The 144,179-nt window shown below is 37.7% G+C and overlaps 3 protein-coding genes and 1 long non-coding RNA gene across 8 annotated transcripts in view; 1 reads left to right on the plus strand and 3 right to left on the minus strand.

The window, feature by feature from the left end:
* Positions 1-9,950: 9,950 nt before the first annotated feature.
* On the minus strand, positions 9,951-23,890 carry LOC139141807 (uncharacterized). The gene is made up of 13 exons (XM_070711468.1): positions 23,454-23,890; positions 21,327-23,005; positions 20,207-20,484; positions 19,922-20,077; positions 19,414-19,508; positions 17,944-18,189; positions 17,507-17,651; positions 16,121-16,257; positions 15,600-15,847; positions 15,096-15,282; positions 14,204-14,472; positions 13,913-13,989; positions 9,951-13,131 (listed from the first exon to the last, which is right to left on the minus strand). Exons 1-13 carry the CDS (start codon positions 23,482-23,484, stop codon positions 11,814-11,816), a joined length of 4,866 nt encoding a protein of 1,621 aa, XP_070567569.1. The 5' UTR covers positions 23,485-23,890; the 3' UTR covers positions 9,951-11,813.
* A 14,049-nt stretch (positions 23,891-37,939) lies between these two features.
* On the minus strand, positions 37,940-85,435 carry LOC139141808 (mitogen-activated protein kinase kinase kinase 5-like). 5 transcript variants are annotated; one of them, XM_070711470.1, is made up of 39 exons: positions 84,941-85,435; positions 80,445-80,644; positions 79,644-79,719; positions 78,955-79,047; positions 77,834-77,940; positions 77,435-77,483; positions 76,456-76,577; positions 75,722-75,834; positions 74,068-74,227; positions 73,241-73,325; positions 72,536-72,604; positions 71,839-71,910; positions 70,587-70,631; positions 69,980-70,026; positions 69,032-69,127; positions 68,765-68,855; positions 68,218-68,351; positions 63,082-63,209; positions 62,676-62,779; positions 62,015-62,153; positions 58,379-58,440; positions 58,134-58,199; positions 56,361-56,461; positions 54,926-55,065; positions 54,154-54,241; positions 52,363-52,407; positions 51,034-51,090; positions 49,633-49,765; positions 48,693-48,755; positions 47,870-47,948; positions 47,127-47,206; positions 46,538-46,643; positions 45,533-45,707; positions 44,082-44,174; positions 43,654-43,709; positions 42,316-42,345; positions 40,636-40,712; positions 39,802-39,878; positions 38,891-39,133 (listed from the first exon to the last, which is right to left on the minus strand). In XM_070711470.1, exons 1-39 carry the CDS (start codon positions 85,283-85,285, stop codon positions 39,025-39,027), a joined length of 3,912 nt encoding a protein of 1,303 aa, XP_070567571.1. In that variant the 5' UTR covers positions 85,286-85,435; the 3' UTR covers positions 38,891-39,024. The 5 variants fall into 5 exon arrangements, with proteins under 5 accessions (XP_070567574.1, XP_070567571.1, XP_070567570.1 ...); XM_070711469.1 differs by having other exon boundaries at positions 45,533-45,731; XM_070711472.1 differs by lacking the exon at positions 52,363-52,407 and having other exon boundaries at positions 45,533-45,731.
* Positions 85,436-101,570: 16,135 nt separating this feature from the next.
* Positions 101,571-108,789, plus strand: LOC139141809 (uncharacterized). The gene is made up of 4 exons (XR_011554249.1): positions 101,571-101,768; positions 104,568-105,068; positions 105,624-106,218; positions 106,559-108,789. It is a non-coding gene; the product is annotated as an uncharacterized lncRNA (long non-coding RNA).
* A 28,912-nt stretch (positions 108,790-137,701) lies between these two features.
* Positions 137,702-144,179, minus strand: part of LOC139142958 (organic cation transporter protein-like) — a 20,737-nt gene continuing 14,259 nt past the window's right edge. Inside the window, exons 9-11 of the mRNA XM_070713154.1 lie at positions 140,299-140,407; positions 138,795-139,010; positions 137,702-138,651 (exon numbers count right to left, since the gene is read on the minus strand). Of these exons, the coding sequence (XP_070569255.1) occupies positions 138,534-138,651; positions 138,795-139,010; positions 140,299-140,407 (443 nt within the window). The 3' untranslated portion in view covers positions 137,702-138,533. The remainder of the gene's footprint in view (positions 138,652-138,794; positions 139,011-140,298; positions 140,408-144,179) is intronic.

Genomic DNA, 144,179 nt, shown 5'->3' on the forward strand with positions numbered 1-144,179 from the left:
AAGTGCGGCTTTAACAGTCAAGAAAGGCATGTAGCAGTATCAATATCCAATATAGCAAGTCTTCTGTAGTGAACATGGGGCATTTTTGGTTCATATCTGGTGGTCTGATTTTTTTTGAATTTTAAGAGCCATTACTCAGACATGCCTGACCAGTTTCTGCACAACCAGTTATTCAGTATTCAGTGATTTAAAGTGCCATGAGTGGTCAGCTGCAGAAGATATGTAGTATCCCATGTTTATGCCTAGCCAACAGTCTGAATGTAGCATTACAACTCACGATAAGTTACAAACGTCAAAACAGCACTAGTCACTCTCTGTCATCATGAATCTACTCAGTAACTAGTATGGTGCTGTATATGTATATCAATAAGGTCAAAGGTTACTGTACCTATTGGGTCATCTAACATTTTGCAGAGCTGTGATAAATGACAAGGAAATGGCTGATACAGATGGAAAGGAAAATATACTCTTTAGTTTCTAACAAAAGTTTGCAAAATTTGTAGCACTGAATTTCTTTTCAATTGTACCCATTCTGATGTCACAGTGTCGAGCATTACGGCCCAAATGTTGCACATGTGAATAAAAAACATACACAAATTCAATAGTGTATTGATTTACAATTTGTAACAATCCTATTTTGTGTATTGTTTCTGAATTGATTTACATAATTAGGAAAATGTAAATATTACAGAGTCAGAAGAGTGTATCACTCTTTTGATAGCTACAGGACAAATCTCATCAATGCAGTGCAGTGTGTCTATGTGTATGGTGAGGCTACCCACAATTCACTATGATCTGTACACACAGCAAATGAAAACCTTGTAAAAGTTGCAGCTATTGCTTCCCCCCCCTCTTAAAGGTATACAGTCACCTGTAATCTAAATATGCCCATAAATGGTCAAATGGGCGTTCCATAGTATTCAAAATGCCCTTGTGAGGGCGCTGTTTATAAAAAGCGGCCACCCGCTTAAAATTTGTGATTGGTTAGATTCTCTCTTTCCATGGTAACTGTGGCAAAATTGGAACAGGTGACAGTAAACCTTTAACCATCTCTGTATTTATAGACTATATCAGAGGACCATGTATAGTACTTCTCATTAAAACTCTATCAGATATTTCACCATAGGCGTGACAGCTGATAAATGTTATGGGATTCCCTATTCAATGTGGCAGGATTCACATCAGTTAATCAACATGGTCATGACAAGGGACACATTAATGTTGCCATAGTTATCAACACTTTTCAGTGGTTTCCTCAAGTTGTGCACAAACACTGCAACTGTTCATGTTCTGTATCTTTGGTAGAAGAATTGCTTTCTCACAGCGTGGGTCTATATATGTAGCACTTTGATAGTGATTCTACCTTTGTCTTAAAAGTCTGTGCTTCTTTTCATGTACTTGTAGAATTTATTGATCAGCCAAATTCTCAGACTTAGCTAAATGTACATACATTTAAAGTCATTAGAAAAAAACTTTAAATTTCTAGACAATTATAGTTTATGAGGAGTCATCATACACCAATGGTGTTACAAATTTAAACATAAAAGATTTATTTAGTAAATGAAGAAAAACATAAAAATCTTTTGTGAATCCGAAAGCAAAACTTGTCATTACCAGAGCTTGTATCTTTTGGCTGTATAGTTGACTGTTATGACTCCAAAACACAGTAGGACAATAATTGCACAACGGTTGACAGAGGAATCTTTCATACATGTGTGGATCAGTGTGATCAGTTTACATCTATTGACTGCATGGATTATGATAGTGGCTGTGAAGCACAATGGTTGACAGAGGAATCTTCCATACATGTGTGGATCAGTGTGATCAGTTTACATCTATTGACCGCATGGATTATGATAGTGGCTGTGAAGCACAATGGGATGATAAAGACATGTCATCTTTGTCTGACCAATCCACTGGTGTCTGGGTTGCCATCTCTTTCACAGAGATCTCAGCTTGACATATCTCACAGGTGTGGATCACTTCAGCCCAGCTACCTCTGTGTTCTTCATTGTATAAACTCAGTCTGCAGAGGTGAAAGACAAAGCAGTAGAAAATAAATACCACATATGTAGTCTTGAATAACAGTGTGATTAGCAAATAGAATGTGATCTGCTGATTTGGAAACGATGACAGGGACACTTGTTATCTGGTTTTTTCGTCGTAGAAAAGACTCCTCAAGAATAGCTACAGACAAAACTGTGAACATTCATGATGACAATTCTATTCTAAAGAATTTCTGGCAATTTCTCATATTGCCTTTGTAGATAAAATGACAACACTGTTCGTTTTTATGGCAACCTTACACAGCATATTCGAAATGTTACAAACCTTTCAAAGTCTTTGTCAAGGTCAAGCCCTTCAACCACACTCTTCTTCTTCTTCTTTGTCAGGCTACTGATAAGTACGGCAATCGTTAATAATCCTAGCATTATGCTGGTACAGAAATGGTTCTGATTTTCCCAAAAACAGCGAGGAAATTTTGACAGGATCTATCGACGTTTCCAAGTCTAGAGACGAAACTGTTCCTATGCAAAGCTATTGTTTGTGAACAGGTCTATGACACTGACGTCACGACGTTCCAAATTGTCTTATTCTGGTACGCTGTATGTTCTTTTATTCGTCAACGCTCATTGGTCGAAAGTTTGTTCAAAGCGGGCTGTCGTCGGAATAGACGATTTTCCGCTGATTGCGAGATCTCGCGAGACTTTAATACATACCCGTAGAAACAGGTTTCCAGCTTAGTAATACAAGTCAAACTTTGTATGGAACTAGAAAAAGTGCAGAACTGAGCAAAGGTTGCAACTTCATATATTTTATGCAGTGTTTAACGTAATTAGCGACTTGTCCTGTTTTACGCAGTTTGTCCTGTGTTGCGAGAACGCGTCCACTGCGAACCACATATTCTCGCGATATCTCGGAATGTCACGCGCGGTTCGGAACATGGTCAATTCTGCTCGAAGGTGGCCGCTCATGGTTGCCAGGTACCCGGCGGTGGCAGTCCCCGGTGTGGTGGGTACCCATGCTTGTTACCTAAGGGACGGACCATTAGATCTTGGGAGGGGGGTGGTCAAAAACAGAAAAAAAAAATTTCAGAGCAGAAAGTTAGGGAAAAAAAAATCTTCAAACTAGTTTGCAAAATAAAAAAAAAATAAATAAGAAGACAAAGGCGTAAAAAAAAATCTGCAAAACTCTTTAAAATTTTGAATTTTTTTTAGATTTTACCGACAGAAAGCAACTTTCTGTACTTTTTAGTACATCCTCCAGGCACATTTTTAATTTAATTATACATTTAGAGTGACTGTATCCCTTATACTGGAAGTTGTGATTATCTTATCTTTTCAGGACTTTTGTATTCTGATCACTTGAAAATTATGAAATTATAGAGCCTGTTTTCTACTTGTTTCCTGCGTACAAACCAAGCTGTACACTGGTAAAACATTGAAACTATGGTATGGTTGTCAAGACAGAAAGTTGTCTTTGCCTTTTAAGATCAAGGTAAACAGATGCAGGCCACATCAGTTTCATTTTTTTTACAGCATTTTATGCAATGATGAATGCAAGATGGGTGAACAAGTAGAAACACGTCAATAATGATAAAACAACATATCAAGTCATTATGTATTATTTTGCTTTTAGAAAGGCATTTTCTCAAAAACAGCCTCAAAAAACAACAGCAACATATGTTTTAACATTCAACAATACACTACGTAGAATGCCATCTATCCAACAAATCCCAACACAAAACACACAAAAGGGTTGAACTTTGAAAGTTTCTCGATAGCAAATACTGAATAAATCTGCATGGTAATCGTTTTTGTGTAGCAAATTTCAAAGAAATTGGACAAGCCCTTTCAGAGAATACAGATTTTTTGACCATGAATGGCATAAATTGCCCAAAAGACAAATATTGAAATTTCAACACATCTATACACATCCAATCAATTTGGACATGCTGCTACAGAGAAATAGATGTTTTGATCAAAAAGGGCAACAATTGCTCTAAAAAACAAATATGCAAATTTAACTATATTATTTAGCTTATTTTAGCTTCTCAGCTTGTCAAAATCAATTGTAAATCATGAGATATGCATGATGTTTGGTGGGGTGAATGTAGGCATTTCACCACGCAGTAGAAAGGGAAGCCAGGAAACCAAAATAGTCAATTTTCAAAACTATAGGAAGCTACTGAGGAGCAAGAAGACCATGTTTCAGAGGAAGATGTGTAATCCGAAAAAAATGCTCCCAAAGTGCCACCAAATAACACCATTTTTATCTCTATTTTTCAAAAGCTCCAACAGCAGGAGGGGGGACATCCCCCTCCTGACCTCCCCCCCGCAAAAATACTCCCCAAGTGCCACCAAATAACACCATTTTAATCTCTATTTTTCAAAAGCTCCAACAGCAGGAGGGGGACACCCCCTCCTGACCACCCCCTGCAAAATTACTTCCCAAATGCCACCACATGACACCATTTTAATCTCTATTTTTCAAAGCTCCAACAGAGGCAGGGGGACACCCCTCTCCTGACCTCACCCCCCCTTGACCGCTTGCGTGGCCGCTTGTGGTGCTTGGCACCACATCTTTGCCCTCTTTATCTTCAGACAGCGACGAACTAAAAAAAAATTATAAATCTGAAATTTCCTCTGAAAAAAAAAAAATTGCACAGCTAATCTCAATTGGAAAAAAAAATTTCAGAAATGTACAATAGTAAAAAAAAAAATTCACATTTCATTGTGACCACCCCCCTCCCAAGGTCTAATGGTCCATCCCTAAGTTTGAAAAGTACCCCCTTTCCTAGAATATTTCTGAGAAAAACACCCCTATTTCTGGCAAATCTGGGAGAAATTAGCTGTAAAAAACATACCTTATTTTCGAAATCTAGGAGGTTTGTATGTTGACTTCCAGGGTTGACCCTGGAGGTTGACTTTGTATACATGTACATACATCACAAATGTTTGTCCTCACCTGATTTTAGTCACATTCATACACAATCATCTTCCTTATCCGTTTGGATCTGGAGTTTTATATTTTCTTTGTGAGTGAAGACTAGACCAGATTTAGTGTCCTAGCGAGATTATGAAAGGACTAGCCCTAATCTCGGAGGTTACTCTGAAAAAGTACCCTTTTTTCTCGATTTCACGGACCTAGAATCTCCGAGATGACTGAAGAAAAACACCCCCTTTTCCGTGAATTTGGTAACGCGCATGGGTACCCACCAACCCGGGGACTGCCACCACCGGGGCCAGGTACCCTTACGACCGATGTAAAAACCGTTATGTAGGGTACGCTGGAGATTGATGACAGTTAAAACATGTTTGTTAACGATGAATATCGTAAAATTTAAATGTTGCAGAGATGTTTACTTGGTACATCCTATGGAAATCCGGTCGCGACATGCGACCTGCGACTTCAAAACTGCGACCTGCGTCCTGTGTTTTTCTCAAACTGCAACCTGCGACTTCCGGGTGCTCTGGCCTAGCTGCCACCTGCGAGTTTGAAACTGCGACCTGCGAGCCCGCCTGCGAGATCACGACCTGATCCATGATTTTAGGTATTTGGTGTTTTTTGAGAGTATGAAAAGCAGTCACAAGTAATATCAGTGATAGGTGGTGTCATTTAGGAAAGAGATGAGCTTCGATGACACAGCTGTGTTGGCCTACGTGTTGTTCGGTTGTTTTCAAAGTCCGGTTTATTAAGAGGGCAACTCCACACATCGGCTCTACCAAGATTATTTAATATTACGATATGGTGAATAAAAGGATCATTGCATTTATTTTGTGTGGAATACATGGCGAGACACCGGTGAATCGATAGTGCTTTGACCCTAGCCATGTGATCTGGGTCCCCGGTAAACCGATTTGTTGATTGAGTGATTCGTCTTAACGGTGTTTCGGAACCAAAAATGGGGTTCCTTCATCAGCCGCTCTCTTGTTTTGTATCCCCTACGCTCTTGGTTGTGTGATGAAGTCATCTTCGTCCTCGAGGAGGAGAAGCCAGATTCGTTATTGAGAGAGTTAGCCACTATCGACTGACTCTATACTGAGCGATCCGGTGTGTGGTGTCGTATTATAATTAACATGACCCAGCATCGACCGGAGTTTCTGGACGCTTAGGCCCTATAAGGATTTTTTGTTGTTTTCGTAGTGTCTATTGACAGGCGCCTGTCAATAGACAAAAGTTGGCTATTGACACACGGGACGTTTTTCGCCATAAGTCACCACATTTTAGTGAAATAACTGCTCTTCATCCAGTAAATGAAGAACACATTGTTCTGCCATGTAGTAATTACAAAATAAGTTCTAATACGTCGGAAAATCGATATTTACATGTCGGTACTGGCTAAATCGAATTATTTGCTTTAGTTATCGTCCACAAAGTGGTGGGGATTATGAAACTACTGCCTGGCGTGCTCTGTGTATACAACGACAACAGTTTGTCACTGTTTTTTGCAACTCATTTATTATATATCTGAGAATTTTCCTTTTCTTCCGCACTGAATTAAAAAAAAAGTTTTTTATAAGTATGTATGGCAAAAAGCAAACCGAGAATGATGCAAAAATCCCCTGTACCGACTATTGGATGGAAGCATCCCAATATAGTTCATATTGTTGTATTACCATGCCCTGTCCATCGCGTTTTGGTCGAGCTGAACCACGTGACTGCCCACAAATACACAGAGGAAAAAGACACTACACACATTTTGCTCAATTGGAAACTTGATGTTAATTTACAGAAAACCCAAGCAATTAATTTAGTAAATCTCCTTTGATAGATAAACACTTATTTAACTATGGTAGTACATGCATCAAATCTGTTAAGAGCTATACATACTTAGGACTGACAATTAAATCAAATGGCAGTTTTAGTGACACAATTACAAATTTGGCTGATAAAGCAGCAAAATCTTTGTATAGTTTAAAAAGGTTTTATTGCACAACAAAAAGATAAAATTTTCCCTACATCTATTCAATGTTTTCATTAAACCTGTTTTACTGTATGGCTCAGAGATTTGGGGACAAGATTTCATGGACTACAAGAAGTGGGATAAATCAGCAATTGAAAAAACTCACCTCAAATTTTGTAAGAACATTTTACAGTGTAATAGACAAGCTTGTAATGCCGCTGTGAGGGTGAACTAGGACAATTCCCACTTCTACTTGAGATCAAACTTAATATTGTTAAACACTGGCTTCATATCGTACAACTGCCACATTATAATCTCGCAAAAGAAGCTTTTCTGGAGCAAATGGTAAACAACACTAACAATAGATCCTGGTTTAACTGTTTAAGTGCTTTAATTAAAGACAATGGAATGGACTTTCTCCTTGATAAAGCTCCATCACTTAAACACCACAAAGTTATAACTGGATTAATGAAAACAAATTTAACAAACAATTATGAGGTCTCTTGGAAAAAATTGATCACTGATGAAAATAGTAAACTAAGAATGTATGCCAAAATAAAGCATCATTTTAGATTAGAACCCTACTTAACACAGTTACAAGGTGAGAAAAGGAAATTACTCACCAAACTTCGCATTAGCAATCATGATCTAGCAATTGAAAAAGGAAGACACACTGTTCCAAAAACCCCAATTACTGAAAGATACTGCAATCAGTGTAACACCAACAGTATTGAAGATGAAACACACTTTTTATTAGTCTGTCAGAATACAAAGTCCAAAGAAAGAACTTTTTCAGTAAAATCAACTTCCCAAACGACAATACTGAAAATCAGCTTATTTCTCTACTAACAAAACAAGAGTTCTCTTTTAATGAACAACTTGCAGATTATATTTTTACTTTATACAAACAAAGAAATACCTAGTTATATTTATTATTAGCTACTATTATTATACTGTAATACTTTCTTTATTGAAGAAAATTTTAACTTATTTTTGTATCACACTTTTATTGCCACAAATGTGATGTAAATCCTATATTTACAAGCAAGCAATAAAATATTATTATAATACACAGTAATGGTGTGCGCGGGCGAGAGCAAAGCCAATTAACGGGCTCGGCAAGCCTCGCTCATTAATTTTTGGCTTTCCTCTCGCCCTTGCCCATAAATAAACGTTAATGGTCAGCGCGTCGTCCGTTATTTCTATAATATTTATACAGTTAATTTTGTAGCGTGTTCGATGAGGTCTTTCTGGACTTTTTTTGCAAATCGCAGAAAGCAAAGAAAGATGAGAATTTCTCTGTCATTGGCACAAAAAGTGTTCTAGGCGCAAAAAACCGCAAAAAATCGTCAAAAGCAACATAACCTCCCTCCTTAATATAATTTGCTCACATTAATCTCCAACTCGAATCATGTTCCAGCTAAACGGGGCGACATAATTTCCGACTTACTCCGTCTGGTGTTCTCTGTGTGTGATAAGCAAGTAAATGATATAATAAGACAGAAATAACAATAAGAAAAATAGAAAACGCTACATAAAGAAATACTTCCTATACTTCGAACACATCGGCCAACTGGTCCGTAAAACTCTCGCTCCTTCCAATGTCCAGAATAAGTTAGTCAGTTCCTTTGAATGAGCCGCCACTCTTAACCAGATCGAAATCTATAAAACAGTGTTTATAGTCCACACTAAAATGCTTTATATTTCCATTAACCCATGAATAGTTGAGCAAAAATCAGTGACATCATATTCACACAGGGCTCGAAATTAACTTTTTCCCCGGTAGTCCACTTGGGCTAACATTTTCTGAAGTTGGTAGTAACTCAGTGACAATGGCTGGTAGCCCATGCATATTTTAGTCCGGGGATATCTTTTTGCGCTATAACCAGACAAGAAAAGCTATTTTTCAAGATTCTGTCCATGAAGTGAATTTTCTAGTCGTTTGATGTGAATACTTGCACACCTTTAAACTAAAGGAAACAGGTATAATGGACGATAGTGATACTCAAAAGTTTGATGGTTGTTGAGGCCAATCCAGCTTGGGTAATGACTGCATTTAGCTCGTCCCAAAGTGATGACTGAATTTCAGGTCCCAGGCTAAGCCTTGCTAGTCCGTGTGGGCTACCTTTTATTTTATGGATTTTGGTAGCCCCAGAGAAAAAGTTTGTTATCTGTGGACGCGGGACTGCCGCTAATTTCGAGCCCTGTCATAGCATGTAAATATAACAGGACGGGGGTCAAAGCAGCGTCGTTTTGACTATGCGGAGGCCAAAAATCAGTAAACATGGCACAAAAAGGCGATCTGCGCTTTTTCTCGCGTAAATGCCTAAAACACTCTCTGAACGGCCTTTTAGCGCATTAGCGCGCTTGGTTGGAAAATAAGGGACAGTGCGATATATAACGTTAGTTTGGAGTGTCCAGAGGGAGGGCGGGGGTGGGGGGGGGGGGGGGCGTTGGCTCTATATATGTTTGTAATATGTTTGTTTGCAGCTCAGGATAATAAACGAATAGTTGCGCATTTTCGACATGGTTCTAAAACCACTTTACGCATAAACATTGATTATCATTATAAATATTTATCTCAATGGTATATGGAGGTAGTATGTACTTGAAATTCACAATCAGCAGGAGTTTCGTGTGTTCAAGAAGTATTTGTACAAACCACAGTCACCTGGGATCTATTCAGCTCTGGGCCTATGCGCCCCATAGACCTGTGTACAAACCACAAAGACACGCCGAGCAAGTCAAGAGAGAGGGCGCACTTTGCTAGGAAAGATCAGCTCCTTCCCTATCCTGGCTGACTGGGTGTGGTCGCATGCGACTGATGGAATTCCCAAGTTATTTTGGGAAATGGATTGACAATAAATCACCAAGCGCATCATGCAACGTCATCATCACTCGAACAATGTGGCAAGTGTGTTAGCCAGCCACGCTGACTACACGAAACAAATTATTCTTGTAAAAACGGTTGATTATTGAGCTCCAGGTGATCACGACTGCATTTTAAGCAGTCAATCCGTTCATTGACCATGTGACAACAACACTCGTGCATTGTGATGTTTATTTATACACTGACTGGTACAGAAAGTGATTCTGATTTGTCAAAATATTCGAACACACTTTATATTACAATGCCTGAAATTCTTGCCTGCAAGAACGCATTCATAAGATTTACAAACCTATATAACGTATAGCGTTGTTATTGCCCTGAAGGAAAACTTGAAAACGTAAAGAATTTTAGATGAGTATCTATCAAAGGACGGTAATTAATCATTTGATATCAAACTGTCAAAGTTCTCTAGGTTTTTATTGACATCAACAATTAAATTTAAAGACTGTGATTCGTAGAGAAGTTTCTTTAAAATCATTGATGTATTTCCATGGTAACGTAGTACGACAAGGAAAGTGTAAAGTGTATACTCATTGATGCTTTCTCTGCTCAATCAAAAAGTGTGTACATGGAAAACACAACGAACTCCAGACGATTTTTAAGTTATTATGAATTAAAAACCAAACGCGATTTTCAGACTGCACAACCTTTCATCTGATTTAAATTAATCGTCGTGATAAAGCAACATACGAACTTCACCTGCACAATATATAGAAAGGGAATTTTTTATTTCAAGAAAATTCACCTCGCTATAAAACAATTTAATCAAAACGTAGAACAACACAATTTGAATCCTAACTTGTAGCTGCTGGTTGAGCAGGTGTTCTGATGGCTTCTGTCATATTTGACGCTGTTTGTTCACTGTGGTAGTTCAAAATTGTGACTGATAAATCGTACTCTGCAAACAAACTAACTAACCTTCGATTAAAATACAGGAACACGATTGGCACTAATTTGGGATAATATATTCATATAAATTGTCATAATACATTCATGTAGTCATATTGATTTTATAATCTGCAAATGTAAGCTCATCTACTTTTCGTTTTTGCAATATACTTTCTTTTATGACATTTGTAATATTGCAACTTTTAACTATAGGGCACCTAATCATTACGTTTGAAAAATTTTAAAAATATATAGCTACAGTTCTCCCACATCAGTTCCAATCGTGTTACCTGTCAGGTAATTATAAAATGACTGCAAAACGGTCAAAATAAATAACAACTGTAGCAAACGCTGTGCATCGTCATGTCTGATACCTTACTAACCACAGCATTGAGCTAAGAGAAATGAAACGACTTAACGGAGTAGGTGCTGACTGCAAATCCGGCTTCCGTATATTTAATTCTGCGTACCAAGTATTCTAGGAGTCCGTCCAGCTAAATTTCAGAATCTCTAAATATTGACTCAAAGAAGGAGTATTTCTATTTTAAAGGGCCAGGGTGACATAAGGTGCTATGGCTCAGATCGACCAGCTGACAATGCAAGATATTACCTAGAAAGAAACCTTTCAGTTTCCCTTAAAGTTGAATGCCATCACTGTGTATTCCTTTGAGTAAAAATCATTTGAAAATCGACGCTGGATCGTAAGTTTTTAAAATGACAAAAGTGTCAAGAGTGTGGGTAATATTCAGATTGCATAAATTGTTCAAATTTGAAATTGCTGCAGTACGATTATTCAAATCTCGATAAACAAAACTATGACTTTACTGTATACTTTGTATCTATATATTTCAAAGCCCTTGTACGACAAAAACGAAGCGAACAAGCTGCGTTTGCTCTTGAAGAATCATGAAAAGCAGTGCCCCGATATTTTGGTCGATCAAGCTCCGACATGAATCTAGCTAGCAGAGGATGATAGGTGAATCTAACTCTGCCTAATCCATGCATATTAAACGCACGATTGCATGAGAATTTTGCAATCCTCATACACTAATAGCTAGCTAATCTGAGACACAAAATATCGACTTCAACTGTCTTTAAAGCATTTCTATACTGGCTGTTTGTCCGTGTTTAAGCGTTTGCAGTGGCGGCATCTTCATCTCTCCTGTTATGACTGTCCCAGGGATCAACATGTTCTGATTGGGCGGCAGTCAGGGGACTTCTTTCGGACGACTGCGAATCTGAATAATCCCACGTCATCGACACGTTGTCGTAATCTGCCCTGTTACGTCGACGATAGCTGATCGTACCAATGGCTATAAGCATGATCACCACCAACACTCCAGCAACGATTATGCCAATCAACGCATTCACTGAGATGCGACTACCATCGTCCTTTTCTTTAACATCTTTCTTGCCGTCCGGACTATCCGGAATCGGCATTTCATGAGGTTCTGGCCCATCTATCTCGTCATAATCGCCATCTGACCAGTCAGGGGAGTCAGCTTCAGCGTCTGCAGAGTAGTTATGAGGAAAGGATCGTGGTGGACATACCGGAAGGGAGCACGCCAAAAACGAATATGACATCTGAAGGTGGATTTCTTTCACCTTACGTGTGTCGATATCTGGGTTGTACTGAGGAGAGACGCTCAAAGCCCAAGGGCCTATGGGACTTAGGGCGACGTAATCACTTGTATCATCCACGCTGACCCGAGTGTTCTCAACATAGACAATATTCACAGGTTTGCTAGAGGATTTTCTTCCTGAATACAGCGTCAGATCTTTCACGTTGTAGTCAAACAGCATGGTTCTTGGTGCATGTGTGAAAGTCCACGGTTCACCATTCTGGTCATACACCATAGAGGATCCGTAGCGTTTCAGCCACACTCGAAGTCTGTCGTCGCGCACTTTGACACCTGGAAACCATACACGAACATCAAGCATGTGCACATGTGTAAGAGGGGCTAACTGATCTTCTTTGCCGGAAATTGCAAACCATAGTTCGCCAGTACGGTCCATGTTTTCAAAGTCTGCAGGGAAGTCTTCTCTCTTTAGGACTATGCTGTTGGTCATAGGCGGTGCATCCTGGTTGAACAACTGGACTTGATTGCCGATCTGTTCGATCTTGTCCAGCATCTGAATTCGTTGATTGGCCAGCCAGGCTTCAAGAAGTGCTACTCTAGTGTCATCGAACTTGAAAACACGATTCTCCAAAAACTGGTAGTTGTAGGCCTCTTGGAGGCGTTTCATCTTATCCACGATTGCGTCTTTCAGATTGGTATAGACACGACCCACTGCAATGGCATAATCGATGACGGTAGGATCATATCCCTTACCCATTTCACTTCGAAGTCGCGACTCTTCAAGTTGTAGAACCTCGTACTGAGCATCCAGCGACGCAATCTTTAGCACAGTTGAATCATGGTGTAAGATCTTGTCATTCACAGACCTGAAAGATTAATCATGTGAATACAGACTTTGAGGTGATATACGATAATTTGCCAGAGGGAACTCTTTGTTTTCCATTTATGACTTGATACTGGCTCACATACACACAACTCACACACATACAACCCACATTATTTTCGAACAGAAAAAAAACCACCTATCCATCAATAAAGTATCGTTGAAACCTCCGGAACGAAAGTAATATGACTCGAATCGTAAACACTGTTACAATCACATGGCAGATCACGATCTCCAAAAGGAAGGTAGTTTTCTTTGAACTTTTTAGCAGGTAACTATAGAGTCTGATAGTTGCTCTTGAAGATCTTGTGACATCGTCTTCAGTGACTATGAAAACAGACCACCCCGCCTTGTCAATCGCCGAAATGCAGACAACCAACCCTTGAGTATTACCGTACAAAATGGTTGACAGTTAGAACAGGCAACAAAATGGTTGACAGTTAGAACAGGCAAAAATTAATACTGTATGATTCATTTTCCTGTTCTCATCACCATCCACCTACGATCCATCAAGTAAGGTTTTGACTTGTTTGTTTAACAATCGTGCCAACCATCTGTGCCCGTTTTTTTCTAATATCTCTATTTGTTCTCTGCATTCACAGCTAGTCTCGCTTCTACTTTCGCACTCAATTATCTCTTCTAACTGATCAACTGAGTTTTAACAACTTTGTGTGAAAATGTTCAACATTTATCAAACAAATATTCCATCAAGGAACCGTCACTATGAAAATCATTTATTGCCCTATTACGGGTAATGAACTTACTGGGATATATCCATGTATGCCTGGATACGTGACTTTGCGTCTTTGCACTCTGGAAGGAACAAATACTGCTCCAATAACTGTGAACAAAAAAGAGGTACAATGACGTCACTAAAGTGTTAAATACGCGTGATCGAAAAAAAAATTGCCGGGAACAACACAAAAGCCATTCATTTGTAAGAAAATTGACACCAATATATTTCCTCGGTGGAGTTACTTGCAGCACAGTTAGAGATGAAAACATTTACCTCACAATGTATCTTGTCTAATATCCATGAGTCTATAATAGCTCACCTTTTGTAGTTCTTTTCCATCGGCGACAATCTTGACCGAGTTTTCTTCTCCTTGAATTTCAAGAGCTTGCTTAATTTTTTCATACTCTTCTTCGATAGAATCAATGGTTGTCACAATTGTACCCTTTGCTTCGTTGTATATTCCGCCAATATCTTTGATAATGGTGTCGACGCCTTTGATTTTGTCGAAAATACTCTTTCCTCGGAGCTCTTTCACTGATTCAAGAGCTCCAACGAACTCACCAAAACCACCCGCCAGTGATTGAAATCCTGTGTGATATTAGCAGTACGTTAATGCCAGAAATTTATGTAATTATTTCTAACTTGTGACATCTATTGTCCGTTGTCACATGAAAATGATATCAATTTAAGAAACTAGTGAGGTTTTGAATATTACAAGTCATTAACCAGTTCACACCCTACAACTGATAGCAATGAGTTTGGGCCGAACCATTGTAGTGAACGGGTTACACATTGAACCCTATCAATCCTATAGTTTAAAAAAAACTAAATATATTTGTTATTGATTTTGTTGTCTTGGTTGTGTGTTGTTTTAATTGGCTTTCTTGTCCGGAAAACATATTTTATCTGTTTTACTAAAATCCCCCTGTCAGCGACCATGTATATGGTTTCAAACTGCATCAAATCTGCGTTGGAGTTCGAAATAAATAAGTAAATAAATAAATAAATAAATAAATAAATAAATATATATATATATATATCGTGAAAATCCTCAAAAATCATCATCATCATCATCATCATCACAACAACAACAATAATAAAAACAACAATAGTAGCAACAACAACAACAACAATAATAATAATAATAACAACAACAACAACAATAACAATGGCATGAGCTCCTTGAGGCGAAATTAAAATCTGGAACTGACCTCCCATTGCTATGGTAAACACTTTAACTACGGCACCAATGATATTCAGTATGTCCTTGAAAATCATCTTAGACTTCTTTTTGACCAGGTATATATCGACGGCGTTTTTACAGTTTGCTGAGATACCTTCAGCTGACACACGAGCTTCACGCTGTAGATGGATCAGCTCAGACAGTTCCGATTTGATCTGACAATACAGACAGTATACACACATCAGTGGTAATCATCGCGGGAAAATAGGATGTTTAAAGCGATATGAATCATGATCAGTGAAAATGACTTTTTGAGTGTTATAAGATCCTGTATACAACAAAAATACAACAAAAACGAAAATGCATAAAAAGTTGCGGCTAAAGGAACGTAAATACATGGATTCAAGTTTGTGTAAGATTTTAAATTACTGAAAAATGCAATTCAAAAAGAAGAAATTCAGATTTAATAGTAAGAGATGAAGACTGACAGAAATGAGAGATATATGACACGGACATTTATTTTTCTAAATACCTGTTGAAATTCCTGAACTTTGTCTTCTCTGGCTTTATCAAGGACATCCATGCTATATTCATTGTGGCCCATACACTCCTGAATAATGGCCTGTCTTCGTTGCATTTCAGTGGCTTTGTCAAAGTAGACGTTGTAGTCAGACTCCACGTGTCTGGCGTAGGGCACGATATCATTGGTCAGGTAGTCATAGATACTATTGTATGAACTTAGTGGCATGTTATTTGGTCCATGTGCCCAGTAATCAAGACCTTGAAAGAAATTTAAAAACATGGTGGCGGTAAAGAATCAACCCAAGTGCCTTCTTGCAGATAATCCCCATCGGAACCAACAAATCGATCATCGTCACGTTTGTATGAAGACCGAAAGATATGACCGAATATATAAAGGCTTGGTTCAGACACAGTTTCTCCTGTGGTTTAGACTGGCAATAATTCAGCTTAGGGTTGTAAATTAGAACGTCACATTTATAGATCAAGGTCTCCATACACAAAGCACGCCATAACCACAAAATAATATCTTACCATGTGCTATTTGCCTCAGATATAACAAAGACTGGTTGGCGTATTTCTGCAGTTCAAGGTCACTGGAATATCTGCCCGTGTAGTACACCCACAGGTAAACATCTCTGGCTGATGAAAACTCGCCATTCTTGTAATACCTACGCCAAGAAAAATAGTAAAGGTGTTATGTCAGGAGTGTAGTATTGGCCTACGGAGGGAAAAAGATCTTTTCTTACCCTAATTTTACGCAGAGATACGTGGCTATTAATTAATATTATTTCTGTCTGGATTCTTAAATTGTGAATACTTCCTAAAGTGGATTGATCGTGGCGTTCAGGAAACCTATGTTCACTTGGCAGAACGTGAAACCAAATTAACGCTGTACAAAGGTCATCAGTTTGCAATGGTCACTCATATTAGTCTTATCATTGTACTGGCATTCATTTGAGCATGAAGGAATGGTGGAACAGACGTGGTTAGAAGAAATTCCTCTGAAAATCAAGTCAACATAAGTCAACATTAGCTGTAACTGTTGACTAATTTTTCACTACTCTGTTTCAATGTATCAACTACAGAATTTTACCATAATCCGATCATCATGACCAATGCTCGGTGTCCTGCTTGCCAACACACCTGTATATATGAAATGACCATTGTTATTGTTGATAAATGTATTCTAGTCCGGACCTGAATACAAAAGTTAACTTAAAGAATAACAATGCAGATTACTCTATAGGGTATTTTTATGAGCTAAATATTAGGAATTTCTCCATGGTTCAGGGATTCTTACCAGAAACTGCAGATGATACACAGAAACAAACAAAATAAAAAATGACCAAAGTTACAGCTAATGGATCTTTAAGTCGACAAAAATGTAGTACTACAGCAACACTATATTTGTGAATATGGGGTGTGTTTTTCTTTTAATGCCCACAATTTATTTCTTTTCCCGCGAGTTAAAGGAGGATTCGGCACCATCAAAGGTAAAAAATACTCTCGCACAAAGTTATCTTAACTTCTCCGTATAGGCAATGGCAACAGTTTAATAGTTAATAGTGTTATAGTTGAACTGTAAAGTTTACTTGCCACGGGGAAGATATGTCGGCAGAACAGACAGTTGTAGCGTCTTTGATTTCACGTTTGCAGAAGAGAAGGGGGTCGACGGAATTGCGCCTTTGCGACTTACTTGTCTACAAACACTGTATTTCATGCACGATATCTACATGCATGGGATGAACATAGTCAGCAACTATTAAATTTTACGATATACATCATAATGAACAAGCTCTAACTTTCATCGATTGCCAACGTAGCTTGGATAAGTTTACACTAGTCAGTTCCATACATCTTTTGAGCGCTGTTCCGACGATACCCTCCCTTTAAATAGAATGAGAAGAGAAATCTTACTTATTTCCTTCTCTCAGGGTCACTTGAACCATTTCCTTTGAGATGTACTTTGAGAATTCTTGGATGTCGATTGATCGAATAACGGCTGTGCCTTCGGGACCCTTCTTGGCTTTGGCCGCTGGTGGCGCCACAGCTCCGCTATCACCTGAAAGGAGGAAACGAAACTTTCAATCTGTATCACATGACGATGACATAGTTTGCGGAAAAACTTCCATCCTTGAAATGAATGATATAATATGACGGCTTGCAAATAAAGCACGATAAACTTTTCATATAGCCTACTTTACATAATCGTAGGAAGGTTTCCCATCTTTGTTTTTGTACAATTGTGTTCATTCTCCAGTAAGAGTAAGGGGTTTTAATTGTTGTTTTGACTTCTACTTCTACGTAAGACTATGAATTCAATTAATAACTGGTCTTATCAAAGTTAAAATTACCTTTCGGTCCGTTGGCACCGTTTGAGCCTTCGCACTTCTTCTTCTTCCACCATAACATTCCATGTGACCTACAATTTGTCTTGCTTCCCATACCGCCAGGTCCACCAGGTCCAGGTTTACCTGGCTCTGCCTGTTCACCTGGCTCTCCGCCACTCACATCAACCGATGGTACGCTAGTTGTATACAGAACGTAAATGTCCTCCCATGTCTGATTAAGCGTCAAAAAAGTGACGTCACCACCGCGTCCTGCGTGTGAAAACTTTTCGATTAGCTAATGGAATTTCTTAACGACTGAATGAACCTTACACACATGTTGAAATTGAAACAGAGCAGAGAGATTGCCAATAAAACGTTCGCAAGCCGCTTTATGGCGGGCGGGCAATTTTTTCTATCTTGTCAGCGGTCGACTAAAGGGCAGGTGATAATTATTTAAATCACCTGCAACATGAGCGCAGAAATGCTATTATTTTGCTCGACCGTCATCTTCGCTAACCACTGGTGTTTATTTAGACAGGGACCCACTAAACAATTGATGTAACTGAGTTAGGGAGATAGGAATACGCCGACATAACCAAACCGTTCAGATTGACCAGATGGTGTTTTGACAACCCAGGTCCGTGGAGTTGCCGTGTACATATGCCCAACAGGGCTCTGAGAGATAAGGATTAGGTTTTTGTAGGGGTTTGAAAAGGGAAGGGTTATATGGTAGGCAGATGACAATGGGAATCTTTGTAATGGGAGGAGGGCGGTGTACAAGTGGTTTGTAATGTCAAGGGTCCAACTGAGTTTTTTCAGTGGCGATTGGGAGAGGAAAAAGTTTAAATCGTCAATATTACAGCAATAAATAGCTTTCACTTCCCTTCCTGATTTTCATTTTGTTGAAATTAAGAAAGAGTTTCTATGGTTACAAGTTAATCGAAATCGGCTGAGTGGCTGGTCCTAATGAAGCGAAGTTGAAAACCAAGTAGCAAAACACGGTCGACATATTCAATTTAATACAGATGAGAACAATGAAAAGAAAAACCCAAAGTAATTACGAGGAAGAAGTAGACATGGTTAAATTACTATGAGGAAATAAGAACGTCGATCAAACGCTTCCATATTTTGGTCATCAACCTTTGAAACAGAAAGACTGGAGAAGAAAACATGCTCGGAACTAATATCGGACAATTTGATCATGAAATGGTAATATCTTCACTTTCCCCAGTTTTCTTATTTGATCTAAGTGTCTTTATTTGAATATGAATATGCCAATGTTGTAGGTCAGTTCAATCTGTGACCTCCCCCTATAGGCACGCTGGAGAAAAACACCAAAACTTTTTACTTCATGTAATGATTTCAAAATTGGAAACGTTGACAAAGGTTAATAGTGTTCGTTGATGCTATGTGATGCAGTACAGTGTTTTCTGGATAGAAACATATACTAGTGACCGACAAAGTGACTTCCTGCGACGGAAGTATTCAACTGACCTCCATCACCAGGTTGGCCTGCTTTACCAGCGTCTCCACCTTTGCCGCCTTTATTGCCTGTTGTTGAACGGCCCCTACAACACGCATCATAGTCTCTGTAGGAGAACCGAAAGTCAAGTAAATGTATAGCTGTGAACTTCCGCACAGCAATGACACCCACGTACACCGACTGCATATTGTAAATTTCAGCGTGGATTATAAAAGACACGAAAACAGACAAATGAGAACTAGGTGTCTGGTAACGTTAATGACTTAAAACAAATAAAGAAGAATAGATTTTTATCTGTCACGTGTAATCATAAAGAGGTGATGACGTCATGCATAGGTTTTGCAAGAAGACTAGTATTTTGAATCAATATAAAGAGGTATCTAACATTGATTTCAACATAAAGTTTCCATGGAAACATATGAAGTATTCAAAGCATGAATTGTTGAAGTAAACGGACAAAGGAAAATTATTTTCGAGCGTAATTGAACATTCAAAAATTAGACAATGTAAAAAACATACGTATTTGGTGATCCCGCAGCGCCCTCACGACCATTGCCACCATCCTGTCCCCGTCCTCCTGGACCTCCAGTTGACATGACCTCAAGTTGACCTCCGAAAAGGAATGCGATGTGCATCTTTACGTCCCCACCCTGGTTACCGTTACCACCTTTGGCGCTTTCAGAGAAGAGAAAAAACGAACATTTAAACCAAAATGGATCCTTACGTCAACAAAGGATTTTTAAAACATCCAAAGAACATTTAAGAATGATTATTTCGGAACAATTTTAAATATTAAACATTTACCCGTCTTGTCCAGCCTCGCCTGGTGACATGCCATCTCTTGCTGCTAGTTTGTGATCCGGTTGCCCTGCCGACTGGTAAGAAGCGTCGATCGTCGCTTTCTCGCCGATCACAGTCAAGTTTACGGCAGTGATGTAGACATTTCGACCTTTCCACTTTATGTCACCTTTCACAGTCACAGTAACAGCTTGCAGATAGAAATCCTTGCAGGGGTCGTAGATGGCGTTGTCAGGGCCAAGGAACACCGAAGTTGCTAAAATTTCCACACGGTCATCGGTTACCTGGATATGACACACACACAAAAAAGGGAAGTGTTATTCAGCTGAATTCAAACAAGCTCAGTTGCTTTCGGATACTTCATAAAAATTCTTGTTTCTCCGAGGCTGGATGAGCTCAAATCGTCACGTTGACTTTGATTCAAGCGAAATGTTATCGATGTTTGCCCACTGGGTAAAGACATTATACATCGACGGTTTAGTGTCCGAATTTGACGACCTTATCTGTACTTTTGTGTAAATTGATGTAGTATGCGCCTCGAAAGAGAAAGACCTGAACTGTTGCTAGAACTTTCGCTCATTTATTTTTGGAAAATATTATAACATTTCTGTTTTATTAAATAACCACGATCATTATTCAAGGTTTAGAAAGGGGTCTATTTACAGTGAACTCAGTCCCTACATAAGTAGATTCCCGGAAGACAACTAACAACGGAGCCGTTTGACATGAAGTGATGTTGTAATGGCATAATGGTAACACCCAAAAAGCAACATTACAGGGAACAGACCACTGCGAATTTTGAGTATTCTACATACATGCGAATAAACATGTCATTTACTTCCTAAATTTAAAACAGTAACTTCATTTTAAGGTTTCTGCAAAACACATGGCTCTGGAATAAAAAAAACGTTTCCAAGGAAAAATTCCTCTGTCGATAATTGAGATTGTTTCAGTTAGGAATTAAACATTTCGTTATCAATTTTACAAATGCAGAGGGGCAAAAGCACCATTCGTGTACTGCTCATTCCTAAAATACGTAGCAGATCTAGAATTTGTGTCAATTTTGTGACCGGTCAAACTGATATAACATGGCCCTGTGGATTTTTTTCACCCCGAAAGAGCTCACCTTTCTGTAAAAGCCATCCGTTATCGTAATATCTCTTGTTCCATTGGCCGGAGGGCAGGTAGGATCGCGAGTTGATGGACCATTTGCCATGAGTAGGCGTTGTTGTGGTCTGCGGTTTGGACCCAGCAACCCATGAGAAGTCATGGGTTTGTACGGCTTTAGTCGGGGTAGGCCTGTATTGGCTTTAGCTTTTAAACCGCCACCTGATGATGATAGAAGAAGCTTTGGTTTAGCCGATTTGTCAGGTTTGATCGGTGTTGACTTTGTAGCTTGCTTAGCGTTGTTCATGATGACGAATGTTTGGTTATCCATGGCCTTCGTCGACATCTCCTTCATCTCTTTTTCATCTTCCTCTTCAAGTTCATTAAGTCCGTAAATTTCAAACATTGTGCCGTTTTCTTTAAAGATCAATGTGCCATCACTTTCGTCAATAACAGTGTCCGGTTCAGACTTTACTTCGTCATAGAGTGCATCAATATCGACGCCATCTTTAAGCAAACTGAAGACGTTGATTTCCTCTAAGTTTGCGTGTTTGTCTTTCTCACCGGTAGCGAGAAGATCGTCTGGCTGCCCGGCTTTAGGAGGTATCCACTCATATGTGGAGTCAGGGATTTGCTCGAGACCAGTTCGTTTTGGAAGCAGATTTGACAGCCCACTTCTCTTCGGACCGGGAGGTACCCATGGAACGATATCATAACCAGTAGTTGGTTTGAGATCAACTGATTTCATATCCTGATTTGCTTCATGTTGTCCAATATCTAGTTCTTCAATGTAACGAATTAGTTCACTATCTGTCATTTCCTTATCGGTTTCTTGCTCGTTTCCTTGCGATATGCCTGCGGTTTCATCAAGGGGAATGTTTGACTGTCCGTCTTTAGGAGGTACCCACGGCACAATATCATAGCCAGTCGTTGGTTTGAGACCAAGCGATTTCTTATCCTGATTTGCCTCATGTTGTCCAATGTCCAGCTCTTCAATGTAACGAATTAGTTCACTGTCTGTCATTTCCCGATCGCTGCCTTGCTCGTTTCCTTGCGACATGCCTGCGGTTTCATCATGGGGAACGTTTGGCTGTCCGTCTTTAGGAGGTACCCACGGCACAATATCATAGCCAGTCGTTGGTTTGAGACCAAGCGATTTCTTATCCTGATTTGCCTCATGTTGTCCGATATCCAGCTCTTCAATGTAACGAATTCGTTCACTATCTGTCATTTCCCGATCGCTGCCTTGCTCGTTTTTTTGCGACATGCCTGGGGTTTCATCACGGGGAATGTTTGACTCCTCGTTGGCTTTTAATATATGAGGTGGTATATGGGGTCCCCACGGTATAATATTACGATAGTCTATAGACTTCTCGTCGGCTTGAGGGGGTACCCACGGTACAATATCGTAGCCTGTAGTCGGTTTTAGACCTGGTCGTTTGGGTAGAAGATTTGACAGCCCACTTCTCTTCGCACCAGGAGATACCCATGGTACAATATCATAGCCAGTCGTTGGTTTCAGACCATGCTGATTCGATTCGACACCGAGGTTTCTCACTCTTTCATCAATTTTATCTTCCTCTACGTCGAGATTAATTTTGCTGGTTCTACTTCCTGGTTGAATGAGGTCTGAAGAAACAGGTCGATCAAGCTCTTTGGCAGCGATGACATTGAGATTACATAATAGTGAAAGAGCCACTGGAATATAAAGAAAAACTCTGTAAATGAACATGAATTTAAATCATGAAGTGGTAATATCAGTGAGAGTATGATCCAACGAAACCTTTTTCCTTTCGTTTTCAATTTTATTGCGTTAGTCATCAAAAGAGCCGAAGCCAGAGGTAAAATTTACTCACACTTACGTATGGACCACCACTGATTAAATGAATACGGGAGACCGACTGAAAACTGCAATATCGAAGGTTTACCATCCATGAAAAGATTTTTGTCAGTCTATGGATAGGGCGTCATTGTAGTGTGGAGCTCATAATATACTATTTGGATTCATTATCGTCATGCAGGAGAACATGTTTTGCTGTCCGTCCCTGTGTACGATACTGTGATCCTTGCGTTATACGGCCTCCGACCACATATAACGCTAGGAAAACACAGTATTCTACGCAGGGCTATGCGTCGAATAGCTTACCCGTAAGCAATGCACAACACTGTCCGACCATTTTGTCCAATACCGCCAGATAAACGCTTGAGAGCTCCTGTGCAAAGTGTGAATAACCGACTCCCAAGCTCTAGCACAGACTTCTGTCTGTAAATGCTAGACGGTTTTTTTCGTCGTGTATAAATAGCGCACGGTTTTCTAGTGATGATACCCAGAACTCTCGGAAATCCCCGGAAGATCTATTGCTAGAACTTGATTGGTTAAACTGACCGGTACTTTTGTGACGACATCTTCAAGGCTAACTATTGGCTGCGAAGAAATGCAATCAACATCGCCAGAGGTCACTTGGTGGTCATCACCATGGCACCCTTCCGCACAGAAATTGCTTCCTTTAAAGGCCAGGGAGGTAGCACACTGCGTAATAATGAAAGACCTCGCCGTTATGGGGGAACTGTAAGTTTGAATGTGAAGCGTATTGAACACGGTTGCAATAATTATTGCAATGCTTACCCACCCTTGAAACGCGTAGTATCTCCCAGTTCAGCAGTTGTAAGGTTTTCCCATTCAATGTGGCAAAGGTGAAGCGTCGTCTACGAAATACTCCGTCCCACACGTTACTTCACATGCACACATTTCATAAACACGAACAAATGTAAAACGTTGTACAGGAGTATTGAAGTCTTACATGTAATCATGTAATATCATACTGAATATGCAGAGTCTGTGATACTGACACATTCACGTCAACTGATTACTCCTTTACTCCTTTAATTTCAGAAAGATTTTTAAAGGTCCTCAATAGGACGTCCTTATCATCAACGGCTTGGGAAAACCTTCAACTTTAGCCTCAGTTTAGTCGTCGGATAAAATTGTAACAAATCTCTTCTGCTACAGGCTAACTCCTAACCAAACCCACTCTTCCAGCGCCAGGTTTGTGTTTTAGAGTGACACATGCGTAGGTGGAAAATCCAGTTTCGTACCAGACAAAACAGCTCGACGACTGCGCATGCGTTGGTAAATGTGATGTACGTGGGCTAGATTTTTATTTGATCCCAAAAACGGTCATAAAGTTCAAAGATTTTTGATAAATATGAAATTGATCATGTTACTCTAAATGACAGTGACGTCATCGGAGACGCCTTATACATGCATCGTGCCAGGAAAAATTAACTTTCGGACTCCAAACAATTCTGTATGTTATCAAATCCTTAGAAATGTGGTTATTTTTATCAAATTTACTTTCTTTTTGGAACTTAGATTCACAAACATGTCCATGTTGATCCAACTAACGCCATCATAGGCGCTGTACACACGCATCGGGCCAGGAAAAGTTAACTTCCCGACTACAAACAATTTTGCATATTCTCAAATCCGGAGTCCTTAGAAATGAGGTAATTGTTACCAAACTGTGCTTTCCCCCCCGGGATTTAGACTCCTAAAAGTGCGCTGAAGTTACAGAATTTCCCTACCTATGAACCCTAATTCCAGGAGTGATGTTGTCGGAAATAATGTGGTTCATATAACATTGGCAGTAGTCACTTTCGTTTTACCTTCTGATTCCACAATATAGGCATCGTATAGCTTGCTAATGTGAGTGATTACACTCTGCTGTTTGTGAATGTTGTCTTTGCTTTATTTATATTTCAAGAGTTCTTTACTTTTCGACGGCGTCTTAACATCAGAGAACGCCGCCATTTGTTTCTCAGTGGATGTACATATATGGTTCAAAAGAAACAGAAAAACAACAAAAAGACAAATAAAGTCACAGCAGAATTCACAGGGCAATTTTTGCACAAAAGCTTTTCCCGCTTTCCGTTATTGAGGAAAACCTATGCTACAAACTTGTCGCTAAGAACGTATGCAAAACTCGCCGTTTCGGAGGACTTTTAAGTTTGAATGTGATATACAGCACATTGAACACGGTTGCAATAATTATTACAATGCTCATGCATCCACCCATGAAACACACAGTATCTCCCAGTTCAGCATTCTGGCAGTTTTAAAGTTTTCCCATTCAATGTGGCAAAGGTGTAGCGTCGTCTACGAAATACTCCATCCCACACGTTACTTCACATGCACACATTTCATAAACAATAACAAATGTAAAACGTTGTACAGGAGTATTGAAGTCTTAATCATGTAATATCATACTGAATATGCACAGTCTGTGATACTGACACATTCACGTAAACTGCTTTTCACTGCAATTTAATGTTATTCTTTTTAGAAAGATTTTAAAGGTCCTCAACAATACACCGTTATCATCTGTGACTCGGGAAAATCTTGAAAGTTATGTCAAGTCATAGCACATAATTATGTATAGTTATTGCACAGATTTACTGACTCTCCTAACCTCTTCACCACCATGGTATGACCCAACCCTATTGTTTGCAATTGTAAGTGTAGACCTGTTTACAGGGAAATGGGGTGAACAAAGCCATATTAGCTGTATCTTTTGCATATTTTTCGATAACTTTATTTAAAGATTGTTAGAAATCAAATGAAATTCATGTAACAATGCTTATCAAAGTTTGACCATCAAAAGTTTTCGAACACACAACTTAGATTTTTAAAACTGAATAATTGAGTTGCCACAAAAATATGGCAGCCACTAATCTACATGTATAAAGTGCCTGAATTTATTCAACCAATGTACACCATCACCAAGGATTGAAATAGTGACATTTTCAAAGACAATATAATTTAACAACGGGAATCTGAAACATCTCTCCGGAGAGTGGATGTTGTTTTGGTAAGTAAAATGCGACAAAGATACTGCTAATGGGGGTTTAAGACATTCGAAAGCTCACGGGATACAATTGAAGGGATGAATATGACAAGGGTTTCAAAACTTGACCTTTGAACCCCATCATGTTTTCTGTTATTCCACAACTTTAATGTTTTTCTACGCGTACACTTTTGACAGTTTGATTTTTCCGGGTTCAATCACGGACTGTGGTCCAATGTAAATAAACCGCCCACGAAAGTAATACATGAAGATTCGTTTACTTTTTATGGAATTTCATCCGATCTTTTAATTAGATTATTTATTATTATCCATCAATTTAGTTTCAATGACTTCACACACAATACCGCTTTAACCGTCAAATAAAATTGTAACAAATCTCTTCTACTGCACTGGATTAACTGCTGACCACTCTTCCAACACCAAGTTAGTGTTTCAGAGTGACACCTACATGCGTAGGTGGAAAGTACTGTTTCGTAGCAGATGGGGGCAGACAAAACAGCTTAAAGACTGCGCATGCGTTGGCAAATGTGATGTACGTGGGTTGAATTTTAACAATGTCACGTGTATACAAGCATCACTTGATTATATAAACATTTTTTGATTTGATCCTCCAAGCGATCATAAAGTTTTAAGATACTTGATAAATGTTAAATTGTTCATGTTACTCTAACTGACGCCATCGGAGACGCCTTACACACGCATCAGGCCAGGAAAACTTAACTTTCCGACTCCAGACAATTTGCATATTCTCAAATCTGGAGTCCTTCGAAATGCGGTAATTGTTACCAAACTATACTCCCCCCCCCCCCGGGATTTAAACTCACAAAAGTGCGCTGAACTTAAATTTCCCTACCTATGTGCACTAATTCCAGTAGTGATGTTGTCGGAAATGCTTATGGTCACTTTCGTGTTACCTTCTGATTTCACAATATAAGCAACATATAGCTTGATAATATATAAGGTGAGTGATTAAACTTTGTCGTTTGTGAATGTTGTCTTTGCTTCATTTAGCTCAAACGTTATTTACTCACGACTACATCTGGACACCAAGTACAGAGAATGCCTCCATTTGTTTTTCTGTGGATTCCATATATGGTTCAAAAGAAACAGAAAAACAACAAAAAAGACAAATAAAGTCACAGCAAAATTCACAAGACAATTTTTGCAAGGCTCTCTTATTCCGACCTGTAAATAATTTTATACTCTGAGGCCAATACTTCCCGTAATGGCAAGTCGTAACCACAATTCAGAGGTTTCGAATACATTACTTGGTGGATATTGAGTCTTTGTACCATACTTCGCTTTTCTAAAAAAAGGTTGAGTAAAAATCCAGTTCCGAAAGCCTCCGTCTGATCACATGTGCCAAATATATAAACTCGGTGGACCATGTGACGCATGAGTCATCATACGTCATGCACAAACAGTACTATGTAGTGGGTTTCACAGAATGAAAATTCGACCTTCGGACAAACACCGCGTGAACTATTGGTGTACATAGATTTGCAACCGAATGTTACAATGAGAAAAATTCGGCGTAAAAACTCTATAGTAAGCAGTCAATGTCATGAACAGTCATAAACAGATCTCTGACATTCTCTGCTAAGAATTTCAAAGCATGAAATAAAAGTTTCTGCAAGTTGAAGTTAAGGTTCAGAGTAGTTAGTTATAATGAGAGAGAAAGTAACAACGAAAGCAAAACCTACATAATTATGTACACGTCATAGGTAAGTGTTTCGTACGGCACATCGATAAGACAATGTCAGTGTTTTCCGCCAATGTTTGTATTAATACTAAAATTAGTAATGAACTCAGATATGACGACGTGAAATCGGTTACAGTTAGTCTCAATCCCTGCACTTGCTGTACGCGTACCAAAGTTTGGTTTTACAAGCGCAGATTTTTGCTCATTCGAATTCAAGGAACGTAAATTTCAGGGATTGTCAGAAAGAAGATTATTAGTAAGACACGGAGATGCGGAATCGAAATATGACATCTCTATTTGTGAAATGATGAGTGACGTCTCTGATTCCTGGCTTTGACCACATCAATTTGGTAATATTGCCGAATAATGACAAATTTGTCACCCTGGGTAAATTTTTACAGGTGTAGCATTTTAGCAAGCCATATTACCCATTCCAGACACCTGGTACAACCACTAAGCATTGGTTCAAGATGACCTCATTCTTATTGACGTATTTTACTATATTTCTTGGACTTGGTAAATTATTTACCTTAAATGATACTGATTACTAGACCTCTTTTGATATCATGTTGCGTGTTTTCGACAAATAAAAATAATGTTACCGTTTTCTTTTTCTGTTACGACTTAGAATGTGAGCTGACACAGAAAGTGTGTCTCCATCGCCTCTCTTTGAGTGCGTATCAAGGCGTATGAGACAAAATTGACAAAAGATCCGCAGTTTTTTGAATTATAAATACTCATTGTCAACCGGTTCCGTTCGGAAGGACAAAGATATTCCAACTCAAAAATATTTACAATATTTTGCTGGTATTCTGGTGGTGTGGGGCTTATCTTGAATCTTGTCACGGTAGAGTAAATTAAGTTATCACAACTTAGATTTTGTGCAATTTGTAAAGTTTTCCCCATTATTGGAGTCAACAAACGGAAAACGTTCATTTTGAATTCTAATAACCGTTCAAATGTTTGGTAATTTGATTCTCTAGTACAAAAAAATGCGATTGTCCCTGTTTTATTCTTGAACGAAAGGGTGTGGTCGAAATGTTTCGTGGAGAAAGTTTGTGAAAAGTTTAAATCACTTTCGGGGCGCGTATACTACCTTTACTTGACGCATTAGACAAAATTAGATGCTTTTTAGCGCAAAGTATTTATGTGCTTCTGCATTCCTATGAAAATACCACTCAGCGTGACAGGAAGGATGCAATATAAATTTTTCTCCTTGACTGCCATTGAATTTTGAATCGTTACAACTATTTTAACAACGAGGAAGAGAAAGTAGCTCTAAACTATTCCGAGGACGCTTCCCAACTGAAAAGAGGAAATTAAGCGATATCATGTGCAAACAATTTGACTTGGAGCTTTGGCCATCACAGTATATCTTTTGTAATTTGGCAAAATCTCCCACAAGGTAAACGGATTGTGATTTCAAACCGACAAGTCAGATATTTTATTTTATCTAAAAGACACAACTCTGGCTTTATAAGTATTAAACTCGTGAAACTTGCTAAAATTACAGTTATGTCAAAAAAATTAAAATTGTCTGTCATGCAATAATCGACGAAAATTATGCGAGTAATAGGATAGTCTACCTATCTACTTTTAACCGCTTGAAATAATTGATTTATCTCTGTAGGCACAAGGAGCACATGCATTAATATACACGTTGAAAATGTTTAATTCATTTCCGTATGCGTCGCTTTCATGCAATTGTACTTCGACTGAGAAATTACTAAATACCTACAAATTAAATGGTGTATATTTATATTTATAAATATTTATATAATATATTTATATGTATATATATTGTATTTATATTTATAAATATTTATATAATGTATTCATATTTATATTATATTTATATTTATTGAGTTTGTTGCATTTGTTGAAATCTCAAATGTTGTTCTTCAATTTAGAGACTGTAAAAAAATCGTTGCGAATGCATTGTCTCGATCATTGTGATCCACACAATGGAAGCGGCGAGGTAACGTTCTCATCGAGGGTTCTACTTTGAAGCATCAGCTAAAGGATTGTCATCAGTGCAGCACGGGTTGAAGTTCCGTGATGTTATGCAAAACGACATGTTGTATTCCTCAGTTATGAAACTACAGTCCTTGTTGTTTCCTCAATGTATTCCGCTGTAAAATTACGCTGTAAGTCCAGTTTTTGTATTCTTCACAATTTTTAGTAGCCCATACAACGGGCTCTCGAGAAAAACGTTTTCGCGAGAGACTGTGCTCACACATTATTTCTTATCTGCTATATCCTTACCAGATATAAGTAAGCTTACTGTATAAGCTATTAGTTTTCTATTTATTCACATGGTGACAATAAAGATTTTATATTAGAAGAAAACTAATTCACAGAAGATTTCTTTCCGCAAAACGCACCCTCCACTACATAGCGTACGACGAGTTTATTGTATAAGTATGACAGAAAATCACAATTTTTGCACTTCAAGACTAAAACCACGTGAATCAGAAATATTTGAGAATGTCTTTCTATTTGATCTAATATTATGTGAAGATTTCAGAAAGTTAACCTTTTTCCAGCTTGATACTGATGCACAATGGCTACCTCGCTGTCATCACTTGTTGCTTTAAAGGGAAATTTTAATAGTCGTAGAAACTGCGCCTGAGCGAGTTTCTTGTTTACAAACAATGTATTTCGTGCACGATATCAAGATGCACCTCATCATCATAGCTGCAACATTTTAATTATACGATATAGGTTATGACAGACATGTTTTAATTTTCATCAATCACCATCGTACCTTGGATACAGTGTTTACATTGGTCATATGGGACACATACGACCAATGTAAACACTGTTCCGACGACTGTATCCCTTTAAACAGACAGGTTACCTTTAATCAAGCGTGAAATCACATTGTCATGCGTAATACGGGTGTCAGACAAACCTCACTGTGCCGTTAGGCCGAGGCTTACAGAATGTGAGAGCAACCAATAACTTAGGGTCATTAGATCTTTTGAGGGGGTGTCATACAATAGGGAAAATGTACAAATATGTTGCAAATATTACTAAAACACGGGTTTTGCAGATTTTTGAGAAAAATATAATCACGCTAATGTCCGTCAACAAACGTGTCAATTTGGAAAATATATCAATATATGCGTGCTGCGCAACATTTTAAAAGCAATTCGCACAAGTTTGAAACGTGAAAACATATTGCATATACACCCTACCAAGATCTGATGGTCCATCCCTTATTCTAGTGTATGTGTTTCCAGGTCAAACACGGATCACTTGAACAATTCTTCTGAAGTTAAGCTTATGGCGCGATCACTCTTTGTGGAGTGACCGTGACGTGGTTATGATGCTTATTATCGATATTGTCGAAGCAAGGCGTGTCTGTTATACTCTTTCAGAATACATTATAATTATATAAAATTTCTGACCCACGCAGGAAACAAAGTCGTCGAATCATACAAAATCATGAAAACTGTTAAAATTGTACTATTATCCTAAAAGATCGAAAGACAGCAACGCTGTAGTAGGCGGCTGTCTCACGGGAGATATTAGTACTATGATCTCAAGATGCGTACGATCCTGGCGCGACTTCATCGACGGCGAGCGAAAACATGTCTGCCTCTGTTTACTTGACGGGCGAATGAGCTTATAACGGCAATACGTAGAAATGTCATCATTTAGCGACCAAGTTCATTGCACAGGTTTGCATACCAAATGTATACACCTGTGATCTTTGTACCAAATGAACTATTATGTAAAGTGTTAACAGTTAGTACCGTGGCAGAGGACATTGAGCGTTGCAGGTTATGATTTGACATGAACAAAATTCTAAACTGTCTAACCTTTCGGCCAATTTGATGCTCGGTACATATTCTCCTCCAAAATGTTAGGCTCCTTGCAATGGTGACATGCGCTGCAGATGTACAGTGAACGCGTTCCAGGTGTTTGCGGCAAGGATATTGTTGGTCATTACTCAGATACACGTGAAGGTTTTCATAAACTGGCATTCAGTTGGATGCACACTGTGCCAAATATAGCGGCTTAAAATTTGAATGTAATATGTTACACAAGTGCACGTCTCAGGGTTTATGTCGAAATTGTAAAACTGGCAACTTCAATGTCCGTTAAAATACATAACTCATCTCATATCTGATGATTCGATTTGCTATCTTTCATCTTTATGAAATATCCATTTCAGCAGATATTGCAGAAGTTTGCTCAGTGTAAATACTACATAATCTATTTAATCCTTCACGTCAATTTTAGCTTCTTCCTTGTCTCCCTACTGAGTGGAGATGATAATAAACAAGAATAGCAGACAATGTACAACATGCTAAGCACATCAGACAGTCAGACTGTGACTAGAAAAACATGTTATCTAAACTGTTATCTGGTCAAAATGTCACCATGGAAACTGCGCATGAATGCACCGATCTGTGAAATTTGGCCAAGTTTTTTTAGAAATTAATTCCCTGTTGCTTACCAATGCTCCTCAGATCGCCCAGCTTTAGACCAAACTGTGTCAATGTTTAAGACCTTTGACCCTACGAGAACAGATACTTGGCAATGAAGGATTGTAAAATTGCCGCGTTAGTGTCTACTTAACAATGCAAAGGCTGACTGTCTCATAGTGATATCATATCCATTCATAATGGACATTTTTTATTTTGGTTCATCAGGATTACTGCTACTTATCTGAAATATTGCCTTATTAACAATGCAAATGATTTTCCAAATCTAAATTATCATAAATAAAGCACCTTTTAGATGTAGCACGATGTTATTTTCAAGGCTTGTTACCTTATTACCTTTGTCAACTATAACACTCGTATCGATATGCAATGTATTGTTTTAGCAAGGTATTTGTACCTTGTATTTCCAAATAACTTTGGGAGAATGTCATTGTATAAGAAACTCATTTTATGGTACAAAATGACAACAATGTTATGAAAAGTTACAGCTATTATCATTTTAATGAGGTCATTTTATTGCCAAGACTACTAGTATACATGTACTAATACACTGAGTGTCATCATCTTGTTGTTCACACAGACTGATTGACAGCCAGATGGACATCTATGATGCACACGTATAGGTCAACAGAATATAGAATTAAAGGGCGACACCCTGACAATTGATGTTTATTGATAGGCAAGGGCAAGAGGAAAGCCAAAAATTAAGGAGCAAGGCTTGCCAAGCCTGTTAATTTTGGCTTTCCTCTGGCCCTTATCCATAAATAAACGTAAATGGTCAGCAGAGTCTGGTATTTCCATTACACTATCAGAAAACTGTCAAAATTTACAAAATTTCCCATACAAAAGATAACAGGGGCCTGAGAACTTGTCAGTGAGAGTGACACACTGTCACCCACACCATACAAATTTCGCAAATCTGGATATTTTTTGGAAAAAAGTGTTTAAACTTTGCCAAGCTTGCAAGAAGTGCTCCATTTTATTTTGTAATTGATTCTGATCTTTGCGCAAATCATGATTTTTGTTTTTGCTGTAAAGTTATGATTACACGATATTATTCATATTCACGGGCATGTAAACAAACCATTACTGTGAATTTGTGGTTAGTCACCTTGACCAGCTAATGTGATGGACAGGGCATGGTAATATAACTAACACACACACAACTGCATATACAATGTAACACTGCACATATACAATGTAACACTGCACATATAATGTAACACTGCACATATACAATGTAACACTGTACATATACAGTACAATATAACACTGCACATATACAATGTAACACTGCACATACAATGTAACACTGAACATATACAATGTAACACTGTACATATACAATGTAACACTGCACATACAATGTAACACTGAACATATACAATGTAACACTGCACATATACAATGTAATGTAACACTGCACATATACAATGTAACACTGCACATATACAATGTAACACTGCACATACAATGTAACACTGAACATATACAATGTAACACTGTACATATACAATGTAACACTGCACATATACAATGTAACACAGCACATATACAGGTAGTTCAGAGACACAACAGAGCAATGCACTAATAAGCATTGTATGGGTAAGTCACCAAATTCAAAAAGGACACTTTGACAAAGAAAATAACAGTGTTCTTTTGAAATTTATTTCACTAACATGACTCTTACATGTTAAACATATTTAAACTGCTACTTTACAACAAAAAGTTGAGGAAACGTGATTTTAGTGCAACAACATCCTTTTTTTAAAACATTTACAACTTCGATATCGCCACAAATCCTTGACATACCACACAAGAAATACCTAGTATATCCTTTGTAAAAATGCTTGAAATATACACATAAAATTGTACAAGTTTGACTTTCGTAAATACTGCAAAAATGTTAAGGGTTTAAACAGACGCTGAAGTCAAATGGCAAAATGCCAATTATGAAGCCCCGATAGTCTACAGGTAAATGTTTGTACAATAGCTGAGAATGTTTACTCAGTTAAAAAAGAGGAACTTCCATTCTTGGACTGCCCTAGCTATTGGCAAATGTTGACAAAAATGTTTAAAAAGTATGCAATTCAATAAAAACTACATGTCTAGTTTTTTATAGATATTTCAGAATGCCTATTACAACAAAGAAGATCTATTCTGACTTCAATAGATTACAACTGTATAAACCGGACATTTTGGTCATTTTGATATGCAGGCATAGCTGATATGTCAGACATATTACAATACATTGTCACTACTTGATGGTTGATGATAATCACTGAAATAGCATGTTTATGGAAAATATCCAGTACAGATGACAGTATTGATAAATCATAACTGAGACAAAACAGCAGAACTGTGGAAACCATACTGTGACCAAACCAATGTTAAATTAATACTCTAGCTAAAGCTTAGATTCAAAGGTTGAGAGACATTACAATCTCTATTTCAACTACTATCACATGGAGGTATTCCAAAACAAAGCTTGCTTAAAGGGTCAGTGGCTTTAACTTTTGATGAACTTTTTCACAATTTGTTATCTATTTCAGCTACATTTCTTGTTCTACTCCCAAAAGCATATTGAGCTACACAGTGTTCAACTTCACCTGTATAAGCAGGGATGCAGAAAACTTCAGTTACAGGTGGCAAAAATCATAGGTATAGGCAGTTACAAGTAGTGTGCTAGCACACAATATTTGTACAAAATTACCCTGATTTTTATGAAATACTTGAATTTGAGCTGACAGCCAGTTGTCTTTGCCTGCTGCCGACTATTTTCTACATCCCTGACATGTGTAAACTGAATTGTTATTGTTGACAAGTGAATTCTGGTCCTGACTTAAATTACACATGTAAACAATACATGCAACAGTGCATTTTAAATTCATAAATATTGTATTGACAAGCTAAACAGTGGGTGTTAAACTTGCTTTTTGCAAGTAGAACGATAAATTGTTTGTGACATTAAAAACAAAAAGTTGTGAAGAATGACCCTTTAATCAGAGTCATATTTGGCTATCTGAGAGTACTTTTATTTGATATAGTAACAACTATGTAAAATTTCCCTGTATGGAATTCTCTATACTCAAGGGTGACTGCCATGGAAATATGGAAAACAAATAAGGCCTTGTATCCCAAAGTGAAATATCTAGAGACATTGTAGACACTAGACATTGTAAATCAGTATTTTGAAGATTTGTCAATTCAATTCTGTTGAGTGAATTGCCGTTGACTTCAGCCAAATTCTTACTTTCATCAATGTTGAGGATTAAGAATGTTTACAACAAAGTTGTAACACACATGTAACAGTATTACATACACAGATGTCATACATTGTGACAAAATATTACAGACACAGAGAGTATAATTCATGCAGTTTACAATTATAACAGTAAATCCATGACTTTAACTTTGAACACGTCTATTGGAGTGCATCTATTCAGTAATTTAGTCAAAATGCTGGCTTGAATCACTTTGGTTACCATAGTGATCCCACCATTCCTAAAGAATAGTCAGTCTGTACATGAGAAAACTGAATCTGTAAATCATACAGAACTTTTTGTTGGTCTGACTTAAAACCATGTCTTTCTATGGAAAAAGATTACACCATCGTCTATGAGAAAGTAAAGTTTACAGACTATCTCTCATCTTTAAAATCCATTTACATACCACATGATATTTATGTGCATATTAATTTTGTAATTCAAAGACACAGACACTGAAATGCACGGTGTATTTATACAGCTTTGGTACAGTATATCTATGGCTGCAATATTCTGATTGCATGCAACTGATAAAGACTCAAGTTGATTAACATGTGATGGTGACAAGTGCAGATGATTAGGTTTTGGGACAATGAATATTTCTCTTGATGAACTTTGGCAAGATGTGGTACAAGGTATACAATGTAACTATGAAAACAACACAGGACAATCTTAATTATACATCTCTACTTCGTAGAATAACAAAACGAAATTTAAAATCTGAATATTTTGAAAATTTACACATATATGAACCACAGATGAACCATACACTTTTATAAAGTTTATAGGTAAAAAGAATAAAAAACTATCAAAATTAAATTCCAACATATTGCTTGAATGTTTTTGTGGTGTCAACATTATAAGAGTCACTGCTGAAATTTAGATCCATTCAAAATGTTGATAATATTTCATGTGATATGAACTAAACATTGCCTGTCACATGATTGATCACCCTAGATTAAATCTCTCAAAGTCTTCAATTGATTTTGATAAATCTAAGGGACTTGATGGTTGGAAATCACGACAGTTGGTCACTTTGAACTAATAATTTAACACCAAAAAACAAACAAACCAATACAATGCTTTGAGTTAAAAATTTTACATGTATTGGAAGTAAAGAAGCATATTGTCGGGGTCTCAGCTGGATAATAAGTGATTTTCGTAGCTTAAGAAAACTCTTTTTGGACTTTTAGCGTCAATATTAAACTTCAAGGACAACACACCTGTACTCTACTGTAACACCACCATTTGTAACTTACCAAATTTTAGACATAATTCCAAAGATGAATGGTATCATGCTTGAAAATAATTTGATGATTACAAATGATACGTCTTAACCCTTTCACCCCCAGTTCCCTGTATACAGGTCCAACTTTACCATAGAAAACAATGGATTTGGGACAAACCATGGTGGTGAGAGGGTAAAAGGTATACAGTCACCTGTAATCTAAATATGCCCATATATGGTCAAAGGGGCATTCCTTGGTATTCAAACTGCCCATGTGAGGGCGCTGTTTTTAAAAAGTGGCCACCCACGCAAAAATCAGAGATTGGTGAGATTTTCTCTTTCCATGGTAACTGTGGCAAAATTGTAACAGGTGACAGTATACCTCGAAGTATACTTCCATGGCATTGACAGAGCATTGTCTTGATGCAACAAATTGCTTTCCATAATGCATTAAATGGAAGTATATAACTGGAAACAAACAGCCGACAGAGTTCAAAGATCTGGCATATGGTATCTCTGACAAATACTTGCCTTCAGTTCATGCCATGGATGAACTCATGAAAATTAATCTATCTTGGACCTGAAGATATCATCAATACAGACTAATTTCTTAAATGAATCTGGGACAGACCTTGCATGTATTTACAAAACATTGCTGATTCCTGGCGATAACATTTAAGAAGTAAACACAAAACATAACTGATATTAAAAGCTTGCATATATCATGAGTATAATTGGTCATGGACTTTGTACCACTACAGTGATACAAGAACTTCAAAACTTGTATTAGAGACTTTAGTAAGAGCTCCTCTCAGCCAATATTTTCTACAAATTCAGAAACGCTGTACACAGGCAGTAATCATACTTTAAAAGTAAATCAAAATAAAATTACAATAAAAACTTAAAATATACGGACAATCTAATATTTTACTGAAAATTTACTCTTTAGGGTCCTCAAACATGGAAAACAAAACAAAACATAAAACCCAAAATTGAACCAGATGACTGAGCAAAATCCCTGCTATATGACTTTTTAGAAATCCTTGATATTTGGGAAATGAAGCTTACTTACTTTCACTGTCATCCAGTACACAAGGATATTTTTCAACTTTTTCCTGGGACAAGTTTTTACCATATTTGAGACCAATGTTGCAAGCCTCCTCGCTAAGGGATTCATGGTAAATAGTTTTGCTATAAACTTGTAATGTTTTCTAATATATTCACATTCTTCATTTGAAACAATATCTTTTTGAGTTTTTTATTTTCTACGAAACCTCTGTAACACTTTGTAATATTTACACAAACAAAAACCCCCAGAAATAATCACTATGACATTCAAAAGGTTATGCTGCCTTAACAGACATTTCATCAACAAAGTGTTGAAATGAAAACAAAAAGGTAAAACCCAATCAGAGCAAAAGAAAGAAAAAATTCCAAAAATTCTTTATGAGGGATTCTAAATTTCCTGTCATGTGTATGTCATTCTACAACTGATGAAAAATAATTCACAAATGGTTTTGAAACCAAAGTATCAGGATTTATACTCAATCAAAAATGCTGTTCATAAGGTAATGTTTCACATCCTATGGATGTGAGTCAATCATCCCACAATCAAACTCTAATTGTCACATGACATATTTTTAGTTCCTGTGAGAGTGATGTGTAAGTACCTCTATTTCAAAATTCCATTACAACTCTGCATTATAACAATGCAAGCTTTCGCTATGACAGTGAAAGGCAGTCCATAAAAATATCTGTGTAAACAGTATTCCTCAGAGTATAGCCTACTGGATGATAGTATGGCCATGGTAGCATTTCTTTACCCTGTACAAATGGGGATTTTTCTCCAAACTTGTATGAGGGAAGCAGAGCTCTCACTTTTCAAAGTAAAGGAAAATGTTGATACATGTACATTAGATGATTAGAAAAGAAAAATTGTTTGGGGGCCTGATAACAGAATTGAAAACAGAAAACTGTAAATTGGACATCTTGTTTAAAACATTGAATTTGCAAAGGTACTTGAGTTGATGTGGCAGTACTGTAAAAGTTAAAACACAATGTGTGACCAAGAACAGGAAAGTCAATGCCGCCTGGAAGTATCTAAGTTGATGATTTTATAGATGCAGGAACACACATCATGTGTAGCACAATTGACAATTTCACTCTCACCGTGTATGTACAGTACAACACCAGGCAAAATTATGATGACTTGGAATGATATCCAATATCTTGACCTTTATCTGTTGAACTTGACATTGCACTGCGATATTTCTGAATGGCATCCCACACTCTGACCCTAGCACTTCCCCTGAAAGAAACGCATGGACACACTGTATGTCATAAAATGAGTGATATTCTTTCAAAACTATATTTTTCATTTCAATACACATTTGTATTCAGATTAAGTTCAGCTATCACAGCTGTACATCTACCTTCAACCGATGTCAGTACTAACTTTCAAAAGCAATTAAAAGACACTATCACTTCCACCTGCACATATCGTCCAAAAACACATCGTATAAATTTCTATCATGACGTGACACTGGGAAGTAGATATGACAGTTACTATCAAAACATGTCGTTTTGCAAACCATGATGTAACACAATATGTGCCTCTTAAGTGAAAACCATAAACCATAAAATTCTCTGTCTTGCTATCTTGTCAGTGAGTCAATGAAGAAGGCTGAGCAATTCCATCATACAAGCAAACATATCAATTTCTAGAGTACATTAACACATTCTAAATTTATACATTTAATACACATACATGCATGAATACAACTGGCAGAATTCGGCAATGATTTTGATAGCTGCTAACTAATAAAGATAAATGTATGATGTATTTATGTTGCTGGTATCGATGACATTGTAACAATAGGAGTTAAGGTAAACTAGACAATCAAATACATCAACAATTCAAACACATTTTGTGATTAGAAATCTCTTGAAATCACTTTCCCAGACCAATAAACTCACCTTAATTCCAATTGTGTCAAATCTTCTTTACTCATGAGTTGTAAAACATCATTCAATGTGTACTCTTCTTTAATAAACTGTATTCAAAACAGAAACTTTTCATTACTTTGACATTCTAGATGGACTTAGTTTTAAAAGATATCACAACACACAGACAACCTTTATTTCAGGAAGTTGTTCAGTCAGTCATTTTGCTGACAGACTAACAGCTATCAAAATTCATATCTTGGTGCAACACATGTGTTTGTGGAAGTTAGTTTTCACACAATAATATAAATACCACTGATCCTGGTACATCACTACTTCAGTAAAGTCTACTTGTCAAAGTCAGCACTGTATAGCAATCACTCATTCATTTTTGAACTGTACAAACAATTTCTGATGGTTGACGCCCTCATAGTAAGCTGTAATATTATCTAAACATGTGTTGATTCAATATGGATGCCCTGTTTTTGCTTTGCATTTCCCCATCACTACATGTATTCTATAATTAAAATTGAACTTTGCAATACTGAATGTTCTTTTGAAGTGTACATCATACTACATCCAAACAGGTGATGGTATCAATCATGCCAATGATACTTCATAGGGTTTGTCATATTGATCATGACATAAGTATACTGTTCACACCCGATTCCTAGTAAAAAGGTCCACAATCACCATTGATAACAACGAGTTTGGACCAAACCACTGTGGTAAACAGGTTAGAGAAATTACAATCTTTCCTCTGCCATTGTGTTAATGCTGGTAATCTCAGGGCATTAAAAGACTGGTTTTTATGATTGCTTGATAAATAATGACTGAAACCTGTGATATTAAGTACATTCATCTTACCTTTTGTATGCTGTTCTTATCAAGACCTAAAGACTCCAACCATTCTATCAATGCCTTGTCAGCTCTCGGTTCACAAGCTGGCAAGATATCGAAACAGAAAAAAGCTGAAGTTGATTCTCTGTCACAAATCAAACAGACTGGACGTACATCTTCACAACAAACAGGTATACCATTAGTCCAAATGACATGTGCAACTAATCAGCTCTCTCAGTTATGTTTATTAGCAGTATAGAGATGTACACAACACATGCATGTAAAGTGCTTGGTTCTGTAAACTGACTCGTGCACAGCAGCCAACTTGACCTGAGACACAAACGCCTGACATTCTAATTTCATATTATGAGCAAGCTCTACTATTCATACATGGATCCCTCTACCTTGCAGTTTATATTTTTGTCTCGTATAAGACATCAAACCAGTGTTCATATTTCCTGTACACTGTGATATCACTGCACTGCTAAGTAAACTACGTGTAAACAGTGGAAGCTAGTTTCAGATCAAGTACAAACACAAGATATGATGTTTACCTTCCCAGTTCAAGCACTTGTAATTATACACCAAATTTGTATTCTTTTCCAAGTTGAGTTTTTTCCAATTTTATGGTAAACATTGTGGTTCTTGAATCACATACTAGGACTGTGTCAAGGTTTCACACTGATCAACTGAACATTAAAGTTCTTCTGTTTGGTCATTTTAAAATTATGTGAGTGTTTTAAGGTAGAATGCGCCTCGAGGACTGAGAGTTGGATTCTCAAACTTTTACAATTCTTTTTCGATCTGCCACATGTACAGGGCTCATTTTAAAACTCTAGGGTAGGATATACAGTAAGTTATTCCAACAGGTAATATTTACCTTCTCAAATTACATTCAAAAATTTTATTTTTCTCCATAGAGTTAATACAGGGATGTCAGCCAGTTTGAATTTCAAATATCTGTAAATCTTGGGTACCGGTAATCTGTTTCTGTAGAACCAAATTTGCACGGTGACCCCCAATTTTCATTCTTGATTTTGAAAGAAAACAATTGAAAGATTCCATTAGGAAATTTTGAGGAAAAGTTTAAGTCTTTCACTTTCGAGGTGCATACTACCTTAATATGGCAATTCATACTCGATTAGTGAGGTACCAGACGCTTCTCAAACAATCATTCTTTTGATGGGTTAAGCACAGATCTCGATATCACAATATCTGAATATCAAGGATTGCATGAGCCACAAAAGACTGTTTATACCTTGTATATGGTTAAATTAAAATAGGCCAATTCATGCCATCACATTGAGCAAATTAAAGGGGGAGAGAAAGGAGGGAAAACAAATTGATCTACAGTCTGTATATGATCACTGATTTTTCAGTAATGAACACAACTCAAATTCTATTTATTTTTCCCTATGTTTAATTCTAATTTTATTTATACAGGAACACATCATACATGGGATCAATGTTCACATTTTACCTGATCAGAATTTTGAGTGAACATAAACAATCAATATACTTTGAAAGACAAAAAATTCAATGTCAGTCTTTTAGTGGTTAATCGGATGAGCACCTTCTCCAAGCTTGGCTTACATACAGACTGTGTTAAGTAATAGTGTTACATGTATGTCAGTGTTGGGGTAAACACGATCCTGGCAACCACAACTATACAAGCAATACAAGGATCTCCATTGAACTTTGGATTACCTGATCTTTTCCAGGAATAAGAAGCTGTGGCTGACAATTATAATCAGATACAAACGCAAAACAAACAAAAAATTAAAAAAAGAAGAAAAAGAGCGAGTCAAAAGTAGCAACAAAAAGCTTTCTGGTATGTGGTTGTCTGGTATGTGTCCATACTTTATCAAAAACCTCAACATTTCAGGTACAAGGGTATTCTTGAAGACACTACCAACTTCATTTTTCTTGTCAATTCCAGCAAGAAAGTGATTTAAGCAGCTTTAATTTGTGTCTAAATATCTACACCTTGACTTTAAAGTTGTACATTATTCACTTTGTGAACTGCAGAATTAATTCATTTTATGAAAATTATAAGTGAAGTTTCATGAGCTCACAGTATAATTCAGAATTATTCCAAACTGTGTACTGTCTGTGGAATAACTTATCAGGTGTTTATGTATTTTTAACCAATCCATGATTAATGACTATAATTACACATAAGGGATGAAAAAATCACAAAATGCAGGAACACGGCCTTATATTTGTCAAGTTAGTAATTTGACACTCTTTGTCTACTTGTATTCATCTTCATCTTGTTTGGCAAATCATTGTACATTTTATTCTCAGTTTTAGGAATTCTTGTCTGCCATTGTCTATTTGCCTGTACTAAACTTTGTTGAAAATCTTTGAAAGTATAAAACTTAAAGATATTTTTGCATCACAATATATGTTGCATATTTGAGAACTTCAGCCGTATCTATGATTCATAATTTCACCTTAATAGGCCCATAGTTCAAGTTCAAACTCTCTGTATGACATGAAGAATCAATTTGGGCTAAATAAGTTCAAACTATACTATGGGAAAAATCAGTCTTGATACAAATAGTCCAAGTTCATAATATACTACAGGAAGAATCAGGTTTGGCTGCCGATAGTTCAAGTTTAAAGTATACTACAGAAGGAATCAGGCTTGGTGTCTAATATAATAGTTCAAGTTCAAAATATGCTACAGGAAGAATAAGTCTCAGTTACTGACAGCTCAAGCTCAAACTCTGTACTATAGAAAGAGAAAGTCTTGGTTGCTGGAAGATCAAGTTCAAAATATATACATGTACTATAGAAAGAATTAGCCTTAGTTATATATTATGTCAGCTGGTCAATATATGTGATGCTACAGAGTAATTTGACATGATCTGCATGGATTTTAATTTGGTATTCTGATGCAGAAATTCAACTTTACAGAACTGAATGAAGCTACTCTGTCAATGTTATTAGCTCTTACCCTTCAAGTGTGGAAATTTCAAGAAATTGAGAAGACATTGGTAGATGATAGAATTCTAGAGATATCTGTGAGATTGACTTTACCTGTATCTGCTTGACTTGTCTGAGTTTCCTGAGTCAAAGCTGGAGTTGACTGTTGCCTGTTGGAAGACACATAAAATACAGTGGTTATTTCACAACAAAATATTTCTGACTGAAATTACACACACACAGGACTAAACACTGTTACTAATGCAGAGTACAGAGACTCTAGAATTGTACAGCATAGTAGACACTGAAAGATGTCTGTCAATGGAATAACACCAGTATTTGTCACATGTCAGTGGAAACTCTGGCTTCCAATCATAATTTGAAGTGAAATAGTCATTGCAGATAGTAAACACATTGCAATGAATAATGCACTTGAAAAATTCATCACAATATCTCTACATTTACCAATACTTTATAATGTCCTATATTATTGGGTATTCACAGCAAATAAAACAATGTGATGAAGTAAAAGGTAAGACAACCTTAGTTGCTCCAGTAACTGTCTCTTCTCTTGAATGTGTAATCTCAGCATATCCTGGTAGTCTCTTTGGAAAGATATGTACTCTTGCATCAGTCTGTCAATAGAAATCAATAACCAGTTTAATTGCAAGTCTTGCATTATCTCATACTTGTTATGAACATATGGAAAGAATTATATTTTGGTTCTGAATACAAAATAACATCAACTCAACGGGCAAGTAGATGTAACTTTTGATTATTTTTTTCACTATTTTTTTCTGTCTAATGTTAATTGCAAGATCTTGTCTTGCTCAAAAAACATTTTAAAACACCTGTTATTTAGCTTGAATTGTCTACACAGTATATATGTGTATATAATGCACTGTTATTGTTTGTATGTCAATTCTTGTCTGGAGCAGAATTCACTTGTCAACAATAACAATGCAATACATACAATACAATCTATAAATGTACACACAGAGTTGACAAGCTGATCACCATGTACCGTACATGTATCTTAACCTGATTTGGGAGTAAAACAAGAAACTACTGTTGCCATACAACAAGTGAAAAATTATCAAAAGTTATAGATACCGGCTCTTTAAAGTGTTAAAACTGAACAAAAATTATCACAATATTAGCAGGTGGTTTCTACTTTGACCATAGCTGAGGTATCCATGGACAGATGAAATAATTTGACTACACCTAGACTTGTACGCCAAGTTTTCAATTATCCTCAAAATTACATACTGTATAGGCTGGAAAAAGGCAGAAGATTTCTAAATGAAAATAGTTTGTGAAGTACTTTTTGTCAGAATGTAAACAACCAAATAAATGCTTTCATTGCTAAACAGTATGTGAAGGGCAAAGCAACTTAAGACTGTGAGTCATTAAGCTGAATGGAGATGACCGACATTCTCATTCTGTAGTGCCCATACAATATCTAATCTTGTCACAATTTGATCAAAGCTGAATCATTCTACGGACCTACAAACCAAATACAGTGAAATACAATTGCTTGCACTCCTTCCCAAATCAGAACTAACTGCATGGCTTTCAACTAGTCAACATAGCCTGTATGTGTATTGTTTAATACTATTGATGATCACTAAGTTCAAATCCTGACAAGAATACATTTGTCAACAATAACAATGCAATTTACACAAATCTGCTGTGTTAGCAATATGTAGACTTCCTATTTTAACACAATTTAGGAATAAACATGAAACTATAACCTTCAACAGGCCTAAAATTCTGAAAGTATTGACAAAAATAACAGATGTTGTTTCTTTAAACTAATGAAAACATCCATTATTAGTTATAACTGCAACCTTTATCACGACTTGAAATTATTCATGGATTATTCCAAGAATGTCTACACAGAATTTATATACACCAGTGATTCTTATGTCTTCACAATGAACAGCTTCTTAAAAGTACACAGAATCTTTTAATCAGGTTTATTCAGACCAACCTGGTATTTTCTTGTGAAAGTTCTCTGATCTGTGCTTTAAGTGAAGTCTTGGTTTTACTTTCATGGAATCGTTCTCTGTCATGTTCTCTGTTACTGCTTAGAGTCGACACTCCGGATGAATTAGCTGCAGGTACTTCATCTTGGCCATGAACTTCACTGAAGTCTATTTCCACTTCTACCGAAGGACATGAATAGGTACCTCAGAGAAGTTGAGATGTGTCGGTGTGTTAGTTATTATGTGATTAGAAGGTTGTGGAAAAACATTCAGTGCAGTTACTGTGATGACCAATGATATCAATGGGTTTGGGCTAAACCATGGCGGTGAAAAGGTTAAGATGGGATGGTCTGTACATCTGACAGTTTACTTATTTCATGCTGTCACACATGACTGACTGAAGGGTGTATCAGAGGGGATGAGGACAAGGCATTAACCATGCAATGAATTCAATGCAAGATGTTACAGGGATTGTGCAGAGTAAAACAGACAGAACTGTGAGATTACTATGGAGGATATATCTACATCCGATTCTTTTTGTGTTTTTATCATGATTTATACACAAATGGAGCTATATTATGTTTGATACTTGCAAGACAGAGATACACTTGTTCTTACTTGTCATCAAAGCATGCATTGGGTACATATTGCAATCAAGTGATTTTGTTTTGGTAAAGCCATGAAACTGCCATAAATTTTATTTCATACTGAATGTTATAACACCCATTACAAATCAAAAAAGACTTTTACATGTAGGTAGAGTCAATGATAAAAATGGTGAAGTATTTCAAATTATTTTCATTTCCTATGCATTGCAAATCACATTTAGTTTTTCATGTATTTCAAACCATTATAAGTCAATGGTATTACTGTTTCTTTAAACTTATATCCGCATGTATGACGTACACAGGAACAGCACACTGGAACAGTTTAAGAAAACAATATTTTGGCCAAAATCTTCCCAAAACATGTAATGTCATGACATCCATAGAATGAAAAGTGAATGTTACCTGGAGTCAGATATGATATGACTTCATGTACTGTGGTTCTCACAATGTTGTCCAAAGCAAACATCCAGTGAGGTTTCACGCTGTGTCTTCTCAAAATTTCATTCACCTGTCAAGTTCAAAGATGAAACACTTTTTATATCCAATGATTCTAGCCGACTGGAGTAGGGTTGCAATATTCACATACATATCTATCTCAGCATGAAGCTGAATTTGCAAAAACAATTTAGTGGTAATGCATTTGCTTTGAAGCAGAACTTTAGCAACATATAGTATGCTGGACAATTATGGATATGATATGATTTCATATCTAACGAAGTATATTACAGTGCAGAGATAAATGCAACATTTTCAGTCTCAAAGACATGTATCTTTATCAGCAACCCTGTGTGTGATGTCATGAAATAAAAAAATATGAATATTGCAATGAGAGGCTGAGGAATGTTATGAAGCAGGGTTGGTTTGTTGTATTTAGATTCCTACAAATCAAATCCTATGAATCACAATCTTTAACTCCGTACAGAATCACAGATAAAGTTATACTCACACAATCTTGAAAGACATACAGAATTACAAATAAATTTATACTCACACAATCTTGAAAGACATACAGAATCAACTGTAATTCATTGACTGCGTCTGCATCTACTGCTAACTCTTGCTTCATTTCACCTGTAACAGACACATCAAATATAAACTATAATCACAAAGCTTGCACTGGAAATTTTATCTTTCCAATCATTCGTTAAAATATTAACTTTAGGGTAAGTGTACTTTCATTAAGAAACCCAGTTCCTCATACACAGCTGTTGTTATAGTGCTGACACACCCAAGTACACATAAACATTGACTACTTGACAATCTGTGATAGTGTTGACTTATATAACTACTTAAAACATGTATATACTGACAGCAATCTGATCAATCAAGTCTTGAATAATTCACATGAAATCGAAAATATCAAGTAATACTGTTGTCTCTGGATCAATCTGTTTTTAAAATTACAAATTTAATCATCGCCTTGAATTATGGAGATCACTGTGAACTGGACAGCGTTTGGAAGATTTTTGAACGATAGAGGGCGCTGTTATAGATAATATGTGTAGTACCAATGTGTCAGTGTTTGCATGAAACATGAACTACTAAGCTTTAGGTGATGGATTAGGGTTGAAGACATATTCTGTGAACACAAGTAAAGTATGATGTTGTACATTCTCTCACCTCCTTCAAGAAATTTAATGAAGCAAACAAGACCAGAGAAACTGGCAACATTTTCAAAATTACAAAATATTTTTTGGATATTCCTCAAACTAGAAGTACGGTAGATAAACTTACATAAAGATTTGTGCATGGCATCCTTTTCCTGTGTTTGGATATAACTTCGTAAACTGTTCAACAGTTCCATGAAATGTTTCTGTGAAAAGAAAACATACCATAGGCACTCATCAAACACTTTCTGAGGAGAATACAAACATTTTTCAAGAGCAAGAAATGTCACTGTGATTGTTCAGTTGACATAGAGAGTAAACAAAACATCTTCCAACATTCTCTGTAATGTTAGAAAAAAGAGCATTTGCTGGTCTCTTCACTATGACCACATGTTTAAACAATTCAATGTTAAAGGGCCAGTACTGCTAACTTTTGATGATTTCTTTCATTATTTTTAGTTTGTATATCAATTGCAACTTCTTATTCTACTTTCACAAGAATGTTGAAACACTCACTATTTAGCAAGTCAACTTAGCGTCTATATAAAATGCATTGTCATTGCTTACATTTGAATTCTAGTCTGCACCAAAAGTCACTTTCGAACAATAATGCAGTTTACACACGTCAGGACTGAGTTGACAAGCTGAACACTGTGTATATCAACATGCTTTGGGGAGTAGAACAAGGAATTATGGTTGGCATTAAAAAAAAAATGGCGAAAAATTTATCAAAAGTTATGATAACTGTTTTTAATGATGACTGATGATAGAACCAATAGTAAACTTTGATGAATAAATTATCATGTACCTTAGCTGTGATGGCTTTGAATAAAGTAGGGCTCTTTGTAACAACAAACACAATGTAATCAACAAGGTGTTTGGTAAAAATAATGTGTCAAAGATTTGAAAAATAGAATACTTCACAAAAGTATTGATCATTTCAAATTTACCTTGTCTAGCTTGATAGGGGAAGCAGACTCTCGCAGAACACGTCCATACCAAGCTTCTATTAACTGCATTAAAAGAGAATACAGTGTTGTCATATTTTGTGTTCAAACACTCAAAAAACATGCTGCAACACTGACTTTGGAATGAGACAGCACAGGTAGTGTGTGTTTACACTTGAAAAACAAAACAAATTCAGTTTGATTGCAACGGTGATCATAGAAATTAAAGCTGGTGGTCAAAGTTTACCTTTCTTTCTCGGTTAATGAGAGTAAATTCACAACAGTATCAAGGCTGAACAAATTCACTTAGCCCATGCTTGTGGGCCGGTGTTTTTTAACTTCTACATATACCAGCCTAACAAACAAGTCAATTATTCTGCCTGTAGCAACCATGTCAAATAGTGGGCCGGTGGAAACTCAGGCTGGGCTAGTGATCTTTTTGACAATTCACCAGTGGACAAGTAGATCTGAAGATGATTTGCTCATCCCTGCTATATGCCTCCTAATAAGTCTCACGGATTCATATTGTAAATACAGTTAGATACATCACTGCAATGTTGTACCCAGCTTGCAACACACTGTGACAGCAATTTCCTCCGCACACATTTTCACATATATGTTTGATAATTACACTGTCAACAGATGTTCTGATAGATGACAAATTTGAATGGAAAATGTTGAAAGCATTGATGCAATCTTGCAACCTTGCAGAACTAAATCCCATATAGCATTAAAGCAGGCACCTTATTGCATTGTCAATAAAAGAATCCTCAGACTAGATTAACTTTGGAATTTATGGTAGTGACAAATCACATAAAAGAAATGTAACAAACACTTCAGTTTGCAGCTTTTTACACCTCCAACTTCTGACAGATTGATATCACCGACTTGAAAAACATGACATTGATTTAAGTAGCATGACATTGATACATGTAACACTTACACTATCTTGATCATCAGTAAGTACTTGAATCAAGGTACCACGTCTCTCACTGTCTTTACGCAGCATGTAAAAACCATCTTTAGTTCCAGGTGTGATTGGTGTCTCTGGGGTTGTACCAGATGCATCACTAAGCCTGTATTCAAAAAATCAATAGCAATATCCGTAAGTTTCTAATTTACCACTGTTCAATGGTGAAATGAATACCTCACTACAAGGAGTACACCCATCTTATGGTACGAATGGTAAAATTCCTATTATGACACAAATATTTTTCTGAACCAAAGAAGGAAAAATATTTTTGATGACGACACTGATCAAATTAATGCAAGTTAAGATCACAATGACTTGTTATATTCTTTTTACACTAAGTCGTCTATGATTTTCATTCATGTTTAAATCTGGTTAACCAGTGTTAAGAGCTTTGTTGTCACACATTACAGAAATAATTTGATCAATCTCTTCTTACATAGCTACTCAGACTTCAAAATACTAAATAGCTACAAAGCTGTAGTATCTTGACATTCTACATTGAAGCTGTGTATCCGGACATTGTCTAGTGAAATATCAACATCAAAATAACTGAGTTGTCACCTTAAAGAGACAGTGGTAAATTTTGATGATTTTTGATGATTTTTTAATCCTTTAAGGTCTCAACCCCTGTGTATAGGGTTTATATGGTTTCTATTGTTACAGGAAAGTCAGGCCTGAAAGGGTTAATGTTAAAATATTTTTGTAGTACTCCTCAAAGTATGTTGAGATACAGACAGTTTCAAGCTCGTCAACTCAGTCTGTTCGTGTGCAGACTGCATTGTTATTGTTGATGAATGAATTCTGACGAGGATGTACATTGAAGTGTAAACCATGAAAGTACATGTACATTTTACGTGTACACATACTGTGTTGACAAAGTGAATAGTGGGTGTTGCAACATGTTTTGGAGAATGAAATGAGAACTTTGCTGTTAACATACAAAAGAAAAATGGTGAAAAAAGTCATATACAGCTACTTGCCTTCTCAGGCCATGCCAGGGTCAATTAAAGCTACAATGTGCAGAATGATGGTACTTTTATTCTGGCATACTCTTTTATCGCTATTATTGATTTATTATGAGAGTATTACTATGTTGTACCTACAGGGGAGTTCTGACTGGCACAAAATCACTTCATATTGCACATACAACAGCAGTACAACATAAATAGATGATGACTTTGACTTTTCAATGAATTCATACAATGAAGTAGATGACAGCAGACTTCACAAATGGTGGGTTTTTCTACATGCAAACCTGTCCAGTGTTCAGTGCTTTTCGCTTTTTAAAATTACCGCTGGACATATTTGTCTTGTTGACTTTCACAGAGCAGTGAATTATATAATTCTCAGTACTATTAGGTTGGTATTTACCTTGATACTTGGCGATCAACATGTAACAACTCTGTTGGTGCTGTGTCTGCAGAGCCCCTAAAATTGACAGAATTAATACATAAGTGTACTATTCATAACTTGCCAAAATTATAACTTTAAAGAATGAAATATTGCTTATAATTTGCCTACTTTGCAAACTGAATATTAAAAAGCAAAGAAAGGCAACTAGAAGCATGCAACACAGATATCAAGTTGACAAAAGTACACAGAAAAGTTGACACGACAAACTGAAAAAAAAAATTCCGGACCCTGTTATTTGAACAAAGAAAAAAGGAGAGACTTAAGAGTTGAAAATATCTAAAGAAAATAAAAATTAAATTGCTCAGTATAAATGTATGCCTTCAATTAGCATAATAAGTTAAAGTGACTTGTATCGGAAAATAAAACTTTGGTGCTTTGTGACATGGACAAAGATGAACATAAAGCAATTACACGTATGGATAAAGTCTATCACATGGCTGATATGTACATATCTAAAATGCCTGCTAGAGTACTGCAAGTAAACTTGAAGCACTGTACTAAATGCATGTGTAACACAGAGAAATAGGCTAATGATAAGAAGTTGATTTGTCTCTGCATTTTTTGAATACATATACAGTGACACTGAAATCACATGTAATCCAAGACAAATACCAAAGATGGTACAACACTATTAGTTGGTAAAGAATATGAATTTTTTAAAATTTTCAACAAGGTGTCATATCGTGTTTTGCTACATAGCTTTATGTATGATGGTAAAACATGTGACAGTTAATCACAATAAAATAAAAACTTTTAATAATGTAGTTTAAATAGCTAATTGTTCAACATAACCAAATATGTCAGCTGTAGACAAGATTATGATATAGAATAAAGTTAAAATTCAATTTTAACTCTCAGAAAATATCTCTTTGAATTCAGCAATAAAAAAAAACAATTTGTGCAAATTTATGCACATAAAAAAATAAGTAAGCTAATCATAAAAGTAAACTCTAGGTTGAGTCAGGTATGCACACATTCAGGCCATGACCCTGTACCATCAAAATAAACACAAAATGACAGAGACACATATACCAAATAAACCTGCAGAAACATGAAACAAAATAGCTTTTGAATACAATGGATTTATACAGTGGATATTACTACAGAGCTACAAACTCAGAAAGAACGAACTCATATTAATTATGCATAAACTGATATTAACTATGCATATAAATTTTTGAAAGTTGTACATGATAATTTTTTCAAGAAAGAATAGATGTTTAAAACATTCTATTCTGATTGTGGTTTTGCAGTTATATCCACCCTATGTACAAAATTGATGATTACATTTCTAAGATAGCATCCATGTTTGTAACCATGTCATCCCAATCCCTGGTAAAAAGAATGAGAAACACTAGTCAGTTTGTCATATGCTAACATGCATTTAGGATCTCTGTACAACCCTTTGGCAAATATAATCCTCTTTTAGGAGGTAGTTTTGCATCTCTAAAATTGACTCATTTTTCATTTCTATGGTTTTCAAGGACTGGTGAATCCCTAGGTATTACTGGTATAGCAGATATAATCCTCTTTTAGGAGGTAGTTTTGCATCTCTAAAATTGACTCATTTTTCATTTCTATGGTTTTCAAGGACTGGTGAATCCCTAGGTATTACTGGTATAGCAGCAATATCTAACAGGGTGTAGGATTGTACAGTTTTTGAGTGGTAGATTGACCGTTGGGGAATCACTTGTCCACAAAGGTATTGTCCTTCAGAGAACCACAGAAATGAATTTCAGAAATATTCAAGAAACCTGAAAAGGTGAATTGCATTGTAGTGAATCTGGTTAGTCATTTGTTCACCACAGATAGCACTGACATCAAACTAGAAAAAACATTTGATCAAAGCTAAACTAATTGCTGATTTACAGTACCGGTATAACTTCAGTGAGTTTATACGGTTTGGTATCTACAACTACGGCTGATACCCTAATACCGTAATGATATCTATGCTTAATCTGGTTCATATTGGTTAATAATGGTGCCACCATTTGGTATTTCTTTTTGGTATATGACCAAATCCTTAAAACTTATTGTTGGAAAAAACATGTACCCGTACAAGAATGAGCTAATAATCTAAATACATGTAATACATTACAGGGTCAATGCATTCAAAGTCACTTAAAATGCAAAGACTTTTTCTGCATTTTTCAGGGATTTTTTGAGGTTTTAAATGTCATTTTCCAGTTATTTTTTAACAATATATCATTTAACATATTTTTACCATATAATAATATAACATTCCATAATTTTTGAAAACCATGGGGGAGGTTAATCAGTTTTCCCGGACTTTGCACGACTCAACTTAATTTTCAAGAACTTTCCAAGGTTGCCTCAAAATTCAAGGACTTTGCAGGAGTGTATGGGCCCTGTACATACTGGTTGCATCATTTTAAACATTTGAACAATTTTTTTTCTTTTGGATAATATTACATGTAAAGGATTCACATTGTTTGGTTACAGTTGTCATCTGTAACTTTATATCAAGGACTGGTATGTGATTTTCACACATATAGTACTTTCATTTTCACACTGTGCATACTAGTGCTTTGGAGTGCTATATAGTTGGATGACCCACACACACAGGAATTAAACTGTATGAAGTAATGACAACTCATCAGTGTTCCCATCGAGGCTTATTTACACGCCAGTTGTACAGTGTCTCCGACTGCTGTCACAGTGGAATTTCACATTTTGCGCAACTTTAGTTTCAGTCATTTTGATTGGTTAGTTTTGGTAACAATAAACATTAAATTTCAGGGTGAAATGTGTGATCTCAGTGCCGATTTTATTTCGGCTTGTTGAGTTTAAGCACTTGTTGATGGTACAGTTGTTACCAACACAAGGTACACATATGCATTCAGTGTACATTGTGACTATGTGTCCGGATTTACGTAACTCCATAAATAAGCATACATAAAGAAGACGCAAGATGGCTGCCCCTATGGCCACTGTGCTCTTCAGACACCAAAGCCTACATTGCTCATCAACTCAAAAACCTTAGAGGGAACACTTCAACTCGTGGTACATTTCAGTCACTGTCCTTTCTTAATTTACGGGTTGGATATTTTTACTCACCTGAGATCATCATCAGCAGTGGAGGAAAGAGTGTTTGGTGAAGATGGACTTCTGTGAGTTCGACTTGGTACAACTACTGTTACCGGGACTAGTGATGGAGTAAAACGCATTGTATTTTGTCAATGACAAAACTCATGGACATCAGACTGGAAATATGTGAGCCTAAACACACAAACACCACTTCACAACATGCCTATACTTTAATCAGAATTTATATTGCCTTAGGCTTTATAAACATGTGTTATTGTAGGCAAGAATGTATTTTTGTGTGAAAACTGTCTATTAGAGAAATCAAATTCCTCTGCATACACAGCAGTACATAGATATGATCTTTGTTAGTCATGACTGCTAATCAGAATGGGAAAAGTCACAGGTGAGTTTTTGTTTCAACTCAAATCTGTTCTATTGAAAATGCCTAACTTTTTGAACTTCTTGTAATACATACACTGTATTTCATAACAGCAGGTAATACACCTTACTGTTCCTAAGTCAACACAAGCAAAGTCATACTCATAGACTGTAGAAACGTAATAACCAAGCCATGTACATTTTGTAACCACTACATGTGCCTCAGCCCAATCAAAACACTGTACTTGGTAGCATTCTGTGTGAAAATAACTGACCAATACTACACATACGGCGAACAGATTTTTGTTTCTTTCTCAAACATGTCAAGCCAAAGCAAGAGAGACTACAGGTGCAGATTGGCATCTATGTTCTAACATTTTTACAAAAAAACTGTGTAGTATTTGGGAAGACACTTGACACATACCAGAGACACTCCTTCCCAAGTGTGGATGGAGCTGATCATCTGCAGTTGCTTGTTTAGGTTTGGACTTAGTCTTGGTGAGAAAACTGTGTTTAAGTAATTCATTGGCAGTACAACGCTTCTCTGGATCAGGTTCAAAACATCTGAAAGCAAGATAGAGAGTATATGATTGACTATGCACTCTTACCTACATGTATAATAATGAAACAAGTCCCAGTTCTTTGAATGTGATTTTAAGTCCTAGCTGTATCATTCTGCTTATATTTCTACATTTAAAGTCCATCTATTACCTGATTTTGTTTAATTTGAACTTAATATTGTTGTTTAGTAAAAAAGCCATAATACCCAAATCATTAACCAAAAAATTATTAACTAATAATTATGACTAACTATTAATTATATATTATATTTAACATTTTGTTGCATTATTACATTGTTGAACACATTTGGTTAAATACCCACGTTAATATTATATTTCATACATAAAACACTCGAAATACAGGTCCTCGAAAAAATCTGAATTCATATGTGCCCCGAAACGGTCACATGACATGATGTCATGTGAGGCCATCAGTGCAGTGTGCAGTGTCGATGTCAAGGTTCACGGAACTAATGCAGCGCGAATATCAGTAGTTATTTCAAGAACGCGGGGAGGTCGTTTGCTGTGCCAGTACCGCCGGATAACTTTGGAGAAGCAGATCAAAACTCCCGCGATGATGATTATATTCAGATACATGACGGACAAAACGGCCGTGGGGCCACTACAGTTGCAGGGAAGGTTGATGATGACTAATTGTACCTGTAAACATCTGACACAAATAACGTGTATGTAGGCTGGTGGTGGTGAATTGTACTATCAAGCCTTTTGGCTTTGAATGCACCATGCATGATACAGCATCTAACATGCCAAAACAGCGATGTGTTCAATCTGTGTACCCAGTCTGCAACTTTGTAGAGAATGAATCATTGTCACTATTAAACTGTGATGCTACCAGTGAGAAAGGCTGGCACTAATCAGATTGAACTGTCATGTGTCTGGCAAGAGTTTGAAGTCCAAATAAACCAACGGAACTGATCACTACAGTCACGTGTGAGTCTGATTTGAAACATTTTATGGCCAAAGTCAAAACACAACGATTAAGCAGTGCATTGCCTGTATCCAGGGATCACGTAACCACAACGATTAATGAGTGCAATGTGCGTTTTATCACTGACAAAGATAAATGCAACATTAGAGGTTGCCTTCATTTGGCTACATTTCTATTTACGGCAAGAATTCATAGCAGTGGCTGTATTTGGTCCAAATGATTCAAAGTTTGGATCAAGATGTTTCAGAAATAAACTTGAGAGTTCACACTAGGGATGATTAGGGAGAGTATGCTACTTCAATCTAACCTAGCCGTGTGGACTAAACGATGTCAGTGAATGTACAACTCACCTTTCAATAAAATCTTTGGCCCTCTCTGACATGGAGTCTGGAATTGTTGGATGCATTTTGTAATATCCAACTTTGAACATGGCTGCTTGAGGAGAGCCAAGCTGAAATACAAAGAGAGATGGCATGATAAAGATGATTTAGCTACACTAAGGTACAATAAACACTGTATACATCACTTACAGATCTCTATGTCATGTGCTTATTCTTCTTTTGTGGGTCAATATTCATATCATACACATCTTAGAGGGCAAGTAGATATTACATTTCACGATTTTTTCACTATTTTTGTGTGAAATGTTTCTTGTTTTACTTGTTTATGAATGTTGAGATACACAGTATTCAGCTTGTCAACTCAGCCTGTACATGTGTAAACTGCATTGCTGTTGTTGACAAACAAATTCTAGTATGGATTAAAACTCAAATGTAAAAATAACAGTGCATTTTACATGTATAGATTCTGTGTTGATAAGCTGAATAGTGGGTATTTCAATATGCTTTGAGGAGTAGAACAAGAACTTGCTATCAACTTACAAAACAAAAATAGTGAAAAAATTCATCAAAAGTTACAGCCACTAACCCTTTACAAAAAAAGTAAGAGAAAACATTTTGCAGTAAGTATAAAAAACACAACTCTAGCAATAATCTTATAAGAAAGTGACTAAAAGGGAAAAAGAAAACTGCATTACTTTTGTCAAATATCAAGGACTGGAAACAAATGCCTTACTTTTGGCCTTTGCTACATGTATATTCTGTACATCAAATAGGAATAAAAACATGGAGCACAAACTGAACCAAGGTGAAAAGAGAGGCACACTCAATGTTGCAGCCTGGAATTTCAAATGAGGGGACACAGTGTCCCACTAACGTTTATATTGGGGACATTTTGCACATTTATGGGACACCATGCGTCAGTTGTCAATCAAATTTTGTATTATTTTGTAACAAATTAGTTCATAAAACAAAATTCAAGCGTAGTCGCTACGTTTGATTTTCATGCGAGTACATGTAATTTAGTGATTTTAGCAGTATGCTTTATCTGCCACCAATCAGAGCTCATTGGACTACAAACAAGTTATAATATCATTCCACAAATCAGAGCTCAGTCAGACTACAAGCAAGCTAGTGCAGCATTTTAATTACTTCTAATCACAGCTCCAAAAGTACGTAAATATAAGCCTCAAACTCATCGTGCAAACAAAGGTCATCATCAGTAACAGATACTACTTGCAGACTACACCCAACACAGTGGACTCATGCATGCACCCTAGGTGACCCGCAGTACATGAGAATGCAGGACAATAGGTTCTGTTTTGGGGACATCGTTGCAAGGTTGCGTCCTGGCTGCAACACTGCACACTGTCCAACAACTATCGAAGTTTTCAAATGATAAAAGTGGTAGTCTTAATGTATAAGTAAGACTACGACTAAGAGTTAAGCAAGAGTCACAGTAAAGTATATTTAAAAATAGAATAAATGTAGAACAACCTCCTAGGGACGTAGAAAACGTTGGTTAGAGGTGGCAAAAATAAAGTACAGGCAGTTACAAGTAGTGTATGTGCACATTGAGTTCATGCAAAATGTTCTGATTTTTTACTAAAACTAAATTTTCACAGCCGGCAAATTTTATCTGACAGCCGGTTGTTTTTGCCTGCTCCCAGCTATTTTCTACATCTCTGCGTACATGTATGAACCAGTACAGTATCATTGACATATTTTCTACTGCCCTGGCAAGGAATAACTTTCCCATTCATGAAATATCTGTTGAGGACTCACCTCAATAAATGGAGGTTTACCAGTTGCCATCTCAACCACTGTACATCCAAGAGACCAAATATCAGCCTGTTATCAAAGAAAAAAAACTTTCACAAATTATTTAATTATTTTGAATTTTGTCACTGATGAGTTGTATTTTATTTGATATCCCTTCCCATTAATATTATAAAATGTTATCTCTTGTAAAACATAAAAACAAAGAAAAGTGGTGAAGGAAACAGTTTTCTGAAAGTCTATATACTTACTGGTGCACCATATCCACGGATCCCTTTGTCAATAACTTCCGGTGCCATGTACTGTAAAGTACCTGTAACAAAATAAATGTGACATTTCCTGTTTTATCTCAAAACATTCACGGGCTGCAACACTGTCATATTTACTATGAATGTTTGATTTTTGTCCAGTATTTATTTGTCCTTCACACTTTCGGCAAGACAACTCTAAATGACAATGACACATAGTGATTATTCGAACAATGGGCATATTCCAGTATTACATTTTTGGAGGAAAAACACAAGTTGAAGATACTACATTGTATGTTATAGTGGTGGATAAACACAAAAACACACATTTCTGTCCAATGTTTCTGCACATGGGTTTGTCTGTACCATAGTCCGTACAAAACCTGGCTTTAACCCCTTTTTGGGTGGGGCAAAAAGTGACAGGTACACTGTGTTGCACAGTTTGAAAAGAGGCCCTCTAGAGTCCAGTTTGCCTAATGTTTTTCTATAGACCTGCCATTTACTAATATGACAGCAAACACTGATCCAACTAATGATTATCGTGCTACCAGCAGATCAAGCTACTGTAGGTTGTATGGTTGTCTCCAATTGGGCAATACCTTTAAACAGACTTCTCGGTAACATCTTGATCATTTGACTGCTAAAAGATGACTTTTCTATCATTTACACTTCCAGGATGGTGATAGCTACAGATTTCAGGATTTTCCAAAATTTTGAAAGGGTCATTTCGAATTTAGAATCCTACAGCAGCTTATGGAGGTATTCAGTCTTCCATATTTTTATGAAGATCAGAAAAGGTATTCAAGACATTTGAATTTAGTGTCAACTTCATCTCTGTAACACACTGTGACATGTACAAAACCACAAAAATATTAAACCACGTCGCTCAACAGTTAAAGGGACATAAGCAGTAACTTGTGGCAAGTTTTTCAGTATTCTGCTTCTGTATATCAACTACCGTGTCTGACCCTAATCCGTTTGTCATGCTGAAATTTTGAGTATTCTTTTTGTCCACACAGCTTGTATGTATGTAGTGATCATTGTTTATTGTTTACAAATGAATTCTAGTCCGGACTTGAATACAGTTTTCAACAATAACAATGGAAATTATACTCATATACATGTAGGTTGTGTTGATATGCTAAATATTTGGCTTTAAATTACAGTTTAGGGATTCATTGCAGAAAGTGTAGGAAAACCACAAAACAAAAGTTCTGAAAAAATAGCCAAAAGATACAGCTTATGGAGCTTTAAATAAAAGAAGAGCAAACATCATTAAATTGAGACTGAATATATTAACAATTTACAGTACTAATCTTTATGGACTGTAATACTGCTCATAAATTTTGTACAATAATGGAAGTGCTAGAGCATACTACAGTTCTGCCACAGTACCACCGAGAGCAAAATAATTCAACAGTCAATTAAGTTCTCGTCATACAATTCCATCATGTTGGAAAACATTTTCTAGTTTCTTATAAATTTATTCTAATAGGCTTGAAAGGGAGATTTTCGATGAGAATTTTAACTGTAATAGGAGATTATTTTTGGTCTTGGAGTCTCTTCACTACTGCAGATGAATATGGAGAAAGTCGCATGTGAATACAAATAGCATAATAACATCCCATTGAGTGGTGTGAATTGTGCGTGGTTTTCTCATGGTTCTCATGAAATAATTCAGTTGTCAAATCTTCACTTCCAATATTTATCTTGCAGTTTGTTGTCATCATGGAGTTAAAACAAGCGACCTAGCGGCCGATATAGCTCCGCTGTGTTTATGTAGAGAATAACTATTTTTGACACATGTTGATGAAGAAGGAGGAAATCTTTGATAGCTCAATGCAGTGGCCAGAAAAAAGTGGCTAAAATAAGCTATGCAAAATACACAATTGAAGATTTCATCATACTTTGAATATATCACATCGGATCATCCCTAGGAACATGTCAACCAAAGCTATCTGATGAATAGTGTTTTGAGAATAAAATTTTCTGACCAAAATGGCAACAATTGCCCCCCCAAAATAAAAATTGCAGATTTCATCATAATTTCAAAAGATCAAATTGAGTTCATCTATAGAAACCTGTATACCAAATTTCAAAGCTGTTAGACCAGTACTTTTTGAGAAACACATATTTTGACCAAAAATGGAAAAATTGCCACAAAATTCAAAATTGCAGATTTCATCATTATTTCAATAAATATCATGTAGTTCATCTATGGAAACCTGTATACCAAATTTCAAAGCTATCAGATGAGCAGTTGTTGAAATACACATTTTTTGACCTAAAATTGCAAAATTGCCCCAAAAATACAAAATTACAGATTTCAGGAGAAATTAAATATATATTACTTAGCTCATCTGTAGGAACCTGTATACCAAATTCAAAGCTATCAGACCAGTACTTTTTGAGAACACGTTTTTTTGACCAAAAATAGCAAAAATTGCCCCAAAATTACAAAATCGCAGATTTCATCATAATTTCTACAAATATCATTAAGGTGATCTGTAGGAACCTGTATACTAAATTGCAAAGCTATCAGATGAGTACTTTTGGAAATACACATTTTTTGACCAAAAATGGCAAAAATTGCCCCAAAATACAAAATTGCAGATTTCATCATAATTTCAATACATATCATTTAGTTCATGTGTAGGAACCTCTATACCAAATTTCAAAGCTATCAGATGAGTAGTTTTGGCAATACACATTTTTTGACCAAAATGGCAAAAATTGCCCAAAAATACAAAATTACAGATTTCATCAGAAATTCAATATATATTACTAAGTGCATCTATAGAAACCTGTATACCAAATTTCAAAACTATCAGACCAGTACTTTTTGAGAAATACATTTTTTGACCAAAAATGGCAAAATTGCCTTAAAAATGCAAATTTGCATATTTCTTCACAATTTGAACAAATCTTAAATAGATCATCCCTAGGGACATATGTACCAATTTCAAAGCTATCTGACCGGTAGTTTTGAAGAAGAAGATTTTTAAAGATTTTTTTACCAAAAATGACAAAAATTGCCTTAAAAATACAAATATGCAAATTTCACCACGATTTGAAGAAATCTGACTGAAGTCACCATAAGTAAACTGCATATTAAATTTCAAAGCAATCGGACAAGCGGTTTGAGAAAAGAAGATTTTTTTACCAAAAACACCAAAAAATGCCCCAAAAATACAAATATGCAAATTTCACCACGATTTGAACAAACTTAAGTGAGGTCACCCCAAGTGAACCGCATATAAAATTTCAAAGCAATTGGACTTGCGGTTTCAGAGGAGAAGGCAATTGTTGACGGACGACGACGACGACGACGACGACGGACGACGGACGACGGACGACGGACGACGACGGACGACGACGGAAAATCAACCTATTTGATAAGCTCCGCGTCGCTGACAGCATGGAGTTAAAAAAATCTAGCTCCTCATTTTTTGAATTTCTGCAATCAGCAGAATTATATCATCAGCAACTGTTGAAAGTGTACAGGACAATTTCTGCACCAAGCATGTTCTGCTTGTGAATAAACAAAACGTAGACCCTGAATTGTATGTGTTCATTTAAATGTTGGCAGCTTGGCAGTGTTAAGGGGTGGGCAATATGAGGCAGGTGATAATTTCTCACCTTTGAATGAATCAGCTGCCGGGTTGATTCCTGACAATCTCTTGGATGTTCCAAAGTCTGAAATCTTAATCTGTCCACTATAAGTATTCACCAATACATTGTCTCCCTTGATATCCCTGTGTACAATCTTCTGATCATGCTGAAAGAAAATAGCCAGTACACTTGTGTCACTGCCTGGCAGTGAAAGGGTTCATTTGTGTGAAAAACAACATCAAAGTTATCACAAAGATTAACTTTCACTCTTACAACTGGGTTGATACATGCACAGTAGTTTGAATTGTCATATTATCATTATTATTATTTAATTCTCAGATTCAGTGCAGTAAACATACATTAATACAGTGATTTCAAACTCAAAAAGGAAAATAAACTCACACATATTACTGAGTGAAAAGGTGGGTCTACAAATCCCATTTAAAACAGTCAGATATTCTAGCATTGTGAATATTGTGAATATAGAGTTCCGCACAACAAGTGCAAAAACAGGAAAGGCTCCCAAGCCATATGTCTTATTAAATTTGCAACATGTCATACATTGTACAGTCACAGGGCTCACTGCAGCTGACACCAGTTGAACTTACTGTTAATAATTTTTTTATGATTATCGGGGAACTTTTGCATAAAATTTTTTACCCCCAAATAGTAATTGTCTTTAACTTACCAAGTACTTGAGACCTTCTACAACCTGTTTGGTGTAAAATGCTATGGTCTGTTCATGGTCTTTGAGAGGTCCCCACTTTGACCTGAGTAACGCTGATAGACTTCCTGTTATGACAGACAAAACAAATGCAGTCTTAGTGTTTGATGCACTGACAATTTCTAGCAACACATCTATCTCTCGAAATTTCCCTTTATGAATGAACATTGCCTGATGTACATTTGTACATAATTTACAAACAATGAGAACTTTCCATTGTGAATTTCACAATGTGAAGTTGTAACAACATTGAAAGTAGTCAAAAATCGAGTTTTTTGTACAATGTAGAAAGATTATGAGTCAGACTAAACTGCATTATGCCTCATTAAAGTAATCTGAAACAATGTTACTATGTAATGGAGTGACATACCTCCTGGTACTTGCTCCATGAATATCTTAAAGAAACCACCATCACTGGCAGAACCAAGATACTTGACAATGTTCTTGTGGCTCAACCTCATATGGAGACGAATTTCTTCGTGTAACGGTTGTACTTCACTGAAAAAATATTATTACATTACATTACTCATTCACTATTGCTACAGTAGGGAGTGTAGAGCTAGAGAATCGTGAAATGAATGTGTGAGACTACTAAATAGTGTGAAGTAAAAGAATAGATGGTTCAACCAGTCTTCAATCTTCAAAGAATCTTTATTTACCAAGGTTTAGGTGACGCATAAGTCACCTTCTTCAAGGTAACACTGATAAAAAGAAAATAGACAAAAGAAAATAAAGAAATTCAACACCTTTGCAGTTTTTAGCATTGCTGAATTTTATGGTTGAACCATCTATTCTTTTACTTCACACTATTATGGTTATGGCACGTTCCCGACCTCCACCAGTGACTTCAATTGTTGTAGTTGGACTGACTCTCCTAGGAACACTCAACCTACTAAATAGTTCATCGTGAAGTATCAAATATTTGTCAAGATATTACATTGATGATCCAAGCATGAAATGACCTCTCTTGATTTCTTAACAACTTGACATTGTCAGTTGCCCTTGATTGAAATCAATCAGATTAAAATCAGATGTAGCTATGGCGATGTTTCCACCTTTCCTTGTTTTATGCTCTAAGTTCTAATAAGCTGATAATTGCCTCCCTACATCTGACAAACTGCCATTTTTATGCTGTAAGTTCTAATTAGCTGATAATTGCCTCCAAACATCTGACAAACTGCCATTTTTATGCTCTAAGTTCTAATTAGCTGATAATTGCCTCCCTACATCTGACAAACTGCCATTTTTATGCTGTAAGTTCTAATTAGCTGATAAGCGCCTCCCTACATCTGACAAACTGCCATTTTTATGCTCGGAGTTCTAATTAGCTGATAATTGCCTCCTTACATCTGACAAACTGCCATTTCTATGCTCGGAGTTCTAACTAGCTGATAATTGCCTCCCTACATCTGACAAACTGCCATTTTTATGCTCGGAGTTCTAATTAGCTGATAAGCGCCTCCCTACATCTGGCAAACTGCTATTTTTATGCTCGGAGTTCTAACTAGCTGATAATTGCCTCCCTACATCTGACAAACTGCCATTTTTATACTCTAAGTTCTAATTAGCTGATAAGCGCCTCCCTACATCTGACAAACTGCTATTTTTATGCTCGGAGTTCTAACTAGCTGATAATTGCCTCCCTACATCTGACAAACTGCCATTTTATACTCTAAGTTCTAATTAGCTGATAAGCGCCTCCCTACATCTGACAAACTGCCATTTTTATGCTCGGAGTTCTAACTAGCTGATAAGCGCCTCCCTACATCTGACAAACTGCCATTTTTATGCTCGGAGTTCTAATTAGCTGATAATTGCCTCCTTACATCTGACAAACTGCCATTTTTATGCTCGGAGTTCTACTAGCTGATAATTGCCTCCTTACATCTGACAAACTGCCATTTTTATGCTCTAAGTTCTAATTAGCTGATAATTGCCTCCCTACATCTGACAAACTGCCATTTTTATGCTCTAAGTTCTAATTAGCTGATAATTGCCTCCCTACATCTGACAAACTGCCATTTTTATGCTCTAAGTTCTAATTAGCTGATAATTGCCTCCCTACATCTGACAAACTGCCATTTTTATGCTCTAAGTTCTAATTAGCTGATAATTGCCTCCCTACATCTGACAAACTGCCATTTTTATGCTCTAAGTTCTAATTAGCTGATAATTGCCTCCCTACATCTGACAAACTGCCATAGGATGCTGTCTTCAAATCTCGCACTTTACAGCAGCCAATGACATTCTCTGTTATGTAAATCCACATGGCAGAAATAAAACAAGCCAAAAGAATATGGCGACCATCTGTGTACATTGCTAGACATCTGTAAACATGTCGGTAAACATAACAAATGTAAAATGTTTTACGTTAAGTTTTACAAGAACAGTTTCCTAGTAGCAAACATTCTCCTTGTATTTCATCATCATATTTCCTAAATCACTGTGACATGAAATGTGTGTGCTGTGTTCACATGATCTCACAAACCCATATGATGTTTACGTTATCAACATCGCCGTAATATTCCTGTTATACCTGTATTCTGGGTACAGGAAGTAGGCAAATAAAATGAAACTGAAAGAGTTGTGATGATAATCAATAATTTGGCAATAATGTAGTAATAGTACTGATTTGCAATTTGATGTTACCACTTATTACTTTTACCATAACAGTAAGGAATACGCATTTGAAGGACTGTGAGACAATACACAATGTATGGCATGGATATAGTAACAATCCAGATTCTGTTATCCAGTTATAGAACTTCTACTATATCTTTGCCATTGTGAATTTTGATAAATTGACTTTATCGTACCTGATAACTTTGTGATCTCAACAAATGAGTTTGAGAAGATATGGTAACCGGTAACCGAAAAGAATGCAACTCTTTTAGTTCTCATCCATATTTGCACTACAATACTACTCTGTTTTCAGACAGACAGATAGAGGAAGTCTACAAAACTTTTCCTTTTGCAAATTCTTCCAGGAAGTGAAAAATGAATGCCAGGATGTTGTTTTCATTCATATGTTCTGCCATGGATAGAAACCAAGTGACCTCAAGTGCCCTTTTACAAACTCTTTCAAGAAGTGAAAGATGAATGAATGTCCAGTGCTGTTTTCATATATATGTTCTGCCATGGATTAAACCAAGTGACCTCAAGTGTCCTTTCACAAACAAAAAGTGAAAGATGAATACCCTGTGCTGTTTTCAATCACATATTCTTCAATGGATACAAACCTAGTGACCCAAAAAGATGCTGACATGCATTTCCATCTTGGTTGTCTGCTGGCTCCAATATTGAAATTCATGCCCAGTCAGATGTCTGCTCTCTCTTACCAACTTGGCTTTCTACTGAAAACTGGAGAACTATCATGACAGATCTTCACAATAACCATAGTTTTGTACCAAGTACATATCTACTTGATGTAAATTGTACATAGATTTAATCATATAGTCCAATCAGTGATCAAATCAATCCATTTGTCCATGAGTCAATTCTTAACACATGAAACTACTTCATGATTGGTAAAATAATGTATTACTAACACTAGGATTAATCATTATCATCGATATCATTAATATTAGTAAAATGATATTTTGCATTTATCTCTCTTTCCATTCTGTCAAGATGACTGTATAATAACCCTCGTTTTGCAACAATTTTAACTCTTAATTTGTATTTTTCTTCATATCCCATTTTTATACCGATTTAGGCTATTTTAGCATGATTGGGAAAGTCATGTTATGAGGCATAGAGAAATTGTGATCATCTTCACACTAAATACTTTCATAACATTTTCTGTGTCATGTCTGAAAAAACCATGTGTAAATTATCTTTCAGTATGAATTATACATGTACATTAGATGATCAAATTTCACTTAGTTGACAGTACTGTATTTATGTATGTTTAGTAAATGTTACAGGTGAAGACAGACTATGTACCGGTACTAACCGATGAAAGCTCACAAGCAGCAAGGCATACAAATGTTAATGGTTCACTTCCAACCAGAAACTTGAAGAGATTATTCAAAATGTGAAGAAATTTGCACAGAATGAATTTAATGGAGGTAATCTTGTGGTAAATTAGAAAATGCATTTTAGATGTACTGTAATGGGCACAGTGGTGGCAAATTATATTCTAATTGAAGGATTGCAGTTTCTTTAAAGAGAGAGTGTTGTTATCCTAAACTACACCTCTATTAGTAAGTGACAAGAAAAATGAATTTAAATTAAGTAAAAATTGCCACTGACACTTTGAAACTCTTTTTTGAAACAGCATCAACAGTGAGTAGGGATTGTTTTTGATAGAAATATTGAAACATTATCCAACAGTGAGTAGGGATTGTTTTTGATAGAAATATTGAAACCTATCAAACAGTGAGTAGGGATTGTTTTTGATAGAAATATTGAAACATTATCCAACAGTGAGTAGGGATTGTTTTTGATAGAAATATTGAAACCTATCCATATCTGTAAGTCTAATTTTAATAATAATTGCAGACTTGGTATTTATGTCACATACTCTGTATTGCTATCAGTTTCAACAATTTAGTGAATTGTTAAATGACTCATTATACCACTTGAGTATTGTGTCACTGAAAATATGAATCCTATTTATACTGCACATGCCTTGTAAATGCAATCGCACAATTTATAGTTCTCTGTCTTCATGCAAATTTCATGCCCTGGCATACATGTACATTAGAACCAATATTAGCAGACTTTGACCAGTGCTAGTATTACAACAAGTCTACTTTATTATTACCTCATTCAGAAATGGTGTCATATATTATAGGGTTATTCACAAAATACTGGAATTTATGTCCGAGTGCATCGTACAGCGGAGGTATTGCAAGTGACATGTTGGGCTGAGGACAATGCCAGAGTGTGCGATGTTTGTAAGATGATATCTGCTTGGTTGGCGATGTCTGAGATTTGAATGCAATCTCCTATGGCAGTAGTTCAGATGAATTGAGGCAACAACAACAGAGATGAGAACAGCATTGAACAAGCAAAAGTGGAAACGTCACCATTGCTACATTGTATTTTAATCAGATTGGGTTGGACTATTCAATGTGTGTACAAGCAGTACTGAAGAATGACACGGATGTAAGACGCATTTGTCTTCTGAACTATACTGATTACTAAATCCACATCTACCTCTTCAATACAACTCTAATTCTGTTACTATTCAAGCTGATATTCCTTGTCACATAAAACACTTCTGTCTACCTGTAACCCACCTATGATGGCGCAAACAACATAAAAACACTCATGCCATATTTCAATGAAAAGCTCTTTAAAATTTTGTTGAGGCAGTGGACTGGTATATCTGCTGAAATGTCACTTTGTAATGACAGCTAGTGAAATTCCAGCAGATAGCCAAGTTTACAATTCAATGACAGTGATATGGTATCATACACATGCTGCTACCACAGATATTGTACTTGATGTGTTTTCATTTAAGAATAACTTTTTTTCAGTATTGAAGATTTATTCATACCTTTTGTCTCTCTCTGGGACTTCTTTCACAGCAATACCAACTTGTGTATTGAGATCTCTGGCTGCATACACTGTGCCATAAGTACCACGACCTAACACTACTCTCTGGCCATTCTCACCTACTTCATATTCATACTGCAAAAGGATAGCAGCAGTAAACTTCACTTAGAAACTACATATACTTTAAAACTATACCGGTATTTAAACTATATATGCTTTAAAGCAAAAACACAGCCACAAGTGTCTTGAATGATAAATTTTCACAGAACAGATTAAATTCTTGACAATACAAAAGTTTTGCCATGCTGTATATCTTTTATGGTAACACATTTCTGGAAAATTTGACAAATGTTGTACATCATTGTATTACATATATGTTGTTTATTCAAAGCTGTTCATTGATTACAAACTCTTTCTTCACGACCTAATACCCTACACTTTTACAGTAATAATTTCTTCTTTTTCAACATGGATACTGGTAGTCATAGTAACAGAATCAGAGAGAGCACAGTGAAGGATGATATTTTACCCACAATTCATTGCATTACCTGCACAGGTTCAAGTGACAAGTCCGATTCTGGATCTGCAACTGCAAATCTGTCTTTATCATCAGTGATGCTGACGATCAACTCATAAAACCTGAAAAAAAAAACATTTGACATTGCTATAATTTCCATTTGAAAGCCCTGCAACAAATCACCTATGGAACTGCTTTATGATAGAAAAACCCTTCAGTACAAATCAAAAAGAATTCTCAATAATTTCCAGAAATGTACGCATCACTCTGCAAACAAGTTTTGGTTACACACACTTACCATTTTCTCTGTCTTTCTGAAGAAAAGTAGATTTGGAAGTCATCTGCATTTTGTTGTACATAGAGAAAAAGACATCTGTCATCCCGTTTGTACAAGCTACAAAGAAAACACAACCCCTCCATTAAGAAATGAGGATGATTTTGAAGTCTGCTAACCTTATGAAAAGAATTGTTATAGTTATAGAGCACTATCAAAGGCCTTAAACTCACAGTCACTACAAATCAAAGGGCTTTCAAGGGCTCTCCAGCAATTTTCTAGGACCTTTTTGACTTCCAAAACAACCTTTTCCATCCATCGTTTTTTGTGATACATCATTTTCACATTTTATTACAATATCAAGACCAGTCATTTCATGATTTTCAAAATTGTCATGGCTTTTCAATTCCATGACTTCCGAGGACTCAATTCCATTGCCTGAACTTTTCAAAGGCTTTCAAAGGGATTTTACTATTCAATGACTTTCAAGGGCTTTCCAGGAGTGTATGGACCCTGTTTAAGAACAGTTGTGTGTTGATAACAGAAAACACTCATTTGCAAGATTATAGAAAAGAGCATTAGCTTCACCTCAATATACAATTGCCATGGTGATTACACAGGTAAAATACTTTTGATCCAGACTATGAAATGTAATTATTCTTTGCTCTGTAAAAAGTGATGTACATGAAGAGCTTCATGGGAGGGATGCTCTTCTCTATATTTAGTAATCATGGCATACATAAACACTTGTAATAAATTGGCAGGTACAAAATATATTGTATACTTTCCACTGATCTTTCCTATCTCTTGTATGGTACATGTATATACTTCACAATTTTCATCTAAAATCAAGAACTGCCTTGCTCTTCAAAGATTTGATAGTCTCAAAAGAACCAGAATGCAATTTTTACATGAGTGCATGAATGTTACAACTAATCTGGCATTGATAAGTTGTTGACAGCATTCACTCACCTGACTCCTTTGATGGAAGATGCTTCAAATAGCCATTCATGGATTTTCTACAAAGACATTCAAATTAATCTAATTAGAATATTTTCTGAGTTCAGTATCTTTCCTCTACACAGCCATGGTTTCAACACTTTTACACTCCAGATACAGTGCACTCTCTCTGTAAATTGTTGTGGAGATTTGTTACTGCATAAGGTAGAATGTACCTTGGGCACAGAAATTTGGGCTTCTAATTTTATCAATTCTCTTCTGACCCACCACTTGTGAAGGCTCATTTTAAAGTTCTTGATGAAGAACTTTTCACCAGCTTAGTTTTTCGAAAATGTTATTTTCCCCATAGAGTTAACACAGTGATGATGGAGATTTTGAAACTTCAATATTTCAGATATCAGAAAATCTTTGGCAATTTGTTTCTTTAGTACGAAAGTTTGCACGGTGACCCTTGATTTTTATTATTCTTGCTTTGGTAAGAGAATGGTCAAAAGTTTCATTAAGGAAAATTTCAGCGAAAGTTAAAGTCTTTCATTTTCGAGACGCATTAACTACATCAGGACAAAAAGTGATCTGCTATGTTGATCTATTATTCCTTCATATATAACATATTACATACCATTGCTTTGCTGTCATCATAAGCAACGTGCCACAGACGTACATTCTGGAATAGGAAACAATATTAAGTAAATAAATACACTGTATAATTTAACCTGTTGAGCCCACAGCCCTGTACACAGGTCCACACTTCGTAATGACGATTTCTGGCCAAATTGTGCCGGTCAAAAGGTTAACTTTACACTGATTTTACCAATCCAACAACACTAATTAATTTTGACAAATTCTAATGAGATATTTTCATTTCTGTAATAGCACAAAACAGAACTAATAACGCAAATTTCGACTAAACAATAGTCGCGCCAGCGGCTTACTGACTACGCATGCGCGTATTCATAATATACTTTGCGAGCAACCGGAAGTGTACCCTTCTTTAGTGGGCGCCGCCATATTTTTTTGAGTGCTCGTAAATAAACAAATTCGAAACGTGCTCTCTATTATTTTATAACATGCCATTAATAAAATATATCTTTTTTATTAGCGAGTAATTATTATTATCCACCCTGTCGCTGATACAAAATTTCTTATCATGCCTAAAAATTAAAAGAAGAGAGAAAACTGTCATGCATATGAACGAGAACATTCGCAAAGAATGCTGGGATTGAATCTTAGAAAGGCGCCTTCTGTGTCAATAACTATGTGCAAAATTTACCCGTTTTTAGAAGTAACGCTGGTTTTCAGCTTACAATATCGGAAGTTGGGCGGTACAGTTACTATTGCAAAGTTAATGATGGCACAATACGTCCCTTGTTAAACACAATAGATAGTAATCATGGTAAAAATTGCAAATTTATGTCAAACTTTTTTACACATAACAGAAAATCTATACCTACAGGGTCTGACATCGTGTACGTGAACTGTCATCAGAGAGTAAACCGGTCATACTTGTACAAACGTATATAGAAAGTAACAATTAATTCTATTTTATCCTTTATGATTACTAATCATGAATCGATACAAATAACATTTTTAATCTCAACGCCTGGCGCGACACCAAGGGCTGAGCCCTATATAATATTAATGAAAACGGTAAAATACATCCCACTGCTTCACTGAAGTTAGCATGTGACAGATATCACGTCTGATAATGAGACATATTCTGTGTTTTATCAGGAAATCCAGTCACTGTCGATTGATCAGTGATATTCACTGGTGTTTGTCTGAAAACACCTTGATCTTCATCCTGCGATTGAGAGATAAACTACTATTTTTGAGTCTCAATAATTGCTCTTGAGCAAGATCAGTACTATTACCTTTTCTTCGGCGTCTTTGTTAATGGTCACATAACTTGGCATGAATTCTTTGGTTGGTTCGAGGACTAGAACCTGAAATTATAGTCATGTTAATAAAATGATTGATTATGATTCACAATGCTGACCTTAGCATCACGTAAATCATGCACTCATCCACTGAAAAACATAGTCTGTTCCTTTACAATACATTCACCATGGCAGTCACCACTTTCCGCAGTCTCTCTACAAAAAAGCATCTATCAATCATTTTAAATGCTTTCATCCCTATATATCACAAGAAAATATTTCATATCCTGACAGACTGTTGACACTGTCATTGAAGAAAATTTAGCTTTTTGCCATCAAGTCTGTTGCACAATGTGTGATTCTGAACAGTGGAATAATGGTTTGTTTACTCAATGCCATTACAAAAGGGGAACTTTACATCTCTTGATGCAGTACAAATATTGTTTGATCTTGTTAGATGTGCACTTGAAGTCTTGTGAGCTGCTCAAGCCATGAAACTTCTGGATGATTGCAGCCCCTGAGACACATACTGGTACATCATACAGGCATCATAAAAAATGCTGTCGCTCAAAGGAATACATACCTTCAAACAGTCAAGCAGTTATTTCAATACAAACTCTGTCACTACAAAGCATTAGAAAACAATGACACTACACTACTTTGTATTCAAAATACAATTCTTTACACTTACAGGAAATCTAACATCTGATATTTCTGGTTTGGTGGCTTCCACAAAAAAATCTAACCAGAAATGGAATAACTGTAAAAGATACAAAACAGAAACTTAGTTGTGAACATGCACGCTCAATTTATGTACTTTTATGTAATGGAATCAAATACATTATAAATGAACCCATTTACAAGGTTCTGAAGTTGCCATCATCAATACAAACTCTGCAAGCAAAAGGGAGTTTGTGGACAGAACTTCTTGGGTACTTTCCAAGCTATGATCATTCCTTTCCGGTGTATGAAGTGTAAATAACGGAAGTTTGCAGTATCATTTTGTAATTCACTACTCCAGTCTACATACATGTATGAATGAATTGTACCTAATTCTGGCATACATGTACTACATAGGAGATGCCCATAGTAAAGGGCTTTACCTTGTACAATTTTAATATACTTGAAGCTGCCTAAAACCATTATACACTTTATCAATGCCATGTGATAGGTTTCCAAGAAACTAATTTTTAGCTGACCACTGGCTATTCTCTCAATTTGCTACTTGTTTGAAAATTATTTTAACATCAGAAGTTTCAATTATACTGAAGATGAATTCTTTTATCAATGATGAACATTGCACATTTCTCAATGCATTGTGTCTGCCAAGTCAGTTGCCGGCTTCTTCTTGCCATAAATGATTTGCAAGTTAGTTAGGTGAATACATGTAACAAACCTGTAATTCTGGAGTGTCAGGTTCTTCTGAAAGCTTTTGTACACTAACAATCATCTGAATATTTCCAAGTGTTGATTTTAAGTACCTGCAATGAAAAATACGTCACACATGAATGATTTAGTGTTAACAGTATTCAATGCAAGTTGAATACATTGAAGTTTTGAAATACATTGAAGCTTTATCCAAGAAATGCATGGTCATGTGAAATAAAAACATGCACCAGTGTTTTTTTTCATGACACTACTGCATAAAAGTAGTTCACAGTCAGAGTAAATACATGTATCTTCATTTTCAAGGTACTGATGATATCCAGGTTTCATGGCCTGAACAAGTATCTTTAATTTCAAGTAACCGTAATACAAGTTAGGTTCCATGACCTGGGCAATGAAATAATAGCTGACTTATTGTTTATCAACAAGAAAACCTGTTGCAATCATGGTCGCAAGTAAAATACATCATATATGCATGGCTAGATGAAAGATATGAGGAAACTTTTTTGCAATACAAGATACAAATAGATCACACTGTTAGACATCAACATATCATTCATATGTAAGAAATCTGATTCCTACTGACAGACACATTACAGTTTTAAAAACAATAACATTAACTCATCATTAAAGGAAGGGTCAGTAGTATATAGCTATAGAACTGTAGAACAAGGACTTATACTTGACATGCAAAATGAAAATTGTGAAAAATCATCAAAAGTTATAGCTGCTAGCCCTTTAATTGCTTGTCTGAGATTCACATGATTCTACATCATGGATTTTGAACTGAGTTGACTGGAAGATGCTTGACAATAATTTGTATTGAACTGCACTCACCATTCTGGAGGTTTGAGTTTAAACATACACTCTGAAGCCTGCACAGCTTTGTTGTAGTCCTGTGCTAGAACACTGATTTCAAAGAAAGTTGCAATGTCCCAGTAGTCTTGTAATGATTCTAAACTTCCTTTCCTGCCAATCAGATTGTTCAGTGTAACTCCTGTAATGATGGCAAAATGTATATGATTAGTGTTTATCTAGAGAGATATCTATTTCTCACAATCCTGTCATGGCATTGGTATTACTGGGTACATAGGGATTTGTGCCAAGATTAAAATTGAGATTAAGAGTGATATTTTGAGCAAAGACCAGTTTTTGTTATTTTGGATCTACTTTGTAGCAAAGTATGACTCCGTAGGGAGAGTTGAATGGCAAGTACATATATATAATTTAATGTTTGTCTCTTCATCAACGTGTAAAAGGTGGTGATGACCAATGGGGGGCGGAGGCTATGAAATAACATGTTGTCAATAACTAGAAGTTCAAAAGGAACTGAGGTTCAGTATCATTGATTACTGAACTGTGTCACCTCAAAGACATCCTGTACACTCATACCATGTACAAGTACACTGTATCATGGGACATCATGCATAGTTGATGACTGAATGCCCATTGGTGTGATATACTTTCGTTTAATAACATTGGAAGATTTAATTGTTAGAAATTTCAAAAACTGAATGCAAATATTCTTAAATAGTGTCCCTGATTGGATTACTTGCACATAATTTCTGTTACCTGCCTGGAAGTTTATTGTAACAGCCATACATTATGACATTGACTCATGAATGTCTCTCTGACTCAAGACAAATGTGTACTGGCACTGGGTTGAGGCTAATCATTGCTGAATTAACTCAAAGAGTACTAAAATTATCAGGAAACAAACTCCATTTACATGAAATAATGTTTCATTTTCTTATAGAAACATGTTGCATAATACATTTGCAACTGAAAACAAAGCCTGATGTGGCATCATTTGACAGCCAACACACGGTATCATGGTAGACCAGTAAATGAGTATGGAAGTGCTACAATCAAAATATTGAAATTTGCTACTTAAATATCTTATTCATATGCGATGTTAAAATGACAGTAAGGAATAAATGGAGGATTCGACAGAGGAACTTATTGGGCCTAAAAAACCTCAGTTTTTGAAATTATTTGTATTCACAGCTGCTTTATTCTTGTCTGTATTGTTGCATGATGTAGATAGACTTTGCATGTACCAGGATACATGTCTACATGTATGTGTCCAGTCTTTAAAGTATTCTTTGATGTGTTACACCAAATGTTCTACTGGTACCAGGGGTATGCATTTCATGTACCTACCTAATTCACACTTTGCATGCCTTTCAATTATATTTTAAATACATCTGGCCATGATAACCTTTCTGGTTATTCTTGTTAGGAGTACACAATGTATTTCGAAGAGATATCAACCAAATGTTGGTTATAATACTAAGAAATAGTAATAGAATTTTAAAAGTTTTACATCTACTTGCAATATTCATAATGTTCTGTAATTTATTTTAAATGTTTACCAGTTTCCTATTTTTGTGTAACTCTGTAGACTTTTATTTTCAATTTCATTTTAATATCCTCCATTCTACATTCATAAAGTTTCTATGAAGGGTAAGTAAACTAGTACAAAGCTTACCAATTCTTTGTAGTTCTGGACATTTGGAGAACTCTTTGCCTGACAACACCAGCAGAGTGGCAAGATTGATTCCAGCGTACTCATTGGGTTGCACTTCAAAACCTTTACGATACCTGCAATAAAAAATTGCATAAAAATATGAAAAAAATCACAGTAATTGAACTCTTGAAGCTAATGATAATCTTTACAATGACTTGAATGTACAATAAAAATGCTGAATTACAAGCCAGAGTTAAATATTAAAACATCTGTGTTGCAGTAGTATATCAAATTGCAATGCAAGCTTTACTCCACTTTATACTGGAAATCTGCCACAATGCTACGTACATGCAGGAATGTAGTTTTGTCTTTTATGTCATTCTCCTTGCATTCTGCACAGTGGTGGATCTGGGTTTTCTGGTGAAAATGACTGCCAAAAAACTATCAAAGATCAGCCTGGCATTCCCTAACCTACTCACCCTAACACAGCTACTCCTTAATAATAATTTCTATAAATACCTTTGAAGTCTATGAACTTGATGGACAATATCCAAGTACACTTGATAGGTTTACTTAAAGTTAAGGAATGTGAGTATCATTTATTTCTTTTAAAGAAATCTATGTTGTCTTCATTTCATGTATATAACAAATATAAGTATTAACTACAAAAGTTGAAAAATGTTGTACAAATAAATATGGTAAAGACAAATGCAGAGTACATTGAAATGTGGGCTGATTTCACTAACTGCACATACCAGTATATAGCATTATCTCTAGCCTGTGTGTCTTCATAATTGGATTCTGTAAATTGGTCTTTATAGATGCGCCCACAGAGACAAAATACATCAGGGACTTGATTCTCCTTCTTTTCCAAAGCCTGCAATAGAGAACAGTAGATACTGCCATCACTGTGAAAGTACTGTGTTATATTGTATCTATTTACATGTATCCAGGGTTATGAAACTTGTGGTAAATGTCACAGTGTTGGATTTCATAACAGGTATGAATTGCATCAACTCATGCACCATAGTACAGTACATGTACTTTGCAAGTTTTGTTATGTGCTCATTTCATAACTAGTTCAGAATTTTTTAAAATTTGCGTGACTAGATTTGATTGCTTTGGTACAACAGTTGTCGCATTCATCAGAAATGTATCATGAGAGAATTTAAGTACAATGTAGCATTGGCCTGATCAAAGCGGGTATTGGCATACAGCAGAGTCCTTGAGGAGACTGACTGAATCACCATTATGAACACCATATAGTTGAATCCACATTCACCAGACACGTCATGATGTTTTGTAGTTTGGAGTGACATTAGCAACATATCTTGGCTGTCAAAAAAGTTTACCTTCCAAGGTTCTTTTTAAAATTTCATTTACAATGCAGGAATGGTAAATACTGATTTGTATTTTATGCATTGTGCCTCATGAACATTTCTTCTGAATGGTTGCACCCATGGAATCCAAAAATATATCATCATGACACCGGTATGCATCTCATACACATGTAGTCAATGTTCAGTATTTTGGTGGCTCTACAGACATATTGTAAGCTATCAAATCACATAAATTAACAGTAAACACAGCTTGCAAAACATCTGTAGAGCCATCAAAATACTGGACGTTGACTGCATGTGTATGAGATGCATACTGGTTCCATGCTGATAGTGACTGAAAAATACAGTGTATATATGGCTGAGGAAAAACATCAAGATATGAGTTACAACTTACACACGTAATGGCTTTCAATGCCTTCTGTCTGTCGCCATTTCTGTTCCTCCTGTCAAATACATAGATCAACAGATCATATCAGTAATGAAATTGTTAAAAGATTGCCACTAATCATCTCAAATGATATTATTTATCAACAGATTCCAAAGTTGTGCTGTGACGAAGATGATGCCTCTGATTTATTTAGCAAATCTGTGAAAGTTGCCTAACTGCTCAGTGCACCACAAAACTGACTGTTCATGTTGATCCGATATAACCATCACAGGTCAAAGGTCAAAACGGTATTTCAACACCTTCATGTTCATTGTATATCTGTATGGGACTCCACACTTTCATTTGCTTGCATATTGTACAAACATGATTTATGGCAACAGGTTGTGGCAGTGAATATTACTTTACCTGTTCAGGGCAAATGTGTACAGATAATCAATGGCAGATTTCTGAGTAATATTGTCATGTGGCAAGTCTTTGATGGCTTCAACCAGAGACACCATGGAATCATAGTCCTGCAAATAAAACAGCATGACATTCTGTAAGAATTAATTCAGTATGAGATGGAAATCATCGTCAAACTGTCCAACAACCTAAGTAACAACAGAATTCCCCTCACATTGCACATTATTCAATTTTCCACTACACAGGCCAAAGTCTAAAGCACTGAAAAGCATAAAGTTATACCCAGCACCACAGGGTCATCAAAATTCAAACAACACATACGGTATTTTGATTAAGTATTTTAGATTACTAATGTCACAGAGTAATAAAACAATGTTATGCACACAGTATGTATATAGAACAACTTGTATGTGTGTCTACATACTAAAACCTTGATTAACATACTCATTGTATTAAAGGAACAGAGGATTTTGCCCTCAGCTCCATACTGCAGTATACAGTACTTTGTAAAAGTAAGATTAATGACCGATTTTATCGAAACATCTCTTGACTTCCTCTTAGGCTGCAATGTGTACCGACTTGGTTTGAGGTGTAACATACTGGTTATAAGCATGTAGTTAAAAATGCAGTGTTACAATGGATTTTCAAAAGCAAGACTGGGCTTTCCTTAGCATCAACCAAGAGTGGTTTACCATGCTGTGTTATACCACAGTCACTTTAAAGAGTGACCATGATGGTACACTTTGCCATTTGAGTAGGTGAAGTTTTCATCATCAATGGTTGTAAGACATATTCTTAAGTGGGGTGTTCAACATATACCGGTATGTATGTGTATTGGCAATATCCACAGCGCATATTAGAAGTACATAAGAAATGTCAAATAACATGTATTTATGCCAGAGAATTTTCATCTCAAACAGAACCAAACATTTCCCTATCGCTTTATGGCATACAGATGAATAATTATTTAAATGGAAAAGTTCTGTTACCCACAGAAGAGTTACTTGTTTTAAGCTTCCAGTTTCTGCTGACAAAACATTGGATTAAATACAAAGCAATCAGAGATATCTCTATTGGTTTTCTGTAGAAACTCATTTGGCCACCATTTAAGATTCTTAACTCACCTGAATTTCTCTGTAGGAGAGTAAAAACTGGTGCACAATATCACTGGTCAGTAGGAGCTGTTCATCCATCCTGTTTTTCAATATTTTCAATTCCTGTAATGCAACAATTAACGTTATCAATCTAACGATTTTGTAGGAACAGTAATAGCCTTGTAATGTGAACACTAAACATAAAATTTTCACTTGGATTCAACACAACTCCCTATCAAGTAAAGTATCAGAGAAAAGTCAGAAAAACCAAAGAAGTCTTTTAAGGTCTGTATTGTAAAAATAAAGAAGTTGTCTCTTCTCTTTGCTTGAATACAATAATTATCAGAGAAAAGTTGTTCCACAAAGAATTGAATTGTTGCAGAAATAAAGACTGTTAGCTTTATTCCATGTTACGACAGCACTAAAGATGAAATATGACCGTATACAGTCTACAGGACCTTGAACAATCTTGCTTTTGATCAATGTAGCCAGCACCTAATTAATTTTTATGATTCATTCATGATAACCTCAAAGGATTATTTGCTCAGCTTTTAATAGTCAGGATACAATGTAACACAATGAAATTGAGTGTGAATCATCTGGATGAAATATATAATACTAATATTGTCTTTTACAGCTCTCATCATAAACAGGTCTCCTACATCTCTGATATTTATTTACTTTCTAGGAAGCACACACAATCAATCATATGTTCTTACCCTGGCCAAATCTTCTCCTAGATACTTCTCCCTGGCTTTACGAATGTCATTAAGGAGCACCTCCTTGGCATTGATGCTGTGAACACACATACATGTAACAAATTATGCCATAAAAATTACCTATGTAGCTGAGAAAATATTTGTGATTTATGTAAATGGTTATATTACAATAAGTAAACGATGATTAGGTAAACAGCGATTGTGGCCATACAGGCTGTACATATATGTGTGTGTGCAATGTTGTGTTCCTTGATTTTTGCTGACAACTGAGTTTTAATCCTTACTAGAATAGGTTTATCGACAACATGATTGTATACCCATATATTATGCCCTGTGTTTTGCTGGGCTAGTACTATGTATTTCGATATAATTCCTCCAACATCGTCTAGTGAGAAAAAGAAAATGCACTAACTTGTTGTCGACAACGACAGTTATGAAAACATCAAAGTTAGAGCTATTCTTTCTTTCGTTAACCATATGCCGGAAACTTTTGGCCCCAAAATGTATTACTGCACTGGTATACATGTACCTTCAATGCTGGAAAATTCCAGCAAGATCCTCTATGTATATTCAAAATACGTTTGGTATACAGAATAGGATACAATAGGCAATAATAGTAAAGGGCATAAGGTGACTTTCAAACAGCATTTGATGACAACATCATACAATTCAAAGGCCATAACAGTTTCCTAATACATTTATTTCTATTACCATATTCTTATGAATCATTTACAAATTTAATTTCACTACAGAAGAGTTAATCAAACTGACAAAGCTGTTTTTCAGTCCCTGTTTACTCACCTTGATATGACCTGAATGTCATCCAATTTTGTCTTGAATCTAACATTGAGTGGAGGACAAACCCTTGTAGGCAGGTCTACTGTTGCATCGTCTTGCATTTCAGCTGGCACTCTGATACACGCCAAGTCACACACATACACCTTACCACTGGTGTCTGTTTGGTATGGAATGAAGTCATATCCAGAACTTATGCAGGATTTCTGTCAGGGACAATGTAAGATTGACAAAGTCAGAAAGCAATATACAATAATACAAATTTAGACAAATTATTGTTTCCAAAAGGGCAATATACACCACATCCCGCTGCATGTATATGATTCCATACAACCAACTTTTTTATCCATACAACCAAGTATTGGTGTACCACTATACAATAGCTCTGAGCTGTAATATGTATAGTACAATACATAGCATATCTCACCAGGATCTGGATGTACCTATTTTTCCCATGATAATTATCTCGAATATTCCAACATACATATTTGTAGGCTTACAATCTATATAAAAACACACACATAAACAAACACATAAACAAACAAATAGGTTGTACGCATTCTGTTACAAGAGATGAAATTCTAGCCTTAACATCAAGTAATGATCGGCCATGTCAAAATGTTCTTTGGCAGATATCTATTTAACCCTTTGAGAGCCAAAGTCAATTTTTGTTGCCTTCATAAAATATATTTTTTTAGATTTTTTTAGATTTTTGCCAAAATTTTGATAAAAAACAATAGTCAATGAAATGTGATGTCCATTTGGTCCAAAATTGTAAAACAAAATACAGAAAAATTCATAAAAATGGGTAAAATATTCCACTAAAATTTTGGTGGGAAAAATTACAGCTCTCACAGGGTTAATTTGTTTAATTTCAAAAACTCTTAAAGATTAAGATATTTTTCATATTTTATAATATTTCTTGTCTACTCACTGCCGCCTGGAACAATTATGAATGAAATTATGAAGAAAATATGCATATTTCTTATATTACGTAGTCGCCAACCTTAAACATTACCACACTGGTGTTTGCACATAGGCAAACCTACACAACATTACAGACCAGATAGCCATATTGTGAGCAAACCCACTGCTACTATATTCTGAATTAAATGGCAGTCACAATCATGAGGTGGGAGGGGCTCCCCTAACTATGGTGATAAATGCATTACATCACGTTTAGTTCAAATTTAATTGGGATTGACACTTATCCTACCAATATGATGTTTACACTATGTTCTAGGAGACCTTCAAATAATACAGTCTTTGTTAATCAAAATAACAAAACATGTTATTCTTTGCTGGTTTTAACCAACTTAACCAAATGGTGAATTATGAAGTCAAGAGGATAAGGGTTAAGATGGTAGTAACTTTTTTTCATTTTATCTCCACGATAATACACAAAGAAGGGAAGCCTATGAGATCTATTTAGCCCTTACTCTTTCAATAGCTTTGTTCCTTTATTTTAACATACATAAACATTAGAATGTTTCAAGACATCAAGAGATTACTCATTTCCGTTTGGAAAAGACTACTGGGGTAGTGAAGAATTTCAAAAAATAAAAATTGTTTCCTGACAGTCTCTGGGGTCAAAGGTCAAAAAGTGCTACAAGGGATTAATAAGTTTATCTTTTATCAACCTTGCAAGAGATGGCCCTTACCTTAATTTAATGTAAATGTTACTGTATAGTACGTAGTTACATGCAGGACTATGGAACCTAGTTGTAATGGATAACTTTTACAATCAGCAATCAAAGGAAACTATTATCAGAGATTACACAAGATAATACTTGTGTACAGGTATGTGTGGTATGCTGTATGTATGACTATAGTACAGGAGGAACACTTGTATGACACAAAAAGACTTGGTCAATATTGAAAACTCAAAAATTTTAGCTTGTAAAAATTGAACAATCGACACCGTAAATATTTCAGTGAGACAGTGCCATTAAACCACACTTAGAAATGTCTACAACAAAATGTGTATGGAATATAACATTCACTGTCTAATACAAAAGAAAAGACACAGCTCCACATTGACTTTTTACTTGGTAACCCAGGTGGACAACTATTTCAGGAAATCAGAAGTCCTGAGAAGACGTCTGATAGTCTACTTTTACTCCAGCCATATGGCTAATCATTGACAATCTCAGCAACAAATGAATATCATACTCCAACATAATCTTTCATGTGGTTTAATTTTCTAAATATCAGGGTATTTATTAGCCGATTTGCACCTGTTTTAGACAATCACTGACCATTGTTTGAAAGTCTGCAAGCCACTGACACTGAAATTATAGAGCATGACAGCTTTTACAAGGAGAAATATTGCAGAAAACTATACCAGAAAATACTCAATTTCTTTTCATAAACTATTCAAACAGTGTCAGCGTAAAATAAATAAATACAAGACAAAATGGTAGTACTCTATTCTTTTATATTATCTTATATAATTAAGAAATAAATTTAGTATGAATAAATTGTAACTAATGATCAATTGATCAATATTTTGCAATTTACTCCTGTTTTGGACATGATCACTGACCATTGTTTGAAAAGGTCAGCTTGGAACCAACAAAGCGTATTTAGTTGAACACTGTGGTTTCATTCTATGACAATTGTTAATAAGTGGTAGTCCAATTGAGCAACCACTTCCAGAAATAAGTTGTCCAAGGCCACTGGTTGTAGTGAGACCAGGGAGCGTGCCTGCCGTTTCAAGTCCTGAAGAAGTTTGACCTTCAAGTCTACGCATGCAAACATGTAAACATTCTGATGCTTATGGTATGAAAAGCATCATGCATGTTTGATTAATTTAAAAACTGCAAGAAGCAATATGATTAATAATAACTGCAAGAATGATCACAATGCGTGATATCTTCTTCAAATACTAGAAATGTAAGGAAACAAAATAAATATAATAAATATAATGTGTGATATAAATCCAACTTGGTGAGCTATTTCCATTCTTGAAAGGTTAAAGGTCACTTGAATTAGGTCAACTGGTCACTGATAATTATTCCTACAAATCCTGTGATGGGATGGATGATGTTTAATTAATCTTCTTTCTCCAAATTGTTCAGCATTAATACCTGATATTCTGACCTTGGTTTATTGCAAATACAGTACTCTTACAGCTCAAAATACCCTCAAGCCTATTTGCTTTGATAATAACCATACGGCGTTACTTATGGTCAGGTCGATTCCTATCTGTACAGTAGAAATATCATAACACCACTCATTTTTTATTAATTAGATTAACAAATTAGCAATTATTGTAATTCTATTGTTGTGAGTTTAAATTTGCTGTAATGTACAATGTACATGTATGTTGGAGATACAGCTACACACAGATCACTTTTCAGGCACAGAAAAGTGTTACAAAATTTCACATTTGGCAAGAAGACGACAATAAAAATGTACAATTCAGAGCTGAAAACCTACTCAAGGACATGAACCCCAGATAAGCAAGAAGAATGGACAATCCAGTTATGATATGCACTGCATGCAACAATTAACATGTCTGTGAGTTTTAAATATGATACTACAAAATAAAGGGAAATAAAACTGTAATCTGAGGAAAATTTTGTCCGATTAAGTTTTGCATCAATTGTTAATTCCATTAGAAATTAAATAATTTTTAACATTTTGTAAAATGTACAGTTTAGTCCCTGTATTGGAATTACCTTTTGCATTTTGTCTGACCACAAACATATGACAATTGTAATGCTAAGAAAAACCCTCTTCTGAGAGCTATTATTTCCACTTTATTATTTCCCCAGTAACATCAGAAAACACAGGCAGTCTGAGATACATGCAGACATATAATGACCTTGGGTCACTACATTTATCTCAGCCAATGTCATAATGATACAAGGTTATATTTCCTTGCGATATGAAAGTCATGTATTCTTCAAATGGTAGAATTGTTGCAAATGCGCTCTTCATCCTATTGTAATTTGTAGTCAGCCAGTGACTTACATTTACACGGAATTATTTCTAACTCAGGGTTTTGACCAGCATTTGTTGCAGGTTTACCTGACTGACGATGGCGTGGAAGATTTATGAATGTTTGACAAGCAGTGGTTTGAACGTGCACATTGTCTGTCTGTTTATTGGGAATGCATTTACATAGGTAATGTTTGTATCCCGGGCACAAAGTGAAACAAAAACAACTTGGCACTAACATTTTGTACCTATAAAGTAGATCATGCACAGATTGCATGCCGAGAGCATGGAGCTAAAAAAGAATGGTATTTGTACCTAGACAAGTTCAACTGTTTTACATGTAATAAATTTCAAAAGCCATTAACGATATCATAAATCGTGAGGTAGGAGGCCAGGGGAAAAGACACAGTGTGGGTTGACGTACGGTAGATGTCCATGTATCAAAGTGTCATTGTCGGTCAAAATATTGACAACGACATGATAATGGAAAAAAGAAACTTGCGATTGCACGTTTAGATTGACAAATGACACTTTGCAGTTACTGTTGATGTACGTACCTTCAGTGATAGCATCATTTCTGCGTCCATGTGATGATACAGAACAACATTATCTTTCCTGCCAAAACTCTCCCTCACTCCCAGGTGATAGAACAATGGTGATTGATGACTGAACACGGACATATCAACGAATGCGACATCTGCTAAGTAGAACATGTCAAGAACAGTAGTCTCTCCGAAATCAAGATGTTCAAATGCGATACGTTCCAGGGTAAATTTACCAGCAGTCTTTGAACAGGCATCAGACAGTTCTCGAAAGACATTCTGTGAAGTGGCCGAGTTCGGCGTACTCTGAACCAAGACTACCTTAATTGAGCGGTTTTTGCTAGTGCCTTTCGAAGCCATGATCGCGAATTAATTGGGCTAAATTATACCAGAAGTTATTCCCTCACATCTGTGGGTCGCGGCGATGATGTTTAGACAAGGTACACGTAACAATCCTGGACAGCATAATCGAATGATGCATCCACTGAAAACCGAGCGAGAACCGTAACATCATACACAAACTATTACCCACAATGCACTTATTACTTCCGCTGTTAGTGTTTCGGCCGGGGACCCCAGTTCGTTTGTAAACATGACCTGGCTCACCTCTGATACCACACACGTGGACGGGTACTATCTGATTGTGGAGGTAATACTAGCTGGGCACAGGTGCAGGTGCTCAGTGTTTTAGGTGTAAAGTAATGTATGTACACGCCTCAGGTGTTCGTAGTGCTGCTGGAATAGTCTGTCGAAGGCTGCAGGTCGAAAGATGGAAGGCCGAACCTCGAATTAGTAAGACTAATGAATATACGGCCCTCGCGAGGTTCGGCCTTCACCGGGCCACACGTTATCGCCCGACACTGGCGGCCTTCAGTGTCCCATAATCAATTTTGAGTGGGCGGGCTGGCAATTTCCCCGCATCAGCGATAGGGCACATGTGCTTGCAGCGTTGCCTGGATAGTCCATGGAGCTAAAAAAGATAGTCAATCGAAAGTGTGAGGCCGTAGGCTGAACCTTAGCTCCATGCTGCCAGCAAAGCACGCTAGACAAAAAGGGGGATTTTCTCCCGATCGGGACTCGAGAGAACTTGATCTCCTGATCGGGAGAATATCACCCGATATGGAGACTTCTTCTGACAAAATAGTTCTACGCAATTTATGAAGTTATAATAATAGGCATAACTGCGCATTTTAAAAAGTGTACCAGTATGTTCATTATCAAATTTGAGGCGGTTTACCATTGTTCTGAAAGAGTTCACCATTGCTTTCTCTGCATATTCTGGCATTAAAAGACACACAGCAAATTGTCACTTTCATGAAAAATTTATTTCCGCCATGCGGACCAATTTTCATTTGTATTTTTTAACGTCAAAGTCATGTCCCGCAATTAATTCATTAACACTTTTAACTGTTACACATTTAAGACATTAGTCTCCCGATCGGGAGAATTTGATTCTTTCACTATGATTTTAGAGAAAACTATCATTGCTTTATCAAAATATATGTACCATTTCTAGAAAGTTTCCCGATGGGGAAATTTTCTCCTTTTGGTCTACTTTTGGTCTACTCTGCCAAGTTGCTAGTAGTGTCTTTACACACAGTCCCTCTATATAGAGGGAATGCGCATTAGGGAGCGTTCAGTTATTATGGCCGGGGATGGGCCGGCAAATTCTTCCTGCGCATCAGTCAAAATAAGTGAACCCCCCTACCCATTGTACCAAAAATAGATGACCCCGCTTTCAAGATGACAAAAATTTCATGACCCCCCCCCCCCTCCACATTGCTTGAGTAAATTTAAGCTGCACACACAAACACCTTGGGGGTATGGAGCTATAGAATCCCAAAAAAGAGCTTAGATTTTTTCAAATGACCTTCCTTACAAACTCAAAAGGTGTTGATGCTCAGATTTCCCCTTCTGACTTGCTTATAATTTTGAAATTACCCCTCAAAGGGGTTGGACAGAAATTACTGGTGGAACGCAATATTTTTGCGCAAGCATGTGTGTACAAAATTTTGATATTTGGATTTAATTAAAAATCAGCTGTTGATAATGTTGATTCACTATACATGGTATACATATATTTTCTCATACATGTATGAGAAATCTATGTAATACTTTTTCAATGCAAAACTATATCTATGCATTTATAGATATTTGATAATTTACATAAATGCACTTAAATGAAATAGGGTTGTTACAACTGGCATGTGGACAAAAAGTTTGACCTTAGAATTTCACCAAAAATGTTCATCCACTATACATGGGAGTCAATGATAAAATTGTGAATAATTTTTTTTCCCCCATGAAAAATTTGGTATACTTGTGCATATACAATAATTAACATAATTGTACTTGATTAGAATATGATGGTTAAACGTGCATATTATGTGTACAAGAAATCTGATTGTGGAATTTCACTGAAAATGTGCATCAACTATACATGGGAGTCTATGAGGAAAGTATGAATAATTTTTTCCAATACAAAAATAGGTAAACCCATGTATTTATGTACTCTCGATTATTGATATCAATGTACTAGATTAGATTAGGGTGGTAACAAATGGATGTGTTCGCCAGTAATTGGATTTTTGAATTATACCAAAATGTAGATTCACTGTACATGGGAATCTATGAGGAAAATATAAATAATTTTTTTTCAAATAGAAAACTATCAAAATCTGTGTATATTTAGAGACATTTGATAATTCATTTTAAAGTACTTAGTTAGCCTAGGATGGTTAAAGGTTGATATATGTGCAAGAAATTGGATTTTAGAATTTCAACGAAATGTTGATTCACTATACATTTGTTGTCTATAAAAAACTAAGAATAATTTTTTTACAATGCTAAACTAAATTAATTTGTGCTTTTATAGGTGTTTGATAATTGATACAAATATACTTGATTCAAATAGGATATTTAAAAGTTCAGATGTGGACAACAATTATGATATTGGAATTTGACATTGGGCCTTTTTGAGTGACCACTACCTATCTGACTTATAGATTGATATATGGCGGGTGCCACATGTGGGGCAGGATGCGCTTACTATTTTCGAAACACCTGACATCACTTCTTGGTCTTCTGGCCAGGGGTCCATATCTTTCTTTCATGAATATGACTTTGTTTGTGTACCGTCTATTTACTGTCTGTTCTGTTTTGTGTCTATGTTTACAACTATAGTCTTGCGAATTCCGACCTACTGTCATTGGATTATGGATTGGTATGATTGCGATTATTTAACTTTTCATGGTACTAGTAGTCTCAGTACAGGTAACTGTTAAATAATTTCCCTGACAAAACTTGCTATATCTCTAATATGTAAGTAATAGGAATTGTTCATTTCCCTCAGTTCAGTGAGCTTGATTTACAATAAGACAAGCCTCAGAGTTGTCAAGTCAAGATGTTCATGTGACAGATAATTATACTTTTGTTCAGATTTACAGGTGAATAACTTCAGAGAATGAAATCATGCAACGAATCATTTTTATCTCCCAGAATATTTCTGAACACTGAAACTGCTTTTTGACGAGATGGATACTTATGAAAATTAAGTAACCCCCCTCTGAGCTGCTTGAAAAATACATGACCCCCCCCCCTTAAAGTTTTCAAATTTGAGGTGACCCCCCCCCCCAGATTTTGCCGGCCCACCCCCGGCCATAATAACTGAACGCTCCCTTATGTGCTTTACACTACAACCGAGGTTCGGCCTTCGGCCTCACACTTCGATCGACTATCCAAGCAAAGCTGCAAGCACCTGTGCTAGGCGCCGGCATTGATAAATTGGCAGGCTCACAGCAAATAATAAAGTCTGGATTTGATGAAAGCATGAACTGATCTTTCGGTTTGACTTTGATCAAGAAGTTTGCGTAATTTACTAATTCTCCATAAGCGAATAATAAATCACAGTCACTTGTGATCTATTCAGCTCTGGGACTATGCGCCCCATAGACGTGTGTACATGTATCCCTAGATCGATGATGATTGAGATAAACTCGCGACATGAACATACATAAATGCTTACACATCCAATGAACACCAAGATTACACAGCGACTTGGCCGACGACTCCCATAAGTAAACTTTGTGGAAAATCTTGCCACTTTAGTTTTGCTGCTATTAAGAGCCAAGATTTTGTTACACATCTACAGACGAATCTCTACAATAGTTGTACAACGGATGTAGAGTCAGAGAATTCATTGCAGGTGGCCGAGTCCTCGTCAGACTAAAACAGAATGAGCCCTGTGGGACACCACAATCAAGCAACTGAGATCCTACGAACCCATCATGCGGCACTCCTCTTGTTCTGCCTGTATGAATAATCAAATCGAATGCAGTACATCTATAAGGGGAGGTCGTCGGAACAGCGCCTGTGCGACTCTCTTGACAAACTTTTCATGTACGATGTATGTCTAAATGCATCACGTCAACATAGCTGTAGTGGTAATTCTTACTACCATGTAAATTATGACAAACACGTTTTTACTCTAATCAATTGCACGTTGGATGCAATGTGCACATTGCATTGGTCATATGGGTTCCGTACGACATTTGAGCGCAGTTCCGACGCCCCCCCCCCCCTTTTAACACTTTCACCGCTGGAGGGCGCATTCTGCGCCAACAGGCAGACTGCGGGAGGTGCATAAATGCGCCAAGAACATGCTGGTTTATATGCGTTCGATATACGTTGGCTTTGTCATAGGGAATTGTACAAAAGTCCGTCCCCAGGGGTAGGGGTGGGCGTCTTGGTCTCAGGACAAGGTTCTTCTTGCTATGGTTTATTTTATTTTAATACGTTTGACTATGATATATATTGACAATAAAGATTTATACTACCAACCTTTCTTTGCAGCTTTGGTGTCTCTGTCTTACTAGTATGTTAGGGCTGGTTTTGTAACGATTTCTTTTTTCGTATGTGTCCTTTGACAATCTATAGCGATCTTTTGTCACTGTGTTGCGTCTATTGTCTTACTAGTTTGATTGCCTTATATTCGCCAAAAAAAAAGCAAGGGTATAGTTTAGTCTATAATCTGATGAGTTTGAGTGCCTAATTTGCCAAAGTATTAGGTAAATTACTAATCTGTGGACACTCACCAGATTATCAACCGATTAACTTTGACAGAGTCAACAACGAACGCACGCAATCTGAATCCACGCACTTTTGCCTACAGAATTAATGTTCTCGGGTGTTTACCGGGCATATTTGTCGCCTCCTGCTGGCTGGCCGCCATCCCAATCCACGCACTTTGCCTACAGAATGTTCTCGGGAGTTTACCGGGGTAATTTGTCGCCTGCTGCCGGCTGGCAGCCATCCCAATCGACGCACTTTGCGTACGGAATGTTCTCGGCTGTTTACCGGGCACACTTGTAGCTTGCTGCCGGCTGGCAGCCATCCCAATCCACGCACTTTCCCTACAGAATGTTCTCGGGAGTTTACCGCGCATATTTGTCGCCTGCTGCCGGCTGGCAGCCATCCCAATCGACGCACTTTGCGTACGGAATGTTCTCAGCTGTTTATCGGGCACACCTGTCGCCTGCTGCCGACTGGCAGCCATCCCAATCCACGCACTTTGCGTACGCAATGTTGTCGGCTGTTTGTCGGGCACACCTGTCGCCTGCTGCCGGCTTGTGGCCATCTAAACAACGCACTTTGCGTACGGAATGTTTTCGGCTGTTTATCGGGCACATCTGTCGCCTGCTGCCGGCTGGCAGCCATCCCAATCCACGCACTTTACCTACGGAATATTTTCGGCTGTTTATCGGACACATTTTTCGCCTGCTGCCGGCTGGCAATCATCCCAATCCACGCACTTTGCGTACGGAATATTCTCGGGTGTTTACCGAGCATATTTGTCGCCTCCTGCTGGCTGGCAACAATCCGAATCCACGCACTTTGCCTACGGAATTTTCTCGGGTGATTACCGGACATATTTGTCGCCTGCTGCCGGCTGGCAGCCATCCCAATCCACGAACTTTGTCTACAGAATGTTTTCGGCTGTTTATCGGGCACACCTGTTGCCTGCTGCCGGCTTGCAGCCATCCATAACAACGCACTTTGCCTACAGAATGTTTTCGGCTGTTTATCGGGCACACCTGTTGCCTGCTGCCGGCTTGCAGCCATCCATAACAACGCACTTTGCCTACGGATGTTGTCGGCTGTTTATCGGGCACATATGTCGCCTGCTGCCGGCTGGCAGTCATCCAAATCTACGCACTTTGCGTACGGAATGTTTTCGGCTGTTTATCGGGCACACCTGTTGCCTGCTGCCGGCTTGGAGCCATCCATAACAACACACTTTGCCTACTGATGTTTTCGGCTGTTTATCGGGCACATCTGTCGCCTGCTGGCGGCTGGCAGCCATCCCAATCTACGCACTTTGCGTACGGAATGTTTTCGGCTGTTTATCGGGCAAACCTGTCGCCTGCTGCTGACTGGCAGCCATCCCCATACACACACTTTGCTTATGGAGTATTTTCGGCTCTTGATCGGTGCACTGGTAACTTAATTGTCCAGGCCCGACTTTCAAGTCCACTCCACTGTTAACGGACGGCATTGCAAAACCTTTAGGATTCTCCAACACACATATATCAAACATACACCTCGTTCTTTAAATACTTGTTTCCATGGTTCAAGAGCAGAACGAGACTTTCTGAAACTTCCACCATCAAGGCCGTCAACTTCTGCCTGCGGCCGCACATTAAAACCCCCGTAGTATAGTACTACACTTACAGATCTCTAAGGCAATCAGCCTGTTAATTTTTGCTGTCTCATCGAATACTAAAGTTCGTTTTAAAAAGAAAACTAATGTAAATTGATATTAGGCAGGTGTAGATTTGTCAATCTGCGACAGATATAGGCGCAGAAAAAAATGATATATTTTTGTCTGTATTTAAAGCATATTTTGACTTGGATGACTCGGCAAAAAATCAGAGACTTGACATGTACGGAATATTGTTGGCTGTTTATCGGGGACATCTGTCGCCTTCTGCCGGCTTGGAGCCATCCCAATCCACGCACTTTGCCTACGGAATATTTTTGGCTGTTTATCGGGCACAACTGTCGCCTACTGCTGACTGACAGCCATCCCAATCCACGCACTTTGTCTACGGAATATTTTCGGCTGTTTATCGGGCACACCTGTTGCCTGCTGCCCGCTTGCAGCCATCCATAACTACGCACTTTGCGTACGGAATGTTCTTGGCTGTTTATCTGGCACACCTGTCGCCTGCTGCCGGCTGGCAGCCATCCCAATCCACGTACTTTGCCTACGGAATGTTCTTGGCTGTTTACCGGACATAATTGTCGCCTGCTGCTGGCTAGCAGTCATCTTAATCCACGCACTTTGCGTACGGAATGTTCTCGGCTGTTTATCGGGCACACCTGTCGCCTGCTGCCGGCTGGCAGTCATCCCAATCCACGCACTTTGCGTACGGAATGTTCTCGGCTGTTTATCGGGCACACCTGTCGCCTGCTGCCGACTGGCAGCCATCCCAATCCACGTACTTTGCCTACGGAATATTCTCGGCTGTTTACCGAGCATATTTGTCACCTCCTGCTGGCTGGCAGCAATCCGAATCCACGCACTTTGCCTACAGAATGTTCTCGGGTGTTTACCGGGCATATTTGTCGCCTGCTGCCGGCTGGCAGCCATCCCAATCCACGCACTTTGTCTACAGAATGTTTTCGGCTGTTTATTGGGCACACTGTCGCCTACTGCAGGCTGTCAGCCATACCAATCCACGCACGTCACATTGCCTACGGAATATTTTCGGCTGTTTACCAGGCACACTTGTAGCTTGTTGCCGGCTGGCAGCCATCCCAATCCACGCACTTTGCCTACGGGATATTTTCGGCTGTTTATCGGGCACAACTGTCGCCTACTGCTGACTAGCAGCCATCCCAATCCACGCACTTTTACTACGGAATATTTTCGGCTGTTTATCGGGCAAACCTGTCGCCTGCTGCTGACTGGCAGCTATCCCAATCCACGCACTTTGCCTTCGGAGTATTGTCGGTTCTTTATCGATGTATTTGTCACTGAATTCCCGCACACCGATTTTCGAGTCCACGCCACTTTTATCGGACGACATTGCAAAACCTTAAGGATTCTCCAACTCACCTCGTTCTTTAAATACTTGTTTCCATGGTTCAAGAGTAGTTCGAGACTTTCTGAAACTATCAAGGCCGTCAACTTCTGCCTGCGGCCGCACATTAAGATAGCATGATGGATCGTGTCAACAGCCGCAGAAAGCTCAAGGAGTATTAGAATGACATCACAATGCCGATCAAAGGCACGAAACATGTGACACATAGTTATGCATTCGAACCAGAGTGCAGTTTCTGTAGGCGGACTGACATTTAGCATTTGGATTCTATTATAAATATACGTTTATTTGAAGTAAAGTCGCCTTTTCAGTCAGCTTTGAAATATAAGTCAAATTAATTAGAATGGATTGTCAAGATATTCTTATCGAAATCTGGTTTCTTTAGCAGTGGCTATAATATATACAATTGCAGATTTACATGACTGAGGGAATTCACACGTCGCAACTTCACAATGAACTTGATGTATGCACTGGTTTATAATTACCAACACCATGGGTATAGGACCCTGCTTTGAAAATTTCACAAGTAAACTACTGATAAGATTTTCAACTTAGGAGCTCAAACAGAAGCTTGAGTGTAAGATATGTAAGATTTGATCAGAGGGTCGAACAATAAACGAGTTCCAGCGAATATGTATGAAAACAAGCTGCAAAGATATCTGATCTGGTATTGTGGTAAGGTAACTAAGTCAAAGTCCACCCTTCGTAGTACATGCTGAATGGTTTCGTATTCAGTATAAGCCAATTTAAAGAACAAGAAGACCAGATTTTCCCCATTGCCTCCCCGGTTCGTGAATATTTTGACGCGCTTTGCTTAACTCATCCGTAAACCAATGAGTGCAAATTTTATCAAGGAGCTCTGTAGTGTAGTAACCACTGGTGCCATGTCATTAGCATGATTAGTGAATATAGGTACAGCACTAATATTGTTGTATGCATTTAAAATGTCAACTAAGGACAGTCATTCTCAGAAAGTACCGGTTGCAGCGATGTTACTCTGTTGAAGTATAAGTTTATGTGACCAGTTTTCTGCAAAACCAGGTTACTTTCAATCGGCGTGATCTTGTAAATACCGATGAAAACTAAAGAACAGCTGACTACATACGTGATATGGCAGGAGTCAATCAGATTAAATGTTATTGACACCTGGGTCAGTTTCCCTAGTGATGATTAAATCAAGAGTATTGTCCTGATAAGATGCGTGTGTTGGACCAATCACGTCGGTCAATCCCATAGATTGAAGAAGCCGACGAACTTTTCAGCGACAGTATCAGCACGATTGTCGACATGAATATTCAGTATTTCGTGTGAATGAATGACACTCTTAATTAGAATGACAAATTCATCGAGGACATCATTGGTATAATCCTTTGGCGGTCGATATATAACGATAAGTCAATCTAAAGATAGTAAAGTGAACAGAGTACCATGGTGACTTTAAACGATTTAAAGGCTGAAGCATAGATTTTGGAGAATCTCTGGCTGAAGTCTTATTTGGAGTGAACTTGATGAGGTTTGATTTTACAATAGCTCCTGTACCTCCACCTTTCCGTGTTAACAGTGTCACCTGATATATCATAAGCCAGTTAGAGATGATGAAAATCCTGCTGCTCTGCTACCATCTGATTCCTTGAACCACGTTTCAGTGAGTACATATTCCGTCAGCTTTTTTGTATTATCGATTCAGAGAGAGATTGTAGCTTTTTATCAACATGTGAGCATGCACTCCACAAGGTTAACTGGATATAAGAAACTTTTAATGAAGTTGAAGATTCTCAACACATAGTATAAGATTTAATTGATTCCTACATTCTCGCGAGCCAGAGCAATAATTTCCGCTTCGCTGTTAACGGTTAGTGCGAAGCTGTTGCCGTAAAGAGGCGCGTGGTTTACGACGATTGGTTCCTAGTGCGCCATCAGGTTTAACACTGGAAGAGCAAAACTAGTCTGGTTCCCTGACCCATTTCCCCGGTAGAGGGCGTGGGGAAATATAGGGTCAGGTACCTGCCAATGTAAACATGGACGCTATTGGGTTAAAATAAAACAAGCTGTGATTGGATGAAAGTAACACTTGTAACTTTTTCTCATGTTTCTTGGGTTTCGCACTTTCAGGCTCACTTGACACCAACTTCTTGTTTGTACCACAAAGCCGTGGAGGTAGAAAGAAAGACTTTTTACCTCCATATTTAGCTACTGTGATTTAGCGTGCACCTCTTGATACTTTTAGAACGTCCACATGATGCCTGGCATTTTTCACGAAATTCTGACACCATTCTATCCATCGAAATCAATCGTCGTTCACAGTTCCAACAAAGTTTGCTTTCATTAGCTGTGATATCGCAGCAGTACTTGTGGCGTGTATCGAACATGCTCTGGTCATTGGGGTAACGCCACAGTCGGCGATGACCTCAATGACCCTAGCGCGTGAGATCACGTCACAAGTACTACTGCGATATCACAGCCAGCCTTCAATCACCCTTATTTCCCCGTACTTCTGGATTAATCCTTTCAGTTTATGTTTCCCGTCTCGTGTGCCAATGTTTTTGGTTCGGATACCGGTGTTCGAACATAATTCTGATCCAGTCGAATTTTGACCGGCGTTTTCATGGTAGCAGCCATATTTATTGTAGCATGTTCTGTCAGGTGACTAACCTCCGCCATCTTGAACAAAATTCTGTTCAAGATGGCTACCCGGTACCTGACCCTATATTTCCCCACGCCCTCTACCGGGGAAATGGGTCAGGGAACCAGACTAGAGCAAAACTAAAGCGCACCAGCCAAATACATTATTCAAAGCTTTAAATTATAATGAGGCTTTTACCAGACAATTCATGTTCATTGATATGGCCTAAGGAGTTTTCCTATATTTAAATGAAGGAGCGGGCGGGATATAACAAGAAGTAAGCGTATATTTACCTCAATGGACTGAGTAACACAGGGAGAGAGCTCCACAAAATATAGCTTTATGAGTTTTTTTTTAAAAAGTTACAAAGACTAACATTGTCGCCATCGCAAAGACATCAACGACCGAAGAGAACTCTCAGTTTTAAAATCTTACACGCTGCACACGTTGCAAAATATCTGTTTGAATTCTGTTTGAAAATTCAGACAAGAAGCGGCTGCATGTGAATTGATAATTCACAGTCAATCAAATGGTCTGCTAAACCAAAGAGTTAATCTCCAGGTGTGTTGGTTCGGTAAATATAACGTATCAAAACAACGCGGGGTCTTTCCAGATGACTCGCCCAGGATTAGTCAATCACCTATGGGAGTGCTATGACCATATCGGCTCTACCTCCACGCATGAAGGTACATGGTGGTACAAGCAGCAGATTTGTACCTCCATGTACCTCCATGCTATGACCAAACTATTCGATATAGAAATAACGGGCGACGCGCTGACCATTAACGTTTATTTGTGGGCAAGGGCGAGAGGAAAGCCAAAATTAACGGGCGAGGCTTGCCGAGCCCGTTAATTTGGCTTTCCTCGAGCCCGCGCCCACAAATAAACGTTAATGGTCAGAGCGGAGTCTGTTATTTCCATTATATTATCAGCGAACCCAAGAAAACCGTCAAAATTTCCGAAAATTTCAGGAGCGAACGACAACTGGGCCCCAGAAACTGAGCAATACGCGACGCACTGTCACGCGCGCTGTAAAAAATTGGCAAATCCGGAGATGTTTTCAGAAAAAAGTATCTCAACTTGATCTACAAGTGCTCCATTTTATTTTGTGATTGATTATGATTTACGTTTGAGCTGTAAAGTTACGATACTTTGAGTTGTTAATCTTATTATTCATATTCAGGGGCATGCAAACAAACCATTACTGTGTATTTGTGGTCAGTCACGTGGTTCAGCTCGCCCAATCAAAAGGCAACTGGCAGGGCTTGGTAATATAATGGAAAATATTCGAACAAAAACATATTTTGTGCATTGCTTTTGTGTGAAATTATGAGATTAAAAATTCCACGAGCGAACAATTGTTTTTCCCGATGCAATTGCCATGTTCTACATGTGCCTTTCTCCAGATACAGGGCCAGTAATGCCAACTTTTTTTATGAATTTTTCATTATTTTTTTTTGTATATCAATTGCCACATTTTATTCTACTCCCTAAAGAATGTTGAAACACCCATGCACTACTTAGCTTGTCAACTTAGCGTCGTTATGTGTAAAATACATTGTTATTCTTTACATTTGAATTCTAGTCCGGACCAGAAGTCACTTTTCAACAATAATATAGGCAGTTTACACATGCACGAGCTGAGTTGACAAGCTGAACACTGTGTACATCAACATGCTTTTATTTGGAGAGTAGAACAAGGAGTTATGATTGACTTTGAAAACAAAAATGGCGAAAAATTTGTCAAGAGTTTGCATTACTGTGGCCCTCTCGGGTACTGTGTAAATGATGTGCGCCATCGTTGTGCGTTACCCCATAGGGGTCGCCTACGTGTCCGTCCCCAGGGGTGGGTAGTTGTTGTATTGATAATAAAGGTTTATTCTACCAAACTTTGGTGTTTTGGTCTTGCACTGCCCTTGACAATCTTGCGTAAACGTTTTATCAGCATGCTGCATCTATTATCTGACCAGTTTGATTGACTAATTCGCCAAGCAAGCAAGGTAATAATCTAGTCTATTATCTGATGAGTTTTTTTTCCTAATTAGCCCAAGTAAGCAAGGTAAATTACTAATCTGTGGACACTGTCACCAGATTATCACCGGATTAACTTTGACAAAGTCAACAACGGGCGCACCAGCAACTGAAGGTTATACCTTGCTGGTACCATGGTGCGTTCGTTGTTGACTGTGTCAAAGTTAATCCGGGGATAATCTGGTGACAGCGTCCACAGATTAGTAATTTACCTTGCTTACTTTGGCTGATTAGGCCATAGACCCTCGAGAAATTTTCTCGAGGGTCTATGATTAGGCCATAGACCTTAAAAACGGATGATTAGGCACACAAACTCATCAGATAATAGACTAAATTACTACCCTTGCTTGTTTTGGCGAATTAGGCTATCAAACTAGTAAGATAATAGACACAACAAAGTGACGAAAGTTCGCTTAAGATTGTCAAAGGACAAATACGGAAAAAGAAATCGTTACAAAACCCGTGCTAAAATAGGACAAAGACGCCAAAGTTGCAAAGAAAGGTTGGTGGTATAAATCTTTATTGGCAATACATATCATAGTCAAACTTATTAAAATAAATTAAACCATAGCAAAAAGAACCTTGTCCTGAGACCAAGACACCCCTACCCCCACCCATAACCCCTGGGGACGGACTTCTGTTCAATTCCATATGGTTACCCTAAGGAGACAGAGTATCAAATTGAGTAGGTTCGTGGAGTGGAAATTAAGCTGTAGTTGGTGAGAATGGTGTACACAATGTGTTTTTCTGTCTAGCGAAACAAATCCGGACAAAAACATTTGGAATTTGCAATTCCGAGGAATTGGAATGTTGAGATTTGGTAGTCAATTAATAATTCAATATTTTCTACGTGAATTACGCCTTCATTGAATGCGAGACGCTTTTTGCTACGGGTGATATTTTGAGGGATACAGTCGTCGGAACTGCGCTCAAAGATTGTATGGGACCTATACGACCAATGTAAATACTATTTCCAAATAACGATGGTGATTGATGAAAGTTAAAACATATCTGCCATAATCTACATCGTATATTTTAATGTTGCAGCTATGATGATGAGGTGCATTCTAGATGTCGTGCACGACATACATTGTTTGTAAAGAAGAAACTCGTACAGGCGCAGTTCCCTTTACCTGTTGCGAGGGTTAGTTTCAGCTGATGGACTGGAGTTTCCATGAGCAAGGGAAGGTTTGACCCTTTTTATCAGTTAAGGCCGTTTGGAAAAAATTCTTTGTTTGCCGTCCTTGGATTTTGAAAAACCTACCAGCCCGACAGTGAAAACAACGAATACAGACAAAAAACACAATTTTTTGTTCCCTTTGTAAAATGATATATTTATCTGTAATGTTATTAACATTGTTTTTGGTTTCCTAATTTTTTTCTGAAAACCTACCAGCACGCGAACGGCAAACAAAGAATTGTATTTAAAGCGCCTAACTATTCACAGATGAAGATTAAAAGCGCCGTCTGCGCATGCGCACATTTTATAACAGAGACGTATATTGCGCCGTCTGAGATCGAGAAAAGGGATAGCTTGGGAACTTCCAGATATTTTGGCTAGAAAATTGAATGAGTATGAGTATAATATGTTTATTTCTGCATAATATTGGCCTCAGGCCCTTATATATGTTTACCAAATACTGTGTCAGTCAGTCATACAAAACAAGTTTGAAAAGAGTAAAGTGCAACATATTTCTCGTAATCACACTTTGTCTCTAGTTTTGGAGGCGTGAAAAATAAATAATGCTAAATTCTTAATTAAAGACTCGTCATAGGTCTTAACAGAAATATGTTGGATGAAGCATGTATTTGGAGAAAATTGAATGAGGTGCGTTACAAAACACGCATTAACGGACCATATTGGGGTAACAGCATACGTTTGTTTTCCCATGGACCTGAAAGTAGCTCAAACTCTTTCCAGATACCTTTTTTGTGAATCTCGGGCTCAGGCAACAAACGTAAGCTTATGCTGTTACCCCAACGTCAAGCCAGTAAAACGAAATCTACATGATTATATTCGACAAAGTTAGTTAATCAGCGTATCGGCGGCAATGGTATTTCTAAACTTATTGTCTACCTCTCATATTAGCTTTGAGAATTAGAATTGAGCCAATTTATGCTTTTTCCTCCGTCAAATGTAGCCGAGTTTGTTTTTACTCAGAATGGAATTTGGGCCGAGATGATTGTGAATGGACATTGGCCGCTCTCCCGATACTAAAATTCTACACTGCAAGATTCAGTCAAGTATAATTACTCCGTCCACGACAACGTTCCAATAAATCCTGCAGAGCGATTTTCAAAAAACTCATAAACGACCGAGTCTTTCAAACAAAAACTATGTTTATTGGTAATGTTTACTCCAGTACTTGCGGGTAACAAAAGGTTGAAGAGGGATGTCGTATTCTGAAAAGCGATTTTAAAATCTGAAGACGGCTGTGGTATTCTGCGGGGAGATTTTCAAATCTGAAGACGGTTGTTATATTGGGTTGAGCGATTTTCATAATTTGAAAGAGGATATTGTCGACACCAGTCGTCCAACTGAACTACTTCCGTGATTTGTTCCATTGAACTTCGCTCTGAAGGTAGCGGGCAAAAATAAAAACATTGAATAAATAAGAAGCGATGAGGTATGAGAAGAGTTCAAATCCTATTTCTACACAAATTTTATTACATCAAATGGAAATATAGGCTAACCCATGCTCTAAGCAGCCCGCATTGCTTTATGACTTATTTCAAAACTGGTTGTATAGTCTATGTAAGGAGCTGAATTATTAAGACTGAAGGATAGTCATAACATTCAACGTATTTCTAAGTATATTGACGAAAAGGCGATTTCCTCGCCAATTTGTAATGATGCCGGATACTGACGATACTCACGAAAAGGGAATAGAAAACCTGCAAAGTCAGCATTTTTGCTAGATTCGTTTGTAACGTAATAATTTGTCACGTTATCTTGAAATCTGGCAAATTTTCACCACGTTTTGTAAATAACTTTTTTTCAAAGTGGCTTCTTTCTTTTTGGAAAGTTCTAAGAAAATAACAAGTTTTTGCGATGTCGACGTCATGCTTTTGCATTTCTTCTTGCAAGTCAATCAAAAGTCAACTGAAACTGCATGACTCCTATAGTTATCTACTTGACTTTGTTGATATCCCCACGAAACTTGGATTTAGAATTTGCACATCTATAATGCGGAGCAGCAAGATATATCGAAATCTAAATGATCTAATTTTCGATATCTACAAGGGAAATATCTTCTGTTACAATACTCGGAGTGGTGGTGAGACCACAGGGAATGGAGTAATCTTCTTGTTGTTGTTGTTGTTGTTGTTGTTGTTGTTGTTGTTGTTGTTGTTATTGTTGTTGTTGTTGTTGTTGTTGATGGTGATGATGATGATGACGATAATAAAAAATATTAAAAAACAATGTCTCATTCCTTGCTGTTGTTTGTCGATGTTGTTGATAATTGTAAAAGAAAACTGTAATCGTGACCAAAAAACGACGTAGGTCGCCCAACGTCACTCCCGTCCTATTATACAACCAAGGGTGGAATCGAGATGCCACTGATGGTGGCTGATGAGCTTTGATCAGGGGCATCTCGATTCCACCCTTGGTTGTATAATAGGACGGGAGTGACGTTGGGCGACCTACGTCGTTTTTTGGTCACGATTACAGTTTTCTTTTACAATTATCAACAACATCGACAAACAACAGCAAGGAATGACACATTGTTTTTTAATATTTTTTATTATCGTCATCATCATCATCATCATCACCATCAACAACAACAACAACAACAACAACAACAACAACAACAACAACAACAACAACAACAACAACAACAACAACAACAAGATTACTCCATTCCCTGTGGTGAGACTGTGTCCTTTTGACTGATCCATGGATTGAGACCTCTATAGTTGATTTATGGAGAAGAAACACGTTACGTCACTACCCGCGAAGTTCAATATGGCGGAGCGGAGAGTGGAAGAGAATAAACATTGCGTCATACGATAAAGTGTCAGAGTGGTAAATTGCAAAAGAAACTGAAGAGGCAGACACTCCTAATTACCTGGAACAACGTCGGTAAGTTCAAGCAAATTTAATTTTATATACATGAAGCGCAATATTTTTTCGGAGTTGGTGTTATATTTTTCTGAGTTGGTGCACTCATAGACCCTCGAGAAAAACTCGAGAGTCTATGGTGCACTGCACTGTGTAGTGCTAGTGTTATGTGCGAGTCGAACATTTGATCGAAAGGCGCTCCGACTCCCAGAGTACTCTGTAAGCTTTTAAAAGTGTAACTTTGCCCTACATCATGTGCAAAGTTTTGCCTTGGTTTTTCGTTGGACGGCAAATACCACAACTCCAGCAAAACCTCCAGCTTTAAGTACTGCAGCTGCCGAATGGACTGCAACTACCATGAAGCGCAATATTTTTTCGGAGTTGGTGTTATATTTTTCTGAGTTGGTGCACTCATAGACCCTCGAGAAAACTCGAGAGTCTATGGTGCACTGCACTGTGTAGTGCTAGTGTCAGCTATGTGCGAGTCTAACATTTGATCGAAAGGCGCTCCGACTCCCAGAGTACTCTGTAAGCTTTTAAAAGTGTAACTTTGCCCTACATCATGTGCAAAGTTTTGCCTTGGTTTTTCGTTGGACGGCAAATACCACAACTCCAGCAAAACCTCCAGCTTTAAGTACTGCAGCTGCCTAGCCACAGTCCCTCGTGGGCTATTCACAGTATTCAGCTGTGGGACTATTCGCCCCATAGACAAGTGTACATAAGCGAGAACAACCCAAGTCAGGAAATGAAATGGCTATTTCGTATAGGGATTGTGCCTGCGTGCCGTGCTGTGTATTCCCAGCGTTATACTTTACAGCCTCCCACCACAACCCTGCTGATAGGAAAACACGGCGACCGCGGTCCCGATTTGGACCCTGCACAATATACTACCTTTTATACTATTTTCTGCCGAATCAACTCGATTCCGCTCTTATATGCCTACTCGAATAACTCGATCGCTCACAGACTGCAAAAACAATTTGCTCTCGTGACGTCCCAACCCGTTAGTTCACCAGCGATTCACAGTCAAGAGAGCAAATTTTTTGCAGTCTGTGAGCGATTGAGTGGCCGGTCATATCTTGCTAAAGGGCTCGAAATTAACTTTTTCCCCCGGTAGTCCCATTGGGCTACCATTTTCTGAAGTTGGTAGTCCAGCGACAAGGTCTGGTAGCCCATGCATGAATGAAGAGGGGTTTTTTGTAAAGGATATTTTTATTTATATCTAGACAATGAACGATTTATTTTGCACGATTCTATCCAGTAAGTGAATTTTATAGTCATTTGACATCAATACCTGCAGATCATAGCCTTAGGAGAACGGTATAGTATGTGCAGTGGGCAATGGTGAAGCCTCAAAGTTTGACGACCTATCCACACATATGCAGAGCTTATATGCAAATTTTGATGTTCGCAATGACGACGACTTTTCGCTCAGCATGTGTAAACATAACATGGCTAAAAATAGATTGGCTATGAATTTCAGGATGACAACTTGGTATAGTCATGTTCCTAATGCTTTCGTGGCAATTTTGACTATGTTTCCCTACCATATCATTGCGAAATTTGTGGATGGCCCGACAGCTTTTTCTTTGCAGTTTGAATAATTTTGTGTTTTATTGTGATTGTTAAATTGTGATTAAATAATTATGAAAATGAATTTTCATTGGCCATCATTTCCCGAGCTTGTTATCCAAGTACATCAGTTCAGATAATGATATTTTATTGAAAGTTTGTCGCAACAAAGTCGACATGTCCTTTCTGTGTCCAGCTGGGTTGACTGTATGAGGGTCGGTCATCTCACAGCGATCAACATCATGTCGCCCACTAAGTAATTTCATGTCCCAGGCTTTGGTGGTCCGTGTGGGCTACCATTTCATTCGTTTTGGTAGCCCCAGGGAAAAGTTGGTAGTCTGTGGACGCCGGAATACCGCTAATTTCAAGCCCTGTGCTAATGTATGTATTCATCGCTTCAATAAAGTTTGTGTGCGATGTGTGATAGTAAGTGTACAAGCGTGAGTGCTTCAAAACTCTACAGCATGAGAGATCGCAGTCAGAAAAATTGTAACAACTATAATCTTAGTTATTTAACCACTCTTTTTTTTGAGAGTAGGGATTTTGCTTCGCCCTGCGTACTATGCTGTGTTTTCCTGGCATTGTACGGCCTCCCAGTCTCATAGGAAAATCTGGCAGATGCAGTCCTGATTTGGACTGTGCACGAAAAACTACTTTTTTAACAATTTTCTGCCAAAATCAACTCAATTCCGCGCTATGCCAACCTGAATAACTCAATTGCTCTCAGACTGAAAAACAAATGCTCTTGTGACGTCCCAAACTGTTAGTTTACCCAACGATATACAGTCAAGTGTCCAGTGGCTGGTCATATCTTGCTAATGGCCGGCCACTTGACCCTTGACAGTAGATCGCTGGTAAACTAACGGTTTGAGACATCATGAGAGCAAATTTTTTGCAGTCTGTGAGCAATTGAGTTATTCGTATAAGCATAAAGTGGAATCAAGTTGATTTCGGCTGAAAATAGTTAGAAAAGTTAGTGTTTCGTACGCGGTCCAAATCGAGACTGCGTCTGCCAGATTTTCCTATGAGAGTCAGCAGGGCTGTGGTGGGAGACCGTATAACACCAGGAACACACAGCACAGTAGGAAGGGCTAGGATTTGGCTGTGAGTAGTTTTGTCTGTTGCTTCTCTGCTAGGTGACTGGGTGCCATACGTTGTGAGTTTGAACCCGATTGAAAACACCTTATATTCTCATTATTAATCTCCTGCCAACTTAGAGATTTAACACTTTTTAATGTTCACTTGCAGATTGGAATCCATCTATACCAGGGAATTAGAAAACAAGTTTTGCATCTGGGGAGTATCTTTCTATTTCTTTCTATCAATCTACTGTTATTTATTGTCCACTTGAGCAAGAAGGAAAAATTGTCTCATCATTTGCTCAATGCATTTTTGGTTATCAATCCAAATTGTGATGGCTACATGTCCACCACTTTATTTTCATGCTTGTATACATTAATAATCCAAATTGTACGACTGCAGGGCTTTCATTTTGTGTTTGGTCATTGTCAAAAATCCAAATTGCAAAGGCCAAAGTGTTGTTCTGTAATGCTTAATTATGCTGGCTAATTTTGTATTACAAAACATGCTGCCTTTAGCATCTTAAAAAAATTGGATCAAAAGCCTGCAGACATTAATCTTGCATAATGTGGCTGGCTTTTAGTTTGTTTAATAGTTCAACATTGTATATCCACTTTTTTACGCCTTGCTTTTTTTCTCTCATTATTTGCAGGATGAGAGCACAACCACGTATGTTTCATGTAACTTTGTTTCATTCGTAAAGTTTGTTAAAGTAGACTTTAAGGTTACACTTGATACAACATTTTATAGGCCTTCCTGCTAGCTATTCATGTGTTTGCTTTGACATATGAAGATGATATATTAATACTTTGTTCAACAATGGAAATGTCTCCTTGTTCTTTTGTCAGTGGTAATAGCCATGCTAATAATAAATGATTTTTAGGCATGTCACAAATTTCAAAGTGATTTCACCATGATGTGGGCAGGAATGACCCCTCTGATTTGTACAATTGCTTTAACTACAGCACAATATGTCAAAGTCATCTCCCTGATGTATTTGTCTCAACACATGCACCATGAACATATTCAATACGGCTAGTTTTCAATCAGGTTTTGAACTCACAACATACGGCAGCCAGTAGTATTAATGACAAAGTATTAATAACAGTGTTGTCTTAAAAATCTCTACAACCATGCATTACACTCTGTAAAGTAACCTTCTTTATTCTGTTGATACTGACATCACAAAGTCCATTCACCTTCTTCTTTGATGTCATCTTGCAGTTTGCAGCACAACCACATGGAGGACCTAACTATTGAGAAGATTCCAGGAATAAGAAGAAATTATAAAGCCTTGCAGCAGGGGAGTATCTGTTCAATTTCTATCATTTGTCATTTGTTCTTGTCCATTGGTGTCACAAGGGAAATTTGGCTTATCATTTGTTTCTATGCATATTTGGTCTTCACGTACTTAAACAATCCATGTTGTCATGACTACAGTGCTCTCACTTTATGTTTGGCCTATTTAAAAAAAATGTAAATTGCCATGACAACAATGCTTTCAATTCCATTTTGCTACCTAAAATACCGTATCCAAATTGCCAAGGCTACAGTGTTGTTTTGTAATACTTAATTAAGCTGGCTAATTTGGTATTACAAAACATGCTGCCTTCGGCTTCTCAAAAATTAATAATTTTCTTCCTAAACTCCATGGACTCTTATTTGTTTGATTTTTGCTTATTTGTTCTTTCACCAGTTTAGCTTTTTGATACATTTGCCCACAGTCTGTTTTTCTCTTAATTTTTTTGCAGGAAAGAAGAAGTCCAGGATATTTACACGTTTTGACACCTAGTTTTGTACAGTTGAAAATATCAGGAAGGTTAGTAATCATTGATAGGTTTATAACATGGAACAGTTAAAATTGAATCTGATTGTCAGTGTTAAATTGTGCTGGCATATGTTCGTGAGTTCTATAATCCCCATATGGTAGATATTGTAAATGGACATCTGTTTTCTATGTGTATGAGTAGTAACTGTTATGATATACATGTACAAACTGGTACTACAACCATGTTGATTTACTGTTGTGATGTAGCAGGTTGCGTATACAACTGTACATTGACAGCTTTTTGGGTATAATGCCTAGCATAACGTTTTTCACATTAGTTCCTAGAAGCCAAAGCTTTTCTTTGTTCCACTGCTATTATTTTTTTATGTAGAAGGAAGAGAGCAAGGAAGAACAGTCAAGGAGAAGAAGTAAAGAAGATGTGGTGAAGAAGAATTTGAAGTCTCACAATCAATGTAAGGAGATGGTATTCCTCGTACTTGTACTGGACACAACTTTCTATTTTTTATCAGATCATCAACCATGGGGGGAAATACCTCCACAGGGCTCTATTTTCTCTGCCAGATGATAGATCTCAGTACTAATGCTGCATAACTTAGTATCACAGTGGTATCACCTGGTGGTTTTCTCCTGGATGTCCGGTAGCTGTATGACTTCCTCCGCTGCTGGAGAGGTCCTGCCACACTACTCAAAGCTGACTGGACCGTGGGACGTGATCGCTAACCCTTAGCAGATTCATCCTCCACTCTGGGTTTTATGATGGTGCTGCCCCAGATGATGATTGATCATACAATGGCAAGGCACAATTTATTTATTTATTTGGTAATTTATTTCTTTCTTTTTCACATATTTTGCTGTGCAGTAGGGAAACATTTTCATTCCACACTTCGTCACATCCATTACATAAACTTCAATATTCCTGTTATATGTCACTTTTCCACTTGTTAATGTTGTGTCTTGTCAAAGATGATGGGGAGGTCCTGTAAGTTACAAAGTGTTGATGCCAGGTGATTAATGACAACAGCATTGGACAACTTCCAAAGTACTCTTGGAGACTGTTACATGAAGAATGTTGATGTTTCCTATGTTCTTGCCTGATGACTGTACTGATTACGTGGATCATTCTAAGTGTGAACAGCTTTCTAAACCAAACAGAAGAGCCAGCAGCCTGCCTACCTAATGGAACATTGAATACCTTACAACTGCCCCAAAATAATACCAACGGCAACTTTATGAAGATACCTTTATCTCGTCAAGGACTCGATTTTCTACTGTGAATGCCAATGGTACAGTGTATGTTGACCTTTTTGCAGACTTAAAAGAAGATCAATGTCTTAACAACTGTCATTCCAGCAGCAAACTATCATGAAAGTGTTCACCAAGTGACCTTTAACTGGTCTTGGCACCAATCTACTGAATACATCACAATGATACTTCTATCTCAACAACACCAAGATTGCCCTTCCTGCAGTGAATACCAATGGCATATTGACCTTTTTGCGGACTTAAAAGAAGATCAATGTCTTAACAGCTGTCATTCCAACAGCAAACTGCTGGTATCATGAAAGTGTTCACCAAGTGACCTTACTGGTTTAGGCACCAATCTACTGAATACTTCATGAAGATACTTCTATCTCCACAACACCAAGATTGCCCTTCCTGCAGTGAATACTAACGGCATATTGACATTTTTGCTGACTGACAAGAAGATCAAAGTGTTAACAACTGTCATTCAAGCAGCAAACTATTAAACTGTTAACCAAGTGACCATACTGATTGGAGGTCAATTCACTGGATGCTGGTCTGATAAATGTACATTGTGAATAGCAATATGAATTTACCTATCATTGACAATCATACTACAACTCATGAAATTATTGAAGTGGATTGTGATGAATTTTACTTGCTCCAAATGAATTGGATATATCTGAACAAGACTGCATGGATTTCACCAGTTTATTCCAAGTGAGTGGATTTATCCCAACAAGACTGAATAAATGTGACTACAGGTGACACTTAAATGTCAAAGTCCATCTTCAAAAAATCTGAGAAATGTGAAAACCAATCCGTTCCATGAGGTTTGCATCATTAAAATCATCAAGACTAGAGATTTGTCTACAGTGGATCATCTACAAAGGACTTACCAGCAGTGGAATTACACCAAGCACCAAACTATGCATTGCTATAAGCTTTTCAGCTATGATTTTGGATATCTACGACCACGTTATGTACTGCTTCAGAACCATGGCAGATCTGCTACCTTCTTAAGCCCATCAAACTGACAAAAGACACCTAGTGGTAAAGTGACAATGATTCAGGGTTGTAAATATACGGTAAGTGGTCATTGTCACCTTGTCATAATCAAATGAATGACATTTCCTCACATTGCATTATAATATGCTATCTGTTCACTCATTCATTACCCCAAATAATCATTGAATTTACAGTGTCCACTTTTGGAAGGTACTGTCTTTGTCCTTGGGACCACCCAAAGAATTGAATATATCATAACAAAGACTTTATTAGTGGCCTTTGAACAAGCTTTGGCCACTTTAACATAAAAAAAGAAATAATAAAAAAAATGAGAAAAAAAGAGGGGAAAAAAATAAGGAAAAAAAAATATTAAAATTAATATGGTAATACAAAAAAGAAAAAAAATTAAAAATTTAAAAAAAATCCAAACGAAAAGAATGATGTTATTGTACTTGGGCCTCAGCCCAAGTACATTTGTTTTCATTCCATGGGAAAAACTCTGTAAGGTATAACCATTCCTGGCTGAGACCAGGGAGGGCAAAATGTCTTGGCTTCATCTTTCTTGGCATAATAAATGGCGTAATGATGTTAACTGAATGGAAGTGCTGCTCTCAGCCAGTCTTGAATAAGCGAGATGTGAATATTAATGCTTCTCTATCCGAGTTTTTTGCCACAAAATCTTCTGAATATAATCAAAATGTGCATCGAAATGCAACAATTAATGCACCCTGCACCCTCCGTTTCCTAGGCGATGGCACGACCCTTGCTACACCCACTGGACGAGCCAAAGTGGGAGGGGTAATTTCAGTTTGGTCGAACAAGAGGGCTCGAGACCAGAATTTAACATTTAAACTTGTAACATGTTTAATCCCTGACAAGATGTGGACTAGTGTTAATTAAAGTAAAATTGTGAAAAGGAAAGGTTTTATATCCCGGACACAATGAAAAACATTACGACTGGAAACTGACCCCCAGTTGAGAATAGTAATGCCCACAGCGATGGAGAACACTTATCCTTGAGCTGAGAAAACCAGACCATCATTTCGAAATAGAGCTGCAGATTCGAGAAGCTCGTTCAAAATAGCTAGGTACACCCCAAAGGGGTGGTTTCGAGTTTTGAGGGCAAATTTTGCCTCCTTCATATAGAAATCGTAGGTTTGTTTTTCCAGGAGAACACACCATTTGACACAAAATTTGCATGTAAAGGGGTCTCCAGTAAGCACGTGGTCAAATCTGCCATAAGAAACAATATGAAATGTTGGGTAAAGCCAGTCCAAAAAAACTGATTTGAACTTTTGTGTTTTGTAATTTATACCACTGCAGTAACATCACCTTTTTTGACAAGATCACACAATGTAATACGTTTTGAAACTGAATACTCCGACGTATTCTGTGTCTCCTTTGCTAGAAAAATACGGTATGCCGATTACCATGTAAGGAGATGATGACGTCAAGACAGATTTGTAGTGCGTTTGGTCCTTGATGGTGCACGAAGTTTTGTCAAGGTAGCTTGTGAATTTATTTCCTAAATGGGAGAGATTAGGGTCAATCTAAACGAAGGCCGAAGAATGTTATGATACTCTAAGCGAGGTGAACTCTAACGCGAATGGTTAAATAATTTGGAGGATGTTTAGAATGATCTCGCCTCATTAAGATTATTTGGCGGTCAGTATGGAATTTCAACTGCGTCACAAGTTTGCGAAATGAGTATTCCGTCGACGGTCAACGAACGATATTTTAGAAATCTGGAGACATGGCACATCCCATTTTTATTTTAGTATTTTATATTTTACAAAAGATTTACGAAGCAATGATTTGTCGAAATTCTGAAAAAAATATAGGAAGATTTGATCGCGAACACGTTTTCACTTAGGGTCAACTAGCCCTGCGTACGATGCTGTGTGTTCCGCTACAGCTAATCGCCCCGCTCACCACAGCCCTGCAAAGACCCGTACGTAGGGTCGGTGACTTCAAATCCATTTTGGGACTTGACGTAAAAAAGCCAAATTACTGCCGAAATTCAGCGTTCTTGGGCCCAAGTCGTATCCCAGCCTACCTCAGCTACTCGATCGCTTCCAAAAATGACAGTCTTTTATTCAGTTCTCGTAAATAACCGTCGATGTCGGCAACTCTCTCGCTAGCCCTGCGTACGATGCTGTGTGTTAGCTGTAGCACATAGCATCGTACGCAGGGCTAGGGGTCAACATGGGGTCGCAGCCATGTATGTTGCCTCAAAACTTATTTCTGTCTGCACTCAAAACTCAAAAATGTCGGATATGAACCTGAAAAATCGATGCAATTTTGTCAAACTTCGCGAAATTTCAGCCTATACAAAATTTCATCTAGGTAAGGTAAATTTACTGAAATTTGATCGACAAATAATCCTGAGCTTGAACGTGACAGCTCGCCTTCTCCGGGAAGTCAAGTATCCAGCTGCCCATACACAGTTGCCCATATGGCCAGGTTTATGAGATTGTTTTCAAGCGACGGCGGCAGACCGTACGGGGCTCTGGATATGAACCTACCGCCGATGTAGCTGTAATAACTGTTGCGTTGTTTTTAGTGCCCACGGACGAAGTCCTGGGGGAGTTATAGGTTTGGTCATGTCAGTCCGTCTGTCCGTCCGTTCACGCAGATATCTCAGACATGCCCTGGTCAATTTCTTTCAAACTTTGCATACAAGAATAGTACCCAACCCCATACAGATGCACGTCGATTTGTTTCACAATGCGATCGAATTTGGCCGTGTTAGAGGACTTTTTAGTTTACACCTCCATAGACTCCCATGTATAAGGCAGTTCTCCATAGACTCCCATGTATAAGGCCAAGAAAAATAAAAATTTAGTTTCTCATCGTATTCATATTGCCTAAAGGATGCAGTGACACAGTTTTTAGTCCCCACGGATTGGGTCATATCCGTCAGTGAGTCCATCAGTTCACGCAGATATCTCAGACATTTTGACAAAATATCATGTGACCTTGGTGACCTTTGACCTCAAATATACATTATTGTCCATAACTCAGAAACCACAAGTGCTAAACCTTTCATATTTGGTATGATGGGACACCTTATGACGCCACATATTGTACGCCATTAATTATGCGCATATCTAATTTTGAGCGAGCCAATAGAGCTAGAGGTCTGATTTTTGGTATATACGGATAAGTTAACAATATAATTTGTTTGACAAAACGTCACGTGACCTCAATGACCTTTGACCTCAAATATACATATTTGTCCACAACTCAGTAACCACAAGTGCTACACCCTTCATATTTGGTATGATAGGACACCTTATGACACCATATATTGTACCTCATTAATTATGCTCATATCTTATTTTGAGCGAGCAAATAGAGCTAGAGGTCTGATTTTTGGTATATAGGAATAACTTAGCAATACAATTATTATGACAAAATGTGACGTGACCTGAATGACCTTGACCTCAAATATATATATTTGTCCACAACTCAGTAACCACAAGTGCTACATCCTTCATATTTGGTATGATGGGCACCTTGTGACACCACACATATTGTACCTCATTAATTATGTGCATATCTAATTTTGAGCGAGCCAATAGAGCTAGAGGTCTGATTTTTGGTATATAGGAATAACTTAGCATACAATTATTATGACAAAATGTGACGTGACCTCAATGACCTTTGACCTCAAAATATATATATGTCCACAACTCAGTAACCACAAGTGCTACATCCTTCATATTTGGTATGATGGACACCTTATGACACCACATATTGTACCTCATTAATTATGCGCATATCTAATTCTGAGCAAGCCAATAGAGCTGGATGTCCGATTTTTGGTATATAGGGATAACTACAGGGTAGAAATCTAAATATGCCCATCTAAATATTAGACATCTACCATCGAGAACAAAAGAAATTTGCAGTAATTTGAATATTAAGGAATTTAAGCAATTTTCACTATAAATAAAGAACCCCTGCCTCAAACTCCACAAAAGTTGCTAGACATATTTGCCGTTGTCATGCCATTGCTTCGTTTAATAACCAGTTAATCAAATGCCTAATTGACAGGAGGAAATTCAAGACCATATTTGAATAGTAGTATATATTGTCCTCAAATTACTCTATCATGGCCCAAGTACTCATTGCCTTCAGCAATACTGCCTTGTTATTATTAATGACAATGCAAAAAAAAAGAAAAATATAAAAAAATCAGAAAAATAATATTTAAAAGAATGTAAAAAATAAACAGAAGAGAAAAAAATGAAAAGAGAAAATATAAATGAATAGCAATACAAAAAATTAAGAAAAAAATAAGAATATTAATAACACAAACTAAAAATACCCTTTATGCTTGTTTTATACCTTCAATCAATAATGTGATGAATAATTTCAAGTGCAAGGGAAATATATGATGAGGAGAACCTATTGTATTGATGTTTAACAGCATACAATTTTTATTAAATTTTTGTGAGTTCCAGCTGACAAAGTCCAATGGGGACTTAAAAGATTGTGTTCCATCTGTCTGTCCCTTCGTGCATGCGTCCGTTCACCTTTCCCTCCGTGGGTGCGTCCGTCCACCTGTCCCTGTTTCAGTGTGTCCATCCGTCTGTCCCTCCATGCATGCGTCCGTCTGCCCCTCCTATGTGCGTGTGTCCGTCTACTTGTCCCTCTGTGCGTCCGTCCGTCCGACCTGTCCCTCCGTCCATGCGTCCGTCCATCTGTGCATCCCTTAGTCTGTCCCTCAGTGCATGCATGCACCTATCTATCTGTCCTTCTGCCTAAGCAGACATCTCAGACATGCCTAACTTGATTTGTTTCAAAACTGGCAAAAGGACAACACATAATGACTAACATAGGCATATCAAATTATTCATGATACTGTCCGATATTGCTGCCAAACAGCCATTTTCTTATGTCCAGAGCCACAATTTTCTTGAGGCTTTTATGCCATCAACCATATACATGTGTCAGTCATGTTATTACATGCAGTAAGTTTGACCGTTCTTTGAAGACAACTGAACTCAGTGGTCAGTGGTCATGCCCTATAATATTCTTTTTTTCTAACTGTACCCCATGTAACAAGTCATTCTAAGTCATCTTTTGGGGATGGGAGTGATTTCAACAAAAATTTACATATGACCTCTGACACTGGCCCTATGTTGTATAAGTCATCCATAAAAAACAGGTCTGAAGGAGTCGCAGCTTTCACATATCACCTTGTTGGTTCATTATCTAAAGTTGTAATGACTTTCAACATTTTTTCCTTGACATATGATGCTTCAAGGCATTACATGTGATTCAGGATCTCATTCAATGTGGCTTTGTTTTGCCCAATTCTAGACTTCATGGTCTTGTAACTGAAAACTCAACATGGATTACATATTTTTCATGAACAACAGCTGTATTGTTTGTGGCAACAATGTCTTATGCAGTCCTGACTTGTCAGCATTGTAAATTTTTCCAGGTCTCAACATTTGCTTAGAACTCCACCTGAAATTCATCTTCATCGAATTGCAATGTCTCATCTTGGACAGAAAGCTGATTACCCAGAAACTGTTTGTCAACCAGCAAATCAGTTGGAAAGTATCTGTCCAATGACTATTACATTCCTTAGATGACATTAACTTTAGTCACTTGTTCTTTTCAACGAAGTTTGTCAAGTGTTTAAGGTCATACAGGTGGTGATCATTTTATACCATAATAGTAGAAATGTTGATTTAACAATTTGTATATACATGCATGTATATGTATGACCTTGGCGGCTCATTATCTTAAGTTGTAATGACTTTCAACATTTTTTCATTGACATATGGTGCTTCAAGGCATTACATGTGATTTGATTCAGGATCTCTATTGATGTGAAATATATGAAGAGAAAACCTACTGTGTTGATGATTCAACAGCTTACAATTTTTATTAAATTTTCGTGAGTCCCTGTGGACAAAGTCTGATGGGGACTTAGAAGATTGTGTTCTGTCCGTCTCTCAATCTGGCTGTCCCTCTGTGCATGCGTCCATCCATCTTTCCCTCCATCAGTGCATCCGTTCTTCATGTCCCTTTGTGCATGTGTCTGTCCGCCTGTCCCTCTGTGGATGTGTCCATCCATCTGTCCCTCCGTGCATGCGTCCCTCCATCTTTCTCCTCGGGTGCGTCCGTTCCACCTGTCCCTCCATGCATGCGTCATCCATCTGTGCATCCCTTAGTCTGTCCCTCAGTGCATGCATGCACCCATCCATCTGTCCTTCCAACTAAGCAGATATCTCAGACATGCCTAACTTGATTTGTTTCAAAATTGGCAAAAAGACAACACATAATGACTAACATAGGCATATAAAATTATTCATGATGCTGTCCAATATTGCTGCCAAAGGCCATTTTCATCATATTCTATGTCCAGAGCCACAATTTTCTTGAGGCTTCTGCGCCATTTAAAACATATACATGTGTCAGTCATGTTTGTGCAGTAAGTTTGACCGTTCTTTGAAGACAACTGAACTCAGTGGTCAGTGGTCATGCCCTATAATATTCTTTTTTTCTAACTGTACCCCATGTAACAAGTCATTCTAAGTCATCTTTTGGGGATGGGAGTGATTTCAACAAAAATTTACATATGACCTCTGACACTGGCCCTATGTTGTATAAGTCATCCATAAAAAACAGGTCTGAAGGAGTCGCAGCTTTCACATATCACCTTGTTGGTTCATTATCTAAAGTTGTAATGACTTTCAACATTTTTTCCTTGACATATGATGGTTCAAGGCATTACATGTGATTTGATTCAGGATTTCTTCCGATGTGATGGCTTTGTCTGGCACCGATTCTAGAACTCCCACCTGAAATTCATCTTCATCGAATGGCAATGTCTCATCTTGGACAGAAATCTGATAACCCTGAAACTGTTTGTCAACAAGCAAATCAGTTGGGAATTTTTAATACTTAGTATCTGTCCAATGACTGTTGCATTCCTTAGATGACATTAACTTTAGTCACTTGTTTTTTTTCAACGAAGTTTGTCAAGTGTTTAAGGTCATACAGATGGTGATCATTTTTATACCATTAACAGTAGAAATGTTGATATACATGATATGCATGTTCAGTTGTCAGGGCTGCATTTACTGTGATCAAGACATGTTCTTCAATCTCTGTTCATCTTTGCCAAGCTCCTCCGATGGTGTTTTACAGATTGATAAAGCGTGTACAGTTTTTACACATCAATGAGTCTGTATAACAAACATTTCCAATTTCAAATAACTGTCAATTGTCTCTTGGCCTGCCATGTTCCCATGCTTCAAGAATAGATGGAATAGATGGCATGCAATTTATGGAGAAGTAATCATACTTGTCAGAAATGCCATTACACTGCCAGCATCATTTCCTACAGTGATATCAGAAATGCCAATTACACTGCCAGCATCATTTCCTACAGTAATAGGCAGAAGTTTGTGCATGCTCAATGTATGGACAAATTACAATATTTGTTACATGTGATTTTTGACAAAAATTTACATACGACCTCTGACACTGAGCCTATGGGCTGTCGATCATTAAATAGGCTGGAAGGAGTCATAGCTTTCACACATCATGTACAGGGGATGACAACACAAGCTTACATCCAAAAGGGCTGTAAAAGGCGGAAAGCTCTTTCAGTCCTAGGAGTAAGTGGCTGCAGCTAGCGGCCCCTGGTATTATGTTTGGCTTGGGTTGCACTGCCCACCAAAGTTATTTTATCTTGTTCTTTTAAGTTTTGAAGACAGTCATATCTATGTCATTACAAATGTCAGTGAATCATGCACTTGCACACATGAAGACAAATGCAGCTGTATTTGTCCATGTGTGTATGCACATACATTTGTACAAGATTTTATGCTGAAAATCCATGACATTGGCCTTCACTTAGGTATCAGAGTTTCCTTGAAGCTTGGACACAGTAAACCACATCCTTGTTTCATATGGCCATACATGTTTGTATTTGACAGCTTTGAGTAAACTTCAGTCTATAGCAGCAACATTCAAAATATGTATCTGAAACATGAAGTACTAAACAATGGCCTTGCCCTAGTATAATTGTCAATAATTGTGACAGATGTGATCACCTCATCAACATGATGTTGGTAACTATGATGTTTTCTGCTAGAGTTTCTTGGAGCTTCTGCGCTATTGGCCATATACATGTGTCAGTCCTGTTTGCACATGCAGAAGTACAATTACATTTGACCGTTCTTTGAAGAAAACTGAACTCAGTGGTCAGTGGACATGCCCTGTGATATTTTTTTTTTCTAACTGTACCCCATGTAACAAGTCATTCTAAGTCATATTTTAGGGATGGGAGTGATTTTCAACAAAAATTTACACTGGCCCTATGTTGTATGATTCATCCAGCAAAAAACTGGTCTTAAGGAATCACAGCTTTCACATCTAACCTTGGCAGTTCATTATCTAAAGTTGTAATAACTTTCAACATTTTTTCATTGACATGATGCTTCAAGCCATACTTGTGCCTTGATTCAGGATCTCTTTCAATGTGATGGCTTTGTCTTGCTCCATTTCTGGATTTCATGGTCTTGTAACTGAAAACACAACATGGAGTACTATTATTTCTCATGAACAACAGCTGTAGTGTTTGTGGCAACAATGTCTTATGCAGTCCTGACTTGTCAGCATTGTAAAATGTTCCAAGTCTCAACATTTTCATATTTAGAATCTGAACTCCCACCTGAAGATACTGAATGACATTTTCTTATCTTGGACAGAAAGCTGATTTCTTATCTTGGACAGAAAGCTGATTACCCTGAAACTGTTTGTCCACCAGCAAATCAGTTGGGAAAGTATCTGTCTAATGACTATTACATTCCTCAGATGACAGTAACTTCAGTCACTTGTCTTTTCAACCAAGTTTGTCAAGTGTTTAAGTCATACAGTATACCATATGTAGAAATGTTAATTGGACACTTTGTATATATATATATGCATGTTCAGGTGTCAGGGCTGCATTTACTGTGATCAAGACATGTTGTTACCGTTTTTCTCTGTTCGTCTTTGCATAGCTCCTCCAATCATGTTATAATCAAACATTTTCCAATGACTTTCAATTGTCTCACGGCCTGGCATGTTCCCATGCTTCAAGAATAGATGGCATACAATTTATGGAGAAGTAATCATACTTGTCAGAAATGCCAATTACACTGCCAGCATCATTTCCTACAGTGATATCAGAAATGCCAATTACACTGCCAGCATCATTTCCTACAGTGATATCAGAAATGCCAATTACACTGCCAGCATCATTTCCTACAGTGATAGGCAGAAGTTTGTGCATGTTCAATGTGTGGACATATTACAATATTTGTTACAAGTTCACTTAACTCGTAACTCAAACCCATCAACGCATGTGTCTCATTGGAGACAATGATAATTTGTATAACATCCTGTGACATCCTGTCTTGCCAGAATTCTACACTTTTTACAAGTCAACATTCCCTTTTCTGTTGATCCAAAAGGATTTCCAGATGCAATGGTAATATGGTAATATCTCAATTTAAGCTTCATTGGTATGGGACATCATTATCCAAGAACTGTTTGTCAACCAGCAAATCAGTTGGGAAATGTACATGTGTCTCTCCATTGAATGTATAAATCATGCACTGATTCAAAGAAAAGGTCTGGAAAGTTGACATTCAGTAGTGTTGCCAACACAAATAACATCTTGGCAGATATTGTATTCTTTTTTCAAAGCGTTGAAAACAGAAATGGATTAGCCAATCAGTCAGGCATAATTGCATACATGTCAACCTATAAAGCCTGAATGATATCAGACAATGTTTCTTCATCTAATACTTTCAAATACCAGACATGAAAGCTTGTCTTCAATATTCTGGAGAGGTACACTCCAGTGTAGCAAAACCAAAACATCTAATAATAATAATTAGACATATCACTTATTGTTTCAGGGGTTTATAAACCCCTGAAACAATGAGTGATATGTCTAATTTATGTAAAGAACCCAAAGATTTCCAGACTGAGCTTCATAACCAATCTTCCTTGCATGGAAATTGTGAAATGATGTAGCTGGACCATGGAGTACCTCAACTTGTTCCTTTTATTTATCACTGCATCAGTATAGACTTTCCAAGGTTTTTGCTATCTGCTATCTTGATCACCATGTGGCCAATATTGTCAAAGTTACTTGCTGCAGCATTTTTGACATCAGATACAGCACACTCTAGACTCTTTTACAGCAAACATCATGGTATATTTTGTAGCATCTTACCACACTCAATTTCATCAACACAGGAGAGTTTGCTGTCAAGATGATGTTTCCAATATGGCACTTGTGTACAAAATGTTTACTTGTGAATGTGACAACATCACTGGCATATAAACAAACAAGAGGAATCATTAAAATATGAACACTTCTGTAATTATTCCTTGAATTTCAATGCTGTCCATACTCTTCAGTTGATGGATCAGAGGGTAAAATTTCATTTAAAAGGAAGCTATGAAAGGTAGTGTGACCATAGCTTATCTGCATTTACTACCTTTTGCAAAAGCTTTTGTACAATCGAAAATGTATATATCCAGTGTACATAGTCATGTAACTGCATTAGAAATGTGACAAACAGCTTATTCATGTTCAGCACATGAAATTAATTGTACTTAATACTTTATACGAAAATGTTGAACCTAAATTGACAACCACCAAATAGTTTACTACCATTGACAGAAGCATGATCAATAACTTTCTGAACCTAACTCTACTTCATTTATATTTGATTTCCATGAATGAAAAGGGGTTAGCAGGGGTGGGTTCACTTTTGTTGTGGGTATTGGAACCAGGGGTTGGCAGAGGGGTGGGATAACTTTTGTTGTGGGTATTGGAACCAGGGGTTGCAGAGGGGTGGGTTCACTTTTGTTGTGGGTATTGGAACCAGTGGTTGGCAGAGGGTTGGGTTCACTTTTGTTGTGGGTATTGGAACCAGGGGTTGACAGAGGGGTGGGTTCACATTTGTTGTGGTGATTGGAACCAGGGTTGGCAGAGGGTTGGGTTCACTTTTGTTGTGGGTATTGGGAACCAGGGTTTGCAGAGGGGTGGGTTCACTTTTGTTGTGGGTATTTGAACTAGGGTTTGCAGAGGGGTGGGTTCACTTTTGTTGTGGGTATTGGAACCAGGGGTTGACAGAGGGGTGGGTTCACTTTTGTTGTGGGTATTGGAACTAGGGTTTGCAGAACGGTGGGTTCACTTTTGTTGTGGGTATTGGAACCAGGGGTTGACAGAGGGGTGGGTTCACTTTTGTTATGGGTATTGAAACTAGTGGTTGGCAGAGGGGTGGGTTCCTTTTGTTGTGGGTATTGGAACCAGGGTTGGCAGATGGGTGGGTTCACTTTTCTTGTGGGTATTGGAACTAGGGGTTGGCAGAGAAAGTGGGTTCACCAGGGTTTGCAGAGGGGTGGGTTCACTTTTGTTATGGGTATTGAAACTAGTGGTTGGCAGAGGGTTGGGTTCACTTTTGTTGTGGGTATTGGAACAAGGGGTTGGCAGATGGGTGGGTTCACTTTTCTTGTGGGTATTGGAACTAGAGGTTGGCAGAGAAAGTGGGTTCACCAGGGTTTGCAGAGGGGTGGGTTCACTTTTGTTGTGGGTATTGGAACAAGGGTTGGCAGAGGGGTGGGTTCACTTTTGTTGTGGGTATTGGAAACAGGGGTTGGCAGAGGGGTGGGTTCACTTTTGTTGTGGGTATTGGAACTAGGGGTTGGCAGAGAAAGTGGGTTCACCAGGGTTTGCAGAGGGGTGGGTTCACTTTTGTTGTGGGTATCGGAACCAGGGGTTGGCAGAAGGGTGGGTTCACTTTTGTTGTGGGTATTGGAACCAGGGGTTGGCATTGGGATGGCCACACTTTTGTTGTGGGTTGTGGAACAAGGGGTTGACAGTGGGATTGGCACACTTTTGTTGTGGGTATTGGAACCAGGGGATGGCAGAGGGTTGGGTTCACTATTGTTGTGGGTATTGGAACCAGGGTTTGCAGAGGGGTGGGTTCAAATTTGTTGTGGGTATTGGAACCAGGGTTGGCAGAGGGGTGGGTTCACTTTTGTTGTGGGTATTGGAACTAGTGGTTGGCAGAGGGGTGGGTTCACTTTTGTTGTGGGTATTGGAAACAGGGGTTGGCAGAGGGGTGGGGTCACTTTTCTTGTGGGTATTGGAACTAGGGTTGGCAGAGAAAGTGGGTTCACCAGGGTTTGCAGAGGGGTGGGTTCACTTTTGTTGTGGGTATCGAACCAGGGTTGGCAGAAGGGTGGGTTCACTTTTGTTGTGGGTATTGGAACCAGGGTTGGCAGAGGGGTGGGTTCACTTTTGTTGTGGGTATTTGAACTAGGGTTTGCAGAGGGGTGGGTTCACTTTTGTTGTGGGTATTGGAACCAGGGGTTGACAGAGGGGTGGGTTCACTTTTGTTATGGGTATTGGAACGAGGGTTGGCAGAGGGGTGGGTTCACTTTTGTTGTGGGTATTGGAACAAGGGGTTGGCAGATGGGTGGGTTCACTTTTGTTGTGGGTATTGGAAACAGGGGTTGGCAGAGGGGTGGGTTCACTTTTCTTGTGGGTATTGGAACTAGGGGTTGGCAGAGAAAGTGGGTTCACCAGGGTTTGCAGAGGGGTGGGTTCACTTTTGTTGTGGGTATCGGAACCAGGGGTTGGCAGAAGGGTGGGTTCACTTTTGTTGTGGGTATTGGAACCAGGGGTTGGCATTGGGATGGCCACACTTTTGTTGTGGGTTGTGGAACAAGGGGTTGACAGTGGGATTGGCACACTTTTGTTGTGGGTATTGGAACCAGGGGTTAGCAGAGGGGTTGGTTCACTTTTGTTGTGGGTATTTGAACTAGGGGTTGGCAGAGAAAGTTGGTTCACTTTTGTTGTGGGTATTGGAACCACGGTTGGCAGAGGGGTGGGTTCACTTTCGTTGTGGTATTGGAACCAGGGTTGACAGAGGGGTGGGTTCACTTTTGTTGTGGGTATTGGAACGAGGGTAGGCAGAGGGGTGGGTTCACTTTTGTTGTGGGTATTGGAACCAGGGGTTGGCAGAGGGGTGGGTTCACTTTTGTTGTGGGTATTGGAACCAGGGGTTGGCAGAAGGGGGGTTCACTTTTGCTGCGGGTATTGGAACCAGGGGTTGGCATTGGGATGGCCACACTTTTGTTGTGGGTTGTGGAACAAGGGGTTGACAGTGGGATTGGCACACTTTTGTTGTGGGTATTGGAACCAGGGGTTAGCAGAGGGGTTGGTTCACTTTTGTTGTGGGTATTTGAACTAAGGGTTGGCAGAGAAAGTTGGTTCACTTTTGTTGTGGGTATTGGAACCACGGTTGGCAGAGGGGTGGGTTCACTTTTGTTGTGGGTATTGGAACGAGGGTAGGCAGAGGGTGGGTTCACTTTTGTTCTGGGTATTGGAACCAGGGGTTGGCAGAGGGGTGGGTTCACTTTTGTTGTGGGTATTGGAACCAGGGGTTAGCAGAGGGGTTGGTTCACTTTTGTTGTGGGTATTTGAACTAGGGGTTGGCAGAGAAAGTTGGTTCACTTTTGTTGTGGGTATTGGAACCAGGGGTGGCAGAGGGGTGGGTTCACTTTCGTTGTGGGTATTGGAACAAGGGGTTGACAGAGGGGTGGGTTCACTTTTGTTGTGGGTATTGGAACGAGGGTAGGCAGAGGGGTGGGTTCACTTTTGTTGTGGGTATTGGAACCAGGGGTTGGCAGAGGGGTGGGTTCACTTTTGTTGTGGGTATTGAACCAGGGGTTGGCAGAGGGGTGGGTTCACTTTTGTTGTGGGTATTGGAACCAGGGGTTGGCATTGGGATGGCCACACTTTTGTTGTGGGTTGTGGAACAAGGGGTTGACAGTGGGATTGGCACACTTTTGTTGTGGGTATTGGAACCAGGGGTTAGCAGAGGGGTTGGTTCACTTTTGTTGTGGGTATTTGAACTAGGGGTTGGCAGAGAAAGTTGGTTCACTTTTGTTGTGGGTATTGGAACCACGGTTGGCAGAGGGGTGGGTTCACTTTTGTTGTGGGTATTGGAACGAGGGTAGGCAGAGGGGTGGGTTCACTTTTGTTGTGGGTATTGGAACCAGGGTTGGCAGAGGGGTGGGTTCACTTTTGTTGTGGGTATTGGAACCAGGGGTTAGCAGAGGGGTTGGTTCACTTTTGTTGTTGGTTTTTGAACTAGGGGTTGGCAGATGGGTGGGTTCACTTTTGTTGTGGGTATTGGAACCAGGGTTGGCAGAGGGGTGGGTTCACTTTCGTTGTGGGTATTGGAACCAGGGTTGGCAGAGGGGTGGGTTCACTTTTGTTGTGGGTATTGGAACCAGTGGTTGGCAGAGGGGTGGGTTCACTTTTGTTGTGGGTATTGGAACCAGGGGTTGGCAGAGGGGTGGGTTCACTTTTGTTGTGGGTATTGGAACCAGTGGTTGGCATTGGGATGGCCACACTTTTGTCATGGGTATTGGAACCAGGGGTTGGCAGAGGGTTGGGTTCACTTTTGTTGTGGGTATTGGAACCAGGGGTTGGCAGAGGGTTGGGTTCACTTTTGTTGTGGGTATTGGAACCAGGGGTTGGCAGAGGGATGACACAGTTTTGTGGTGGGTTTTGGAACAAGGGGTTGACAGTCCAGGGATTGGCACACTTTTGTTGTTGGTATTGGCACCAGGGGATGGTAGAGGGGTGGGCACATTATTTTAGTGGGTATGGGAACCAGTTTGTTTAGGGGATGGCAGAGGGGGAGGGCAAATGTTTGTCGTTGATATGGATTCATGGTGCGAGGGATTGGTTGAGGGGAACATAGGAAAAGGTCACTAGCTTTTGTTGTTGGTTTTTGAAGAGTTTTTGCAAGGACTGCCTGTTAGGGCGCAGGTGATTAGGAATTCCTGATTGGAAATGAAAGGATGTAAAAGCTACTTGGTGGGCAGAGAACATAATCAAGTAATGACAGGAGGGCACCTGTTAACAGTTTCAGTGTCTCCTCCTAATAAAAACTTTCAAAAATGCCCTTCTACCTTAATGCATGATCATACCAAGCTATCAATTTTTGGGTACCAATCTTGTGCCTGATATCACAAGTACTTTTTGCTAAGACCAATGTACAAACATATTTGTAACAGTATGTTTCTAGAACACTGTATTGATGTGGTCTACTTGAAAACAAGCATAAGGGGTACCTAAATGTTGAATGGGTGGTCTCAAGGACAAATACAGTACCTATACTCTGGATATCAGGAATATTGTTGATTATGAAGTGATGTTACTGTTCCCTCTGCACAGAAACATAAGTGTAATCTAATTTATTCATATTTTAATTTTCAAGTCTTGCTATTGTACATAACAATCATTGTTTGGTGTGGTACCATCTGAGACTCAGGGTGCCGGATAGATCTGTTAAGGGTCGGGGATCATGTCCTGTGGTCCTCTTGGCTTTGAAGAGTGTGGCAGAGCTGTTCTAGGAGTGGAGTAGTCACATGGTTGCCAATGGATGTTTAGTTCTTGAAGATCATCAAGTGATGGCGCTTGCTACTTTGGCTATGGAGTAATGGTGCTGAGGTTTATCATTTGGTGGAGGAAACCTGTCCTGTGGAGATGACATCATGAATTTTGGCTTTCTGTACCAAATTCAAGTGGATAGTACGACTACCAGGTATGTCAGCTCAGCTGTTCAGATGTGAGTCATCTTTTTAAAAAGAATGTCATTATCATGTGAACAAAGTGGACTCCTTGTAGTCAAGGATGACATATTGGAACAATTTGACATTAAGTTTGGCAGTTTGACAAAATTAATTACAAATTTCATGCTAAAACTCTTCATCCAAGATGTCAAGTTGCTCACTTTGTTTGTAGAGCCATGGTCTCATGCAAGAAAGTCATAGATTATTAACATTTTAAAATGAAGATGAAAACTACGCTGGAAAACTTTGGAACTGTTTTGACTTGCACTGATTTAAAATATTCCATTCCATTAGGGGTTGCTGAGAATGTTTGATTTGCCAAATTTTATACAAAAGAGGGTTTAAGAAAATAAAAATATGAAAACTATTGATAAAAGTATGTTATGTCTCTCTTGCACTGGGCCATCACAATGTACATGTTGCATTTTCTAGAAATTATTTTTCTCAAAACTTTTATGGTATTAAATAGCAACAGTGTTAGTGACATTAAGCTATATTGTTAATGTTTAAGTTATAGTTTTAAGATTGGTTGCTTGATGTCCGGGGGCAACATACAACAAAACCCTCATAATTTTCATTTGGCTGTATTCAAATTATGAACTCACAAAATTGTAATTGGTCAGGTCAACCTGGCATCAAACATCCAAATGCAACATGAAAATGGCATTCTTTCCATAGTCAATTTTATAAAATGTATTTTTTTGATAGTCAGGTGGGTTTAAAGTCATAGAAGAAAGATAAAATTTTGCGTTTTGATTTACATTTGGCAATTTCAAAATCTCACAAAATTATTATGTCCAGATCAAGTCTACTTTATTTACCTCCTTAGTAAACCATTTTGATGTTGAAAATTTTGGCCTGTACGTATTCAAGTTGATTACCAAATTCTATAAATTAACTCTGTTGATCAAATTACATTGTCCAAATTCTAAAATGAAGAGGTTAGCAAGGTAGCAAGATTGTAACTTAGATTGTAAAAGTCCTAGCAACCAGAGTTTTTCGTCCCCAAGAGGTTTTATCTCTGAGCAAGGCTTGAGGAGTTCAGAAATGAAATAAAGTACTTATTGTAAATGGATATGCGGCGTTTCCTTTCATTATTACAGCCCCATTGACCTACAGATGTAGGGAAAGGGACAATGTTGTTACGTGCAGAGAAAACGAACAAAAGGTGAACTCAGCAGTTAACGTTTAAACAAAATTTATTACGAAAATAAAACTAATTGCTAAGTCAGGGATAGAGTACAAGCTTTAAAAGTGTACAGACTACTTATCTCAGCTGGGACGGCAAAGCTCCAGTCTCAGAGTTGTAACAGTCAGTTGGATGAATGAACAGTCCTTGCAGGCTTGAAGCTGCACAAAGTCCACAGTATAAATCCAGCGTTGGCAGTGAAGGTCTTGAAAAGTCTTGAGAATGACTACTGCTGGAGTTTAGTAACACACAAGAGACACGATCCCAAAAGTCTGACTGGAAGCTGTGCACGTCCCTTTTATAAAGGCATGTAAGAACAATCTAGAACCTTTTATTTTATTGACATGCTAATTACTGTTCTAAAATTATCTCCCTTACACAACTAATCAACTTTCCAGAACATTCCAAACATGACTAATTGAATTCAAGGTTGTGAGGTCATCAAGGGCAGTGACCTTGGGAATGTTCTAGACTGATTGAACTCAGGTCATGATGAGTGTGGGGGAAATGACCTACATAACACACCCCCTCTTCAAAAAAAAAGAAAATTTTTCAAAGAAAAATCTTTCTTTTGCAAATGTAATCTTGAAAAGGATTTAAGTACTCACATTTTGTTTTACTCTAAAGTAAAATTTCTTGAAAGTGAACAACAATAAACTCTAAATACGAGAGAGACAGTCTGCAATTAAATTGTCTCTGCCTTTGATATGTCTAATGTCAAGATTAAACTCCTGTAACATTAAACTCCATCTTAGCAATCTCTGATTTTTGCCTTTAAATTTCTGCAGAAAAACAAGAGGGTTGTGATCAATATAAACCACTATTGGCTGATTTGAAGAAGTAACATAAACTTCAAAATGCTGTAAAGCTAATATCAAAGATAAACACTCTTTTTCAATTGTAGAGTAGTTTCTCTGGGATTTGTTAAATTTGCGTAAAAGTAGCAAACAGGATGTCCCATGACTATCTTCTTGCAATTTGTTGTTGGAAAACTTGAAATGGCACTGAATTTGGCATAAAGTATGCACGGCAAAGTCCGGTTATTTTTACTGAGTTCGATAAAGTCATTGTTCGGCAAATACTTGGCTTCCTCCTGGAGATATTCCGCTTTCGCAGGATTCAGTCCGTCTGGATGTTGTTCCACTGGATTACTGTCGCAGACATCTTCGTTGTGGTAGATGATGGTTGTCCTCGTTGGAACATCTTGAAACAGGTGTTTATATTCATGGAGCAGTTCTTTCACCTGTTGTTGTTGTTCTGGCTGGAGGTGTGCCAACTTTGTAGACTCCAGCTTCTCCAGGATTTCTGAGTTCTGAAGCTTGACCGAGCCCAGCTTTGAGTTTAGAGTATTTTCACTCAAGTCAGTTTCAGTATCACTATCTTCATAATGGCCAGAACTGACGGTACTGACAGGCTGAGTTATAGTAGGATTATCCCTATCCAAATATGGCTTAAGCATATTTATGTGACATAGCTGCTTTTGTTTTCGCCTGTCAGGTGTTATTATGATGTAATTTAAATCACTCAATTTCTTATCGATTAGATATGGCCCAAAGTAACGAGCATGGAGTGGTTTGCCAGGAATTGGAAGTAGAACAAGAACTTTTTGACCTGGTTTAAACTTCCGTTTTGAGGTGCTTTTATCATATTTGGTTTTCATTGACTGCTGAGATGACTCAAGATTTTCTCTGGCTAATTCACATGCTTTAGAGAGTTTTGTACGAAAATCTGACACATATTGCAAAATATTCAGACAATCATCATCGTCTGATAGGAATTCTCTTTAACGAGCTTAAGTGGGCCACGGACTGTATGTCCAAATACAAGCTCAAATGGGCTAAAACCAAGAGACTCTTGATTGACTCTCTAACAGCAAAGAGCAGAAAATGAATTCCTTCATCCCACTGCTTCTCTGTGTCAAAACAGTAGGTCCTAATCATGTTTTTCAAAGTTTGATGAAATCGCTCAAGAGCACCCTGACTTTCTGGATGATAGGCGGATGACCTATACTGTTTAATGCCTAGCTGATCCATTACTTGTTGAAAAATACCAGACATAAAGTTGGAGCCTTGATCGGATTGGACACATTTAGGGAGGCCAAATAAAGTGAAAAATTTGACTAAAGCTCTCACTATAGTCTTTGTCTTTATGTTTCTCAGTGGTATGGCTTCTGGGAACCGAGTTGATGTACACATAATTGTCACATGTACTCATTTCCTGATCTTGTTTTTGGTAGGGGCCCAACACAGTCTATTAGTATCCTACTAAATGGTTCTTGAAATGCAGGAATTGGCTGTAAAGGGGCCTTTGGAATGGTCTGATTTGGCTTTCCTACCATTTGACATGTGTGACAGGTTTTACAGAAATGTGCTACATCCTGCCTGAGATTAGGCCAATAAAAGTGACTGAGAATTTTATGATAAGTTTTCCTGACTCCTAAGTGACCAGCCCAGGGCGTTTCATGGGCCAGGCGCAATATTTCAGCACGGTAGGGCTTTGGAACAACAATTTGATGTTTTATAGCCCAATCGTCATCAACCAAGACATCTGGAGGTCTCCATTTACGCATGAGAATACCAGATTTTGTATAATAGGAAACAGAGCTATCTGAAGTTTTACCTTCATCATCTACCCTGTCAAACAAAGACAAATATCTGGGTCTTTGTGTTGTTCTGCAATGAGATTTGATCTAGAAAATGTCTGACTTTGGTCAGCAGAAGTTTTACTGGAAGTTTCAAATCCACGAGGGATAACGGAATGATCCGTGTCAAACACCTGACTGAGAAAGGTGTCATTTAAGTCAACATCTGTGACATTATTTTTGAGAGTATTTTGATTCTCGGAAGTTTTCTTTGACATGGCTCGAGTAATGGCACATGAAGGAAATAAATCGGGTATCTCTTGTTCAATTGGCTCTGGATCCTGATCTAAACTAGGATTATCAGTCACAAGTGGATTAGTAATGACCTATGTAATGACCTTGTCCCCAGCAAGGTCGTTTCCAAGAAGAAGGTGAATCCCTTCAAAAGGCAAAAAAGGCCTAATACCTAAAGTCACGGTCCAGAAACAAAGTCCGAAGACAAATAGACATTATGGAGAGGAACAGGAATGTAGTCATTACAACTCTACCCCCTTAATAAGAACTTTAGAACCTGAAATGACTTTTCAGAAAACGGCAGGGTATCTGCCAACAAAAGAGACTGGGAAGCCCCGGTATCTCTTAAAATTTTGACAGGGGTAGCGGAAGAGAAATCACTAGAAAGTGATATAAAACCATTATGATAAATGGCTCGAAAATACCCATAATGCTATCTTGAGAAGAATTGACCTTGACCTCATTAATTGGGGATGAGAGGGGTTTAACCTCAGAAAATGTGTTGCACACATTATTAGACTCTAATTGAGTTGATGAAGAAATAAAGCCGGTTGGCTTAGATCCACTTTGACCACTTTGACCTTCACGTTTTCTTTTCAATTTGAAACACTCTGACATTAAATGGCCGTCTTTCTTACAATAATTACAAGAAAGTGTACCAAACTGTTTGTCAGAAGGAGATTGAGACTTGGGATCTGATGATGTGGGAGTGTTACTTGAACTCTGTGAACTGTTGTCATTTGATTTTCTACTCTCCTTTGAAAAATTCTTGGATGAAAGGACGAGTTAAATTTACCTGCATTGTTTCTGTATGGAAAGGACTGGGATGGTTTGCTGAGAAATGAAGATTTGTGGGTCAATGAATAATCATCGGCCAAACGTGCAGCAACCTCCAATGTATCTGCCTTTTGTTCATTGATAAACGTCTTGATGTCACTCCGGATGCACCTTTTAAATTCCTCAATCAAAACAAGCTGTCGTAATTTGTCATAATTCTGACTGACCTTTTCAGAAGAACACCAGCGATCAAACAGTTGTTCTTTTGTTCGAGCAAATTCAACATAAGTTTGATCCTTCACCTTCTCACAATCCCTAAATTTCTGACGATAAGCTTCAGGCACCAACTCATAGCCCTTGAGAATTAATTCCTTCACAGAATCATAATCTGAAGCCTGCTCTACTGACAACTGAATGTAAATTTCTCTGGCTTTACCCACCAAAGCACTCTGCAAAAGCATAGACCAGGACTCCTTAGGCCAACTCAGACTCTGAGCAATTTTCTCAAATGAAGGAAATATTTATCAACATCCTTTTCTTGGAAAGGGGGAACTAACCTGAAATGCTTAGTGATGTCAAACTTGTCTGAAGGGAAGAATTTTCCTGATTGTCCAAGCTCTAAACGTCTCATTTCTAACTGTAGTCGATGTTCTTCCAATTCTCTCTCCTTTTCTCTCTGTCTTTCTTCCATTTGTAATTCTTTGTCTTTCATTTGTAATTCTTTGTCTTTCATTTGTAATTTTTCCTGCCTTTCCTTTCTTCCATTTGCAATTTTTCCTTTTCTAATTCCAATTTCTTAAGCTCCAAATCTGCCTGTATTTCTAATTCTAATTTTTTGAGTTCGAAGGAAGACTCAGGCTCATAATCTTTTAAGGCAGACTCCTCAAAATGGCCAGAATTAACTAAATGTTTTGCAATCTTGAACTGAATTTCTCGCTTGCGCATAGATCTTTTGACATCTACTTTAAGGAAATTTGCCAGTGCTATGAGGTTGTCTTTTCTGAGGGAATTAAATGTGTCCTGATCAAGGTCATCCATAAATTCGTCTGGCTTGAATTCCGCCATGATTGATTTCGCTGAGTTCACAGTATACAGTAGTTTTGAAAAGGCTGTCAAAATGTTTCAAACGGCTCAAAATATTCGTATCCCGGACGAGCCCCCAATTTGTTACGTGCAGAGAAAACGAACAAAAGGGTGAACTCAGCAGTTAACGTTTAAACAAAATTTATTACGAAAATAAAACTAATTGCTAAGTCAGGGATAGAGTACAAGCTTAAAAGTGTACAGACTACTTATCTCAGCTGGGACGGCAAAGCTCCAGTCTCAGAGTTGTAACAGTCAGTTGGATGAATGAACAGTCCTTGCAGGCTTGAAGCTGCACAAAGTCCACAGTATAAATCCAGCGTTGGCAGTGAAGGTCTTGAAAAGTCTTGAGAATGACTACTGCTGGAGTTTAGTAACACACAAGAGACACGATCCCAAAAGTCTGACTGGAAGCTGTGCACGTCCCTTTTATAAAGGCATGTAAGAACAATCTAGAACCTTTTATTGACATGCTAATTACTGTTCTAAAATTATCTCCCTTACACAACTAATCAACTTTCCAGAACATTCCAAACATGACTAATTGAATTCAAGGTTGTGAGGTCATCAAGGGCAGTGACCTTGGGAATGTTCTAGACTGATTGAACTCAGGTCATGATGAGTGTGGGGGAAATGACCTACATAACAATGTGTACTGTCTGTCAATTGACCTACAATTGTAGGGCATTGGACGAAGTGTACTGTCTTTCCATTGTTCTACAGATGTAGGGCATATGGGACAAAGTGTAACATGTGTACATTCATTAGTTAGGCTTTTTGTTTGGAGTTACTAATATCAGCCAAGTTAGAACTTAATTTCATTTAAGCTCGGTATGATGGAAAGGCTCTAAAGAGTACAACATGCTCATCAAAATTTTGAAGGTAATACATTGTTCCAATATGCCCATTTGGTAGCCATTTTATTTAGATACATGTATACACTCTTATAGCAATTGACTGTTATTGTTCATACTTGGTACAAGTGCTCTACACAATAACATATATAATATATTGTCTATTTCTCTAATTAAATATGATCCAGTATAGCTGCCATGTTGTGCATATTGTCAAAATAACAAAATTTTTATCAATCTTGGCACACAGACAATTGGCCAATTGGTAACTCACCATGGTTTGCAAATGGTTTGCAATCCTTCCTTACGACTGCCTTGCAGCAAATTTATGAGGAAATGTTTTATGCCATGAACCCTTGCACAGACATACCTCAATTGGTGTATATTAAAATCGGTAAAAGTAATGCAAGCATACGATGGCTAATGAAATAGTTACTTCCTTTTGAAGGAAAGGAAAGATGACAAACTCATTATGCCAACTCTAAGCACTTATCAGCTATTATCAATCTTGCGTTTCATCTAGAAACCAGATAAAGAGATCTCATCATCTGGCCATGAAAATTACTTCTAAATTTTAGCCACCTAAAGTGTAACAGATAATTTAACTCTCGTCACATTTCATTTAACTACCCTATAGAGTATAAATAATCACAAATGAGTTGCACAATTTATCAGAGAGAAAAACAGTAACTTAGTTTTAAGCTCACATTTGGTCCATGTATGTACATGTATACAAATATAGAGTGTGTATGGCTTTAAGTCAGGAGCATCTGTACATGTATGTATCTCCAGACTCTGTAAGGGCTGCCAGATGAATTTAGCCCTGGGTAATGAAGACTGGATGGCCATCGTGTATTTCTCATCTTAGACCAGAGAGGGGCCAATGAGGACCGAAGCATTGCAGAACACCACACAGCAGGATACATAGAGGACTAAAAAGGAGTAATTGCTCAACAGGAGGGCAAAGGACTGAAAATTGTAATTTACAGTGCAGTGGGCTAAGGCAAATGAGGATTCAAAAAAATCATGATTTCAACAAAGCGAGGCAAATAAGGACTCAAAAAGAAGGTAGTTCAAATAACTGAATAACAAATTAATTCAACCAGATATGAACTGTAAATGCTCACGTGTTTCATTATATATTGCAGTTATGTGTAAATTTGAACCTTTGCCACATGTTTGCAACTTCATTGAAAGTACTATGGTCAACATAATAAACAATATTCACCACAGATTAACTCTATAGGTCATTGAGTATTCAAATATGTAATTAGCTGAAATAGAAATAATTAATTTCTTTGACTGCTATCATTGTATCACCACTTTATATAGCAAGTGTATTGCCTTTGGTCAAGTCCTTCAAACTATATATTTCAAACTTTGAAAGCTCATTATGTGCAAACTATAAATTAGCTGACATGAAAACTTAAGTGCGAAATGATTTCCAATATTGGTATAACCTGGTATAATCATCAATGTATATAGCATGTTATGCCAACTTTGATCAAATAAATCCAAGTATATATCCCTAATTAGGAAAGTTAATTAAATACACACATTAGGAATTGGCTGAAGCAAAAATGCTTAATGCCTTTCAATGATGTTAGCCTACATAATAGTATCTTTAATGTACATAGCAAGTTTCATCAATTTTGGTCATGTAACTTCAAATATATATCCTTAATTTCAAAAATTCATTAAATATGCAAATTAGGATTTGGATGAAGTAAAAATGCTTAATGACTTTCAATGACGTTAAATCATAGTATCTTCAATATTCATACCAAGTTTTGTCAATTTTGATTGTGTAAATTCAGATATATACTCCTTATTAGGAAATTTCATTAAACATGCAAATTAGTAATTATCTTTAACGTCACCCCTTATTATCTTTCAAAGCTGATATATCTTGATGTGATCAACATTTGTAGCGAATCTCATCAAATTGTGTGCAGTCGTTGTCAATATATATCAGTTATTTCTAAAATCATTAATTATGCAAATGAGCAAAAAGTAAGCAAGCCACACCCACCAAAAACTAATCAGTTCTTGCCATTTGCAAACTGAATCTATTTACCAGATTTGAATCTGATCTGATGAGCCGTTTTTGAGATACTGAGTACACAGACAGGCAGACAGACACAAAGATAGACAGACATCGCTGCAACATATGCTCACGTGTGTCAACATGTGAGCAGAAAATGGTAATTTGCCTCATCCCTCTGGGGCAAGTAAGGACTGAAAAAGTCTTACTTTTCCCCATAGCAGGGCAAATATAGAACCGAAAAATTTAGTTCATCCTAAAGCTGGGTGATAGGACTCAAGAAAAATGGCAGATAATTCTTCCTGCAGGGGCTATGGGCAAATTATGCTTTTTCAGTCTGTATTGTTACTTCTCTGTCAAGCTAGAGAAAATATCATTCAAGCATTGTCTTACCCCAAGAGTTTAAAATGAGCCCCCACAAGTGGTAGACCAGAAAAGAATTGTTAAAAAATTGAAAGTCCGAATGCCTTTCACCTAGGCGCATTCTGCCTTAAAGTGTGGATCAAGCATCAAATTAAAGACATGTTGTCCTCCAAAATATTTCAAATGACACACCCAGAATATTGATAGTGGCATTTCACATCATGATTACTGTCTATGACGTTACATCCAATAATTGATTAAACCCACTCTCTGCCCAGCTAGCTTCCAATCTTCAGAAGCTGAAGAACTATCATTTGGATTTGCTATGATGTTTGATCAAAACTTTAACCTTTATTTGTTAAAGGTACACGGTCACCGTAAATTTGCATATTCCATTTATGGTAAAGGGGCGGAGCTTAGCGTACTGCCCCATAACACCTGTAGGACATGCAGACGACGCGGCTAAGTATGCCATGGCTGATCGTGTAGGGGCGCCCTTTTTAAAAAGCGGCCACCCACGTAAAATCTACGATTGGCTATTAAAAAACAGGTAACCGAATACCGATAATACCTCAAAAATCTTAATTTACATAACATAAATTGGCATAATTTGTGGTCTCCCTAAATCAGAACCAACTCCCCCCCCCCCAAGTTTCCAAGCAGAGGAGGCATTTACTTCCCCCACCCCCATTGTGGGAGGAACCTAGAGAGAGCACTTTGTAATTTGCTCATTCGTTTGTTATGAAAATGTATTAGTATGATTATTACCATATAAATAGATTGCCCAAAAACAAGCCAACCCGCCAAATCCCCTTGTAGAGAGCCCCGTCTATATAATCAAAACACACTAGCGGTACTCGTAGCAATCAAATGGTATATAATCCAATATGGCTATTAACAAAAATTATATCCGGATATGTGTGTAGTGAATATTACATTGACACCATTTGACTGGTTTTATCACAGGGTCATAAGGCATTATTGGTTTATAATGAAAATGTATAAAATTGTTATCAATAAAGTTGTTATGAATATTGTTGGTAAAAATTAATATTTTGGTCATAATGGTCTACTTAAAAAGTGCCCAACTGCACTGGAATCCAGAATGATGGTCAGTAGTTATGATAGCAAATTCAAGCAGTTATTGTACAGAGCCTCAGTAATGTGTATAGCTCGAGCATTGCACAGTAATACACATAATTTTAAATTTATGTTAGTATTTTAGTACTATTTTATTACTATGCAGTCACCGGAAAGAATCCTTATTGTACTGCAGTGACCTATTGGTATCAGTGCCCTTATGAAAATTTTAGCCTTTCCGACGAGATTTTCGGGAGCTCTCCAGAAAAGGATCCCCAGTGGTCCAGGAGCTCTCCAGGACCATCTTTCTGAGAGAGCGTGGCATTGCTAACCAAATTAGGTTTGCTGGATCCCTCCCGGAAAGATTAATGTCGCTCTGCAGGACAGGTTAACTGTCGCTCTACCGGGCAGGTTAGCTGCTGCTCTGCCAGGCAGGCTAGCTACTGCTCTGCCAGGCAGGCTAGCTGCTGCTCTGCCATACAAAAATCAACCTACCTTCTGCACTCTGACTAACATTTACTCCAACAACCTGAAACTTATCACTGCTGCTGAAAATCAGCCATCACCCAGCCATCACCTTACAACTTTACACCACTCTGCTGCCCAGAAAAAAAAGAATGCAAGGGCTAAAAATTTGGTAGGAATAAAATTAATCGTGAATTTCCATTCTCACCGGTGAGAATTTGTTCTCACACTTGATTCTCGCCAAGGAGTGCATTTCTCACCAATCTCCAGTGGAGATTAAAATTTTCTCACCTACAGCGGTGAGAATAAGAACAGATTCTCACCGATTGCGAGAAAGCGTCAGTTTCTCACTCTAGTCACGCACTTTTTCCCTATAGTGACATATGCACGAGCTAACCAAAGAATGTGTATTTTATATGACATAGCCGATTCTTCGAAAATGTGTAAAGCAAGCTTATTCTGATGCTATAAATTTAAAACCAGTTGAATGCCTTGACAACAAAACCATCTTTTATTGCAGGAAAATAATAATAAATAATAAATGTGAATAAATGTATGTCTGTCGCTATTTTTTCGGTTTCAAAAAATATAGTTGAAATCAGTGAACTGAAATATAAGTTTTGGAATACTGTCTCAGATTTATTTTCCTTTGAGTTTTTTATACGAAAAAAAATACTCCCCAAGTGCCACCAAATAACACCATTTTAATCTCTATTTTTCAAAAGCTCCAATGGCAGGAGGGGGGACACCCCCCTCCTGACCTCCCCCCCGCGACTGCTTATGCGGTCTCTTGTGGTGCTTTTGCACCACATCTTCCCCCTCTTGAAAAAAAATCCTACAGAATAACTGCATGTCACCAGAGCACTGGATACAGACCTGTACATCAGCCCCTGCCACAGCAATTGGAACCTCCTTCCGACAAAGACCTATACCACAGGGTTTAATCAGGGTCTGTACAGGGCCTGTCGCAGCAGCAATCCATTTTACTGTATAGATATTTAACTTTCCCAATTTTTTTTTTTTTGGGGGGGGGAGGGGGGGTCACTCAAATTTTCTGTAGCAGAGAGGGGGGGTTACTCAAACACGTCATGTTTGGCAGGGGGGGTTACTCGAAATTTTGGAGTTTCGAAAGCAATTCCTCCGACCCCCCCAGGCCGTAAATAATGACGGCTCCGTAAAGTACAGGCCAGCTTCCCAACTTCCCATGTTTAGGGAGCGTTCAGTTATTATGGCTGGGGATGGGCAGGCAAAATCCAGGGGGGTCACCTCATTTTTGAAAACTGCAAAGGAGGGGGGTCATGTGTTTTTCAAACAGCTCAGAGGGGGGGTCACTTAATTTTCATAAGTATCCGTCCCGTCAAAAAGCAGTTTCAGTGTTCATAAATATTCTGGGAGATAAAAATGATTCGTTGCATGAGTTCATTCTCTGCAGTTATTCACCTGTAATCTGAACAAAAGTATAATTATCTGTCACATGAACATCTTGACTTGACAACTCTGAGGCTTGTCTTATTGTAAATCAAGCTCACTGAACTGAGGGCAATGAACAATTCCTATTACTTACATATTAGAGATATAGCAAGTTTTGTCAGGGAAATTATTTAACAGTTACCTGTACTGAGACTACTAGTACCATGAAAAGTTAAATAATACTTTTAGGTGAAATTCCAATATCATAATTGTTGTCCACATCTGAACTTTTAAATACCCTATTTGAATCAAGTACATTTGTATCAATTATCAAACACCTATAAAAGCACAAATTAATTTAGTTTAGCATTGTAAAAAATTATTCTTAGTTTTTTCATAGACTCCAATGTGTAGTGAATCAACATTTCGGTGAAATTCCAAAATCCAATTTCTTGCACACATATCAACCTTTAACCATCCTAGGCTGACTAAGTACTTTAAAATGAATTATCAAATGTCTCTAAATACACAGATTTTGATAGTTTTGTATGGGAAAAAAATCATTTGTTACCACCCTAATCTAATCTAGTACATTGATATCAATAATCGAGAGTACATAAATACATGGGTTTACCTATTTTTGTATTGGAAAAAAATTATTCATACTTTCCTCATAGACTCCCATGTATAGTGGATAAATTTCAGTGAAATTCCATAATCAGATTTCTTGTACACATAATATGCACATTTAACCATCATATTCTAATCAAGTACAATTATGTTAATTATTGAACGTCTGTATATGCACAAGTATACCAAGTTTTTCATGGGAAAAAAATTATTCACAATTTTATCATTAACTCCCATGTATAGTGGATGAACATTTTTGGTGAAATTCTAAGGTCAAACCTTTTGTCCACATGCCAGTTGTAACAACCCTATTTCATTTAAGTATATTTATGTAAATTATCAAATATCTATAAATGCATAGATACAGTTTTGCATTTAAAAAGTACTACATAGATTTCTCATACATGTATGAGAAAATATATGTATACCATGTATAGTGAATCAACATTATCAACAGCTGATTTTTAATTAAATCCAAATATCAAAATTTTGTACACACATGCTTGCGCAAAAATATTGCGTTCCACCAGTAATTTCTGTCCAACCCCTTTGAGGGGTAATTTCAAAATTATAAGCAAGTCAGAAGGGGAAACCTGAGCTTTCAACACCTTTTGAGTTTGCAAGGAAGGTCTTTTGAAAAAATCTAAGCTCTTTTTTGGGGGGATTCTATCGCTCCATACCCGAGGTGTTTGTGTGTGCAACTTTACTCAAGCAATGTTGGGGGGGGGGGGGGGTCATGAAATTTTTGTCATCTTGAAAGGGGGGGGGGTCATCAATTTTTTGGTACAATGGGTAGGGGGGTTCACTTATTTTGACTGATGCGCAGGAAGAATTTGCCGGCCCACCCTCGGCCATAATAACTGAACGCTCCCTTACTTAGTTTCAGTTCTATGACGAATCTTTATTTCAAATTTCAGTAAAAACCAGTAACTCTTGCTCCCTGTGACTTTATTCCCCAGGAATGAGCAATATATATTATTGCCTGCTAACATCCCGGATGTTCCTATTCAAATCAATGCACTGATTTGGATTCACGTCGAGGCATGTAATAATACAATTTATTTATTATATTTGTATTTTTTAATCATTGGAGTATATTCCCTTAGTTCTCCCATTGATGTTTCCGCCGCTGCTCAAATTTTCACAGAAAATAAGTATCTTATGATTTTCCTGAGATTTATATTTGAAGGCTTTGCTTTATGATCTCAGAGCACGCAACGCCGCCAGAGACCCTACAAATGTTGTTAAAGCTCTGCTTGGTACACAATTTGACACTCTCAGCCACATAATTTCGACTAACTTGTTGAGTGTTTGGTTAAAATCTCTTGTTAGCTGTTGATGCAAAACAAATCAGAACGTCATATACTTAAAATAGTCTTCGTATGGATAAACTAAAGAAAGGATGAAAACTTGATATTCCCTATGGTATCAAGTCATGAAACGTAATACGTATCAGGTACATGTATATCACTTACAAGGGAGAAACACACAAGTACAGGGTACAAGTATAGGGTAACTATATAGCGAGAGATTGACACAATGGTTCTCATGAGTGACGTATTCATTAGGAAGACGATTATGTGACAGTTTTCATGTCAGCCTCGTCTGGTCCATTGCGAGTTACTTCGTTCCGGTTTGCTAAAATGAGTCAGCAAGCTGTTCTTTTGAATCCATCGACGTCATTACGTTGTTGCTAGGCGACACATCATCCAACTCAACATTGACAGTATTTCTTGCACCACTTTTGTCGACGTTTCTGTGTTAAATATATGACGATACGGATTAATGCGACACACTTCCAAACAAAATTTTCTGTTGGAATGAAATCCATTTCAAACGTACGATGGAAATGAAAGCATTACTGTGAAGACTAAGCGTGACTTTTGTGATCTCTCTTACCCCTTTCCAAATGTTTCACCTTCTTCGATAGTCTCTGGCAATGCCTTGTTACGCGTCTCCGGCAGGAAGAGAGCTAGTAAACCAGCCAGAATAGATAAGAATCCAAAAATGATGAAGGGCAATGGTTCCCAGACATATTCACCGAGTAACATTATGTATGGTGAAATGATACCACCTATACGGGCAGACATTGATGAACCTCCCATACCGACATTTCTAGAGAAATGAAGACAAATTACAATAATTAATGCCATACTGTGGAACTTGAAGACGGACAGTATTATTGTGGAAAGGTGTAAAATATTGTGGGTCGAAGAATTATACAAAACCTACAAAACTAGTGATATGTCAAAAGGCAGGGGTGATATTAGTATGTAAGGGGGGTCAGCAGTGAAGGATGCGGGAACATTAGCTGGAATACTTCTTCGTGTCTAGACCCCTTAACCCTGTCACAAATATTTCCCGATAGAATATTTGTCAATTCATAAACGGCACTGTTTAAACTGATTAGATATTTATTTCAGCTCAAATCGTTCCTCCCATATTGTGTATGATCTTTCTCGTTTTCTAAATCGATTTACACAACGTACTTGCGTATTGGTATCTTTGTCATTAGCCTTTGCACAATCAAATTTCCATTTATGTATGTCTGAACTAAAAATGCAATATTTTCACTATCACTCTCTTCTTCTCCGCTGGTATCTCTGGATCGGTACCATTTATCTAGTTCTCGACTATTCATCCTAGCGAGGTTAAATTTTGAGGATAGGTTTGTAAGAGTAACTCATGATGAAGCTTTCCCTTTATTTAGACTCAGCTGAGGTTGTAAATTCTGTAATATGGCTATAATATTTCAGTGTCATACTATTTTACATCAGAGGCTCAGGACAAGATATTCAGCATTATTTCTGAGATTACACCATCGGTACATTCTCAACTATGAAATGCCTTAAATCAATACGACTCTCAAAAGATTAGAAAGAATTTTTTAAAGATGATAGGCCCATGTTATACATATCTTGATCTAAATTAATCAGGAAGTTATATTTGTAGTATGTAGTGTTAATTTTCACAAGTTTCAATTTGAATACAAGCATGTCGTTATTTTAAAAGTTTTCTTTACAGCACTCGCAAAAAGACTGACAAAAGGACAGTTGACTCGCAATTATCATTTGGTCAGTCTTTTTCGATGTACCCGAATCTTATAAAGATAGCATCAGACTTAAGATGATATGTATATTCGTGGACATATTTTTAAAACATGGTATTGAAGTTCTCTACATGTCTCAATTTTCCAATATGCCACTGTAAGGGATCTGTGTTTTTTCCCGAAATCAAGAGAGAATAGCAGTGTAGTTGGCGTACATCTGAATTGCGATCAAAAACTCTACATGGTAATCACCGACTTTCCTCCTCCATTGTACAAAAGAATAGTAGGCAATTTCCTTAACAAAATAACCATGAGAAGTTTAACAAGGTGCATAAAACGTTAACAGTGCCTTACCTAATAGGGGTAGGGAATATTTCAGCGGCATAAAAGTAGATTAAAGCATACGAAGCAGCGATACAAAACTTGCCAGTCATTGCCAGGGTAACCACTAACCACTCCAAAGCTGCAATCAAAGACATGTTATTATGATCTGTGATTAAAGCTACAATTTATCATCAAACCGAGTGTTACGTGCAGAGAAGACGAACAAAAGGGTGAACTCAGCAGTTAACGTTTAAACAAAATTTATTACGAAAATAAAACTAATTGCTAAGTCAGGGATAGAGTACAAGCTTTAAAAGTGTACAGACTACTTATCTCAGCTGGGACGGCAAAGCTCCAGTCTCAGAGTTGTAACAGTCAGTTGGATGAATGAACAGTCCTTGCAGGCTTGAAGCTGCACAAAGTCCACAGTATAAATCCAGCGTTGGCAGTGAAGGTCTTGAAAAGTCTTGAGAATGACTACTGCTGGAGTTTAGTAACACACAAGAGACACGATCCCAAAAGTCTGACTGGAAGCTGAGCACGTCCCTTTTATAAAGGCATATAAGAACAATCTAGAACTTTTATTGACATGCTAATTACTGTTCTAAAATTATCTCCCTTACACAACTAATCAACTTTCCAGAACATTCCAAACATGACTAATTGAATTCAAGGTTGTGAGGTCATCAAGGGCAGTGACCTTGAGAATGTTCTAGACTAATTGAACTCAGGTCATGACGAGTGTGGGGGAAATGACCTACATAACACACCCCCTCTTCAAAAAAAGAAAATTTTTCAAAGAAAATCTTTCTTTTACAAATGTAATCTTGAAAAGGATTTAAGTACTCAAATTTGTTTTACTCTAAAGTAAAATTTCTTGAAAGTGAACAACAATAAACTCTAAATACGAGAGAGACAGTCTGCAATTAAATTGTCTCTGCCTTGATATGTCTAATGTCAAGATTAAACTCCTGTAACATTAAACTCCATCTAAGCAATCTCTGATTTTTGCCTTTAAATTTCTGTAGAAATACAAGAGGGTTGTGATCAATATAAACCACTATTGGCTGATTTGAAGAAGTAACATAAACTTCAAAATGCTGTAAAGCTAATATCAAAGATAAACACTCTTTTTCAATTGTAGAGTAGTTTCTCTGGGATTTGTTAAATTTGCGTGAAAAATAGCAAACAGGATGATCTATACCATGACTATCCTCTTGCAATAAAACAGCACCAGCAGCCGTATCACTAGCATCCACAGCTAATTTGAATGGCAAAGTGAAATCTGGTGCAGACAACACTGGAACACTTTGCAGTATGGCTTTAAGTGTATCAAATGCCTGTTGGCATTGCTCTGACCAAACAAACTTTACTTTCTTTTTAAGTAAGTTAGTCAAAGGCTCAGTAATTGTGGAGAAATTTGGACAGAATTTTCTGTAGTAACCAGCCATACCGAGAAAGCGCATCAGTTGTCGTTTGCAGTTTGGTATGGTTTGGCATCAACAGGTTTTACCTCACCCTGCCCTACAGTATGTCCGAGGTAAGTTACCCTAGCCCAACCAAACTCAGATTTGGGAAGGTTGACAGTCAACATTGCTTTGCTCAGTCTCTCAAAGAACTTCCGCATGAGCTTGATGTGTTCCTCCCAGGTGTCACTATACAGGACGACGTCGTCAACGTAAGCTGCACATCCGTCTAGCCCGGATATGACGTCGTTGATCATCCGTTGGAACGTTGCCGGAGTTCTTCATTCCGAATGGCATCACCTTGTACTGGAACAATCCGTCTGGTGTAACAAAGGCGGATATTTCACGAGCACGATCCGTCAGAGGGACTTGCCAAAATCCCTTCAGTAGGTCAAATTTCGTCACATACTTGGCTTTTCCCACTCGGTCGATGCAGTCATCAATCCTCGGGATTGGGAAAGTGTCTGTCTTTGTTAAAGCGTTGACCTTCCTAAAGTCCGTGCACATACGATAACTGTGGTCTGATTTGGGAACAAGTATGCACGGCGAACTCCAGTTACTTTTACTGGGTTCAATAAAGTCATTGTCCAGCAGGTATTTGACTTCTTCCTGGAGATATTTCGCTTTTGTTGGATTCAGTCTGTATGGATGTTGTTTTACAGGCTTACTGTCCCCAACATCAACGTCGTGATAGATGACGTTTGTCCTCGTTGGAACATCTTGAAACAGGTGTTTATATTCATGGAGCAGTTCTTTCACCTGTTGTTGTTGTTCTGGATGGAGGTGTGCCAACTTTGTAGACTCCAGCTTCTCCAGGATTTCTGAGTTCTGAAGCTTGACCGAGCCCAGCTTTGAGTTTAGAGTATTTTCACTCAAGTCAGTTTCAGTATCACTATCTTCATAATGGTTTGAACTGACTGCACTGACAGGCTGAGTTATAGTAGGATTATCCCTATCCAAATATGGCTTAAGCATATTTATGTGACATAGCTGTTTTTGTTTTCGCCTGTCAGGTGTTATTATGATGTAATTTAAATCACTCAATTTCTTATCAATTAGGTATGGCCCAAAGTAACGAGCATGGAGTGGTTTGCCAGGAATTGGAAGTAGAACAAGAACTTTTTGACCTGGTTCAAACTTCCGTTTTGAGGTGCTTTTATCATATTTGGTTTTCATTGACTGCTGAGATGACTCAAGATTTTCTCTGGCTAATTCACATGCTTTAGAGAGTTTTGTACGAAAATCTGACACATATTGCAAAATATTCAGACAATCATCATCGTCTGATAGGAATTTCTCTTTAACGAGCTTAAGTGGGCCACGGACTGTATGTCCAAATACAAGCTCAAATGGGCTAAAACCAAGAGACTCCTGAATTGACTCTCTAACAGCAAAGAGCAAAAAATGAATTCCTTCATCCCACTGCTTCTCTGTGTCAAAACAGTAGGTCCTAATCATGTTTTTCAAAGTTTGATGAAATCGCTCAAGAGCACCCTGACTTTCTGGATGATAGGCGGATGACCTATACTGTTTAATGCCTAGCTGATCCATTACTTGTTGAAAAATTCCAGACATAAAGTTGGAGCCTTGATCGGACTGGACACATTTAGGGAGGCCAAATAAAGTGAAAAATTTGACTAAAGCTCTCACTATAGTCTTTGTCTTTATATTTCTCAGTGGTATGGCTTCTGGGAACCGAGTTGATGTACACATAATTGTCAACATGTACTCATTTCCTGATCTTGTTTTTGGTAGGGGCCCAACACAGTCTATTAGTATCCTACTAAATGGTTCTTGAAATGCAGGAATTGGCTGTAAGGGGCCTTTGGAATGGTCTGATTTGGCTTTCCTACCATTTGACATGTGTGACAAGTTTTACAGAAATGTGCTACATCCTGCCTGAGATTAGGCCAATAAAAGTGACTGAGAATTTTATGATAAGTTTTCCTGACTCCTAAGTGACCAGCCCAGGGGGTTTCATGGGCCAGGCAGCAATATTTCAGCACGATAGGGCTTTGGAACCACAATTTGATGTTTTATAGCCCAATCGTCATCAACCAAAACGTCTGGAGGTCTCCATTTACGCATGAGAATACCAGATTTTGTGTAATAGGAAACAGAGCTATCTGAAGTTTTACCTTCATCATCTACCCTGTCAAACAAAGACAAAATATCTGGGTCTTTGTGTTGTTCTGCAATGAGATTTGATCTAGAAAATGTCTGACTTTGGTCCGCAGAAGTTTTACTGGAAGTTTCAAATCCACGAGGGATAACGGAATGATCCGTGTCAAACACCTGACTGAGAAAGGTGTCATTTAAGTCAACATCTGTGACATTATTCTTGAGAGTATTTGATTCTCGGAAGTTTTCTTTGACATGGCTCGAGTAATGCACACGAAGGAAATAAATCGGGTATCTCTTGTTCAATTGGCTCTGGATCCTGAT

This window comes from Ptychodera flava, chromosome 10, assembly GCF_041260155.1.
Source record: "Ptychodera flava strain L36383 chromosome 10, AS_Pfla_20210202, whole genome shotgun sequence".
Taxonomy (NCBI): Eukaryota; Metazoa; Hemichordata; class Enteropneusta; family Ptychoderidae; genus Ptychodera; species Ptychodera flava.

Coding starts and splice junctions, on each gene's coding strand:
- LOC139141807 (XM_070711468.1), bottom strand. CDS start 23,484: ATGGTCGGACAGTGTTGTGCATTGCTTACGG. Junction 14,473..15,095: donor GTTTACCATAGCAATGGGAG/GTCAGTTCCAGA, acceptor AATATCACACAG/GATTTCAATCACTGGCGGGT. Junction 13,132..13,912: donor GCATACATGGATATATCCCA/GTAAGTTCATTA, acceptor TTAATCTTTCAG/GTCTGTGAATGACAAGATCT.
- LOC139141808 (XM_070711469.1), bottom strand. CDS start 85,285: ATGGCTTCGAAAGGCACTAGCAAAAACCGCTCAATTAAGGTAGTCTTG. Junction 51,091..52,362: donor ATGGATGCTATCTTAGAAAT/GTAATCATCAAT, acceptor TGTCAATTTTAG/GGGCTCTGCAGACACAGCAC. Junction 47,207..47,869: donor TGCCATGCACAAATCTTTAT/GTAAGTTTATCT, acceptor TGTCTGTTACAG/GTGAAATGAAGCAAGAGTTA.